The 144,179-nt window shown below is 39.4% G+C and overlaps 1 protein-coding gene across 6 annotated transcripts; it reads left to right on the plus strand.

Moving 5' to 3' along the window:
- The first annotated feature begins 48,862 nt into the window (after positions 1–48,862).
- On the plus strand, positions 48,863–114,510 carry PCGF5 (polycomb group ring finger 5). Of its 6 annotated transcripts, none has more exons than XM_030453039.1 (10): positions 48,863–48,899; positions 79,418–79,726; positions 90,259–90,355; positions 94,230–94,285; positions 94,408–94,467; positions 98,294–98,442; positions 99,705–99,803; positions 100,603–100,692; positions 102,703–102,762; positions 105,050–114,510. In XM_030453039.1, the coding sequence occupies exons 2-10, from the start codon at positions 79,615–79,617 to the stop codon at positions 105,095–105,097; spliced, it is 771 nt and encodes a 256-aa protein (XP_030308899.1). In that variant the 5' UTR covers positions 48,863–48,899; positions 79,418–79,614; the 3' UTR covers positions 105,098–114,510. The 6 variants fall into 6 exon arrangements, with proteins under 6 accessions (XP_030308899.1, XP_030308896.1, XP_030308900.1 ...); XM_030453036.1 differs by lacking the exon at positions 48,863–48,899 and adding an exon at positions 48,969–49,049; XM_030453037.1 differs by lacking the exon at positions 48,863–48,899 and adding an exon at positions 78,817–78,917.
- The last annotated feature ends 29,669 nt before the right edge of the window (positions 114,511–144,179 follow it).

Consider the following 144,179-nt stretch of genomic DNA (forward strand, 5'->3'; position numbering starts at 1 on the left):
GTGTTGTTTATATCATTAGCATCATTAGCATGGTGTGTCCCTGACACTGACCTTTCAAGGTGTCTCCCCTCTGAACTATGTCCCAGTAATCTGAGTACCTCCAAACTTGTCTTCTAGTCCCCATCATACCTATGCCCTCCCTTTCCCTGAAATGAAGATGGTCATCAGGTGGTTCCTTTACAACTCAGAATATATATGACATTAGAGGTTGAGGCCCATAACTAAAATAGTTATGTGGCAGCAAGAGAACCCTTCAGAACTGTTTTTTTTTTTCAAACCTAAGAACAGCCAGGATGTCATTCACCCACCGTGGTATGTCCTGAATCACACTGCTGTATTTCTGTATGGAAAAAGGCCGCTTGATCTGGCTTTTTCTTTGTTACAAATGTGTTGTAACAGCTTATCTGATTCCATCTTGTTATGTGACACTTATCTGGAAGATTGTTGTGAAGTCCACAGCCCTAACAGTATGGCTGCAAGGACTGCTTCTGGTTTAGTGGGAAAAGATCACAGCAGAGACATGAGGTGGGAAGTGCCTTGGTTTGCTTTAAGAACAAAAACTGTTTAAGAAGCTGGGAACTACCCCCAGCCCCATTGTATATGAAGATTTTTCTTTTTTTTCTCTTTCATTTTTTAACAGCCTCATATATAAAGCTGTCTAGGCAAAACCTAAACTGGAAGATTTCAGTGAACAGGTCTTCCTCTGTAAATGGTATGTAAATCCACAGAATCTTTACAGTGCTCTGAGGGGGAAAACAAAGCATATTTTTACATCATGAGTGTTAGCAAACCCCCCCATATTATTTAGACATGATTCAGTGATTTGCTTTAAGTCCTGTCCCTGATGACTAAAAGAATAATAAAGAACAGAAAATAATCTTCCTTGATTACCCTTCTTTTCTGACTGAAAAGGGTAGCACACAGAAACCCACTTTAACAAAAAGCTGAGATCTAAATTAACCTAACAGTACATAATCTAAAGCTAAATGTCATGTAAGCCAAGGTAACCTCACTGATACAGTAGAAATGCACTGATTCATATCTGGTAAGACTCTCAGCTGGATGTTTAGGTCTATTGCTTAATACTGGAGTGGGAAGTAGTATAATAAGCTTGCAACCTTGTGCTGGACTGTAACCACTTAATCACTTTTCGACAAGTCATTTCTCATTAAGTTGGTAATAGCAGATGGTCACTGGGAGATGTGTAACAGGAATCTGAAAAACTTACCACCCTGCTAAAGGATAAGGGCAGAGCAATGATCTGGCAAGGTGTAAGGCAATCAGATATTGTCACAAAAAGAATTCATAGAGAAAACCACAAAAGGGCAGTAGGGTCAGCATGACAAAGAGAAAACTCTATGGCACACTCTGTTTCTTGTTGTCAAAAGAGAAGTTACCTGACTGTTGTAAGGAATTTTTGTAATTATTTTTTTAAACAGGTTAATAGTAGCATAAAAGCATTATGTGTGATTCAGATGATATTTCCACCTCCTGTCAAGTGTATTACCATCATGTTTTCAATACCACTCCTGCTGTACCAAGCTATCTTATATTTTCCAGTGCCATGTCCTTGTCTCTGTCCTTTCATCTGAAGATGTTGCCCATTGGAATGCCATAGTCCCTGGCTGTCTCTGTCCGTCTCCTGCTGCTAAATAAGTAAAGGTATGAAAAAAATCCATTTCTGAGTAACAGTTATGCTCCTAAGAGGGTGCAGCCAATTAAGTTCCATCTGTATGCAATCAATAATAAATTCATACCCAAGGTACACATACGAAGCAGAAACCCACAGGTGACTCCTCCTGGATTAGTGGTCATTTAGTGTGTAATGGCTTCTTTATTTCTCAGTATGTGGGAGCATCCCACATGCCTTACATATATCCACATACAACAGAGCAGTAAATAACAGCATGCTGCAAAAACTGTATTTGTCTCCTCCCCTTTTTTAGCTCTTCATTTTCCATAAAAGACAGGAAACATTTTTTATTCGTCTAGCATATGTTCTTTGGTATTTATTGTCACAAAGCCTTTTGGGTATGAGTTACTGTAGTACACAAATTATACCACTCATGCTCTAACTTTTTCAACATAGCAACATGTATGTCTCTTTTTTCTAAAGTGATCAGGGAAAACAACTTGGAGACTTTCATGAGTGTGTCTATTTACTCATTGTTGGAAAAACAAACAAAAAAAAAAACCTGTTTTACTGAGGAATATAAGATTAGTTTTAAGTACAAAACTAGACTATGATAAATTATAAAATTAAAGGATGAGGCTATAATTTCATTTCTTCAGATCAGTTTAATTTTCATAGAAACAAAGTAGTCTGGCAGGTTGCTTATCTGGCCAGCACAGGCCTCTGATGTCAAAACCCAAATCAGCTCTGAGTCAATAGTTGCATCACTTACTGTAGGGCTTAAAAAAACCCTCCTCAAATGACATTAGGGTTAGGAATTTCACACATTAGGAAACAAACAAACAAACAAACCAAAACCCTATTATTTCTACTTAAAAATAGGATTTGAATGTGTCTGAGGCCTTGAAGTTTATCATGATGGCATTTGTACAACCTAGAGTTAAAAGTGCAGCAAAACACACGAGCAGGGTTCTTATCTGTGGTCAGGTCTTTACCTCCTGGCTACTTTTCCTTCCTAGTTGGCAATGTAAGTCAAGGTTCTGCTGCTCCAGCACCCCTGTGGTGATAATCAGTTCATGTAACCTCTGACTATTTTCTTATGTGGTCAATGAAATACAATATTCTCTCAGCTGCTGCAATAAGGTTCTTCTATATGAATATGGAGTTGACCAAAAGCTTTTTGCCATTCATTAATACTCCAGAACAGCTCCAAGTTGGTGAGGAAAGGAAAAGTGCTTCAAACAGAGAACTGCAGATGAAGATATGTTTAGAGTGAGAGCAGGACTCCAAATCCTCATCACTTGAGTCAAGATCCAACAGATATCTTTGCTGGCCAACTGCTTTGCAATGAAGCCCAGCCAGGGCTTTTGACTGACAGCAAGGAAGAATTCAGCTTCAGTCCAGAGAGGATGTGACATTTTTAAACTTTTATTTTGAATTTCATAGAATCATAGAATCATAGAATTGGCTGGGTTGGAAGGGACCTCAGAGATCATCGAGTCCAACCCTTTTACCACCGTTGCGGTTGCTAGACCATGGCACTGAGTGCCACATCCAGTCTCTTTTTAAATATCTCCAGGGACGGAGAATCCACTACTTCCCTGGGCAGCCCATTCCAATGTCTGATCACTCTCTCCGTAAAGAAATTCTTTCTAATATCTAACCTAAACTTCCCCTGGCACAACTTAAGACCATGCCCTCTTGTCTTGTTGAAAGTCGTCTGGCAAAAGAGACCAACGTCCACCCGGTTACAACCTCCTTTCAGGTAGTTGTAGACAGCGATGAGGTCTCCCCTGAGCCTCCTCTTCTCCAGGCTGAACAGCCCCAGCTCTCTCAGCCTCTCCTCATAGGGTCTGTGCTCGAGTCCCTTCACCAGACTGGTTGTCCTCCTTTGGACCTGCTCCAGGACCTTTGGACCTGCTCACATTGTCTAACCTATAGCCTCCAGTTATTGAATCTTTTTATACCTGTGCCTACAAGCTCCTAAGTGCTCCCTCTCCTCCCAGCAATGCAATGCCTTTTTACTGTGTAAATGTAAGGCTATATTTTTGGGTGATACAAACATCACTCTGAACTGCTTCATAGCATGAGCACAATTTTTTCCTGTTTATGCAGGAAGAAATCCAGGCCTTAGCTGTCCTTTTCTTTGCTTACAAAAGTATCAGCTCAGGAGACACAGGAGGGCTCTGTCTGACAGCAGTGCCAGACGTCATGGGCTGTTCAACCAGGAGTGATGGTCACTTGCAACAAGCAGCTTCAGATTTGGGAATTCCAGTCTGCAAAGGTAGCACATCTTGTGTGGGGCTGCTTGCCATCAGTGGCCAAATAACACCCCACCATTTATTTTCCCTGCAGCTCTACATTACAGCACATGCTGAAGCACTTCTCTAACAGGATTTCCAAATTGTTTTCCAGGCAGGATTGATGAAATTACAGTCATAAAATGGGATAACAAGGAGGACCTTGGGAAGTCATCTAGTCAAATGTTCTGCTCAAAACAAGGTTGAAATTGAATTCAGGTGAGGTTGCTCAGGACTTCATCCAGTCAGATCTTGAAAAACTTTCAAAGACAGAGATTTCACAACCTCCCTGGCCATCCTTTTCCAATGGCTGAGTATCCTCATAGTGTTTTTTTTTCCCTTATATACAGTTGAAACTTTTCTGGTTTCACTTTATGATCATGGTCTCTCATTCTCTTCTCACAAACCTCTGTAAATAGCCTGGATCTGCTTGCTTTGTAACTTCCTTGTAGGCTGCTCTCAGTTTCTTGGAACCCTTGTCTTCTCCATGTTGAACAAGTGCAGTTCACCCAGCCTTTTCTCACACAGTAAGTGCTCCAGCCCCGACCATCTTGGGACTGATTTTACATCATTGTTTGGACACGTGATGAAAATACTAAACGATGTTGTACCAGGAACTGATCCGTGTGGGAATCTGCTGGAAATAGTTCCACTCATTACTCTCACCACTTTGCGATCTGTCAGTGAGCCAGCTTTTAGATCTTCCAAAGTGCATCCTTTTAATTCCATATAATGCATGCTTTTGAATCATACAAACATATGCCATGAAATTAAATGCTTTGGCAAGACCCAAGTAAACTGAATTAACAGGAATGCTACTCTAAATCAGACCTTTCATTCTGTGGAAAGAGATTTGTTTAAAAAGATCTGCTTTGCATCCAGATACATTAATTGTTATTCGTTGCATGTAACTTGTTGGATTCTTTCTTGATAAAGCTTTGGTTAATCCTTCACCCTGTTTTTCCCAGAACTGAGTCAGGTCAGCCTGCCTGTTCTTCTCTTTCATCATTTTCAGCCAGATGAAATATTTTGGGAGCTAAAGAAAAAAAATGAAGAGGAGATTCTCTGTTTACTGGTACTGAGGTATCTTTGGAAGCAACCCAAGTGGATAATTTACCTCAGGAAGTTTTCTACGTCTTGTGAATAAAGGGGAGCTCAAACAATCAAGATGAGAAAGAATTGAATGGATTTTACTCAAAAATATGAGAATGTTTTCACAGAACACTGATTTTGTAATCTCTTAGCAAAATATTAGTATGTCACAACACTGGCATAATACCTCAGGCACAGCACCTTCTCTCTCATTCACTGAAAACCTCTCCTCTGTAATGTTAGAAACAGTTTGAGGAGGATTTTTAAAACCTCTGTTACTTGGAAAAAATAGCTTTTATATGGTTGGGGGTTGTTTTGGTTTCGTTTGTTATTTTGTTGTTTGTTTTTTATTGTTAGGTTATTTTTTTGTTTGTTTGTTTGGTTAGTTTTGTGTTGGGTTTTTGTTTGGGGGGTTGTTTGTTTGGTTTGTTTTTTTTCTTTAAGAACATTGCAATTAATGCATAGAAGTAAATGTAAATGCATAGAAGGGCTTCACAGTAAATTTACTGAAAAGCTCCCCCCCACCCTTTTCATGATATGAGGTTTCATTGGCAGTGAGATACTACTGGATTTGTCTCCAGCCTATTTTTAACAAATATCTCCTTTGATTGCCATAATACCAGTGAGGGTGAAAAAGCATTGGAATTACATTACATCATATTATGTTGGTCATCCCCCTCTTGAGGCTAGAGGGTGTATGTTTCTGTGACTGCAAAATTAGATGGAAATATCAATTTCTTCATTTTTTTATCAGTTTGTTACAGGTATAGTGCATATACTGATAATGCAATTTGAGTTTAATTTTAAAGAAGGGAGAAATTAAAAACTAAACACACAAAGCCCCCAAGCCCTCCTTTTCTTCTAAACTATCATAATTGGAGGAAACTTCATGTCAGATGATGAATTTTAGAAAAAACCTTGTTCCCACACAGAATTTTTACAGTAGTCCATTACAAGACTTGGTCATGAAATTTCTGTATTCTGTTTTGTTTCAGGAGAAAATGTATGGAATGCAAGAAAAAGGAGGAAATGGAGGTGAATTATCTAAATTGAATTCTCTGGGCCTGTGAAATGCAATATATTCAGCTGCAGGCTCTATTTTTAGTAAGATTTTATTTCACAGGAGAAAATACCAAAACTTTCCTCTGTAGCTATATTCTTTCAGCAAAGGCATCTTTCCACCCAATCAAGTTGGATAAGGAGACCATGATACAGGCCTTTTCCCTAAAAAAATTTGTTTTATCCATAATAAGGATTTAGGTCACTAGTCTATGACTGGCGATATCTTGCTGAGGCTTTACTAAGCCCATGCTCACATACTCTGCCTGTATTTAATTCACATACTGTGTAAGAAATTTGATGTGAGCTTTTTTTTTGCTTTTTTTTTTTTTTTTAATGCATTTTAGACCATCTGTGAGGCAAAGCTGGTGCAGGGGTAGGCTGCTCTTACGATAACGTGATAGGAACACCAGGGAGAGCCTTCTTTTTCCTCCCCTCAGAGCATCAAGGGGGGAGGACACAGGAGAGCATTAGTCCAAATGAAACACTGAATCACATGTGAAGAAACATAAAAAAAGACATAGTTTTCTTTTCCTGGTGAATAAAAAAAAATAAAATAAATCAAGAAACTGGGAATAGAAAGCAAAAACCACAAAACTGAAGGGCATTCTTGTTTATTTGTGCCCATCTTTTCAGATTGCCAAAAGGGTTCTTGCAGGCAACTGCAACTATGTTCATAGATGTTCCCATCTGAATGCAGTGAAAAGGCACTGCCTTCTCTGACCCTCTGATTGAGACCACAGTGTGGTCATTATTTCAAGTGAGGAGACATTGAATTCTGCTGAGTAACCTCATGCTTTTGTATCACATTGCATGACCATTGCTTTCCCACTCAGTAGCACAAGTTGGGAGAACTGGTCTGGAGGAAATAAGAATTATCACACAGATCTTTACCAAGCAGCAGCTTGTGAAGTGAAGCACAGCACAGTATTGGTCAGTCATTTTGTTTTCTTCATACAGTCTTGATTTCCCCTCTTGTGCTTGAACATAGAAATCAGGAAAAAACCTTTCCCTCTCTTCTGAGGAGAAGAAAAACATTCACTTGAGAGGTATATGGCATTTGTCACTTCCTATCTGAAATTCCTATCAGGTGACCCAGAGGCCTGAACAGATAGAAGTTATAAGTATTGTGGTGTTGATCAAAAGTCAGTCAATCAGTAAATCAGCAATAAGAAAAAAATTGTATTCTAAAAAGAGCCCAAATAAAGCTCTGCCATGTGCTTTGAGCATCTGCCCAGCAATAAGAGCAGTATTGATGTATACTGCATTCTGCAATGGTCATTTCATTTTTGAGGGCTGCTGCCATGTGCAGGCTCTGTCCCAGAAGCACAAACACAAGGACTTCTAAGATTGAATTTGGGCTACCACCTCTAGTAAAACTTGAAGAAATTAATAGCAAAAGAATGCATCTGTGCTTCCCCCAGCTTAATGCCTCAGATTTCATGGCAAATTGTATAAGTTAGTGCTGATGAGGTTGGAAATGATTCTGCTTTAGCTGGGGATTTTCAAGGGAGAAAGAACACCACATCTATATTAACCATAAATGGTTGATGAGAGGATGAGAATATCTTCTCATTGGAAATGAATGTTTGGTAGAATGAGAGCTCAGGGCATTACTGTATCATTCACAGAAACAGATATATCTATGAAGCAAACCTCCCGCCTGTTGAACCAAATTAATTAATTTCAAGTAAAATATAGAGCTGTCAGTAGCCATTAACTGAGAAAATCAAGTCAACTACCAAGTGCATTGTGCAAGTGCAAAGATCTTCCTACTTATGATTTGCACAGCCTGGAACTACACTGAAAAAATGATAGATTTTACCTTCAGAAGAAAAGTGTGTAGATTAAGCAGTTCCTACATATGAAATCATAAGAGTGTAATGCCAGGTTTGTCTTCTACTGTCTGAAAAAAGTGTTTCTGAAAGGAGGGTCATGTGAAGGTTATTTTTTTCATTGTCCAAAGAAATTATTTCTTGGCAAAGGCAGCAGTAAAATGCTCAGATTCAGAGAAGTCCTACCCTTCTTGGTCTGAAATTAGCATCAAGCACCTGCAAATACTTCTGCAGTCCCAAAGCCACTGAAAAATGCATGTTAGGTTGCCTGCTTTTCTGATGCTGAGAAAGAATAGTCAGAATGCATCATCCTATGCTAGCTATAAGTTAACAAAAAATAAGAAGCAACCTTCACATTTCATATACAGTGATGGAAAGATATTCACATTCATAGTAACTTAATACTTTACTGCCTATTTTTCCACTGACCCTTCAAAGAACTACTTGTTTTACTGAGGTGTGTAAGCAGTAGTGTGCATTGTGTTCATTATGTTCTAGGGCAATAAATGGTTCCAGAAAATAGATCAAAGTAAATCAGATTTGCTCTTCTTTATTAAAAGTTGTTCCTAAGTATTAAATAGGTACCAAGAGAAGGCAGCAGCCTTGCTGTTTGATTATCTCTTTAGCATTTTGCTGTAGAATGTCAATTAGTCTGTCTAAAAGTTACATCATCACCCACCCCAAGTCCATGTCCTGTATCAGAATTCTGAGTGTATGCATAAGGATATTGATGAAGCATTTATGTGGGGGCTGGTTGTAGCAGAATGAAGACATTGAAAAAGCCTTCTTTATTTCTGGGTGCCAGGAGTCATTCATAAATAAAACTAGAAAAACAGACATAATAATTAACCATTGGGTTAAAATGTTTGGGGTTTTTTTGGAGTGGTTTGGGTTTCTTTAATTACAACTGTACCTTTGAGAGTGGCACTTATTAATCTCTTATCAAAGCATTCTATTAATCTTTGATCTAACTATAATTTACTGAGGGCAGTTGCCACAGACCACTTGAAATCCCTGTGTGCATTCAACTCAGCTCCATGCTTGTATTTTGCCACCCAGTATGGTCAATGTACTCTCCCTTTTGTTTGTACATGCATCTCCCATTTATCTATGTTACAGTTACAGGCACTTACGTGCACGTTAATAGTCCCTTCAGGTGAAGGTTTTCTTTGTAATTTCTTTCACATGTTCATTAATTACAGGTAATTGAAACATAACAAGGCCTTCTGAACTATTCGGTGTGGAGAGAAGTGTTATCCCAAGCATAACTTGTGTTTTATTTTGCAGTATGATGCTATAGATAGTGAATGCCCAACAGCTTTAGACCTATTAAAAGAAGCTATAATTCTGTGCTTGTCAGAATAGTAAAAACCATCTTGTTTAAAAATCACTTCAAACCCAGAATTTGCAGACATTTGGTTGGACAGTCCAACTCATTTTCAACTTTCATACTTCCAGCATTTAATTCAAGCAAATAATTCAAAGATTTTGGGATGAACTGGAAAGTTCTACCCATGGATTTCAGGATATACTCATCTGTATTTCAGGGTATTTTCTCATTTCTCTTTCCAGATAGTACACTTTTCAGCTCATATCTTATGTAAGTTGACGACCACAAAGGCCTGAAATGCCATAGATGAGTTTGAAGCTTCTGCCATGATCAGCTTCTACCTTGAACAGGTGAAATACAGCTGGCTGAAGCTAGTATGTTTAAAACAGAGATGATGCTACCAGAAGAAGCCTTTGAGCTATTCCATTTCTACATAAGAGCACCATCAGTTAAAAGCAGAAATCCCCAAATCCTTAATAAGTTTACAAAGCATTTGAAAACCTAATAACCACAAAATAGGTGCTACCTTCATCTTTGCAGAAGGTTGTGCCATAGTTATATAAGCTTGGCCTCGGTTTCTCCATTTCATTTAAGATTAAAAACCAACCATTTAACCCTCTGTTTGACCAGCACACAGAAAATGTATTTCACTTACGTCCTGCTGGCTGTGTTCTACCACATGAGGTGGCTCATGAAAAGCTGTCACAAGAATCAGACCATCTGTATGGATGTCATTGGCAGATGCAATACAATGAGCACAAATATCATCACCAAGTTGAAGTTCACACCTTGTTTCTTCATCAAGGCCTTTCACCTCTTTTTTAGGACAATATTGCTGGGCTGAAGAAGCATAGTGAGCTCTTCGAGCTGAGCGTGTGCCCTACATCACTGAGATGGCTTGAGTGTGAGGCATTAGAGGGAGCATCTGCTGATACTGTCTTTAAAAAACATGACAGGAGGTATAAGTCATAGTAGTCCCTAGTGAGAAAAGAGGAGTCAAGTATCTCAGAAGCATCAGTTAGAAGTGGACAAACTCAGCTACTCCAAGGAACTGAACATGGAGCTGCAAACACACTTCCCTAACATAGCAAGTGCTAAACCACCTCTGCAGCCTCAGGGAGCCACTAAGTCCAGGGAAAACACTTGGGGTCAGGGGATAACAGTGTTTTTGCTCAGGACTAATAACCTCAGCAGCTACTGACTCTCCCTTCTACTCTGTACAGGGAATGTAAGCCCTTCATGCTAGAAACTATTCCCAGCTGCAGCTGCTATGTATTCATAACAAATATGCAATTGCTAAAATTGTGTATTGTGGACAGTGTCACCTTTCATGTCACATGGGGACAGTTTTGTATTCTCCACTGTGGTTAGGGTACAGAGCTGTCATCCTGACATCATCTGTAGCCATACTTTTAGACCAAGAACTGCTGCTACTGAGCAGTAAATTCTGAATCCTGCTGATGCCTCCTTTGTATCAAGTGACTGGTTTCTAAGGTAGGTACAACAGCATTAGGTGACTGCCACTGTGTGTCACTGCATGGAATGTTGCATTATTACTATCAACCTTTAAAAGCCTTTGGGATTATTTTTAAATTACAAGAAAAAAACCATTATTTCTTTTGTGTTTTCAGGACAAATATTCTCAGAAGATAAATTCAGCAGCAAAGCAGGGCAATGTGAATAGTATTTGGTTACACTGACAGTCTAGGCAGATGAAAATACCTTTTCTTTATCTGTATCTTAGGGTGTGTTGCCGTTCAAGCAAAGCCAAGCTGCTTAAGACTCAGCCAAGAGAGCACCAGTTCTGGTCTGATGTGTTGATGATGATATATACCAGAATGTATTTATGTGTGTAAAATCAGTATAAAGAGGCATGCAAGCTGGAAGCTTTGTACACCTTAGGGTGCACCCCACATGGAGAGTGATGTACAAGATCCTGCTTCTTGAATGACAAACTCCTTTTTCCCTGCAATTTAGTTCTTTGTAATTTGGCACAGACATATATTTGTTTCTCCCTGTGGTCATAAACACTAATGGAGGTGTAATTGTTATTGAGAGATGAGAGGTAAAAGTCCTTTTTGAGTAATTTTGGCATAGCTGAATGGGCCTTTTCTGAGGCAAAGCAGAAAAATAGTGTCTGTCTCAAGGGAAAGCTAAAAGTTAGTAGAACTTTCTTCCCCTCTCTCTGTTACTTTCTATGAATTTATTGATCTGAATTTCTAAATGCACTTACACCTTTTAAATGAGATTTTCAAATATTTTAAGGAGTATTTTAGTGCAAGCTAACCTTCTGAATTGGATGCCATTGAACAAGCAGTTTACATGAAGTGATGCAGCTGAAGAGGATGAAATTACCTTAATGGATCAACAAATTCAGGAACTTGTTCATAATTTAAATTTATAGAGGATCTGAGGTTCAACTTTCACACATGTGAGAAGAATCCTTCGCAGCCCTTCTGATGGTGGGATTGTTCTGTGCTAATGAATGTCAGAAACAGATGGTGGTAAATTCATTCACAATTACATTTCTAAAGCTTATACTGACAGCATGATTCATCATCAATACCATAACATTAAAAATAAAAGGAATTATGATTATAATAAATACAAACATATACACTTCTCTTTGCTATTCCTCTGCTATTCCTTTGTTGTTTCTTTTACACCCTATTTAACAAGACAGTGAAAGTGAATCTCTAATCCATAACCTCTGATCTCTGATACCATATTCTAGCATATTAAAATGTTCTTACATAAAACCCTGTAGTTTCTTATGTCATTTGTGTTATCCAACTCCTCCTCACGTGTTTGGAAGCATTTGAGGCATAGTATATATGCTTGTACCATGACACAAAAGACACCTATCCACAGGGCTGCAGAAGTGAGTGGCATTAGTCTACATAAGGTAGGCACTTAAAAATCACATGATACTTCTCTATGACAGTAATTTGTTCACATTCACACCATATATTCTTAAACCATTTGGAGACACTGCTAGTTACTCATTATTGACTTTTCATAAAATTGTGTAACTGTATTATTCATTATTCTAATGAATACTAGGATGGTATTGATCAAGTCTGAACGCAACTGGTTTTAACCATAAAGTTAACATAAAAATTACAGCAAAATTAGAATTATGATGAACTTTATAAAGAATCTGATTAACTGTAGTCTTTTGTTTAAAATGCCAGCCATTCCTGTGAGCTAATAACAAGCTGTGCTGAACTAGCAGGTGTTTCTGCTAAGGAGCACTGGCTGACCTCCTGGCAGATAGCTAATAAGAGTGAAGACCAGATCAACCTTGTGTGAGAAAGCAACCTGAAAGGGAGTGGAACACCTTGGGATGGTACTCAACTCCTTGCTAGCCCTGAACTGAAGTAAGTTATATCTTTATTTTGGGCTCCAGTTGAGGGAGAATTGCTTGCTTTATTTACAGTAATGTGCCTCTTTAATGTGTGTTTAATGGTTACATATAATTGTGCCTCAAAGGATTAGTGCTTTGAGTTTGTTGCTTGTGCAATCTGACACAATGCATAGATGCTTGGGTTTTGTTTGGGTGGTTTGATTCTATTCTTCAACAAGCTGCTTTTTTTCCAGGGTTGCTGACACACACACACACACACACAGCAGGTTAAAACTTCCCTAATTTCTGTGTTTTTTGTAATTCTAATCTATATTTATTTCCCTAATGTCTAGAATAGAAGACAAATAAAAAGATAAAATGGGTATGATATCCACGTTTCTTGCAGAGTAGGCAGAAAGGGCATAAGATGTGAACAGAAACCTTCAGTGTGTGTGATGGACCATATGCCAATCTTCATTACATTTAATATAGTTGAGGAGGAAAAAAATATCCCTATTTGCCTTTTTAATGCAGACTTACACCTCTTCATTTGAAGAAAACACCAACAAGTACCTGGCACCCAGGAGGTCACTCTAATATTTGCCGAAAGAAACCCTGCTCCTCTTGAACCTACTGTAAATCTTAGTGCCTTAAGGACCTTGTTCTCTCCCTGATCCTCATACTCCCCTCAAGCTGGAGGAGAGATATAGGGCACTGAAGTAGGAAATTACCCTGGTATGGATGCTGCTTTAGGACATACTACTTGCTCTAATACATCCATGGAAAGTACTACAAAGCACCCTGAGGAAGGGATAAAGAAATGCATGTGGGGTGTTCTTGTCTGCTCTGGAAGCTGAAATCTCTCACAAACTCCCACGCTGGGAGAGGTGATGGTGTCTGACTGGTGTGGGGTGCAGAGCCCCTCTGCAGCTAGCCATACATGGTCTCTGCTCCAAGAGCTTCATCTCCACTGATGATACAGGGTCAATTAGCTCTGAGGGCAGCGGGTTCTTCTGTATCTGTGACATAGTGAGAGGGCAGAGGCTGTTACTGAAAAATGGCTGTCTGACATCAAGCTGTCTTTTGACTGGGAAGGTTCCAGTGTCCTCCTTAATACTTATTTGTGGGTCTCGAGGAACAAGAAAACATTGTTTAAAAGAGCTGCCAAGCATGGCAAATATGAAGGAGCATGGGGTGGGGTTTTTTTGTTTGTTTTGGGGTTTTTTTTGGTTTTAGGTGTGTTTGCCTTTTGGCCTTGCTGCTTTACCAGAGTCATATGGGCCCCCAGGCAGCTCTGCGGTCTTTTATTCTCTGTAGCCAACAGCAGGTCCTTGTGAAATGCCTAATTTTATCAGCAGTATTTTTGAGTGCCTACAGGTCTACAGGCAGGGCAGGACACGACACTGACTGCCTTGTATCCATGGTGGAGCATTGAGACTTTCTTTTCCCTCTTAAATGTTTAAAATGGCATGGATGATACTTTGTTCCTCCTATGCCTGAATCCTGTCACTTCTGTGTTACTTCACCCAGGGCAAGTGAGCTGGATGACTGAATCACCCATGGCTGAAGTCTCAGAGCCTTCCTGTGGCTATCTAGTATGGGTAACACCCTGCTCACTCTCTTTTGACGTCCTTGTTACAGGTGCTCTTGTTACAGACAGGAACTGTTCCTTCCCTCATCCCCAAGCAGCAATGAGGCTGCAATGGAATAATGCACAGCAAAGGCTTTGACTCATGCCCACCTTTAGCCTCTCGACTCAGCAATCAGACCTGCATTTGCATCAGCTTACAGAGGAATGATTTCCATAGCAACAGCAAGGATATGTGGGATAGTATGAATACTGCCTTGGAGCACATATAAAGCACCTTCTCAAAAAATAACTGACTTACACAGGCTCTGGGGGAAAAAATCCCACAGTTGGCTACATGAAGGAAGTGTTGTGTAATGTGGTTTATTCGTGACAAAAAAAGAATATATTCAAGTTTTGCTTCACATGACACTATTTTTTAAAACATATTCCTGGGTATAGGGAATGGGGGAACTTCCACTTCATGTAAACTGTTAGCAAATACAGACATTATGGAAAGATCTGTGGTGAACATTCTTCAGCAGCACAGTGAATTAATACTCTTAGGGAAGATCTAGAGGCAAGTTACCTAGGGAAAGCATCAAGGGGGAAGGGAGAATGATAGCCCAGTTAGTTGTCTGTGGGGTGGAGGTGGGAGAAGCAGGATCAGCTGGTAGTGTCCCTAAATAACAGGTTTTATGATCTGGGAGGAAGGCTTTTCTCCCTATCAGAAGGCAGAGAGGCAATCTTCTAATACTTGGGAATGCAGAGAAACAAGACAGAAAATACTCATGAAGAATGAAAAGCATTACAGTTTTTGTTATATGTATGTGTCTCTTCCCCTTCCTGATGTTGTCCTTATTCTCTTTCTGTTTTTTATTGTTGATGCATTATTCTGCTGCACAAAACAGTCCTGTATCTGGACACCCTCACCAGGCTTCTCTGGGGAGGATGGGTGGACAAGCATGTTGGCTTCTCTAGATTCAGGTGTGCTACCATTTCAGAAGAGTTGGCCCCTTCCTTCTTGGTCCTTTTGTGAGCTCCCAGGGGATGTGTGTCTGGGCACACATCTGCAGTGAGCTCTGCAGTGCCAGCAGTGGTTACCTGGATACACAGGTCTGCATCTTTCTGAATGGTATGAGAGTGGGAAGAATTGCTTTAACTCATTACAGGTGGAATGAATAAAAGTAATAATGCTGATTTCATTACTTCCTTAGTAAGGTGCTATCTAAACTTGCACTGCAGCACAAGTAAGTTAAGCAGTTTTGGAAGGGGAAAATGTCTTAATGTTTCAGATGTTTGATTTAATCTGTTAAACATTGCTGTTCTGGGCATTATGAAACCATTGGAAGTCTTAAATCCTGTGCATGAGCTGGATGCTGCAAAAGAGATGTCCCCACATGCTATGGAACCTTACACACACACAAATTTGACCAAGCTTGCACAGCCCATCTTCTTAGACCTTTCTTTTACCTTTGCTGAATGATTACTCTTCCTGACCAGATATATTTGCTGACTTGTACATCTATCCAGTTTTTTTTTTCTCACTCCACCCTCCTGCCCCAGTCTGAATGTTGCATCCTGTCATTTCCATGTGTGGATGTCAAGCTAGCAGCAGCTTAGGAGAGTTAGGAACATTCAGCAGGGGAGGTACAAAACGATCTGTATTTTTCTGTTTGGCACTTTAATAGCGTGAAGACCAAGGTGGACACACTGACCACTGGTTGTTGGCTCTGTGTGCAGAAGTCTGTAAAGCAGCATCTGGAAGACTAACTGGAACCTCACACTTGAAAATCTCCTTTGGAAATATATGTGCTCTAGCTCCACTTCTTGTGCTGACTTGAGATCCTTGATTTGTGTCTTCATATAGGAGCAAAGAGTAGGATTGTGAGATTGAAAAGGCAGTGAGATGGGGGATGGCAAGCCTTGTCTGCAGAGCTCAGTAATTGTGGGTTATCCCACAGTGTCTGCTGCTCTGGGGTTTAGATCTCAGGAACAAAGCAAGCTATTTTCTTTTAATGAGTGTCATGTATTCTCAGCTTATGCTTTAATAAGATTAAACAGTCTCAGCATGGCCTTGGCAGGATAGCACATACCTCAGGGTAGAAGAATCTAAACTACCAACATCTACCCCAAGCATCTTTGCCCCCTTGATGCTAGCATGTGAGGACCATGGCTCTGGGGGCACCTGGCAGGTGTGGTAGGGTGGAGCTAAATCCATCCCTAGGGCAGGCTGCTTCACAGTCTTGGCTCAGGTTATTGTCCTGTAAGCATGTCTTTAGCTGCTAACTTGAGTTAAAACCAAGCAGAAGATGAGCTAGAATACTGCATGCACTGATGCAAGCATTGTACCGAGAGTTGCATTTCAATCTCAAGAAAACTGGGCAGGAACCATTAAGAATTTAGTGCCACTTCTCTCTACTGGAATCTTTTCTTCCTTAATCATCTTCCATTCTCTCATCTATATGACTTCATACAGAGGCATGTAATGTCTAACACAACAAGACTATCTGAGGGTGTCCTTGCTCATAGGGTTGCTTATTCCAGGCTGTCCTCTTGCAAAGCCAAAGAGACTGAGGGGCTGAACTAGCCAGTGTTCAATTACAGCCAGGGCTAGACTAGCATGAGCAACAAGTTTCATGCTGGGAGCAGGGATTCTCATGAAAGGAAAAGTATCTTCTCTCTCTTCCTTCTCTGCAAAAAAACTAAAACTTCTTTTCATTTACTGTGATGTCCCAACAGCTACATATGTCAGATCTCCTGGAAGGTCTGAGATACCAAAGTTGTGGACTCTTATTTCAATGCATTCCCAGTTAATTTTGTGGAGGGAAGGCATGTGCACCTCCAGGGATGGAGATCTATTCTCACTGGCATCTCTGAAGGCAAATCTGCAGAGGCAAGTTCAAGTCAAATCACTGACTGCAGAAGACCAGTGTTGGAAGCTGTTTTACTTTATCCCACACGTACATTTTCTTCATGGAAATGCAATGTGTCTCTGTCAGTGCTATAAAATCTTTTCCAGAAATGAATAAATTAATCAAGAATGTCAGATGGCATTGCCACGTATGCTGAATAGAGAATAAAAAGGCAGTAGCAGTTTGCAATAAAATTCCTTTTATTGAAGCAGCAAAGATCCACATGATCTTCCACCTACCCTTTAAGATAGTAATAGAACTGATACATCTTGGCAACACTGGTAACAAATGTTTGATGGCTTTAGGGTTGTTTTGTTAGAGGAAAAACACATTAAATACAGCCTTGGACTGGTTGGGTATTAGCTCCTGAAATTGAGTGCCTTTACTGCTCCAAGGCTCGTGCTAAACATGCTCTGTGAAAAGAAAGCATTGTCTGCTGCTTACACCACCTCTCTGCCATCTTCTCAGGGAGGCACATGTAAAGTGGAGATCAACAAGTAAACAATAAAAAAATCCAGTCTTGCCAGAGGCCACAGAGTGAGCATGTGGCAGAAAGGAGAAAAGGAAGCTCTCTTTTAACTCACTGCTCATCTCTCAACTGCTCTGAAGTCGAAATCACTGCCTTGAGGGCTTGCAGTGGGAAGCTCTGTAGCAGAGTGGGATATTGAACTCTGTTACAATGAATGGCATCAGGAAACAGAGACCACCTCATTCCATTTGTATTCAATTACTTCTTTATTGTCTTCTGTAAACATTGCCTATCTGTAGAAACTGTGTAATTATGATTTGGCAATGTGCTTACCTCAAACAAGCAGTCAAAAAGCCATTTACAAGGCAGTGGAATAGATTGAGTAAAATGAGCAGTGGATCAAACTGGAAGTGTTACGAGATTGGCAAGCCTGTCCTGGTCTTCCATCATGGTGAGGGTGCCCCTCCTGTGAGAGTGTGCAAAGGTGGGGGTGGTGGGGGAGAAAGGAATGTGGTAAGCTGCAGAAATAAAAATGTGACTGGTCTAGGCAGGAATCACTGAAAATAAGGAGAGGTAACAAATCACTGCAGGCATGGTCTTCTCCTGCAGAGGATATCAAAGGCTGCTCTGGGGGTTGTTTCTTGTGCAGGCTGGCAGAAGTTCATGCTTAGATGCTCTGGAGTAGTGAGCAGCTATTGGTGAACTGACTGTAAATCTTGGAGACTTAGAGAGTGTATTGGCAATCTCACTTCTGAAAAGGGGTGGCTGAGGGGTTATGGGACTGTATCTTGGTGGTGTGCATCTTGTGTAGGTACTCACCTATTGGGTATGCTTATGGGCTACATGGTGGTGTTATTCTTCTTTTTGTTTTTCCTCTGGAAACTGAATTTTGAAACAGCCTCTTAATCTTTGACCACTGTTTGCTTAAACCTCTGCTTTCATCTCTGCCAGAGCCTACACAGGTTTGGCTGTAGGAAATCCTGCAGGTCCATACTCAAATATATACAGTAATGCCTGGTAGTTAAATTATCTTCCACTGAAGGTTGTGCCTGCAGATATCTGGAGTTCAGATTCAATCATCTACAGGAAGATGTCTTAGTGTCTCAGAAGAGCAGAACTGAGCTGGTGCCCTGGGGTGCTGTTGTGTGAAGCAGTGGAGCTGTTATGGAGAGCTCTGACCAGCTGGGTGCTGCTCTGCCTGGATGTTCCTTCTGTTGTGAAGATGACCTGGCTCTGTGCCCAGCTGGCACAGAGGTAGCTGCTGTGTCCTGCCACAGAACATCTGTGCACACAGCACCCTTAGCAAGAATAGCACTGAGCAGGAACCTCTGCCTCAGACTCAATTAACCTGTTTCCCATTCCATGACACTGGCAGCCCAGTGAGTTGTCAGCCAAGCTTCCAGGTCTCCCACGGTCAGTATATGAACGTTCCCATGCATGTTTATAAATGAGGTGAATCTTTCCTGGGACAATCTCCAAAACAGTGGAAAACATTCTTCTGCAAGCTAGACATCACTACAGTTTTCAACAAAACAAATCCCAAGAACAAGGCACACATCCTCCAACCTACAACACAAACATACAGCAGTATGCCTGTTCTCAGGGGAAAAAAAAAACCTACCAAAACAAGGCACTGTACTGTACATTCTTAGGGGGGGGAGATGGAAACAAACAGCATGTGACAGACCTTAGCTGTGTTTTCTAATACCAGGCTGGAAAGTGCTCAGCTGATAAGTTGGATAAAGGAACAGACAGAAAAGATCTGAAGAGATTTCTATGGATCAGTGTGCTTTCCATGGATCAGTCAGCAGGGTATTAAGCAGTCTGCTTCAGTTCTCTGAGAAATTCAGTAAAAAAGAATATAACAGTTGATCCAGCCTGGAAATTGTTCTTGGAAGTTAAATCAGATTTACTGGGGGGGGGGGTCTTGATTTTGGGTAGACAAGGGGAGGATCTGTGTCAAGGGCATAAGCTGTACACACACCTCCAAGCATTACCTAAGACTGAGCAATATGTTTTGCTATGCAGTATATTTTCCTGAAAGCAAGCATTTTCCCATAGGTTTCTAATTGGTTTGGGTTTTTTAAAATAAGGTTTGAGTCTGAAAAAGGAAAACACTAAGAGGAGAAAATTCGCCTGTGAAGACTATGGTAAGCAGGCATGGGGGATGGAGGGGGAAGAAGAGAGCAGGCACACCAGATATCAGAGAAGTCAGCTTGCTACCCATGATGCAAACATTGTTTTTTAGGTTCCCCTCAATCTGATTGTAGGACTTGCTGATTCATTTGATTAAGGTTGAGTTATTTGAAGCAGTGAACAACTGGCTATGGAAAGATGACAAACTTGGAAATAATTACCTTGTAGTCTTTATCACCCGTATGGCTCATCCCTCCTTCTTAAGAACAACTCATCATATTATTCTTCCGTTCTTTAATCTCATGATATTACAGGGGTTTCGATAACTTGGAATAGACCACATGTGATGGATATGAGAAACAGGAATACCATAGAGGCATTATCTGTGTGTGGTAGAGATACAGTAAGAAAGGACTGAACTTGTGCAAGTGGGCTCACAAAGGGTTGGTGGGTAAATGGCTGATACAAGGTACCTCTTAAAATTAATTTTCAGAAAACTAAATATCTGCCTCAGCTGAAACTTTCTGTGCTGATAGCTGTCTTGGGACAAGCCTTGAGAATTTTTCTCACTTTTAAAATGCAGACCTCAGAGTTTAGGGGATACAGGGATCTGCAATGTGGAAAACATCCTCAGAATTTATTCTAGGAAAGAATGTTCTGAAATAATTTTATATCAGGGACGTTCCATAGAAAACTAAATATGTGCTTTTATTCTTGCCACATAATGAACATAGGACAAGAGGAGTTGAGATTATGCTGGACAATACAAGTGTGATACACAGCTATTTTGTATGATCTGAGCACCCACACTGTAACGTTGCAATTCCTCTTGTGGAACTGTGTTGGTCTGGATGCCCACAGTCTTTCTACAGGTGGCAGAGAACACAGTAATAGTGAGTTTACCTTTACATATGTCTGGATTATTTTTCTCAGCCTGACAGTTGTTGTCCACACGGACAAATTTGCTTTTGCTTCAGCTGATGCTTTTTCAGCAGGCTGTACTGACATGACAGCCTGACTCCTCCAGTTCGGAGAAGTTTAATTGTTGATGAGTAGCAGCAGCCAACATCAAACTTCAAGCCTGCATTACTCTATGGATGATGGACACCCCTCTTTGACTCCAGCAGTAAATATTGGTGACTTTGTAATAAAGTTCCCTTGCTGTTATGTGAACAAGCTGTGGTATTAAAATTGTGACACTCATCACAGTGAGAATAAAACTTTTAGATGCTCATTGGCCCCAAGTAACATGAGATAAAACTACTTGCTTACAACCCTTGAGGCACTGCAAGACCAGTCCCAGTGTTTCCTATTACAATAAATCTAGTTCTCTTCGGTTACAGGTCAGGTGAAAATTAATTTTCATATTAATGAAAAAATTACTGGAATACCAAATCCAAGGCAAGCAGGAGCTTGGGAACCGCCTTCAGTTGAAGGAAAAGTCATAGGTCACATCAAGCTTTAAAATCTTTATAGAAAGTAATCTTCAGGCTGCTTTAACCCTCTTATATTTTTTTTTCTTTAAGACAGCTTTATCATTAATGTAAACCAATAAGCATCAGTTTTGCCTACTCCTTGACTTTCTTCATTTCTTTTATATTAGAGCTAAGATGCTGCCATTTCACTCTTTTTCCAAATAATTTTTCATTTTTTCCAAATCTCATTTTAAAATCCTGAGACTAAGCATTCTCAAAAACTCTAGTTTTTCAGTTTCCAGTAAATGTATGTTCACCCAGCATAAGCTCATTCTGCTCCTTGTGCCTCTACTGCTCTTGTCTTAGGTACTGCTGCTGCACATGTGGCAGTTTCACTTAGATTTCTTTCCATTTTCCACTCTGCCTCCAGTAAACTCCATATAGCACCACCCAACTATTCACCCATTTTTCCATTCTTGCTCTGCTGCAATTTAGAATCTTAATATTAATGCTCCTAGTGCTCTCTCCATCCCTGTTTCTCTCAAACCTAAATCCAGGTTTTAGAATCTTAAGTAACCTGGGTCTATTACCTGCAAATGAAGAAGTAGGTACTCCTTCTCTCCTGCCATCTTCCAGATTTGAAATATATATTAGGATGGATTCTTATCACCAACCATGTTTTCATGATGATTTTATGTCTTGATGTCTTTGAGAAGTTCTTTTTGGGCTTGCTCCTGCCATTGCCTCTAAGCTGGATGCCAGAGTCACTTGGCCAGACTTGCACTGCTGCAGGATGCCTGAAAGCAGAGCCTCTCTCTGCACACCTTGCCTCAAAGACCCTTAGCATCATTTGGAGTAGAAGTGATAAGAATTTGTTTTGATAAATCACCTCTCCATACAAGAATATTGATTCCCTAAAAAAGATTTATCTCCTCGCTTAATGGAAACTTACTTTTCCTTAAATTCTTGTCACTACCATTGCAGAAAAGCCGAGCAGCTAATAGCTACTGATGAGGACATTTTCCCTGGTCAAAAAGGAACAAGTCCAAAGTTCCTCTCAGAATAGGACATAGTAAGGTTGTGAACCCAGCTGTACGGTATCTCCTGAGAGTTCTTGACTCACTGAAATAGCAGGACAGAAATTTTATGCCCCTTTATCATTTTCCTCTGTTCCTTCACTCTTCAGGGATTTATATAATAAAACAGAGGAATCTGGCTTTTTTCCCCACAAAAGTCTAATAACCTTATACTGAGTTTCTGTTTTTTGAATTGTATATTTGATTTGTCATCTGTGGAGGTTTGCTTAGGGAACTCCTGGTTGGCCCTTGTTAAATCTGTTTGCAGATTATTAAATACCATTCTATAAGATCACATTTGTGTAGCCAGGGGCCACAGGAATACCTGAATAAATGCTCATGTGGATAAATTGCTTTTAATAGCTTTTTCTTGCTGTGCAAACAACAGTTGCTTTCCTGACAAGGACAAGCATTGCAATAAACATAAAATACAAAAATATGAACAATTTGAAGTATTTCTGTCAATTGAAAATACTTTTAAAGATATAAGACAAGAAATCTAAAGCATTTAGTGTTACTTACATGTGATGTATAGCATTATTCCTGTGCTTAAATGTTGATACGATATTCCAGCATATTCAGATATGTGAGGAAGGCAGCTTATTCCACTCCTGCATGCTTGGTTAGATGCTGAGGTGGTGTACTCCAAAGCAATTTCCTCTTAGGGAAGGAACTAAGGTGTTCCCAGCTGGGGTATTTCTTCCATGAAATAAAACTGAAAATACTTGTATCCGTTTTGAGCCCTGCTTCCAATAAAATCCTAAATACGTGAGCAGAAAAATAATGACTGATAAGCAGATGTTCTTCTTAGGGTACTGTATAAACTTGCAGATATGAGCAGGCAGGAACAAGGCTGATTACAGTAGATAAGAAAATGGAGACAACTACAAATGAAGCATTTGGCATAGTCCTGAAAATGAAATTTTTCTACATATTCTCCTGCCAGAACTGTACCGTGCATCTACCTCATTCTTTATTATAACAAGAAAAGCATAAAAGTGTAGATGTAAACTTTTTCTAATAGACTTGTGCTGATAATCTGTCATGTTTTGTCCTATCTTTTGATTCTAAGACTCTTACCCCTGCACCCATTGTGACAGGTAGGCAAATTAATTATTAAGTAGTTCTGTGTATTAATCAGATTTCAATCAGATAAACTTGTAGGCACAGACCAGAACAGCTTTTGGGGCACAAGTGAGACCACATGCAGAGAACTGGAACCGAAGCTCACATCATCCTTTTCCCTTAAATAAGGCAATCAGCACTGGCTGGAGTTGGGAAGGTCACTTAGTAGCCAGCTGTGATTCCCCAGAAATATTAAAATTCATTCTGAAGTACATCTCAGCATAGCAGGCTTGTGTGACCAGGTATTTCAACTCTAAAACACAGTTATGTAAATTTAGGTCTGGTTGTTCTTGGTTTTCTGTGGCTATCCTTGCATCTGTGCTGGATGCCAGGAGTGGTTACCAAAACAGTGACTCGTCAATAAATATCTCAGAATCTGATTAGACAACAACAAATACTAAAACAAGTAACTTCGGTAGGGAAGATGATCCTGAGTGTTTCTTGTGACAGCTGGGAGTTCATCTCTTGGTAATATCTAATACAAAATATAGCTTGTGGTGTCATGTGTCTTTTTTTTTCCTTGTATCATGTTTGAACCTGAGACAAAAAGTGAAGGGATGAGAAAAGAGCAAGTAACTTAAATCCATGTACAGCAGCACAGCTGACATTCCCTTCCTCCACACCCTGAAAAACCATGGACAGAGGTTGCAGAGGGAGGAGGAATTCATTCAAACCAACCTGACCTCAGCAGCAATCAGAAAGGCTGCCACTTCAAAGTGACAAGTTTGCTCTCCCAAGTGCCAGCTGACATGGCTGAGAGTACAGGAAACAAGCTACAAGGTACAAATATTTGTGTGGTAGGAGGGGGAATTTTTAAACTGGAAAGTTCAGTAATTGTCACTCCAAGTTTTCTTCAAGATCTGAGCTTTGCAAGCATTTCCTTCCCATTTTAAAATTTCTTTCATTCTGTCACACAATCAACAGTCTTTTTATCCACTCCAAGGGTGGTTTTTTATTTGTCATTTGGTCACTACACTTAGTTGCTGTTGAACAAATAGTCAAAGGCAAACTTTCCTCTGTTAATGCTACTTAGCATGTCTGTTTAATGTTGGCAATGAATTCATGAAATTAGAGTAAAAAAACATAGAAGATACATCAAAATTACCAATTCAACAAGTGTCTCATCTATGTGGGATTATTGAGTTATTATCAAATCCTTGCTAGCCCTTCAGACTGGAGTGAAAACAGTACCTGAATCAGTTGTTAAAACCATATTCTTAGTTTTCCAAAGTCAGAATAATTACCACTTGTTCTAATTTAATTTGCAGAAAAAAGCCTCAGTAATGCATGACAGCACCAGCACAACTTCTCACTGTGGCTGATAAATTCTCTTGGTCTCCAAACTTTTTTTAAGGTTAGGCAGCTTTTGCTATTGCAAAACTGGTTTTGTAGCCTCGCACTTGAACAAGTGCATAGTTTTTACAAATAGACTTCATTAAGGAAGCAGGGTAGAATTCAGACAAACCAATACATTTTGGAGTTTAATTAAATTACCATCTCAGTTCTTCAAGAACAAACTTCCAAGGATTTAATACAATTCCTTGATAAGTATTGTTTTGACAAATAAATTTGGACTATGAAAACAGTGAGTTACACCCTTTTTCACCAGTTATAGAAAAATAAAACTTTATGAAAGAAAGGTGTCAATGAATGATTATTCAAACATTTAACTCAGCTCTACAAGTCATTGGCAATGGAAGAATACCTGGTCTCCTGACCCATGCAACTGAAATAGGTTCTACAACTAGAATGAATCACAGAATGGTTTGGGTTGGAAGGGACCTTAAAGATCATCTAATTCCAACCCCCTGCACGGGCAGGGACACCTCCCACTGGATAATGTTGCTCAAGGCCCCATCCAACCTGGCCTTGAACACTTCCAGGGATGGGGCAGCCACAACTTCCTTGGGCAACCTGTGCCAGTCTCTTATCACCCTCATAATGACTTAAAGGAGAATTTAAATTTGCATTCCTGAATTACACATGGAGGTGTTTTGTGCTTTAACTGATATACTTTTTCCTGTAGTTGAGCCAATGAAACATTCTCCTTTTGAGCATCAACGAAAACCTCCTCAGAGCTCTGTCTCTAGACATAAGCAGAGGGAGTGGGTTGCAGTCAGAGCTAACTAAATAATCAGGGGCTTTTGGATCAGTGGCTAGGGTGAAATATCTAAGGCTCAAAGTGAAATTCTCTTGTATTCATTTTCTTAGTGAAACAAAGAAGAGAGCCTGTAACTCTTTCTCTTTATGCAAAAGCAGAAAGTTTACTTAGGTTTTTTGCATTCGTTTGGCAATTTTCAAAACAAGTGTCTGCTAAATGTCAAAGTGTTTTGAGTTTCCTTTTTTTCTTTTTTAGTCACCATTACATGCTAAATCTGAACTGCATTAATGAAAGCTTTAGCTACATTTTTCCTTTTCTCAAGGGAGGAATTTTTCAACAAAATACTTGCTGAAGTATACTTATAACTTCAGCTTCAGTTGCAGAACTCCAGTCAGAAGGAGGTCTTTCCTTTGAACAGCTTAAGCATTGAAATTCCTTCTCCAAATGAAGATGATGAGTTCCTGATTAAAGATTTAGCTCTTTTTCTGCATGTCAGGAGTTTGGTCCATGAGAGGTTCTACTTTGCCTCAGATAGGGCAGAAATTACTGCACCCAGAGCTGGTGTTGCTGCTTGGGCTCCTGTTGCACCAGGTGTTGCCCAGGTCTGCTGCAGGGAGGTGGCACTGCCTCTCCAGGCATGCTGGTACGTGATGGTTTGGGGGAAGAGCAGCTACCACTGTGTGGGAGAAAATGGCAGTGATGTCCACATGCCAAACAGCTGTCAGCTTTGTGTTACTGCTGAAGCAAAAGAGAGACTTGAAGGAAGGATTCAAAGGGGGATGAGGACCACACTGTAAGCACTGATAAAGCCATTGCTTCTCAAGCCTGAAGGGCAGATACAGAGATGCCAGTCTGAAATTTCCAGTTGGCAGTGAAGGCTGACACTGCTCTTCTGCTACAGGCAGAAGCACATCTCCCTGCTCCATCTATACCCTTAATGCCCACCATTCTAGCAAATCAAATCATCCTGTTATGTAGGAAAGCTGCAAGTTAGATAAGGAAAAATACACAAGAATAATTATGCTCAGCATTGGTGCTGACTGTGGTCCAGAAGCAGCTTTCCAGTGCCTGTCTGGAAGATCATAGAATGGCTTGGGTTGGAAGGGACCTTAAAGATCATCTAGTACCAACTCCCCTGCATGGGCAGGGACAACTCCCACTGGATCAGGTTGCTCAAGGTTCCATCCAGCCTGGCCTTGGACACTTCCAGGGAGGGGGCAGCCACAACTTCCCTGGACAACCTATTCCAGCATCTCACCACCCTCACAGGAAAGAATTTTTCTTTATCTAACCTAAATCTCCCTTCTTCATGTTTTAAACCTTGTCCTCTTGCCACCCATGTAAAAAGCCCTACCCCAGCTTTCTTTTAGGCCCCTTCAGTTATTGGAAGGTTGCTATAAGGTTACCTCAGAGCCTCCTCTTCTCTAAGCTGAACAACCACAATTTCTTCAGCCTGTCCTCACAAGAGAGGTGCTCCAGCCCTCTGATAACTTTTGTGGCTCTCCTTTGGACATGCTCAAGGATCTCTGTGTCCTCCTTATGCTGGGGACTCCAGAACTGGACACAATACTCCAGGTGAGGTCTCAAGAGCAGAGCAGAGGGGGTAGAATCACCTCCCTCACCCATCTGTCTGTGCTGCTTTTGATACAGCCCAGGATGGGCTTTCTGGGCTGCAAGTGCACACTGATAACTCATGCTAAGGTTCTGGTCCACCATCATCCCCAGGTCCTTGATGGAGGCTGCCCTCAATCTTTTACCCTTCCCACCTGTGCTCATTGGGGTGAGATTCACACCATCTCCTTTCTGCCAGTGTGTTAGGATGACTGGCTAAGGAGATGCTAGTTAAATAAATTGGATTCCTTTGTAAATTGCACATCTCTTCTGGATCTGGGAGAGAGCAGGATCAAGCCTATTGAGTCTTATCAGGCTTTTTGCTCTGGTTCTCACTGAAGATGTAGCCCATATACCAGATTCAGTCCAAATGTTGGTTCCCTGAAGCTTTTGTTCACAGGAAATCCAAGTCATAGTTTCTTCCACTACTGTACAGTGGCACAGTAGTGTATGGTATCTCATGGAAGTGCACAGCATCACGTCCCCAGCTTGCACATCTCTGCAATCCTTATAGCAGTCACAGACCACGTGCTATGTGCTCCCTAAAGGGCTTTTATGTGTATGTGCTCACAGAAGTAGTTTTTAATGGTGGAAAGGGTTGTTTGCTTTAATCGATGCTAATTTTTATTTCACAACAAGGCTTTTTGCATTCATTGGTGTGGCTGCCAAATTTTTAATCTGACTCAATAATTCTTCTTATATTCTGATAATTACTGTGAAACAAAATCATGAGAGAAAACTACAGGCTTCTTTCAATGTTAAATTATAGATGTGGAATATTTCACTTCATACATTAATGAAAATATTTGATTTTGTTCCTTGCCCATTTAGGAGAAGGTTAAAAGCACAACTTGGGTTGACACATAATTTTATAGTCAAGAATAATGCGAGTACTGGTATCTTTTAACTGGGACTTAAGAAAAAACCAAGAATTAGCCTCCTTTGGAAGAAGGGGAAGGCATCTCAGGATGAGTACAGGGATCTACTAAGGTCATGTAGAATAAAAATTAAGACAGCAAAAGCCCAGCTGGAGCTCAATCTGGCCACTGTCATAAGGGACAACAAGAAAATTTTTTTAGAAACACATCAGTGACAAAAAGAGAGTCATGGAGAATCTCCATCCTTTGTTGGATGCAAGGGGCAAACAGTGCAATCAAGGAGGAGGAAAAGGCTGAGATACTTAATGCCTTCTTTGCCTCCATCTTCATTAGTCAGACCAGACACCCCCAGTGTATTCAGCCCCTCTGAGCTGGAAGACAAGAGCACAGAGCAGAACAATCCACCCATAATCCACAAGGAAATAGTTAACTACCTGCTATGGCACCTGGACACTCACAAGCCCATGGAGCTTGATGGGATCCACCCGACAGTATTGAGGGAGCTCTCAGAGAAACTCACCAAGCCTCTCTTCATCATTTACCAACAGCCTTGGTTAACATGGGAGGTCCCAGATAACTGGAGGCTTGACAGCTTGACACCCATCTACAAGAAGGGCCAGAAGCAGGATCCAGGGACCTACAGGCCTGTCAGCATGACCTTGGTGCCCAGAAAAATTACGGAGTGGTTCATATTGGGTGTGCTCACAGGGCAAGTGCAGGACAGCCAGGGGATCTGGCCCATCCAGGATGGGTTAAGGAATGTCAAGTCCTGCCTGACCAACCTGGTCTCGTTCTATGACCAGGTGACCCACCCAGTGGATGAGGGGAAGGCTGTGTCTGCCTGGATTTTAGTGAAGCCTTTGACACCATCTCCCACAAGGTACTCCTAGAAAAGCTGGCAGCTCATGGCATAGACAGATGTACTCTTCATCAGGTTAAAAACTGTCTGCATGACAGGGCCCAGAGTGTTGTAGTCAACAGAGTTAAACACATTTGGCAACCGGTCACCAGTGGTGTTCACCAGGTGTTCAGTTTTGGGGCCAATCCTCTTCAATACTGTCATTAATGATCTAGATTGAGGGCTTCTTCAGTAAGTTTGTAGATGAGACAAAGTTGGGTGGGAATGTTAATCTGCTTGAGGGTAGGAAGGCTCTGCAAAGAGACCTGGACAGGCTGGATCAGCAGGCCAAGGTCAATAAAACGATGTTGAATAAGACCAAGTGCCAAGTCCTGAACTTTGGTTACAAAAACCCCATGCAATGCTACAGGCTTGGGTAGGAGTGGCTGGAAAGCTGCCAGGCAGAAAAGGACCTGGTAATGCTCGTCCACAGCGAGCTGAACATGAGCCAGCAGTGTGCCCAGGTGGCCAAGAAGGCCAATGGCATCCTGGCCTGTATCAGGAATAGTGTGGCCAGCAGGTCCAGGGAAGTGATTCTGCCCCTGTACTTAGCACTGGTGAGGCCACACCTGGAGTCCTATGTCCAGTTCTGGGCCCCTCACTACAAGAAGGACATTGAGCTGCTGGAGTTCAGAGAAGGGCAACCAAGCTGGTGAAGGGACTTCAGCACAAGTCCTGTGAGGAAGGGCTGAGGGAGCTGGGGGTGTTCAGTCTGGAGAAGAGGAGGCTCAGGGTAGACCTCATCTCTCTCTACAACCCCCCGAAAGGAGGTTGGAGCCAGAGGGGGGTTGGTCTCTTCTCCCAAGTAGCTCTCAGTAAGACAAGAGGGCATGGATTTAAGATCTACCAGGGGAGGTTTAGGTTGGATATTAGGAAGAAATTCTTTACAGAGAGGGTGATCAGAAATTGGAATGGGCTGCCCCGGGAGGTGTTGGATTCTGCATCTCTGGAGGTTTTTAAGATGAGACTGAATGTGGCACTCAGTGCCATGGTCTGGTAGCCACGGCAATAGCGGATCAAGGGTTGGACTTGATGATCTCAGAGGTCCTTTCCAACATGGATAATTCTATGATTAAAAAGATTATTTCTTCCCCCTTTGGCTGCAAGCTGCCAGCTCCTTTGGGGCATTCTGAGATGCATAAATCCCTTTTTATCTTATATGCTCCCAGCACAGTGATCAGACACAGCCTTAGTGAAGTTACCAGTACTCCTTGAACATCCCACACAGCATGGCTTTACTTAGCTGGAAAAGAAAAAAACAAACAAGTGCAAATAGAAGGACAATGTAGTTGAGATACGTTTTAAGAAAAACACCGAAGCCATTATCTTAGACTGTTTCCTGTTGAGTGTGGAAGGTTTCCCTCCTGATTTTAACTGCATAATTGTAAAATTTAATTTTGCTTTTGAGTTTCATGGCAGCTCAAACCAACAATGCTAATGAACAACACTAAGAGCTCAGTGATCATGAAGAAGTAAATCATAAGGAGGATGCCTAGTCAGTTGTGTAGCACCACATCAGTTTTTGCCTCCTGGGGATGAAAGGAAGGAGGCTCAGTGATGCCAAAAGTAACTAGTGATACATTGTCTGATGACCAAAAGACAGCTGAAGCAGCTTTAGGCCAGATCTAAAGCAGCTACAATGCTTCAAGGCAATTGATTTGTGTCACTATGTGTTAGCAGAGGAGTTAATCTTCTGTGTCCAGATAGCAATATATTGGAAGAGCACTTCAGATTAAAGTGTTTTTTTCTCTGTTTCCCCCCACCAACACTTATACAACAAAAAGAACAAAATTATAATGTTAGTAGTTCTGTATTTTCCTCACCAGAATTCAAGGTCCATTAAAAATAAATAAATAAATAAGCCTTTTAACTAGTTCTGTGATGCATTGCTCTGGCACTTGCCCATTGCTGTAACTTGGACGGAGATGTCGCTTCCTTTGAAATGCTCCTGGCTTTCTGCCCAGTGCTGTAAAATGCTCATTGGGACTGTGCTGCTACAGTGTTGCAGCAGGGAGCTGAGGGTTTGGGGGATCTTTAAGGCAAAGTCAATAATAAAACAAAACAATGTTTATCTTGTCAGATAGATATAATACCCTACAGTTTCCAAAATCTGAATGTTCCTCTAAACACCCAGGCAGAGCCAAGCAGGTGCTGGTTCTATTGCACAGAGGCCCATGCTATGGACCCATCCTGGAAGGTAACTAAGAGGATCTTTTCAAGGCCAGGGAAAGGAAAGGTTGGGACACTGCATAAAGAAAAGCATGCCTGTCATTGCACTGGAGAAAAAATGTGTCTGAGAGTTTTTTAGAGGTGCAATTACTAAATGGCTAAGTGCAAAGTGGGTCTGCTGTTGTCTTGAGCACTTGAAGAAGGGGAAAACTTCCTCTAGTTGATATCCTCAGTCTAAGTCCTATATATGCAGGCTGTGTGCTAAGGGGTTGGGTTTTGAGCCAGTGTTTGGCAACTCCAGAAATCAAAGACTTAACATTTCAACTCATTTGCAAGTACCATATAATGAGCTTTGAGAATTACTCTTTAGTCTGAATTTGCTCTCATAAGGAGTTCTGTAGTACATGTATATTAGGGCAGCGTAAATGACAGATGACTCAAAGCCATTTTCAGGTTCTTCTCTTTTGAACCTGAAGAATTGTCTGACTTGACTGTCTATGCTTTTCTGAAATTAATTAGAGCTTTAATTCCACAGCTTCAAGTCAGAGTGCAAGTTTGTTTCACACCACGGAGACAGTGAAAATCTTCTTAAATCATATTGATCAGCAAGTTCAGCACTTTCTGGTTCCCAGATTAAAAGTGAGAGTTTGGGTTCCTTCCTGCCTTTCCATCCCTGTTTTCAGGTTCTAAGGAAGGTAAGTAAAATCCTGAAACTGGCAGAATAGTCTGTACAGAACTCGGATTTAGCAATATTGAGAAAATATGGAACACATCCAGGAAGCAAAAGGCTGCGAAACCAAGCCAGTTCATAACTAAAATACTCTTCAAGAGTCTCTGTGTGAGCCTTCTGTGTAGATGAGACATCTATATGGTTCTGATCTCATTTATCTTGTTTTGAAGATTATTTTTGCTTTTTAAGGTGCATTTCAAACCCTACTTTTGTGATAAAAAAGAAAGGAGAATGGTTCTATTGGAGAATAAGGTAACTTCCTGGGTCTTGGAAAAGCTGCTTTGGTAGCAGAGTTATAGTGTGGTATCAGTGCTTCAGTTACCTTTGCTCCATAGAGAGGATATTTCCTTACCCAGCAGGCAGTGATCTGAGATACCTGACAAGCAAATGGCCTTATGAATGCTGACTCTTACAACTGGCTAAAGTTACCCTTCTCCCTAGTGTACCTGTGACTGCAGGCCCTTGGGGTGGCAAGACATTTTCTGGCATTACTGTGAAATCAGATTCACAAGTGCCAGACTGAAGATTGTAGTAAAGGGCAATGAGGTAACTGTGTGCCTGTGTACTTGCAGAGAAGTTCAGGCACTGTGGCTGCATCACACTTTGATACTCCTTCAAGTGGCAGTGGTGCATGTTCTGGACATGGGACATCTCCAAAAGTTATGCTGTTTGCCTTCAGAAAAATGGTGAAATTACATCTCTTGTTGCCATAAGACAAAAAATGTTCTTTGCATTCTTCTTCAGGACTTGTAGTGGATTATATGACTGCCTGCCTCACACTAGCCAAACCAGTCCTGTCCTGAAGTCCCCTCCAAGTGGAAAAGTAGGAACTCTGATATTGACAATGTTTGTCTGAAACAGGAGGAGGAGTGAGAACTAAATTGGAGAAGATATTTGGGCCACTATATAAGACAAACACAGACTGTCTAAAGTTTTGCTGTTCATAATGCTAAGTACTAGTTATGTTCTCATAGTACTTTTTAAAAGGACAGCTAAATAAGGGCAGACAGGAGTGCAAAGTTAACTCTCCTTTTAAATGTATATTATTATATATAGGTACTTTTAATTTTAATTTTTTGTATGTAATTGTATATGGGACTACATTTGGGTTTTAAATGGGACATATGTTTTTTATATTTGAGTTCATTCACTAGGTGGATCTTCCCAAAGAGAGCCAACTCCACTCTTAATCAAAGACCTCATCAGTCCTGCCAGACAATGTCAGCTTTTATGAGAGCAGGAGGAATTAACAGTCATCCCACCTGCTCTGACTCTGACTGAAACATGAATTTCATACAATTAGAAATTAGGCTCTGCTGTCCCAAAATACAGTTACACACATAACCAGTTTTGATTATAGACCCCTGCTAGTGATGACTTAGAGGCTCTAATGCTTAACTACTTACAAGATCTATTCCTGCAGAAATCTTTGGTTGCTGTCTCCCTCGCCTATCATCTTCTTAGCTCCACTGCAGGAATGAGTATAAACTATACCTTTTTCCAGGTTCTCTGAAGTCACCTTTGTTATGAAGGCAGAATTAAGAGGAACACTTGATACAGATTATACTGTGAGCTCTGCTGCTGTATAAAGAAGGAAGAAAAATGGTGAAAGGAAGGATTTGAATCCTGATTTCCTAGGGCTGAATGGAAACAGAAAAATTTTGGGAGCAAAAAACTTTCGAGACCGGGATCTTGAGTTAGAAATAAGTCCTTTGAACTATGAACTGTTCAAACTAGGTATAAACACAGAAGCCTTTTTTTATTTTTAAAAGGTGCATGGTTTTGTATTATCCTATCTTGAAGGAGACCCAAATGTCAAAACTGAATGTTTTGTTGTAGAATAATAGTAGATGGCTGTGTGAACTTGAGATAAACCCACATGGGAGGGAGTGGGTAGCAAGTCTCTTGAGAGCATATTCTCCTTTAGCAAGTAAACAAGATTAATCCTGAGCAGAGATATTTAATATCTCATATTAAGAAAAAGAAGGGCAAATTCCAATCAGTGCTCATCTGAATCCCCAAAGCTGCACATTACAAAGAACTACTCCATCAGACTCTTTTCACTTCTCACCAGGAAAAATTTAATTCTCAGCAGCGCCAGCACCAGCTAAATTCTGATTTTGTGCTTTTGCATTTGTCATTTTAAGAGCTGGTACTTGGTGCAAAAATAGAAATATTAATACATGCTGATGCTTGTATTGGATCTATCATACAAAGGAGCAATTCGAGAGATAGAGGCAACAGGCAAATTGCCATTTAGAGATGAGAAAACAATGATTCAATCTAAGAAAGTTACAAGCAGCCTGCATATGAGAGAAATAAAATTATTGTCTGAGTCCATACCTTGTTATTTCTGGGTTACTCCAAATCTAGTGTGTATATTTTGAAAAAATGTACATGTTCAGTTGAATGAAAAACTTTGGTCTTCAACCATAGTGTGATTGCCAGAAATAGAGCTGTTCAGGTTTCAGAATTGGCTGTTCACTTCCACGTAACAGATGCCAAACACAGATAATAGGCTGGGCTGGGAGCAAGGAGGGTAAAGTTAGTAGATCAGTCCTGAATGTCTTGACTTGAATTTAACCAGCCTGTATTCCAAGGAGCAAACTTTGAGAACTACAAATAGTACTGAGGCTGCAACTTATTCAGAAGCAAGGGAAGAATAAAGTAATTTGCTCCTTTGAGTGGCAATACAGATTGCTAAACCTGTTTTTTTGTGGGTTTTTTTTATACTCTCTTCTTCCCATATCAAATCTAATCTGGCTATCAACCCAAGTATTTACAAATGCACTATCACCTGTTCATTAAGCTGCACTAGTGTTTAGCATGGCTGCCCTAAATGGTCCTAATGGTCATGCTCCCACACGAATGATGCTTGTGCAGCACAGGCAGCTGTGACAGCCTCTGGGGTGGAAAATGCTGTAAAAGCTGACAGGGATTGGTTCCACAGCTGAAGCCTTGTGTGCCTTGAGTATCACTCACCTAGGCTCACTTCAGTGGGAAGAACAGTGAGATTTTTTTCAGTCTATGTAAAATCCTGGCACATGTGCAGATGTCAAGTGTCATACTTGGTGCAGACACACAGTAGCTCAGATCACAGCACTGCTGCTCCAGCACAGGGATGAAAGCATCTGCCCCAGCTGCTGGGCAGTTCGAAAGCTCTGCCCATACCTGAGTTGCTGTTCCACACCATGGTGGTGGCTGAGAAGGAGGTGAACATAAGGAGGTGGGTGGGTAGGAAACTAGCAGGAAGGACATAGAAAAGGATGTGAGGTGTGTGTAAAGCTGGATGAGGACTTAAGTGTTGCTATTGTGCTGTAATTAGTGTTATAGATCTGAATTTAAGGCAAAAAAAGTCTTCCTGGTGTCATGAAATACCATCCTCTATCACCTATGTAAACATTCCTAGAGCAACAGGAAGTTCCTTTGTGGAAGAGAGGCTCATTTAGAGTTTTCATCAAAAATGTGTTTGTTTATTAAATTTCTGGTTCAAAGTAAGTTGCCCCAGTATACTCAGAGTACTCTGGTTCCTGTCTTTCATATGATGAAGCTATCTGAAGAGAACCACATTTATGACTTGTTTTTGCCTCATTGCAGAGTTAATACCTTCAAACTTTGATAACTTATGACTCACAACTTGTTGGGAATACTGAAAGTAGCTCATAGGGAGGGAAAAGAAAAGAACCAAAGAAGAAAATTTTCTGAAGTGCAACTTCTGCAGAACCAAAGAAATATTTTCTGAAAGCTTGCTTTGATACAGTTTCTGGTCAAAAACATTGTGCAGAAGAAAACTGTATGGCTTACACAATTAAAAACAAATAGAAAACAAACAAACAAACAAAAAATCCTGTACACACCTTTTAAAGAGGTTTAATCCTCATTCTCCTATTTATATGAACAGAAATACCTTAGTTCTCACTGAGAAAAACTTACAAATTAAGATGTCTTTTTGCCTCTGCAGTAAGAAATGTCATTCACTATATAATATTTGATGCAATCCATTACCTTACTAATATTATGATGATGAAGCACCCCTTCTGGTACCTTAGTGAAGCTCCATCATGCTTGCTGTATAAAAAAGTGAAACTATTTTGGTAAATGAGAGTCATTTAGATGTTTTTATTCTGTGAGCAATATTTGTCTCAAGAACTCTCATGTGTAGATTTGATGGGGATAAGAGCAGGAAATGCTTTTTAGCTGTTGCTAGTGTATTTAAATTCCTCTTTCTCTGTATCTCCTTTTTTGTAGGTCTTTGTAGGAATTTTTGGTTTGATTTTCTAAGGAAATAAGGCTTATGTGATCATGTGATTTGGATGTAGTCTGCATCTGTCTGTCCCGCTGTCACAGCTTCTTACCCACTAGCAAATTTTAACCAAATTAGAGCACAGCAGCAGCCTCCAAGCAATTTATATTCTTATTAATTCATGAAAATCAAGATCTCATTACAGAGTAGAGAAAGAGTGACTTTGAGCTCCTCTAACAAGGGGAAGGTCCTTACAAGACATAGGAGATTTCAGACAAGAGGAGCTATGCTATGAGTATCCCAAATCCAGGAAAAACTTCACTAAAAATTCCCACCCAATTTGATACCACTAATCTCAGCTTCCAGAAAAACATCCACAACAAGCCAGATTCCATTAAGTCCTCTGATCACAAAATGGGGATGTGATCTTGGACAAGGAAAAATTAGACCCAAGTGCTGTCTGTACATTAATGATACCTCATGTATTTAGAAATATCTGCATTAGGCATAATGAAATAATAATGAAAATCCTGTGTATTTTAATTCATTGTTTCCAGTTGACACTTTGTGATATAACAAATAGAAGCACACAAAAAGCATTTTGAGGGCCTTTTATTAATTGCTCTGTTTCTGGGAAATCTGTTTGGAAAGCAGCCTGTTAGAGCCTCTATCTCCCCACCCTTACAACAGTACACAGCTTTTTCACCTCTAATGAAGTTTAATCAAGACAAAAAGAGTGATAGGCATTCCAGGTCACAGGCACTGTGTTGACTCCAAACACTTTTAACTGAGTGCTTTTCACAGACCAGAATGCATTTTGCAATCCTTCCCTTGTTCTTCCTGGATGAATGAAGGTTAAAAATACAGACTCCTTGCTGCACTCTGTGCATTGGTTCTGTCTTGAGGGAGGTAATTTGTTGCTTCATTTTTACATAAATTAAATTGTGAATGGTACATTATTGCCACTTGAATTCTCCTCTGTTGTTTGGGACTTCAATAATTCTGAAGACAATTAACCAAAGTGACAATCAGTTGTTTTATGTTGAGCTACTGGATTTTATCTTCCTTAAATGTTAAATATATTTTCATAACACAAATCAAGTCAAAGAAAAGATGACATTTCTTAGAAAAATATTGTTTAATGTCTGGCATTGTTAAAGAACTCATAATTCTGAAGTTTTCCTGTAATTTTTTTATACACAAAACTAGTGTTTCTACCTTGTTGAGGAAAAGTCATAAAAGGGAAAACTAAGATCATATAAAGTTTTGCACCTGTAATATTTTACATCAGAAGCAAAACTGCTGAAATTGCCTTTTGCTGTAAGAAATCTTGCACACAGAAAACATTTCCCTTTCACACTGCTCACCTCCCAGTTACATTACTGATGGAAGGCAAGAGCATTCAACTAGCAGTCATATGGTTTCTTCTGGCTTTCTTTAGAAGGTGGTGACTCTTTAAAGATTTGTCACCTACCTCTCACTTCTGTTAAATCTCTTGGCAAGGATGACAGTTGATTTGAGAGTGGCTTCTGTTCTGTGTATAGTTATTTTGTGTTCACTAAGGACTGGAGATGTCACAACTTGCATTCCTCCAACAATACTGTCAGTGTGCCAGAGGCAAATGGAGGTAAACAACTGAAGGGGGACACTTTTCAGAGGTGCATTCATAGCTTTGCTACAGGCTTCAGGTGACAATCAGGATTCAATGGCAAGGTGCAATCTGAAGACTTCTTCACTGTGTTGCAATAGGATTAAAGCAGCAACCCCTCTCTGAGGACATCTCTCTGGTTTTTGCTATTAGGGAAACCACTCTGTCTCAAAAGTTGTCTATCTTAAGATGGCATTATGTGCTGTTGGGAAATAAGATTTGCATTTGATTGGCTTATTCTTGGAAGATTGGAGACTAACCATATGCCAAAGTATTTCTTCAAATGTCATCTTATGTTTAATATACAACTTGATAAGGAAGGTTCTGATAAGAGTTTACTTCAAAGATGGATAAAAACTTTAAAAGGAATTGAATACAGGCAGGGGATGGTGCCTGACCCTCAAATGCTCTCATAAAACTAGGTACTATGTAAAAGGATGCTCTTGGCTTCTGCAGCTCTTTACCTTCTGTGCTCAGAAGAGTCAGCTGCCAATGGGACTTTTAGTGCAACAGGAGGAAGAACAACTGGAAAGTCCCAATATATTCTCCTGCAATCCCAGGGATGCTCTTCAAGCAGGGAAAGAGACCTGCATTCTATAGCCTTTCAGCAGAATCTGCTGGGAAAGCAGCTATCCTGTGCTAGATAAAACAAAACCTAACCAACCAACCAAATAAAAAAACCCACTATGAAGTCCTTTAAAGACAAAAGGATAGGAATAGGTTTGCACTGCCATCTTCAGCCCCGGGAAAAAATGGAGCTCTTACATGTAGTAGGCAGAGCATGTAGTTACAGGGTGTAACCCTCAGCCTGCTTACATCAGTCAGAGCAGAAACTCAGGCATGGGGATGGCAGAGAACCTCAGAGGAAATGTAATTCTGCAGCTTTTCATGCAACATTGAACCATTCATGAGTTGTATGGCAAGAAATGGAGGGATTTCCTCCATGCAGCCGCTATGGGTTCTGCAGAAGAAAAAAATAACCCTTCAAGTCGTGGCAGGACAACAGAAATGTAGGAGGAAAGTAACTGACAGTGAGTTGGAGAGAGAGAGAAATCTGGACAAACAGAGCTGCTTAGAGTCCTAAAAGAGCAAGAGAACAAAGAGCAGAGGGAGAAAATGGGAAGAAAGAAGGAATTTTGGGAAAATGTATCTCCAAGTCTACACTGAAATCTGAAAAATTAGTTGTGGTTTTTCCCTCTAATACAAACATCTCTATCCTAAACGCATCAACACAACATCACTAATAGTCAGAAGATATGTGATCTGGTAATGAAGTTCTTAAACAGCTTTTAAGATTTTTCATTAGAAGTACATATCCACCAGAGAAAACTATCATTATTATTGACTTAAATTACTTTGGGGTTTTGCATCTTCAAAAGTAGCTTGCTGGAGAACACTGAGCAAAACACTCTGAGGTTAGTGGTATATTAGTATTATTAACCCTTCCTACTCCTGTATCTGGAACAGGCTTTCTTATGAATTTAAATAAGACTCTACTTAAAAATCAAACATGTCTTAAAATACAGTAATACTGCTTTGTATAAAGACACATATCTCTGGAAATGTAGCTGAAGGATGAACCATCACATTACTGTAAAGTTGAGTAGCTTTAAATACAAAATGCTAAGTTTTCAAAAGCTGCTATCAGTAGTCTTTCTGTTTTATGCACTGTTAAACTGGTGTGCAACAGGCTCTCACTGAACATTTGCCCCACAGTTTGCTGAATGAGGAATGAGTGCAAGGCAGCAAAGGTTTCTTCCCTCCAGACAGTAAAGATTAATGAATCAGGAGCTGCTGCAGGGGTTGAAAAGGAGAGGTGTGGGTACCCACAGAGTGTGCTGCAGCAATGCTTAATTGGGGATTGTGCAAGATGCTGGAAGGAAGCAAGGAAGCAAGATGCTGGAGCTTACTGAAATTGTCAGAGCTATTATATAAGACATTTTAAAAAAAACCCAATCCAAACACAAAACTCTAAGCTGTTAAATACGCACACTACCCTGCTAATAGGAAGAAGAAAAAAAAAATAAAAATTAATTCATCACTTGATATCTTTCTTGCAGCTGGGAAAAATTTGATAGTGGATGGATGTTCTCAGAATGTACATCATCATTGATGGCTCCTGTGAGTTACTATCAGCCTCAAGAGCCTGGCTAAGCATAAAGCATTTATGAATTGTATCACCTAATTACAGTAGTCATGAAGCCATTCCTCTGCCTGAGTATCATGTGGGACTTGCATCAGATTTGTTGGATAAAGGAATATGACCTCTCCCACTAAAAGTCCAGCACCCTTCACATCCCTAGACCTGCTCACTTAAGAACTCTTTGTAAAAGCTGTTGAAGGAAGAAGGGTGAAATTTTCCAAAAAGAAAGACAGCATCAAAGTAGGTATGCTGACATGAAGGATTAAATTTGGGCTAATGGAATGTGCCTAAACTATGTTCTGGAGACAGAAGTCTTCTATCTACCAGACTGGCTTAGCATAGCTAATGTGAGTATACCTCTCACATCAGTGTCTTTCTGCTAGTTGCTGAGTGAAGCAGCTTCAACACCACAGCAAGGACAGATCTAGATTCAGCTGTCACTCCCAAGTGCTTTGCAGTGCAAACAACCACCTGAGTCACAAGAGGGTAAGAAATAGAAGATCCATACTTGTGTTTTGCATTAGAAGTCTTCCCAGTTCTTCTAGTCCCTCTGTGTGGTGCAGCAGGGACCACAATGGACATGTCTGTACATCACAAAAGGGCTCACACTGGCAGAGAAGAGAGAAGGGGCTCCATCTGATGTCTTAAGAAATGCTGTTCCAAATGGAAAAAAATGAAAAAGGGGTCTCAGGCCAGCCTTCTTCAGGTTCCTGAGGCTTTGGAGATACAGAAACATCAAATGAATAGCAGTCAGATCTCTCTGAAGACTACCATTATTCAGTGTGCTATCATTTAGAGAGCAATTCCGTGTCATTATTTATTTCTCTACTGATACTCATTTTTGATGAAATGCTTGATCCTAATGCTTCCATCAATGTCTATATCTCAGCATTTGCAAAGCCTCCTCTTTCTCTCCAGTTGATATACATGATTCTCCATAATGCATGTTTAAAATTAGTGGCTTCTGTCAGTAACTAAGGATATGTGGGGCTGGACAGAATATAGCAGAAAAAATATAAACTAAACAGGGAGGAAGAAGGAAATTGCAGTAATTACAGTCATCGAGCCTGGCAAGCCATATAGCATCACTGGCAGATTCAATTTACATGATCTTCTGGGCAACCAGATGGAAAAAGTAGCACTGATTTTTCTTTACTTCCCCCCCCCCCCCACCAGAGTTTGTGAATGAAATCCCCTAAAAGCATTAAAAAGTGTGCTGCTGACCTGGTACCCTCAGCAAGCTCTCAGACAGGCAGAGGAGCTGCTGGTGCATCTGAGAACTTGAATTCTAGAGGCACCTGACATGCATCCTCTCACTCTACTGATCTTTTTCCAATCTTTTTTTCCTCATGCTCCGCTGCTCTTTCTCATTTCATCTCTGCAACTGCGAATCTGTCTTTATCAAACATGCAGTACACCATGGAGAAGTAACACCTTAAATTCCAAATTCAAATTGAATTTGAATTGGACATATGCACTAACTCCACCGTAGTGCATATGGATCCTCAATTTGGCAGGAATTTAAATGAGATCTTTAAATTTCCATTACAGAAAATTTGGGGGTGTAAAGTTTTTCAGTTTCACCAATTTTTCTTGCACATTATTCCTAATTGCATTTTTGGCTGTGTGAAAATAGATTGAGTGTTAAGTATAGATATCCACCTGCTTCTATTGATTTTGTCACATTTAGTTGCTTAAAGCTCCTTTTCAGGACTTTGAATTTCAATTTAAAACATTGATATGCTTCTCACAAGATTACTGAAAGCACAGTTTGGACTTTCAACCAGCATTATAGCAAAGTGTGTGGTGAGTATTAAGAAAACTTCTGAAGGTGAGATCTAACTAGAGTTCAGCTGGATGTTTGAGAAACAAGAGACCAATAGTCCCACGATTTCACCATCTGCTGGATTGCCTTCCCTAATGCTGTTTGAATTTACTGACAAGTTCTAGTTATATGTGACAAAGACGCTTTGTGAGAACCCACAGATGAAAACAACCCAGATTAATGCCACCCCAATTAATGGCATTAAGTCCAGCCTAGTTCCTGACATGTGCTGAGCTCCAAGGGGGAGAGCTGTAAGGGATGCAGAAGGGTGATGCCTTGTGTGTTGTGGTTAGGAGAGGAAACAGGCATCTGGGACCACTGGGAAAGGAGCAGTGTCAGTATATGGGACAAAAATGTTGAAGGGAACAGGTGGCCACAGTCCTGATGATCAGAAGACAACTTGTTAGCTTACAAAGCAAGTAATTAATCTCTGAATATAGTAGGGAGGGAGTATTCTACATGGCTACATAGTACTTCTATATGGCTTCCCTCCCCTCTTCTTTACAGACCAGTTATCCAGAGATGAGAAAGGGTTGTCTCAGGCACACTCCTCTAGGAAGAAACTTCTTTCTCCTAATCTGATAAACAGAGTATTTCTGGAATTCTGTGGTTTCTCTCTGACTACTTTATAGGCAATTCCCTGTATGCTGTTCACTGAGGAATGTCAGGGTGATACCATGTTCCCAGCAGTCATATTTATGCCATCTTTTCATAAGCCAGGTTGAAAATTAATTGAAAGGACAGGACATTTAAGGCTTTCTATGATATATTCAAGATATCATAGCAGTCCAACAAACAGCCAAGAGCAAGTAAAACCACCTGTGATAACCATGCCTATCATGAAGCTGTAGCCCAGCTGCCAAGGCAAAGCTAATTTTGGCTAAGCAGGGTGAGGTCTTGAGAAATAAAAATTAAACATGTCACTAAAGCAGTTTCAGCTTGCTATAAACCTGTCTGTAAATAGCAGACCTGGAAAATAATCATGCACCTCACTACATAAAATGAGGTAAAAATAATGTTCAATATACTGTTACGGAACTATGTAATACCTGGTTTTGAATATGGCAAATCAAATTATGAAAGCACTTTATGATTTTTCTGCTATATCTATTATTTGCTGCTATGGACTCTTCATGCTTTATCAAGTAAAAGTTTTCACGTAGTGTAAAATTTATTATGCCTTTGATAAATCAAAATATCCTGGTGACCATTTCAATTAGAAGAATGAAGAGTGCCTGTTAGATTCTCCTTCCTTATCTCTTGGTTGGAAATATTTTCTGTTTCCAAGAAAAAACACTAGTACACTACAGCCTAATAAGTAAATTTTTCACTGAGTCATTCTCAAAATATATATACATTGCCTTATAATAATTATAATTTAAGCTCTCAATAGTAACTGTTTTGACTGCTCAGATATGTTTTTATAATAGTTTTAAAAACCATTCAGAATGAAAAGCTGCTGTCTAGGAAGAAGTTTATAAGGAATGGTTACTGTGTTACAAGAGATCTTGCCATCAGGTATACCTAGAGGGGATAAACACAAGGTATGATCATGCTATGGGCAAAAAAAAATGCAGGTTTTTAATGTATGCTAAAAAGTAGATTTTTTTTATTTTCCATAAAATATTGTGTGTGCTGTATCATCCTATGAATTCTCCAGGGAACAGGCTGAGCTTTAATAATTAGAAAAGCTCATTTGCTTATAAGCACTCTTCAATCCATCTGTGCTCTATCCTGTAGGAGGAATTCTTAGCAGTAGCTTATTTTTAAAGAAATTTAAGGAAGATCTGTAATCCGTAGGATGGTTTTGCCACCCAAATCTCTCTTTTTCCTCTTCTCCCTGTACTGTTACATCCCATCAAAAAGGAAATCTCCAGTATCCACAGCTCCAGAGATCTTATCTAGACAGAGCTCTCAGATGGTTCACCTCAAATATATAAACCCCGTACAATTTGCCTTCAGCAAAGGCCAGTGCAGGCATATTTTCCTTTAGGATAATTCAAAATTTTTAACATGTTAGGGTATGCACATGAACTGAGTTTAGGTATGTAGGTTTGACCCACCTCTTCCTGACCGTCTGCTTGTCTCAATTGATTTGTGAGCTGTTTTGTACACCATGGGCTACAGAAGGGATGTGCAGGAGATCAGTTACAACCCCATCTGTAAATGAAGAGGGAAAGTGTTCCTGGAGACTGCGCTCTTCCATCCTCCTTTCCTTCATTCATTCTATACAGCAGTATAAAAAGTGACAGTTTAGTCTGGTCTTTGGACTGCTAAAGGATTGACTCCATTCAGTAACTATGCTCTGAATCTCTTGATGAGGGATCATCTCCTCACTGGCAAGAGAGAGACTTCCTCAGAAATGGCTGCTGTTATTATTGAGCACAGGTATCAGTCTTGTCCTGCCAACCCACTCAAACAAAATGTTGATAGTTTAAATCTATTAAATTCTACTCTGGCAATTCTCTATGAGCAGAACCCCACAGAGTAAAACAGCTCGTTACTGGGACACAACCTGTCTATACCCTTCTCCATTTGCAGGGAGATTGCCCATAGTACTTCACAGGTATTTTATCCTTCCTACAAAATGACGTTGTAATAGTCTCATATAATGTAATTATACCTTAGTTCATATGGCATAAAATAATGAAATTCAAATTACTTATGGAAACACCTTTCTCTGAGATTAAAACTAAAATGCCTCACAATAATACTAAGCCACAGAGCGTGGTAGCAGAGAAAGTTTCCAGAACAGTGCAACTGGAAATGAGATATGAGTTGCCTCAGAAGGTAGAGCAGGTCTGTGGAGATCTTGCTGCCTTTGCAGGAGTGCTGAATGCCCAGTGGAGGATCTATCCCCAGTGTTGCTGTAGCTGCACTTTCGATCTGCTCTAATACTGGAGATGTTTGTGTTTACTTCCAGATGCTCTCTGGAAGCTAGAATTTGTAATTTATTTACACATTTACAATGCACCAATAAATTATTCTAAACATGCTGGTTTAACCACTGATTGCAACAGCTTTGTCCAGAGGAGAAAGTAAACTCTTACTTTTTCTTGTGGTAGGCTCTGTACCAACACTGTACTTAGGCAGCTGTTTCAGATGACAGAAGGCAGAGAGGTCATCTGATAACTCTTCCCACTGGAGCTGAAGCCAGGCTGAGCAGCTGTTTTACACCTCTTCCTTCCCCTCTGCAACTGAGTGAAAACTACTTCAGTCTAGTCCAAAGGCACAGGAGCACTTGTTTTCTGACATGTAAATCAAATGTCAGTGAGTTTCAGTATTTATACAATAGAAATAAAGAAATCTCAACCAAAAAGCAGAATTCACAGTTTAGTCTGACTGATCCTCTGGAATCAGAGCATGACTAAGTTATGCTCAACAAACCTAAAGCCCAAGGGTATCTGTAGTTGACCAATAAACAATTGGTAACCTTGCTTGGAGAGCCTATTGCATATGACCCAGTGACATACAATGAATGAAACTGAAATGCATGCACATAGTGAGAAACTGTATTTCCAATAGCATAATGGTTCTAAATAGGGAGTTAGGAAGAGTGATGCTTCCTAGTCAAGTGGAAGTAGTCATGGAGTGCCCTCGTGCTCTGCTAAACAAGATAGCTGAGTAGTAAATTCTGGATAAAATGGATATTCATTACTCATTCTGGCTAGAAGTCCTAACTCATAAGAAAGGTGCATAATTGATGCTAGATATTTAAAAAAAATTGCTATTCCTAGGAAGCTTTGGGAAAATGTAGGAAAATATACCCTGGCAAAATTCCCAAGGAGGTAGGGAAGGCACCCTCTGCAACTTATAGTTAAGTCAGAAATTGAAAGCCAGGGATCTGAAAGGTAAATGTATACCAAACGTCTATGGCTAGTCCTTCAAGGGAAATGTGGGCTTATATAGATGTCAGGCAGAACCTCCTAATGACTTGTAAGTTAAACACTTTGATATTGCTTATTTTTAGTTTTAAAAAGAACTTCCCAATGACATATTTCACTGTTAAGAACCACAATCAGGCCAGTTCTCCAAAGGTACATCATCAGAAGAGGAGATCCAGGTGCAACTTTCACTCTAACCATAATTACCTGACAGTTTATAAAACCCATCATCTTCAGGAAACACCTATATGTTAAAAGGCTTGGGATCAAGAAGAGAGCCTCAGAAAATAATTTTAGGCTCCTCACTACACAAGAAACAAAATCAGCAGGGGAATTGAAAAAAAAGAATTAGAAAACTGAGTCTTGAAACAGACAAACCCTTTTCTGCTGTATGCAAAGTCTACTGTGAAGCTATTTACACACAAAAATCAGTATCACCTAGGATATAAAAATGAAACTGGAATCTGTAGTTAAGTTTTTCACAGAAATTAATGAGTTTAGACCTTTATGTCTTGCACTGCAACAACAGAGCAAATAGTGCCAACTCTTGTGCTTTAAGTTTTCCTCTTCTTAGTTATTTGGTGTCTCGTAGGAGCAAAGCAAACATGTGAGAAGCTTTAATCTAAATTTATTATTATAAAGTATATATTATATGAATGTAATCTGTGGCCCCCGTGGCTATGAAGAAAACCTTGAAAGGGGAAACCCACATCCATCATTTAGTTAGAGAACATTTGGCAAGGTAACCACCTTAATACTGAATCATGTTTTGCTTTTAATTTATTTTATTTTGTATGCCTTCCTTGCTGCCTTGGTAAAGAAAACTAATCTGCTCTGAGCATGTCTAGACCATCACAGGTAGCTACATTTTCCACAAGGTCACAATGCCTTGACTATATGCTGGTTTGGCTTCTTCTGCAATTGTAGCATAGGCATCAGTTGTTCCTCATTACAGCCCACTCTCCAGGTGTTACTATTTGGTACTCTCATGCCTCCCAGAAACAGGGGAGAGCTCAGAAGTTTCAGTGCAGGATTTGTTTTGCAGTAAAATCACTGAGCACCTTTCAAGTAACCTTATGTACAAAAAGGACTGTGAAGTAATTTGCTTTTTTTCTCCTCTTGTTTTTAAGAGAAAGAAAGACCCCAGTGGGAAGCACTCTCTGGAACTGTTGTTTCATGACCAAGAATTTATCTATTTTGTGCAAATGAAAGCTCATAGCCAGAAGTTTTACTTACCAACCTCCCGCAGGCCTGCCAAAACCTTTAAGGGTAGGACCCAGGAATAACAATCCAGACATCTCTGAGTTTTCAGTAAGCCTGATGCAACAGCTTAAAGTATAGACAGTCCCATTTATTTTCAGTGAAGTTTCTTTTAATAGCTAAAAGTACTTTGTGCATTTTGTGATCCCCACCGAGTATGAATTCAAAGCAGTTGAATGCATTGCTCTGATACCACAAACCCAATTATAACTGACATCTGACCTGGCAGTCAAGAACAACACTAGTCTGACCAGCAAAGTCTCAGAATGTCCACTTACTGACAGTGCACATTGATGTCTAAAATGTGAGGCTGAGAACTGACCATATGATGCTAAAGCATCCTAAACTCAGATCCCAGAAAGGCCCAAAGTGGCTAAAAGGGAAGAAGATGTAACAAAGTAGGCACAAGTCTTCCCTAGGTAATGTTTTTATAATGTAATGCTACTTGGAAAGCAACACGGATAGTTTAAAGTAAGTCTTTCAAAACTGCTCTCCTACTTCCCATCTAGGAATGAAAGCTGAACTTATGGAAGGTGCTAACTTGCAGGTGAATTCCCAGCTGTGAGTTAGCTGCCCGACTGCTAAAAGAGCTTGCAGGAAAACTGTTCTATCAAGGGGTCTTATCCAAAACTCCATGCAAGAGGCAACACGAAGTAGGTTACAGGGAATTTTTATTCTTTTACCAGCATGAGAAGGATGAGTGCTGTACTATGAAACCTCAGGAAAACTTGATTTAAAAGCTGACTCATCTGAAAATGAGTCAGGTGTGCCTACTGAGAGTGCAGATTGGGGATTCCAATTACAAAGAGCTCACATGGCATATATTTTTATATTACATTTATTGCCATTGTTGACTGTGGGATGGGACTAAAATGAACAGTGAGGAGCTGTTTAATTAGAACTAATGAATATGAGTAGTCATACAATCGTGTTATGTTCTCACCAATTCCTTGTTTAAAATTATTTATTTCACTGGAAGTTACCAGGCATAAGATATGAGTCACAACGAGCACAGCAGAAATAAAGCAAGGAAAAAATACTTATTGTTGCAGTGGCCTTTTGCCTACACAAACAGGAATGATAAGGTATTTCTGTGCAGTGGTTGTTCACAGAACAGCAAACTTGCTTAAAGATGAGTGCTCTGCACCTGACACACTGTGGCCGCGTACCACCCTAACTTTGAAGTTCCCCTGATCTGAGGAGTCAAGATCATGGAAAGAAAGGGCTCTTTTCCTCACTATCTGGCAATCCTGAACTCCCAGGACAGCCACCCGCACGACCTGAGGCCCTCCGGGGATGCACTTCCCCGCGGCGCTCCACAGCCTTTCCTGTTACACGGCGGGGACCGATCCTTGGGCAAGAATCAGAGCACTCCAATCCACCTCCTTGGCAGGGAAGCGCAGGCACACAAACGAGAAGCGCATCCCGGCGGGGAAGCCCTCCTTTCCAGACGGTATCACTGCCAGCAGCTGTGGCACTTGGCAAGGAGGCGCGGCCATAGTGTCCCGCCGGCCCCGGGGCCCTCAGCGCGGGGCAGAAGCTGCCCGTTACGTAACGCCTCCCATGGAACCGCAAGAGAGCGGAGCCGCGGCCGCCACGGCGGCAGCTCGGCCGGTCCCCACTCGTTCACATCTTCCCCTCGTCAGAGCAGGGCGGACAACGCCCTCACAGCCCCTCAGCCGCTGAGCGAGCTTCCCAGAACCAGCTCGCCGACCCCGATCCCACCGCCGGCCCCCGGCGGCAGCTGAAGGCAGAGACGGGCAGCTCGCTGCCGGCCTCGCCGCCTCGTTGAGCATGCGCAGCCCCCAGAGAGCGCCTGCGCCTCCCGAGCCTCCGGCAGAGCGCTGAGCGTGCGCAGAGGCGGCGGCAGGAGAGCGACTGCGAGCGGGTGGTTATTGGCGGCAGCGGGTGCCGGTGGAGCCCGCGCAGCGGCGGCGTTGAGCCCCGTGGTCCGCCGCGGCGCTGCCCAGCGGGGGCTCCAGTGGCGGCCGAGCGGCGCCGGGGGCTGCCGCGCTGCTGGGTCGGCATCGCCCGAGCCAGGCTGTGCCCCAGTTTGTGTCCAATCAGAGAGTGAAGTGCGTGCACCGAGCGGGGCGGCAATGCGTAAACAAGCGCCGGGAAACTCCTCCGCCCCCGCTCTCCCCTCCGCGTCGCTCCCGCCCGCTCCCCGCGCCGCCCCGCAGCCTCCCACGCCGCCCGCCAACAACTCCGGTGAGGCGCGCGCTCCCGCCGTCCAACCGCCTCAACCTCCCTCCCCTCCTCCCCCCCCCCCCCGCCCGCCCAGCCGGCGCCGCCCGCGCTGCCACACGCACCCCACTCCCGCACACGCCCGCGGGTGCCCGTGGCTTCTGGAGGGGGAAGGTAAGGGGGTCGCTGAGCCGGCCGGCGGCGGGGGCAGGCGGGGTCTACCGGACAGGCAGAGAGGGACGCGGCGGCGGGGTGTGGATGCTTGTTGGGGGGGAATCATGTGTCATAACAAGTTGTTGAATGTGACATTGCTCTTGAACTGCGCTGCGGCCGCGGCGTGGAGCGAGGCCGCGAGGAGCAGGGGCCGCCGAGTAACTTTCTCCTCCAATTCGCCGCCGAGGAGGGAGGCGGCTGCGGAGCGGGCAGGGCGGCGGTGCTGGCTGCCGGCGGCACCGCGGAATGCGCTCGGGGAGAGGCTGATGCCGTTCGCGATGCTTGTGGCTTCCTGAGGGGGCCGGCGCGCAGCGCGGCGGGGTGACGGGCGTTTCGCGTCTGGCTGCTGCGGGAGCCGCTTCCACCTCTGCGAAGATTTTTCTAGCAAGGCGCCTGGGCGGCCGCTTAGCGAGAAGTAGGTTCTGGTCCAAAGCATCTGTTCCTGCGGGTAATTATCCCTGGCTAATGCTCCGTGGCAGTTTGGCTCGCTTCCGTCGTGATTAGCTTGGCTTATTATGTAAGATGCCACCGGAGGAGGAGATGCAGAAGTCCTCAGTGTGGCGGGGGGGACGCCGCTCCCCCGTGCCTTCCCGGCACCAGGTACCGGAGCAGAGGAGCAGTCCCGGCCCGGGCACGGCGGGAAGCTCACTTCGCAGCTCGCCGGTGGAATACGGCAGCTCATTTTACACGTGGGTTGGGTGTGTTTCCCAAACCTTGCCTGTAAGCGGAAACATAACCTGTTCTGGCTCCTCTCCCCATGTTTGATCTCTTTCTTTTTTCTTTCTCTCTCTCAAAAAAAAATCCAAACCAAAACAAACCAAAAAACCAAACACAAACCCAAAACCCAAAAAACCACAAACAAACAAACAAACAAAAAACCCCCAAACCAGAACCAAACAACCCCCTACCGCCAAAAACAAACAAACAAAGAAAAAACAACCAAGCATTTGAGTATAACGGAGTTTAAGAACCTGATTTTTCCTCCCCTTATGTGCATGTTTAGTATGTTAACATGATCTGGAGACGATTGAATGAATCATCAGTTCCATGGAATAAAAGCAAGTGAATCATCTCTCTTACACACACATACGTATCTGGGAGCATAGTTGTTACTTTAGATAGTGAAAGGTTACTGGTTGTTTCTGATAAGTAATGGGATGTAAGCATAGACAGTTCCCAGAAACCCACCAGGTTTCTTGGGGCTCCTTTGTGAGCTGGGAAAGTTTTGCAATACTGTTTTCCTGGCAGAGTGGTTGAATGGTAAGCTCTTTCTGAATCAACTTGCAAACCTTTATTTTAGTCAAATTCTTAACAGGACGATATTAATGCTAAGGTTTAAGTAACTGTATTATTCAAAGTGTATTAATTTAATTTAAAAAAAACCCAACCAATCAACCAAACAAAAAAATCCCAACAACAAAAAGAACCCACCAGTCTCTGAAATGGTATGGTACTGCGTCCATACCCTGAAGTCAGAGAGAGATCCTAGATGCTTTTAATCTGGAATTTGTTTTCCTTGGTTTTGTTAAACAAAAATGGTCTCTGTTAGAGTAAAAATACATAAATACGTATTTGGAAAACAAATTAAGTCACTTTATTTAGTAAACACATTAGAGTTGTATCTAGATAAACTCTTCCTGATACTTTTGCCTGTTGCTGTCTTAAATGGGAATGAGGCTGGGTTCTCTTTCAGCTCTTAACTTGGTTCCAAGGTAGAATTTCCATCCTCCACTTTTGCTTGCCATGTCTGTCTTTTTACAGGGGCAAAATTATGAATTTTATAAGATTCATTCCTCTTTTTTTTCATAGCATACCTGCCACTATCAAGAAATAAACCCACTGTTTACAACAGGGAGGTAGTGCTTTACCCATGGAAGCAGTTGTTGTTTTTACAATTTAAATTATGTAAAGATCTTTGTATGCCTTACTGGTAAAGTATGGGGGAATAAGTCTGTCATGGAAGAAGATTGGTTTCAGTATTTTTTACTGTTGAGTAGAAAAGGTACATTACCATTTTTGTTTGCCTATAACTGAGTGCACTAGGACTTCAAAAACAATTTTATAGCATTAATTACAGGATTGGAACAGATAAATGTGGGAAAACTGTTTTACTTTGTGGTTCACTTTGTGGCTTTTAACACCTCGCTATCAGAATGTTCTGAATTTAACCGAGTTAAGACCGTACTTGGCTGTGAACACCTTGTAAAACAGATTCTCTTAAGTATAGTGAGTAGCCAAGTTAAACAGGAAAAAAACCTATTTTATTTGCACATTTAAATCAACAGTGAAATAGCATTCATTCTTTTAATTTAATTTCCTTACAAATATGATAGAAACATACTTTGAGTATGGCATTCTGTGTCCAGACCTCAGCCAAAAGCAGTAGAGCAAATAGTGTTGCCAGTGGACTCACCACTCTGCCCCAGCATTTTTCCTCTGCTCTGTGTGTGCTGAAAGCTTCAAAGCAGAAGTGAAAAAGTCCATGTTTCAACGTTAAGCCTGCAGAACGTCCAAAATAAAGTGAGATAAAATGGGTTGATTTAAAGTTGGTTCTGCGCAGCTCTGTTTTTAAGATTGATGAGCAGGTGACTGTAGGATGCACTGCAGAACTTGGAGAAAAGTGGAGGGCAGAGCGTCTGAACTTTGTACTTTATTTTCTTGCTATGTTGGGATACATAGGCTTTGTTATGATGATAAATTTATGAATATATACTAAGTCTTACACTGCCTCCTATCAAAAAGGAAAAAAAATTGGATAAAGTTATATTTATTTGAAATTCATAGTACTTTGATAGTACTTGATAAGCCAAGGAAAGATCCAAGCTATTCCTGTGGAAAGACATACTGCTGGTGTTGGAAAAGAGAATCCTATCTTCACCTGTTGAAAACTCCACCACAAGTACACATTGGCCGGGTGGCTGGCCCCAAATCCTCAGTTAAAAACATTTATTGCAGTTGTCTGTGAAAGAGCTTAACTTTTATTATTAGTCTCAATATTTAAAATATTAAGAAATGCAATATTAAGAAAACAGTTACAAAAAGGTATTATACCAAGGTGTATCACTTTGTATTGCTTTATATATTAGCATTGTGGCTAATCTGTTCTTGAATGTTGGCAAATAGTGCTTTAGACATTTCCTACAATGACTCTTGTTCCCCTGACTATTGTCTTTTTCCCCTTACATTTTTCCAGTAGTGCCATGAAAAGTACCAGCTTGACAGAATCTGAGACTGAAACCTGTAATGAGCAGAGCACATGTAGCACTGTCAGCAAGCTCCACCACACTATGACGAGACTGTGTGTATCTAGTTGTATGTGTGGATGTGGGAAATATCTGTGTTACCGTCTCTATCTTAATGCTTATCAAATAAAGATTGCACACTGCCAAATGCAGGACATTTCTGTAGTGAAAGATACATACTGTTACTTGATCAGTGTGGTCTCAACTGCTGTCGCTGTTTGTACATGTGAAGCATAATTCTGACTGGTTCCCTAGAACTGAAAACATCCCATAATTAATGTTTTGGTGTTGTTTTTTTTTTCTTTGTCATTGTTTTACATGTGTTTTGAGGTTTGGTCTAAATTTTAAAAATAGCCTGCTAATTTGCTGTAGTAGTCCTATATTAGAAAAAAACTAACCAGGAGAAGATGAGAAGACTTTCTCAGAAGAGGTTAAAGATGAGAGTCAAAGGTTTTAGGAGGATCGTCATTTCCTTAAATTACTGTTATATTATTGATTGATGCATCACACGAGGCTTCAGGTTGTTGCAGTCTGAGCCAAGAGCTGCTTCCCCACGCTGGTTGTTAAACAGCGTGTCCCGTGTGGGCCCAGGTATCCACATAGCAAACGGGGTGCCTGTGCTGACCCCTTGTGCACAGCCTCAGTATTGGTTCTTCTACAAGGAGGAGAACCACTTTGTAGTCATACCATTTCTAGTCAAATAAATTATTTTTTAAAAAGGTACTCTTCCTACACACTAAATCACTAATGGAGATGTAGCGAGAAATAGTGTTGGGACCTAAATGGTGAAGCTGTGTTTTTTCACTGATTCGTGGGTATGATTCATTCTATGCATATCATTGAAGGCAGAGTTACAAAATTGTTTTTTGTAACACAAAAGACAGTTTCTGGCAACTTTCTGGCAGTTAACTTGCTTCCTTAGAGAAGTCTCTGGTTCTGTGCTTAGAGATGGCAGAGGGCGTCAATCAGTGAATACAATCTGAAAGCCACAAGGAGGGACGTAGTTTGTAATTGCTGTAGAATTTCTTGCATCCAGTTTATTATTCCTATCCTCCAAGCTCCACCCTGCATGCTTGTTTAGTTCACCTGCTACAGCTTATGTTTTGCATTATAAGCTCTTGGGGAGCACTTTGTCATTTGTAAAATTTGCAGCACTCCAGTATCCTGGCCAATTTGCCTTCTGGTCTCTATGCAAAGAGTAAATAATAGCTTTCATTTTAGATGTTTTTGCCAGAATTTTTACCATGTTTCTGTCCCAGTGCGATGAAAAAAACCAAAACAATTCCTCTGGAGTTTTAACAGAACTTTTGTCCTAAGACCAACACTGATATTTTACTATAAGTAAAATATGGCTTCAAATAGACACTAGTACAAATGAAAGAGAGTAATCTACATCCACATTTTTGTGACTCATGTGAAGCTCAAGTGAGGAGGACCATGAATGCCACCAAGAGCAAAATTAAGGCCTAAGAAAAATAAGACCTCAGTTTTCTTTTTAACATAGTTCAGCAGGAAAAATCTTGCAGGCATTCTGAAATGTGATGGAATTCTATAAGGGACAGATTGGCTGTAATTTCCCTAGTATCTTCTGGTCCATCTTTAAAAATAAACAAACAAGCAAATAACTATTCTTATGTAGCCAAAACACCCTGTGGTAGAGGTTTATTCAGTTCTGGTCTTGGAATCAGACAGTTCTTTTTTGCACCTGAGCAATCCTGGCTCCCTTCACAGTGATGTGAAGTTAGATAGTGCTTACACTGACTGCAGACAGATGAAATTGCTACAACTTCTTCATGAGGAATCAAATGCTGTGGTTAGAACTTGGTGATAGAGAGGCAGTTTATCTTCACCTTGTTATTACAAGAGTGATTTCATATTGGCACTGTATTAGACTACAGGAAATATATAGAGATGCAGTGTCATGTTACCTGGTACGTTTATATTATTTATTTTTGCAGTGGTCTTTTAAAGTCTTTATTTTCATGATCACTTTTTCATGGTATAATTGTTCTGTAGCAGTTTCAGGCAGTACTAATGAACTCTCTTTTACCACACAAAAAAAGAAAATACTCAACATCGTTTGCAGCAACTGTGAACTAGTAGTTGTATGATCTTATAGACTATTGTCTGACTTTTTAAGAGACTGTAACAAATATTTCCTATTGGCTGCAGCTGAAAAACTAATTTATGGAAGTAGAATATCTCTTCAGAAGAATAGTAGAATATCTCTTTAGAACTATCTCTTTAGAACTATAAAAGGAAACATTTTAATATGCATTGACATACATAGTTTTAAGAGTTTCTATCATCATATAAGAAATCAGTGTTTTAATATTATGAGATCACAGTTGAATTGTTTTCCTATGCCTATAGATTATTTGTATTTTCAGTTGTAAAGTGAGGATAATTTAGGTAAATAGGAACTTTTAAAAAACCCAAACCCTAATATAAGAAAAGAACATTGGCCATAACATGTGTTCTGTCCCTTTTTTGTTTGCTTGTTTGTTTGTTTGTAGCTTTCTTTGAGTGTCCTAACCCATGAAAAAATTCCTGTCAGGGAACAGGTGCCACTTCCAGTCTTGGCATTCTCTTAGTCACAGATTCTAGATGATGCTAGAAAGGACCTCTGAGATCATCAAGTCCAGCCTATGACCTAACACCACCACATCATCTAGACCATGGCACTAAGTGCCACATCCAGTCTCTCCTTAAACTCTTTCTGGGATGGTGACTCCACTCCTTCCCTGGTCAGTCCATTCCAATGTCTGATCACCCTTTCTGTGAGGAAGTGCTTCCAGATATCCAACCTAAACCTCCCCTGGTGCAGCTTTAGGCCATGCCTTCTCACCCTGTCACTGGCAACTGCATTTTTCCTAGTCTGTGAATCTGTGATGGAGAAAGGAAGTACCTGCAGATGGAAATCAGTTGTGTGGTCATAACTCCTATTTTAGCTTTGTCAGTGCAGTGTCAGTGTTTACTGGCCTTGAAAAGTATCAGGGCTTGATTCATAAAAGCATCTCTCTAAGTCTTAACACTGAGTCTCCTTAGCAGTTGCTTGTGCAATTGTACAGTGTAAAACCGATGACATTAACAAGATAATTTCCTGAATATGAAGCTCTACATAGAATTAAAAAAATAGCCCTGGAGTTCCTTTCAATAGCAGAAGACTTTGTATTCTGCTTTGTAGTTCATAGAATCATAGAATTGGCTGGGTTGGAAGGGACCTCAGAGATCATTGAGTTCAACCCTTGAACCAGCGTTGCGGTTGCTAGACCATGGCACTGAGTGCCACATCCAGTCTCTTTTTAAATATCTCCAGGGACGAAGAATCCACTACTTCCCTGGGCAGCCCATTCCAATGCCTGATCACCCTCTCGGTAAAGAAATTCTTTCTAATATCCAACCTAAACTTCCCCTGGCACAACTTAAGACCATGCCCTCTTGTCTTGTTGAAAGTCATCTCGGAAAAGAGACCAACCCCCACCTGACTCCAACCTCCTTTCAGGAAGTTGTAGAGAGTGATGAGGTCTCCTCTGAGCCTCCTCTTCTTCAGGCTGAACATCCCCAGTTCCCTCAGCCTCTCCTCATAAGGTCTGTGCTCAAGTCCCTTCACCAGCCTGGTTGCCCTCCTTTGGACCTGCTCCAGGACCTCAATATCCTTCCTAAACTGAGGGGCCCAGAACTGGACACAGCACTCGAGGTGTGGCCTCACCAGGGCTGAGCACAGGGGCAGAATCACTTCCTTGGACCTGCTGGCAATGCTGTTCCTGATACAGGCCAGGATGCCATTGGCCTTCTTGGCCACCTGGGCACATTGCTGGCTCATGTTGGCTCATGTTCAGCTTCCAGTTCTGGGTTTTGTTTTAACAATACTGGTAAAATAGCACTGCTGCCTTTGTTTAATTTGGATTGGAGCATCTGTTTATAAGCTTATTCCAGTATGTGTTTGAAGTCCCTGAAAGGCAAATTATCACTTTTCTTTGGGGTGTAAAATGTGTTTGGATTCTCTGCTTATAATAAGTTTCTTAGATAGAATTTTTCAGATGACTTTTTGCATTGTGTTACATGTATTCAAATCTTTGTGTAGTAACAAAGCACATTGAAGTAATAGAAACCAGAAGTTAAATATTCTGAAGACAGATTTCATTGCCAGTTAGTTACTACTGATCAAATCTGACAGATAAACTCTCTGCCACACATAAAGTACTTGATTGTGAGATAAAAGTCTTGAGTGATTCTTAGAGAATCATCCACAGTTATTAAAGCAAGATCAATTGTATGTATTTCCTCCCTGAAGAAGAATGGAATATGTAAGAAATCCAGCTCTTGATTAATTTCATAATGAAAGCACAGTTCTTTTTTCAGATTGAAGATCAGCTTTTACACAGCCAATGTGTGGATTAACTGGAGTTAAAGATGTTTCTTTCTTTCATGGTTTTATAAAATTGTTAGTTACTTTTTTTAAGAATCATCAGTACTAGCTGCAGAGGCAAAAGATTCTTTGTATGATACAAACCATATTCTAACTAAGTACTCTTAGTTGATTCTGGCTGTAGAATTTCTCTGCATACAAAGTGATTTTGAAGAGCTGCTTAATCAAGCCAATATTTTTCAGCTTTCCATTTATTTATGAAGTAAATTCTTGCCTTCGTGCCACATACATATTTACCAAAATTTGCAAGTGTGGACAGTGATCACAAAAAGTAAATGAATCGATTTGAAATAATGTATTCAGTGACAGTTGGTGCCTCACACAAACAAGTGTTTAAAAATCTACTGTTTATGTGTAATTTTAATGTATTTGTTGCTGAAAATTTGGAATTTTAATTTACATGGGATTAGTCTACAATTCAAAATTTCCATTAATTTCAAAGGTGCTTTTCCAGAGTGAAGCTGGATGAAACCAGTGACGAACCTTTAACAAAGGAGCTTTCCTATAATATCTGGCTTCTGAAGGTATAATAGCTCTTATTACATCACCTAAAAGAGAAAAACATGAATACTCTTGGGGTTAAAATCCATTCATGTCTCAAACAATAGTAGCAAAACTTGAAGGTGCATTTTCAGAAGCATCTATTGACACTGCTATTGAATTAGTAAGGTACCACCACTTTATCTTATGCTGAGCCCTAGCAGTCATTGAACTCCTTAATAAGGTTTAACTAATCAAGCAAGAATAAGTTTTCTGCTCAGCTAATGTGTTAAATGGACTTACAGATGCATCAACAACTCCAGAGTGGTGCTTCCCTTTATTGGCACAACTAGTCCATTAGATCAGCTCTGCTGATCAGTTAACTGTAGAGTTAGGACAAGTTGGGAATAGTTGCTTTGAGCTGAATTGTAATTATTGCAACCAAATAGCTAATTTGAGGGAAAAGTGTGGTTATCACCTGTAAAACAAAGGGGGATTGTGAGATAGTGCTCCATCATGGGCAGAAAGAAAAGGGTTCATTACCACCTGAATGTGGAAGGGTTTAGCTGGAGTGTCATCATGTGGTAGAGGCAGTATCTGAAGTAAGTCTGTCACGTTTGATACATGCAAGATCTATGAATCTTTGTTTCCACATTTGACTTAGTGATCAGGACTGAGAAGTAAGATGTAGAGTTCTGATTCTCATGGAATTCAGTCTGGCACTTTGGGGTCTTGCTAATATGTGTAATTACACTGACAGAAGTACAGCATTAATAGAATACTGCACATTAAGAAAGCAGTTCTTTAGTATTTATTTAAGGTAATCTGTAGTCTTCCTTTCTTGAATACTTATTAGGCTGCGGCTGTAGAAGTAGTTTTGCATTACATGGACATGAGTTGCTGGAGGAAGTTCAGTGTTCTCTGGTTCTGGACTACAAGGTGCACACTCTGCATCTGACTTCTTTCTTGGCAGTGGAGAGCCTCTCCACCTCCCCTGTCTAGCTCTCCTGTACTTAGATTTCTCAAGCACCTCTGATATATCAAAAAAAAAAATTTTGTTTTGGTTTTTTTGGTAATATCTGATAATATTGACATTAATTAATATTGACATAATATTAATGATAATTAATATAATTAATTTAGGAAGGATATTGAGGTCCTGGAGTAGGTCCAAAGGAAGGCAACCAGGCTGGTGAAAGGACTTGAGCACAGATCCTATGAGGAGAGGCTGAGGGAGCTGGGGCTGTTCAGCCTGGAGAAGAGGAGGCTCAGGGGAGACCTCATCACTCTCTACAACCCCCTGAAAGGAGGTTGGAGCCAGGTGGGGGTTGGTCTCTTTTCCCAGGCAGCTCTCAACAAGACAAGAAGGCACAGTCTTAAGTTGTGCCGGGGGAAGTTTAGGTTGGATATTAGAAAGAATTTCTTTACCGAGAGGGTGATAAAGCATTGGAATGGGCTGCCCAGGGAAGTAGCAGATTCTCTGTCCCTGGAGATATTTAAAAAGAGACTGGATGTGGCACTCAGTGCCATGGTCTGGTAGTTGCAGCAGTAGTGGATCAAGGGTTGGACTTGATCTCTGAGGTCCCTTCCAATTCTATGATTCTATATTAATAATATTGACATTAATAATATCACATAATATTGTAAGTGAAAAGAAATTTCCTACCAGTGATAGTAGCTGCTTACCATGTCATTTTTATCATATGTTTTCAAAGACACTGCCTTGCATGGTTAAGTATAATAATTAGACTTTCCTAATACAGCTATTTTTAAGGCTAAAGGGCTAAAATGTCAAGATGTTTTTTTATTTTAAGCTGTTGGTGTGACCATAATTTATCCATTGTAGTTCTCAATTGTGTTCTTAAAAGGCTTTCTTCCCAGCACTCCCTTATTCACTGCACAGTTATGAAGTGTTCAGGGATTCATCAGTAGGATTTGTTTGCAGTAGTATGTAGAATCAGCACAGAAGAATATAAAAAGAAAAAGAATGGCCTCAGTTTAGGTAATCTGAATGGCACCTTGAAGAACTAGTTTCTGACACCCCCTTGGATGCTAAATTGCTGTTGTATGTTGGGTATGTAATATAGGTCAGGGTTTCACAGATGGCCATGCATTCTTTAACATCTGTGACACACATGTAGCCCAATTTGCCAGTTTTCTGACATCACCAGTAGGGCTAAAATCATATGAAGATGAGCTTTTTTACTCTTAAGTGTCCTGAGTGTTCTTAAAAGCTGAACCTTAAATCTTACAGCAGAAATATGGTGATACAGACTACTTGGGACATTTTGGCTAGCCGTGTTGTTGAATAGAATGTGGAGAAGAGTCTTTCTGTTCACTGTTTGGGGAGCATTGAAATACTAGAGGAATGAATGGGTATACATGTATGTGATATCAAACGCCTGGAAGCAAAATAGAAAAAATTAAAAAAAAGCTTAACTGCCTCTTATACTAGATTGATTGGTAGAAAATATGCATTCCTAGTATTAAAACCGATGTTATTCTTCATATATGCAAAGGCAGAGATTTATTCTTCAGCTGGTTTGGAATCTGTAGTTTTTACTGAATTTATACTATTCTTGGAAGGCCTCATCTAGATACAGAATTGTGATGAATTTGGTTTCATGGAGATGTACAAGAGATTGGTTTTGCCTAAAGTTGGTGTATTTGGACAAAGGAATGTAACAGACAAATGGGGTTCTGGGAAAGGCTCCAGCCATACAGGTGGATTTTTCCATAATGCACTTGGAGGCACAAAGATGCTATTTTATTCCTTAAACTAACTATATATTGGGGCACATATATATGATTTAAAGTAGATGTAAGCTCCTACTGCCTGAGCTTGAAGAAACTGAGAAAATATCTTTCTGTGGTTAGTATAATATCAAGAGAGGGTACATTAGCTGTGACTCAGTGCCATGGTAACACCAGGATATGGTTTCTAGTTAGCTTGCAACACACATGTATCTGGCTGCTGGTAGACCCAGCTTGCAACTTTTCTTGTAATTAAAGCAAACAATATTCATTAAAAATACTTGATTAAAACAAACAAATGAATCTCTTGGATGAGTTCTTAAAATGGTATTGAGGAAGAGATGGCTGAGTTTAGGAAAGGGCCAGTGTAACTGTAGAATAGTAGAAGCCCACAATACTTAAATCTGGACAATGCAGAACCTTCTCTTGTTTTATATCTCAGTGAGTGGGATGTTACTGATCCCCTTATTGGAATGGGTGAAGTTTACCTTATTTACAGCAATAAACCTACGCATTCCTTGAAAGTTGTGAATGACAGTGAAATATCAATTCCTGTGCTTTCTTACTAGCAAAAGCATAAACATTACTAGTAGGAAAAGCATAAACATTGCTAAGCATCCTGTACTGATAGATGACTCAGGAGCTTGTGCTGTAGGAGCTGTTTATTTGTAGGTCAGAGTACATCAGACCATCATGTGTGGTATGGCTCTAGAAGTCAGTGTTGAACTTGGGTATTAATGGTCCTGACTGCTCAGTCAGGTGTCTGAGAGGAGCGAGGTGTTACATTGTGTTCCAAATGTTAATATAGCTGCTTAACTATAGTAACTTTTCTTGTAATCATTCTTTTCTATGTTTCTTGTGGGCTGAACAGGTTTGAAACAATGTCTAAAACCCCCAATACTCCACCTTTGCTCACTTCATCATGTTTTCATGGGCAACACTCACTTGGAAGTCATCAGCTCTGTGTGCACCAGTCGTCTCTGGACCTGTACCAGATAGAGGAGAGCAGTGATTCCATGTCAGCTGTATAGCTAAACAGGGTAGGGAGATCCAACTACTGGGCTGTGCAGTTTCTGCTCTTGTCTCACCATGTACCAAAATGAATCGGTGTAGTATACCCAGAAACAGATCATAGAGTCGGAGCTCCAGAACTTTTTTGGCTGCTATTAACATAGAAATTTCCTTCTCTAGAGGAAAGGCAGTAGATCAGATCTTTGCAGGATACCAGTCTGAGATACCTTCACAGTTAACAGATCCCTGCAGGATCAAACTGGATTGCAAGTAACTGCACAAGAGACTGCTGAGCTTAACAACTAAGAGCCTGTTTTAAAGTTGTTTTCCTCTGGGCAACGAGGTGTTAAATATATTCACTTGGGGAAATGTATGTTTGAAGCCTTTTTTTCTTCTCTACACTTCCATTTCTAGAAAGGTTTTGTATTCAGGGTTTTATTTTGCCATTGTCTCTTTCTTTGCATGTTCCTGCTTATCTCACAAGCACAAGGAACTGATTGAAACTCCAGGTAGAAGATAAACTTCAAAATAAGAAGAAACTCATGTATACTGAAAAGAAATCACAGAAAGATTGTGGAGAAGAATCTAGAGTACAAGTTCTGGTATGAAATTAAAAATATTTTTCTTGGAATTCAGGTCATTGTCTGATCTGGAAGACAAACCTCAGTACAGAGTGTAGCATGTAAAATAGTTACACTGAGTCTGTGCTGGCCAAGCAAAGATTACTTCTTACCGGAAAAAAAAAAAAAAAATTTAAGTGTTCAGACAAGCTTAGTTCCTATTCTGTTGTACATGGTGTCCACCAAAATTTTTTTTATGTTTTATCCAAATGTTGAAGTATCAGAAAACTTGTTCATATGAAAATTATCCACAAAGTCAGGACAACTTTCTAGTACTAGGTTTTTATGCTACTGGTAAAAATATTTTGAGTGTGATTTTTTTTTTAACTCCTTAAGACACCATAGGGAAAACCATATGTAAATTACTCTTGAGGTGTATTCTTCCATATCCACAATATGAAGTCAAAAGGCAATCAATTTCTTTAATACTGAGGATGTTGAAATCTTCCATGCATTTAAATAACACTGAATCAGCATTTATCTAGAGAATACCTTGGTCTATTCCTGACTCTGTATTTCTACTGAAGGCACTGGTAAAAGTTCCTGCTAACTTAAGGGGCCACAATTCAAATCCTTCATAATTGTAGTAGGAATTCTGAATTTAGACCTGTGGATTTATATGAAGTAAGAAAAAAAAAGATCTTTCCCTTGAAATTATATTATATTTAAAGCCCAATAAAGCTTATTTAAATTTAGAAAACCTTAATTGCTCTTTTTCACTTCTGTAGTATTAAATTTGCATTTTTTTTGACTTGTAATTTCTTCCTGAATTTGTGTGTGTAAAAAGTCCTCAGGCTACACCCAGGTGTAGCTGCATTACAAGGGGACTGGCTGGAATTGCTCGCCTGATTTTAGAGACACAGCTTGCTAATTCTGTTTTACGTAGATGGGCTTACAGCTACAATTTCAAAAGCTTTCTCTTTGTACATGCAAGACAGAGGACTGGAAGGCCACCATATATGTTTTCTAGGTCCATAGGTGGTGCTCTATAAAAACGCCCGTTTATTGCCCACTAAACTGAAATACAAGTTATGATCTCACTGTTGCTAAGTCCTGATTTCAGCTTGTGTAAAGTGCTGCAGCTAGAAGTTTGTTGGTTCTATGTTCAGGATGACGTTTAGAAGAAAGGATAGAGAGCAGAGAGAGGAGAAACTCACTACAAATATAGTTTAACTGGGTGACACAAAACCTGGAATAAGGACCAGTGCATCAGCAGGAATGAGACGGAGATATAATCTGGCAATATTCTTAAGGTAACATTATCATGATTTCCCTAAAATAGTGTCATGGTTTAACCAGGACAAATAGACTTTTGAGTCAAATGTTAGACTAGAGTACAGCTTAACTGTGAATTAAAAAATTCATCATGAAGGAGATGGAAACCAAAGAATGCTTAAAGGGGGGCTAGGCATTCATAGCCTACCAACTCTTTCCTTGTTGAAACTACAAAAAAATGTATGAAGTATTGAGGTGTTCATGAGGAAAACAGCAGAAAAAGCCCCCATGGGAGTACCTCTGAAATCTACATATTCCATAAATAAGTAATTAAGTTTCCTGACTTTAGATGAGTTCCAAAAGAAGTCTTGTATCATTCCATGGGCATATTCCAGATTTCTCAAAGATCTGGGATAATGAAATAGAAGAATAGGGTAAATAGCAAAAGAGAAATCACAAACTAGAAGGTATTTGTAAGTTCTATTTACAGAGTGCATTATTCTTCCCTCACAAAGCACAGACTTCTAAAAGAGTTCTGAAGGGTCCTGGTATAATCAGCTGGCAGTGTCAATGGGAGAGAAAAGAATGAAGGAAGTCTCAGATGAATGGGCATGGGGAATATCAAGCAGTTGTCTAATTACATTGCTACTGTGGTTGTTACTGCTATGCTCACTACTCAAATCTGAACTTGGTTCAGGCAATTGCCTGAACTTCAGGAAGGACGCAGAAAAGTTGAAACCCTGAAAGAATTGTACAGGACTTGGGCCACATGCTTTATCTTGAAAGACTCGAGGCATGCTTCAGTAAAAGTAAAGCTAAGAGGACACTTCCAGGCAGTAATCAAGCCAGTCCCTCATATTATCTTTTGTAAACTAAATGGAAACATTTGAGATAGAGTAACTCATACTCAAAACCATATTATTCAGTCTTTCAGACTAAAAAAAAAAATCAAATAACTGTAGTTTAGCAAATGAGGTAATAAAAACCAGACTATTTCAGGCTACAATTAAGGAGTTTTTTATTATTTTACTAATTGGAACCACAAATGATTGTGGTAGATACCTCAGTGCTGTCAATCTTGAAAATTAATAATAATAATTTAGTCAAAGTTATCTGTTCAACTTCAGGTGGGAATTAGTAAAACTAAGTCCTATGGATTTTGGTTATTGTTAATACATCTTGTACTAGATTATCATAGTGGTCTTTTTTGACTTAGTAGGTATTAAGGGTTCTGCAGACAGTTTTTACTGTACCATTTGGATATTTAATTCTACACAGCCCTGGCAGAGAATGTCCTGCATGTGATTACCTGAAAGTCTCCAGAATTCAAATTGCTAATTCTGTAAAGGCAAAAGAGAGGGATATGTATATCAAGAAGGCAATAGGATGCTACTGTTTTCAAGAAGAGCACATCTAGTGGGGTTTGTCCCGCAGGGTCATTTGTAAAATATCAGGCTGTTTAAAGTTTAAATGACCTTTTGTCTTCCTTTGTGGTGACTAGTATTCAAAAAGTGTATGGAAAATAAAGAAAGAATTGTCCCTGAAAGTTTGCAAAAGCCAGCCCTTTGATACAAGGGAGAGCTATGTAGTGTATTTGCATAACATGTTGGTCTCAAAGTAGGTTAGATATCTGCTTGGCCACTTGGTTTTCTTAAAAATACTGTTCCTTGTTTGTTTTGTATTAAACCCTTCTCCATTTATGTTTTTATATTCTTTAAAAATAAACATAGAAAAGATGTGCTGTTTTAACAACTGATAAAAGCAAACCAGCCAAGGTTTGGAGTGGTCCAAGGATCAGTGTGTTGGGGAAACAGTTCAGAAATATACAGGTTGTGAGCAATCCTGACTTACTTCAATTTAGGCCACATTGGGTTAATGGTTATTGAGGCCTAGTTAGAGGCTTTCTAAGAATGAGCTACTGGGAAAGAGATAACTTAATTGGCAACAGAGGAGGAAAATAATTATGTGGGAAGAAGGTTCCGTGAGAATGGTATGTGTGGTTGGAGTACAAGGCCACCTGTATGATAGGATGGTGTAAACAAGGCTTCTCTATATAAAGAGAGTGCAAGTTGCTAATAAACGATTTCATACAATCATATTGATGTGCACATGGAATCCTTAAGCCTCCGCAGACTGTTTTCCCACATCAGTGTTCTAGAAGAGCTCTTTCTGAAAGAATACAGACAGACTTGAGTGAACATTTCATATTTACTTTGCAAATAATAAGGTTAGGGAAAGTAAATATTATGTGGAAGTGCATGCTCTAGCTTCGTGAAGGTAACACAAGGGTGCATGCTGTGTAAGTAGAACTTACAGATGCTTAGGAATCCTAAGGAGTCAGAATTCCAGTCTTTTGGGTTTCTTTTCTTCATATTGGCAGATTTTTTCATATCATTGTTAGAAAATAAATGTTTTGTTGTACTTGATAAACATCTGTGTTGATAAGCACATTCTTTGGCATCTTTGGACTATACTCCAGAGGTGTGCAAGAAATAGCTTTGCCTCAGATGTACAATAATCTTTAAGCCCCTGTAAGAAATACTCAGTTTTCTGTAAGAAGTGGATTACACTAGTTCTGCAGTACACTTCAGTTTTCATAACATTTTTCACACTTGTGAGGGTGATGCAGCGTTTATTTTCAGAGTCAAAATGCAGTTCAAATCCCCCTAAAGTCAATAGGAAATATTGCTTGAAATTACTTCTAACTTATATCCTATACATTTTGATTTCTGTTTTACCTATACAATTTCTGTAGGAAAATCTACTGCTAAGAGGTTTTTTTACTTTTCATGTAATATGGCATTTTTATGCTCAGTGATAGGACATCAAAAATATGCAGTAACATAAATGGTGCTTTACTATGAATACAGTAAAAGTAGCAAGTATCGATGAGATGGCTCCCCAAAATACTTTCATTTGTATATAGTATATTCCTGTTCTAAAAAAAAAGTCATTATCTTGATACAAATATCTGTCTTTTATCAGATCATGTCATTATTCTTTATGGTTTCCACTGTGTTTATTACAATACAAGTGAAACATCTCCCAGCAGTGCATTAAACAATGTTCTTGACGTCTGCCACATGCTTTTAAGAAGGATGTGCAGGAGAGGGCCATGTTTTGGTACGAGTATGTTGAAAGTATTTATGTCAACAACACATAATAAATGTATAGTGTTACACAAAATTGTTCTCATATAGCTGATTGATCTATAGACAAACTACAGAGTGAGCTGCATACTGCCTAGATAAGTAGTTAATCTGGCACCCATTCTACTGTCACATTCTTTCCATTGCTCAGAGGTGTCGATCATGTCATACAATGGCACATCTGTATCTGGCTGTGGGGAAAGAGGACAGCATGCACCTGATGGTGATACAAATACAGGCTTAGTCATGTCACAGGTGTGCATAAGCCCTCAATACCTACTGGTACATCACCAGACAACACAACAGAAGGTTTGAACATTACTGATTTTGTTGTTTATGTTATTTTTGTGGGTTAACCATTAGTAGGTATCTAAGGACCACAAGCTTCTCGCTTATCCCTCAACCCTCCTGTGGAATGAGGGAAAAGTAAAGAAAAAGTAAAAGCAAAAAAACTTGGGGATTGAGTTTGAAAAAAAAAATAATCGCTTAATAAGTGAGGGGTAAATGGAAGAAGAAAGTAAACCAAGCAAGTGAGGCAAAGCCAGTCACTCACCACCTCCCACAGGCAAACTAGTGCCCAGCCAGTTCCTAAATGAAAGGCAGGTAACCTCCCAATCCCACCCCTTCTTTTCACTTCCTATGGCTGAGCATAATGTTATATGGGATGGAGCAGCTCTTTGGTTAAGTCAAATCATCTTCCCGGTTGTGGCATCTCCCAGCCAGTTGCACACCCCACAGTCTTCACTGTGGCATGTAGTGAGAAAGAGGGAAGGCCTTGGGGCTTAAATACTCTTCAGCAATACCTAGAACATCTCTGTGTTATCACCACTGTTTTGGTCACAAACCTAACATAGCACTGCATGGGCTGCTATGAAGAAAGTTAACTCTCTCCTAGCCAGGCCCAGTTCAATCAAGTTCAGGATGAGCTAGGAAGCATTTGGGTCTTAAACTATAAAAATCTATAGGTAACATCTAAATAACAAAGTCTTTTTGTTACAAAGGAAGATGACAGATTTTTATAGATACCCTTAGTGCTTTTAAACACATTTTATAATTCTCATAATAGAGGGGAGATGAGTGTAACTGTGCATTTTTATAATTTTAATAAAATAGTAATAGTAATAATAATAATAAATGTGTAGATGTTAAATACTCTATCAGTACTAGATGTGTATTAACCAACACTCTCTTCATCACAATAGAGGTAAAAGTACATGTAATTACGTCATTGAGACATAAATATAATATTATTTTATTTTAAAATAGTGTTAGGTGTTCCAGTAAACGGCACCCAGCTGGTCCAGGACCCTTGTGTTTTGCTGAGGTGCATTCTATATGTTCACTTCCATAATTACTGGAGTTAGGAAGATTAAAGAGTAGATCTGCTTTTCCCCTTCAAAAATTGCTTTATTTTGATCAGCTTTTGTTTTACTCCTTTACTAAACTCTGCGGTCAACCTTTAGATTTCTCCTGATTCATTCTCCTACAGAGACAAGCTTTCTCCATCCCCTGTCTTCCCTTGGCCTCCCTGCCCCGTAATATATGAATTATTCCTTTACCCACAGAAGACCAGAAGGCATGCTTCTGTGGATGAGCTTTGCTCAACAAAGCTGTTTTGCTGGGTAGTGTTACTTTACAGCCACCCTAGAATTCCCAGGAAGTATGATTTCTTTGGTCCTTTAGGAATAAACAGAAAATAAATATAATTTAAGAACGAGTCAATACGGATAAGCACAGATTTCCTTAGGGCTGGATAGTGGTAATACATAGGGCAGCCCCCAAATCTTGTTTTCTCAATTCTCACACAGAACCACCTCTAACAGAGAGCCCATTTCCTACATTAATTACCCACTTCTGAAATTATGTTCTCTTCTATGATGACTGGGCTATAGGTGTTCAAAAGCCAAGTAGTGCACTGAATAAAAAAATTGAGTTGATTATGTTATAGAAGGACATATTCTGCAGTTTAATACTCTTGAGTTTTCCTCTGCTAGAAGGATTTGGAATCCCGTTACATAAGCAAAATGTAACAGCTCTACCCCAAAGCTATAGCACTTTGAAAACACAATTGTTTTTTCTGGAAGCTAAAATTGTTAATAAGAATTTGAGTTAAATTTGTTATTTCCAAGAAATCTAGCTACCCATAGATGCAGAGGTGTGCAGGAGGGACAAAAGGAAAAAAATGAATTAAGGGAAAGAAGAGGGAGGTTTGGACATGTGGCGCAGCTATTAAATCCAGTTTAACAGAACAGTCTATTTTGCTTTTAGACACTATTCCAGGGAGCTTATTATAACAGTCCTTAAATTACTTAACACATACAGTAGCTTCTTCAGAATTTAAAGTTCTTAGACATGTCATGGAGTAAATGGGAATCGACACATTGCTGCTGTTTGATATAATGATTCTGATCTGTAATGATTTTAGGAAAACCCAGTGGCTTTCATTTAGTTTACATTATGATGCTCACCACAGGGGATCCTGTAGGATAATGAAGATGAGGAAGTTACAGAGCCAGTGCATACTTGGGTCTATCCCTAGTATCCATGCTGCACTTACCAGGGACCAATGTCATAGCCATGAGACAAGACCTCAGTATGCCCCATGGCAGAGACCTCTGATGCAGTTGAGGCTCAACTGGAATGACTGACTCTTTCTGTTCACAGAATACTGAGGCTGGATCTCTGGAGATCTCTGGAGATCATTTAGTCCAGCTCCCCTGCTGAAAGCAAGGTCAGCTAGAGCAGGTTGATCAGGACCTTATCCAGTCAGGTTTTGAAAATCTTTGAGGATTCTTGAATTGTAGATACACCAATCCCCCAGCCATCTTTGTGGACCTTCACTAGACTTGCTCCAATATGTCCATGTGTCTCATTGGGGAATCCACAACTGCACACAGCATTCCAGATGTGCATTCAAAGAATGCTCTCTGTCCCATCACCAGGTCATTAATCGTTACATTAAGCAGTAGCAGCCCTCTATCAGCCCTTGGGGTACTCCGGTAGTGACTGATGTCCAGCTGGACTTTGTGCTGTTGATCATAACCTTTTGAGACTGTCAGCTCAGGCAATTTTCAGTCTCCCTTATTGTCCATTTGTATAGTCAAGCCCCTCTATTCAAAGCAGCATCAACCAGATTGCCATTTGCCAAGGATGAAGATTCCACAGCCTCACCAAGCTACCAAGCCCAGCATTTGTCCACACTTACAGTGGATTGTTTTTTCCTTATATTTAAATGGGATCATGTTTCAATTTGTGTCCGTTGCTTCTGAGAGTCTCCTGCTTTGTCTTATTTACTTTGCCCATCAGGTATTCATGCACATTGATAAGAAAACCTTTGAGTAAGGATATGGAAACATTTCTCTCAGTCTCTTCTCACATGACAGATGCTCCAATACCTTAATCATCTTAGTGGCTCTTCAAGCACTTTGTATCATAAAATCATGAACAGAGAGAGAAAATCGTGGCAGAGTAGCAGTTTCACTTTTTGTTGTCAGTATTTGCATCTTGTCTGATTAATGTCACTGAACTCTGTGGCTTTGAAGAAGCCAATTGAGGAAGCAGGGATTGTCATAATCTTTTGTCTATGCTAAATTAATTACTTATTGTATATTTGTAAGTGGTTATGAGTTTATTCATCCCTGGGCACTAAGTACCATATAAATTGGTTCCTGTTCACACCAGTACCAGTGGTTTAGACAATAACATCATTGAGAGGTCATGTTCATAATGAGGATGTTTCCTCTAAAATTAAAAATACTGACCTTTCTATTAATTAAAAATTATGTTTCTAGAGATTTGGACAGGTAGTCCAGACAAACTATGGAGCTCCTTTTTTCTTCATCAAAAAGTGACTGTATGTAATTTATCTACAGCAAAACATTATACTTTCCATTTCTGTTCTTTATAACAGTCTTTGTTCTGTGGTTTTGTTAGCAGCATGTTAATTATACCAAAAATTGTCATTTTCAGGAATATTATTGAGTCCCTTTATACTAAAATTCAGTTTGTCCTTATTGATTGAGGGACACTAACATAAAATAGGATTACTAGGAAGCAGTTTCAGAACCTCACGCTGAGGGTTATCAACTATTCTTGCATTTTTTTTTATACCATTTGTTACATATTTAAAAGGGTAGAGGGGAATAGCTTCACTGTTATAAATATGGAGACCAACAGATGCAATAAAGAAATCTGTAGAAATTTAAAATTTAAAATGTATTGGATAAAAGTGTAAATTGGCAGTTTGTGTTTGACAGTAGCTTTTTTTTATTATTTATTTTCTAACAATGGTTTCTCTCATGATTTTATTAAGTAGCTGCTTAGTGGAAGACATAACTCTGAAGTACATGTTTTAGTATTCGTGACTGATAGAAGGTTATGAAGGCATCAGTGTTTCTGACAAGTTTAAAAGACAAAAGGATAAAACCCTAGACAGTGTTCCAGATTTTTCAGCAGGAAAATGTAAATCTCCTTAATTTTATTCCTACTGAGCTGTGGCAACTAAGATCTTGTATTTAAATGTGAATTACTAAATAGACAGTGTGATTATGATAGGAGCAGGCTACACGTTATATGGATCAACAAGTTCTCGTAAGGCAAATACCTTGTCAAAAATTCATATTCCCATCTATGGATTTGCGATTAAGGGAAATAATTTTGAGAGTGTCAATGCCTTTTATTCTTAAAAGCCTGCCAAGGATATTAAATGAGAGAATGCAGTGAGATTTAGGTGAAACCTTCTAGCTTTAAGCCTCCAGTACCTAACCTTATCACAGAGCTGAACAGAAGTCATAGCAAAAAAAAAGTGTATGCAGGTTATAGTAATGTAGAGAGGTGAGATCTTGTGTAGTGTCTTTAGTGCAGTTGATTGTCTACTTTTAGAAAAATATTGAAATTTATTTACCAGATAGTACAGTTCATTACCAATTATGGAAAAGTTTTCAAAGTTAAAAGAGTTTGGACTGTTTGTTTTTTTTTAATATGTTGATACTATTAAAAAGAAAGAACGGCATTTGGCAACCTCAAGTTGAGGTATTATATCTGAGATATATCTCATATCTTAAAGTCTCTTCGTGTTTGACTGCAACAATAGGATTTAGAACTCCTACTATACAGATTAGAAATAGCAGTAAGGTGTGAAAGAGTAGCAAAGACTGATGCGTGGTCTTTGCTGTTTTTGTACACTTTTATACAACATAAGAAGGTCACTTACATATCCATGTATGCTGCTGCATGGACTTACATACTAAGCTTGATGCAAGAGAATAGTAGCCCACTTTAATGAGCTGGACTGTAGACTTGCATGGACTATGGGCATGCAAAGTGAAGCATGAATAGTGGTGTTTATAGAATCAGGGCCTAAATATGAATAGAAACATAATTCACTTGCCATTCAAGTAAAGACATCCATGCAGGAGAATGTAGTGAATTTAGCAAGAATGTAATTGCTAAATGACAGTTTTTGAAGAGGAAATAGAGATCTGGGGTTTTAAAATATAAAACAAGAATCTTAATAGAATGATCCAATTTGAGCAGTTGTCAGACCTTTTCAGTAACTGCCATTGGATATCTAAGCAGCAAAACAGACATTATTTTATTGTATTCAAACACTACATCTCTAGAAATGCTTTGACTGTACTAGTGTGCTTAAGAACTGATTTATTAGGCTAAAAAGCATGTCATTTAATGAAGTATTATCTACATTTTGTACCATCATTTTCTTTTTGCAGAATTTTCTAGCATAGCAGTTTATGTCCTGTCTGAGAGTGAACAAGTTAGTAACGTAAGAAGGAATATCTGCAGACAGTACAGCTTTATAAAAAGAAGGGTGGTGTATATTCTATGTCTTCTGGGAAGGAACCAGCCTTGCTCTGTCCAGAGCCTAAAAAGAGGGAGTCCCAGCTGCCATAGCCTACTCAGCTAAAAGCCACCTCATCATCTCATTAGCACCAAGCCCAGCCTAGACTTGCAAGTATTACAAAAAGGAAGCTCAAGATGCAGTAGGGTAAACATAGCCTCACAGCTTTTGTTTGATTTTGTGTTCCATATGATTAAACGCATATCAACCCAGAACATGCTGTTTTCATGACACAGAGTCTGAAGGCCATGATTTTGTAATTGGAAAAAAAAAGCAAATTTTTTTTAGATAATTGAGAATTGGTTTAAACAGTTTTCTTTAGAAAACTCAGCGATGATAATGTCAGACACAGGCACCACCTAAGCTAACTTTTCTGATTCACTGCAGTCATGGGACTGAGGTTAGGAAAACAGCATTGTCACCCTCCTGAGCTGACAGGACTGCAGAACTGGCATGCAATGCCAAGTTACAGGCTGAGGAGTGATTGTTAACTTGAGAATAGCTTCTGGCTAGAAACCTGAGCTTGTCTCTCCCTAAAGCTGGCATGTTATTGAAATGAAGTATCAGTTCAAAGTATCAGTTTTGATTAATCTTTTTCTATTACCATATTGGATGAAAATTATTAATATTTCAAGACAATGTTTTCAGTAAAATGTTATTAGCTAATGTGAATTCTTTCAAACACCCAAAATACATAAAGAACTTCTGGTTTTGCTTATTGTTAGGGAAAGGCACTACTCAGTAGACCAAATTCTACTGTGACTATGGTTGGGTGGACTGGATCATAGGGAACACTCAGATGCACAGACTTTGTCTCTATATGCTAAATAGCCGTCAAAAAGGTCATATGAAAAGGTGACTCTAAGGTTGGAGTATCTTAGTCTGCCTCCTGTTTTCTCTTAATTTATACAGAAAAAATGCATTTATTTACAAGTTAAAATGAAATTCACAAGTATTTCCATTAGGTTTCTTCCAATGAAGCCGACTGTTTAATTGGCAGACAAAGTGACATGAATGAGTCTTCCCATGCAGTTCAGATGAAATGTAGTTCAGGAGTTCATCCAGCAAGGTGTTATTAAGTTCAAGGTTTTATTCCTGAGAGAGCTGGAAACAGAACTCCTATTGAAAATTGATTGAAGTAGTGTAGTTAACTCACTAAAACATGCTGAATGTCATTAATTTGTCTTGTAAAAGATGAGGCGATTTGTTTGCTACTTTTCTACTTCCTTTCAACCCTCTTGGTTTGCTTGTTCTGCCATCATAATGGGTACGAGTAGATTTTCTGAGGATTGCTTTTACTGAGCTTATTGGACTTTTAAATTTTTTTTTAATTTAAGAACTAGTAGTAAGTCTTGCTTTTAATTTGTGGTGAAGTTATTACATAATTGTGAAGCTGTTTGACATGTGGGATACAACTTCCTTTGTATTCCTGCCAGTTTTCAACCATAAGAAAAAAAACCTGTTGGTAACAATTTTAGCAGGAGGGATTGGAGGGTTCTTAGAGTTTGTTCTCAATTTCCCAGAGACTGAAAGATGACATGTCTATGAAACTATTTGAACACTTCACATTATTGCTTAGCTGAGCTGTATATGTTGAAGTAAGTGGCTTTGATATTTTCAGGGGGAAACTGAGTGAAAATGCATATAATATATACTTGTACATATATTACATATATATGATGCAGTATAGAATGGAAGAAGGCTTTTTGTTGTTTTTGGGTTTTTTTAAGTAATTGTATTATAGCAAATAGCCATTAGGATGTCTTGTGGAGAAGCATAGACTTCACTGAGGCACAATTAGAAAACTCAAAACCTATGCTTATACTGGTATAAAGGTACATACATATGGGTACATACTGGCATAAAGGATACATATGCAGAGTTGGCAAAGTGTTTGGCTCATGACCAACAAATCCTGGAAACCTACTGGGGAGACACAGTCTTGCCCATACAGACAACAGCTTTATTCAGGCTGGCCTGTGCATGTTACACCACTGGTCTGATTGTCACTGATTGATTCATTTTTTTCCATTGTGTAGTTGCAGGGAGACTTGAAATAGCATTAATTCCTGAGTAGATTTTCTCTGGAAAAGCAACAGAATAAGCAAATGATATGGTTGTAGCAAGCAGAGTAAAAGGTAACTAAACTGGCAGAAGTAAACTATCTGATAGCAATACAAGTAAAGTGGTTAAGAAGTATGGTGGTTAAGTGAAGTGGTTAAGAAGATTATACAAAAAAGAAATGGCAACAAAGTTGTGATTGCTGTGAGTTCAGAGGAAGTCTAATAAACTATGCAGTGCAAGGGAAATAACTGGCCAGTGACCAAAAAAATTCATTCAGAAAAGGCAAAATCTTTGTGGTTCATGGAGAGCAACTAATTCAAGACCAAGGGCAGTTATTTCAAATTATGTCTCTTCTTTAAGCTGTTACCAAAATGTGTGATTATTACTTGCTCTAAGTACATATATGAATTGCTATAAATTTATATAAAATATGGGACTGACTATTTTGGTCATTCTCTATGGTTCCCCACAATTGCAGGCAACTGTGAAATAATGCCTACTCCATTGCAGCCTAAAGAACATATCACGAAACCACAACATTTTTTTCAGTACCCTGTAAAAAACTAAAGAGGATATATGATCTTGTGTACTTCATGCTGTTGGATAAAGGCAAACCCCTCTTCACAATGTCACCAAGAATCAATGAAGCATAAAGAAAAGAAAAAAAATTGCTGTGGCATAATGCAAGACTCTATACCATAAAGAAGACTTTTTGCTTCTGAAGATAAAATAATTTCAGTTAGATCATTCTCACATGGGGAAGTAGCTTAACTATGTGACAGCTTATACCTTTACTGTGTTTTTTTAAAAAAAACACAAAAACAACAAAAACAAACAAAACCCAGAAAGCAACAGTTGATCACCTACAGTTTGCACAGTTGGACACTAGAGTATGTGAACAGAGAAACTGATCAGTGGTATTATGGAAGTTTGTCCTGCTTTGTCTGGCAAGTTTCTGGAGATGTTTGTGTCTGATGCATACCATCATGCATATTAAAATTATTCTTCAACAATACAAAATAGTAACAAAATAATCAAGGCAACACGAGGAAAATACTTTTTAAGAATAAACTTATCACACTTAATTCTTAAAACTACAGCTTCTTCCAGCTGAGTAGTTTGAATTCTGCTGTGATAGATTGGAATTTTTAAATTTCCAATAACCACAAAGACTGTAACCACCGCTCTTAAGCCTCTTATTCACAGGGAGGTATGTCAAGCTGGCCAGATCTTCCCTCAGCATGTTTAATGGTCAGCTAATATCATGTTCAAAACCAGGTAGTTTTTTCACTTGAACCTCTGCATTCAAGTGTCTAAAGTAAGATGTCTCTTTCAAGCTAGTCAATTTTTTTTCACAGTTGTGATTTTTTTTTCTTGTGGGTGGTGATCTCCCTCTTCCACTGCTACAGCCTTGTTCCTCATTTTTATTTCTGTTTCTTTAGCTGGGAAAAGACAGTGTGTGTTATGGCTGATCAGTATTTTAGTGTGCTAAGGATATCTTCAACAATACAGATCTGCTCATCTTTCCCTTGGTAACGTCTAAGTTGATTCCCTCTCCTTTATTAGCATGCAATTATTATAAAACTTGTAGGAACTTACTTTAAAATTTCCTCAAAATTAGTTCAACAACGGTGGCAATTCCAAGGAAAATTCCAGCTGGACCTAAGGAAAATAATTCACAATGACAGTTGCCAAGGGTTGAGACAGGTTGCCCAGAGAGGCTGTAGAATTGCCATCCTTGGGTATATTCAGATTTTGTTTTGATAAAGCCCTGAGCAATCTGAATTAACTTTAACATTTGACATGCTTTGAGTGGGGGCATTGAACCACATGGTGTACAAAGGCCCCTTAAACCCTATTTGTATATGGTTCTATTCTAGATACTGTTCTAGGTGACATGAGATTTTAACACTGGAAATAAAAGATCCAAAAGTGGTTATATTTGATCTATTTTTCATACCTGAGTAAATATTTAGTAATTTCAAGCAAGTTGCCAGCAGTTGGAGGGAGGTGATCTTCCTCTCTGTTCAGCACCGCTGAGGCAACATCTGAAGTGCTGTATCCAGTCCTTGGCTTTTCAGTACAAGAATGAAACGAAATGAGTTTAGCACTGATGCCTGAGGGACTGGCACATCATTCCTGTGAGGAGAGGCTGAGAGTGAGGGAACCACTCAGCTGAGACAACAGAAGGCTTGGGGGTGGGGGTTGTCTTAGCAGCACATCTAAATACTTGATGTGAGGGAATGAAGATGAGAAAATCAAACACTTCTCAGTAGTGCCCAGTGACAGTACAAAAGGTAATGGGCATAAAATGAAGCACAGGCAACCACATCTGATCACATGAAAACAATTTTTTTACCATGAGGATGGTCAAAGCTGGAACAGATTGCCAGGTTTGAGGTGATGTGCCATTGAGGTGGGGTAGTCCCATCTATGGGTACATTTAAAACCCCACTGGACACAGTCCTGGATAACCTGCTCTAGCTGACCCTGCTTGAGCAGAGGGGTTAGACTTGATGATCTCAGGAGGTGTCTTCTAACCTAAGCGATCTGTGAAGCTTTCAAGTTTTCAGAAGTCATAAAATGGCATTTCCATCAGATGTCTAGAGGCTCAGTATTCAGACTCAGTATTGTGGCTTCCCTCTAAATTCATTCAGATTGTTCCACAGTATCTATTAAGAAAAGTGGGGATTTTTTTCATTGTTTTCCCAGTTGAGATGTGTCCCAGTAGTTCTTCAAGATGTATTTTCATCACTGAGTTGAGAGCTATAATCATCTTCTCTATAATACCATGTTTACTCTTGCTGACATATATTTACTGGGACTAGCTCAGGTTGTGGGTTTTTTTTAATTCTGTTTTTCTGAGAACTATTTTATTTGATTCAAACACTATTCCTGTAACCTTTTAACAGCTACAAGATTAAAATGCCCATATCACTTATATGGCTCTATATTTTAAAATGAACATGTTGTATGCAATGTTAGGAATTAACTACCTTTGAAATTATAAGGATATCATAAGCATTTACTAGCATAATTTGCTTTCCCCTTGTATGGAGTAAGATTAAGTTTTTAAGGTTCTTCATTATGCTATTTTCTTCTAAGAATGAAGGAAGAGGTCCTTCTGCACTGCCTCCCATCTGTTCTGTATGTTGTGGTCTTGAAAGGCACCAACTTTCATCATATTTGGTGAGAGTAAAGGGTACTTAACACCTCATAAATACTGTTTGGTATGGCAGGCCCCGGGTCCTACATTGTGCAGAGATGAGGCAAGGATTTGTCATGTACACAGTCACATGGCATGGGACTGGTAGTTCTTAAAAAAGGGACTTCAGCATGGTTTGTGGGAATCTATACAAGATGTTTATCTTTGCAACTGTCACAGCTGCTGTGCAATTATTATGGTATGAGCAACCCAGCATAATAAATGATGTAACAATTTTTAATGTGCTTGAATAGAGCATTTTGTATCCATTATCATGTAAACACGAACATAGCTAATAAATGCGTTCAGAAAAAAAATTTCAACAGGGACATTTGATAAACTAGGCTTTGAAATATCACTTAGAATCCAGTTTATTTTAATAGAAATCTTACAAGACACGGTCATTTAAAAAAAGCCAGGAGAGTTTCAGCAGTTGCTTGTTTTCAATGCATGTATATAAGTTTAATAACGCAGTATCATGCTTAGCCTGCATTCAAGCAGTGCCATTTACACTCATTCTGAAAGAATGTGGCTACTAATAAAAATATTCCTATGAGATATATAAATAGTCCATGTTGTCTACTTTCTCTGTTAGAGGTCAGCATCCTCTAATTTTTACTTAGCAGTGTGTGTTTTATGGTATAATTGTGCAAACAATGGTTAACAATAGAAGGCCAAAATCATCAAAACAACTTTTTGTTAAAGTATACCACATGTGGTTTCAAAAGGTTTTTAGTTTTAAAAACTTTTGTTCATGCTGTGGAGAAATAATCTTGCACAAGATGAACATTTTACCAGGAAAAATTATGCACATTCTGTTGAATTCTCTATGTTAGGTTTATCATGCATTCACCAGTGCACTGTAACTTTAATTCTAACAGTTCTTAATGCACCTGACTCAGCCTGGCAATTGAATTGATGTAAATGGAGGTCTACTGGAGACTGATTATTGCAGAAGTAAGAATTGGATGGGAGGAGCAGGCCTAAGCTATTAAAGGCCAAGGATGAAAGGGAGACTGCACTGGAGGGCCTAAGCAAAATGAGTATTTCAAATGCAGAATGGAACTGCAAAGACCTAGCAAACTCACAGGGATTGTGATGGCATTGCAGCTAATCTAGGAAACGCTTCCTTGTATTTGTTAGCAACGTTAAAAGGAGTGCAGATTTCCCAGAAATAGTGCAGTCGAGGAATTCAATTAAGGCACCTTTAGTTTTATGGATAATTTCCTGGTAATAGGGTGCATTTAAGAGACTGCTTCCACTCGTTCCTTATCACTCTGGGGCTGTGTGGTCCCTGTCAGAGGGAAGCACACGTATAACACGTTTAACCGTTCACCGGATTTGGTCCTGACTTAGTCCAGTGGTTCAGTGTTTCCGCTTCAGGCTGGAAAAATAGGAAAAGTTTCACTCTTCCGCGAGCAGAAGCTGAAGTTCATTTTCAGTAACCGGTGCAAGGGCCGCAGTGGGGCGAGTGTCGCGCAGCAGGCAGCAGGCTGGGGACGCGGGATGCGCTGCGGCCGCTCCTCTGCTTACCTGTGCCCGGCGGCCCCCTCACCTCCGGCCGGCGGGGCCTCTCAGGGCTCCCGGCATCTTCCGCCCCGGAGAGGCGCTGCGGGCCGCGGCACAGCAGGGCTCGGCGGGGAGCAGCGCCTGCGCGCCCATCCCGCCCGCCCCGGGACCGGCCGAGGCAGCCTGTCGAGGAGGGAAGGAGGGAGGGCTCGGCGGGGGCGGGAAGCGCACGGCGTTTCCCTTTCTCTTTCGCTGGGCGGCCGTCTGCCCGAGGCCGCTGGGCTGCGCCAGGTACAGCAGGGGCCGAAGCGGGGTCTGAAGGCGCCGCAGGTACGGGTGGGTGGGGGGGGGGAGAGGGAGGGACGTGAGTCGGGCGAGCGGGGGAAGAGAGCCCGGCAGCCGGCGAGCTGCCCCGCCCGCCGCTCTTTGCTGCCGCGGGCTGCGCGGGGCTGGGGAGGGCTCCTCCCCGCGGGGGCCCACCCGAGGCCTGCGGAGCCCGGCGCGCCTTGGCGGGGCAGTGCCGGGCGGGCAGCCGGGCGCCCGCTGGGGCAGGGCAGCGGCCCCTGCACCTGTCACCGCCGCCCCGGGCTGATTGTCCCGTCGGCGGCCGCAGCGTGGCGGGAGCAGAAGCGCGGCCTCGGACCGCGGCGGCCGAGAGCCGGGAGCGCAGCTGCCGTGATGTCAATAGCAGCCCGGGTGCCCCGGCCAAGTTGATGGCGACTCTCGTCCCCCGGGGTATGGTCACTGTGCTGCCGGGTTCACACACCTCTCTCTTTGCACGTACGTTACAGGTAGGAAAATGACTCGCCTGGCACAGGAACTGGAGTTACGACCCGTGGCCCTGTGAGACCTCCAGAATTAAGAGCAAATGCCTGGAGAAGTCCAGTTGCACAGAGCAGCGTCACAGCTCTTGTGAACCGTGGGCATCGACGCTTCTCAGAATTGCTCCTCTGGCCCTGAGCATTCTGCCAGCATTGCTGCCCCACGAATGGCTACTCAGAGGAAGCACTTGGTGAAAGATTTCAATCCTCATATCACCTGCTATATCTGTAAAGGCTATCTCATCAAGCCAACTACAGTAACCGAGTGCCTCCATACCTGTAAGTACAACTTTGCAAAATACTCTCTCCATCACAAGTGACATTCCTTTGAAGTGTTACACGTTTAATATGATCTCTGTGCCGGTTTTTGTTTCAATATGAAGTGCTATGTGAAATGCTACACAGTGTCTGGTGGGGTTTCCTGGGCACTGGTCTGTCATCTGGCTCGTCTTGAGGGCACATGGACTCTGCTTAATACGTTGCAGAGTATAGTCACCTCTTTTCCTTTCCCCAAACTAGTGGTGATTGCGCTGGCTGTAGCACTAAACGCGTAACACTACGGCACGGATGATCAAGGAAAATCATTAGGGGTCAGGTGTGGTATTTTCATAATATAACTCTGTGTTTGAAACTCAAGCAAATGTGTCTGTTGGCAGCATGCATGATGGATACACCAGTTTGGTCAGTACTGGCTCATGTCTCTCTGTGATGTGTTCCTTGGGCACAGAAATGCTTGAAAGCTGGCAAAATACTTATTTAGAGAGCAGATCTCTTAGTGACTCTGTCTCAGGAAAGAGACATCTTATACAGGGTGTCTTATGCTCTTAATACTTCTAAAAGGTTGTGTATGAATTATACTAAATGTATGAATGGGCCTGTCAAACTCAGTCATCTTACTGCTACAAGCTAAATTAATTACATGCTTTATTTTTAATATTCATTCCTGAACAGATAATAGTTTGCTTGAAAATTTGGTGTCTTTCAAAATAAAATTCGAATTCCTCTAAAAGAAGGGGAACTGTGTGTTTTCTGGTATATTTTCCATCTTAAAACCTTTAATAAATATCAGTTAAAAGGCTGGTCTTAGCCTTTCCTGTCATTCCTGCATGGTGTTGTTCTTGCAGTTATTACTGTCTTCACTGTTAGTTTTTAAATTATGGTGTTATGTCCCTACTACATCAAGTGCATAGAGAATTGAAGCATTCCTATATGTTGTTCACAGTACAAAGTTTACCGTTATAACAATATTAGTTTTAGATTAGTTTTTGCAAAAAACTAAACTTTTTCCAAGTCTAGTATCAGCTAGGGATTATGAAGTGTGTTTTGGTATTATTCTTCTGGTTTGGGTTACTTGGTAAAGGGATTTATGTTCAGGAGAAGCTAAGCAAAGTGTCCTTATAGGAATTTGAAATAGAAGCGGAAGAGGTATATTAGCTATTAATTAGATTATCTTTTGCTGAAAGAAAAATCTGGAAAATTCCAGCATTAGTTAATTTTTTTATGGTAACTTTTCAAAAGGTTGGGGTGAAGGGAAATTATTGCATCAGAAATCAGCTCAGACTTAGTAAAAAAATTGGTTTTATTATGGTATATTTTTGTTTAGATAATTTGTTTATTTACTTTTGCTCCAATTACAAAACAATAATTTCTCAGCAACATCTGTTTCTTTTTTTTTCATTTGTAGACTTTGTGCTTCTCACTGAGACAGCTCTGTTACTGCCTAGTCTCTAGATTAGCACGTGTGATTTTTCTTGAGCTTACACACAGATGCACAGGTCTCCTCACAGAAATGCTGCTGTATGTTTGGTTCATTAAGTAGAACTGCAGGAATAAGGTGTTTTTTCTTGAAAGCAAAGCTCAGTTGCCAAAATATGAAGCTCTCTACAACTACCTGAAAGGAGGTTGTAACCAGGTGGGGGTTGGTCTATTTTGCCAGACGACTTTCAACAAGACAAGAGGGCATGGTCTTAAGTTGTGCCAGGGGAAATTTAGGTTAGATACTAGAAAGAATTTCTTTACAGAGAGGGTGATCAAGCATTGGAATGGGCTGCCCAGGGAAGTAGTGGATTCTCCATCCCTGGAGATATTTAAAAAGAGACTGGATGTGGCACTCAGTGCCATGGTCTAGCAACCGCAACGGTGGTAAAAGGGTTGGACTCGATGATCTCTGAGGTCCCTTCCAACCCAGCCAATTCTATGATTCTGTGGAAAGGAGAACAGAAAACTTGATATGGAAGTCTTGTGTCTGTAGAGGAAAAGGTGGTTTGGCAGAATTCAGGAAGATACTCTGAAGTGTTTTGCCCTTTTGCTTTCAGAAATCACTTAAACTTTTTTTAGAATGCATGTATGGTTCTTCGGTCATATTTAAATATTTACAACAAAATATAATTATTCTAACTGTCCTTTGATATTTGTCTTGTAATACTAATTGCTGTAATTCAAAACAGTGTTGCACAAATGATTAAAATCTGCAGATATTAATGGTTTAAGAAGCAGCATAAATTCATTAGATACCAGAAGTGCAACGTATTATTCTGAATAAGATGAAAAGCATGCATTGACACAGATGTTCTCCAGTGATCACAGAGAAACTAGTGCTTATTAATTACAAAAACAGTGGTTTATTCACCTCTTCTGTGTTTGCTTTAAAATATTAAGAAGTAAAGTTCTGATCTGAGAAATGTGTGAGTTTTTGGAAATATTGGAAAGGCGACTCCACTGTTTACTAGGAAGAATAAATGCATCTTGGGTATCATCAGTGCAAACTCATTGAAAGAGTCTAGATATAAGATAAAGAGTGCACCCCATAGTCTGAATTCTGAGTCACTCCTTTGTTTTATACAGTCTGTGCTTACAAAACCTGGAAAATAAACTTTACTCAGGAATATTCTTAATGTCCAAAAAAAATATCTGTCTCTTCCCCCGCTTGCCCGACTCACAATCATAGAAATGTTATTTGGAAGGGATATTTGGAGGCTGTCTAGGCCAGCTTTGTGCATGAGGCAGGTTAATTGCCAACACTATACTAGGTTAAGCCATGGCTCTATGTAGCTGAATTGTGAATTTCCAAGCAACAGGTCTCCCAGCCTCTCTCAATAACAATTTCCAGTGCTGTGCTATTTATGTAGTGAAGAAGTTTTCTGTATGTCCTATGTAACAACTACTTGTGACCATTGCTCCTTGTAATACTATTTGCTAATAACAAGCAGAGCTGGACTCCCTCACACCTGTAACTGCTATTCAAATGGTCTTGACTGTAATTAGATCACCTTGAGCCTCAACTATGATTTGCTTTTGGTAAATTGATATTGTCTATTCCTGATTACATTTCTGTCCCTCATGTCGTTGAAAACTGTTTTCAAGGGACATGATGTGACCTGCCATCTTTCCAAGGAGTTAGGGTAGACTGTTTAGCTATACTCTCCTGGGTCCTTTCCATCTCTCTTAAAGGTGGGCATAACTCACTACCCTTTTTCCAGTCATTGGGCACCTCCCATAATCACCATGATTATGTTTATAAGCTCTCAGGTTGGTGAATTGTACTCAGCCTATAGATTTGAATATATCCAGCTTTTCTTTCTAGGCCTTAATCTGCTGCTTCCTGGCTGCTGGTCATTGCTCTCCTTCCCAAATCATGCTAGTGTGAGCAGGGATCAGACTCTGCCCATAAAGATATTTTTCATATTACTTGGGAAGCTTGTGTGCTAAGAAGCTCTTCTGGTGGAATTCCCTGTAGCTCTTGAGGTGTAAATAGCTTCTCTTCAAAAAAAACTAAGAGCTTTTCTGAGTACCTTATTTTCTAACTGTAGCCTCCTTGCAAAATCTGGCATTTTAAAACAAAATTCAAGTCCCATCTCCTGAAGTTCAGAATCCTAACTCTGCTGTTTAGCTTTGTATCCTTGCTGGAGATACTGAACTCATTCATCATGCGGTCACTGCGAGGCACTCTGCCATCTGTGGCTGTTTTCATCACCAGTTTATGAACAGCAGATTAAGTAGTCATTACTCCTAGTTACTCTCTAGTATTTGCCTTAAGAAACTGTCAGTCAGTGCAGTCTAGAAACTTTCAGAAATTGCCTTCCATGAAAGAAAATGACCAGACATGTAATTTTCAATATCAAACCAATAATCTTGCAACCAGAGTGTTTTTCAAATCTTGCTAAAACTTGCAGTCTCATCAGGAGATCCCACCAGAACTTTACTGCAGCAAAACTTCCTTCCCTCAGAAAGCAGGTATGCTTTTGTGTTCTTTCTCCTGCAGAAGCTTCAGTCAATGGCATGTAGGAGGACTTAAGGGTTAATGGAGAGGTGTGATTTTGAAATAGAATGTTTCAACCCAAAAAGCCTTTCTTGATCCCTACATACTGACATTATCTCTCCCTTTTAACAGAAGGAAATTTGGTCTGGCCATGTCTGGTAATTGTAATCAACAGTAATCAACATGTGCAGGTTTTGAGAAGGGTGGTTAAGTATCTTAAAAAGTTTCCTATCCTACTCTTATGGAGACACTTTCCTAAAAGTAAGTACTTTTAAAGCAGGTTTAAGGTAGCCCATTAAATACTTCATTAAACATACCAAAGGGCTTGTTACATCTCTATGCCATCACTGAGATGGGTTTGGTGTTTCACTGGCTGTGCTTATCCTGTGGGCCTCCTTTCCTCACTGGGTCAGAGTGATTAGCTAAGAGGAGATCCTTGAAGGAATTCAAAGGTTGTGTACTGACAAGGGATTTGTCCCACAATTAACTAATGAATGTTCTCTCATAGCATATTCTGTTTAACAAATGCAATACAAAGTTTTATTTAGGTACCTTGTTAATCAACATTTAAAAAGCTAACCTAGGAAGAGTCTTCTAGTTGAACAATATGTGTATAGCTATGCATAACAAGTGCAATTTCTTCTTTACATAAGATGACATACAGCACAGTTGTGACACTATTATCTGCATTTTTCAGCTGGTTACAAAGATCTGAAGGATTGTGCGAACCAGATATTTCTATATTGGAAAGTGTAGCATTGTGAATTATGTTATGGTTCTCAGCCAGTTAGCATATGCAACACAAGTATTTTTATCAGCTGTAGACAATCAACCTATGTGAGTTTAGATTTTGTTTTGGTTCATCAGAAGTGTCATAGTACAACATGAAATTCAGGTCATCATTTCACTGGCACATACCTGAAAAGTCTGCAAGCTGTGTACATTTCAGTTAGGCTATTCCTTATCCTTTTTACCTTAGACTTAGACTTCATACCAGTCACTGAAAATTCAAACTGGTAGGCTTTGAAAAATGTTCAGTGTTTTATAATGAGAAGAATGGAGTAATTACACCTATCATACCTGAAGATAATAGGTTGATGATCCTACTCCTACTAGGAGTATCACCTATCAGTTCATTATTATTGAGTGCTAGAATTTTTGTATATTTTTGACTTTTACATTGTTATCAGTAAATCCCATGTAGTTTTGACAGGCAAGTAGTACCATAGCTTTACATGAGAAAAACCAGAAGTTGTTCTAGATTACTGAAGTATTGATTTACAATTCCAAGGTTTGTTTTTTTTTCTTGGTGTAAGATGACCTCCTGATCTGAGCTGGCTGCAAAAAGTCTTGATCGACATCTGTATGTTTGCTGGGGTAAGGAATGCATCCATGTAGGATTAGCTTAAGATACTGGTTCCTTATGATCTTTTGACTGTTTATATCCTACTTGAGGACCTCTCTCACACTGAAGATTAACCTGTTCATTAATCATTAGTGTCTTTGATGGACCACGAATGGCCTCCAGGGGTACCATCTTCTCTCAAAAAAATTCAGGAAGACAGCACATAAATATATTCAGACCTAGGAATCAGTTACTTTCCATAGTTCAGTTTGAGTTATAAATATTTCTTCAAGTTTCATGAGTGTGGATATTAGCAGGCTTTATGTTTGAGTGGTTAATATTTGGGAGGTTTTAGCAGGAGGGTAGGAGTGGGTGTGTAAATCATCTGACTTTAAATGTAGCTGTCTAGCCTGTGCATAGAGTTCTTCTGTATAGTAGTAATTTCAAATTTCTTCTAGGTGTAAATGAAAGCTATAGCTCAGATAGGTGTTATTTGTCTTTAGTTTGCAAAACAAAAAGGCTATCAAAGCAAAGTTTAAAATATCTTTACAAGAGAAATCAGTGAGTCTTTTCAAAGCAGTCAAGTCAATGTCATCTCATCATAGACTCTGAGAACGTCTGGCATGAATGAAGCAGAGATCCCAAGAACCAATGAATTGTCAAAGAATTTCACACATAATTTTGTCAAAAACCAGAAACTTTCTCTGAAGGAGGCTAGTAATAATTGCTCACAGAAAAAAAAAAGGATTGATACAAAGCCACATTGATCATTTTGAAGAATTTTTGTGCTAATCCTCTTTGAGTCTCCAAAGAGTCTTATCAATTCCAAAATTAATATTACCTTATACTGATCATGCTTATACCATTTTTTGTTCTTTATTAATCATTTAAAATTGGTCTCTGACTAGAAAAACTGACTTCATTGAGATTCTACTGTTTCTGTCAAACAGGAGGCTTAAAAAAATAACAACCAACCCTTCCTTTTCTGTAGAAGTTAGCAGAAGAGGAACTCCACCTCATTTGTAGTTCTCCATTGAAAAAGATTTAACCCTAAGCTCAGTTTCTGTGAAGTCAAGTCAGAAATGGTCTTATGTTACTAAACTCAGCAACTTTCAGCTTAATTTCCATATGGCTGCTATTCCCATCTCTGTGAGACTTCATAATTTCATCATCATACTCACTCCTCAGACTTTTTTCCCCCACACTGTTTAAGTCAAGATTCTCCAAATGGAATTTCTGAGATAGTAGATGATTTCTTAACATTGTGATTCTCATCAGTATTGTCATTATTAGCAACTAATCTGTACATACACTTTCTCCTAACAGAAGTAGTGTAGCACCTCCATCTTCATCATGAGGTAGATACTAGGATTATGAGATATCTGGTGTTTCAGTTGAAGACTTCAGCTGGCAGTAGCACATTTCACAGACTCCTTGGGAAGCTTGGTCGGAATGTAGAATCATAGAATGGCTGGTGTTGGAAGGGACCTTAAAGATCATCTAATTCCAACCCCCCCTGCATGGGCAGGGACACGTCCCACTAGACCAGGTAGCTCAAGGCCCCATCCAGCCTGGCCTTGAACACTTCCAAGGAGGGGGCAGCCACAGCTTCCTTGGGCAACCTGTACCAGTGTCTGACCACCCTCAAATTTCTAATGTCTAACCTAAATCTTTAAGTTTGAAATAATTTCCCCTTGTTTTTTCACTAAATACCTTTGTAAAAAGCCCTACCCCAGCTTTCTTGTAGGCCCCCTTCAGATATTGATTGGAAGGTTGCTATAAGGTCACCTCAGAGCCTCCTTTTCTCCGGACTGAACAACCCCAACTTCTTTAGCCTGTCTTTAGAAGGGAGGTGCTCCAACCCTCTGATCATTTTAGTGGCTCTCCTCTGGACACATTCCAGGATCTCTATGCCCTTATGCTGGGGACTCCAGAACTGGACACAGTACCCCAGGTGGGGTCTCACAAGAGCAGCCTAGGGGGAGAATCACCTCCCTTACCCTTCTGTCTGTGCTTTTGATGCAGCCCAGGATCTGGTTGGCTTTCTGGGCTGCTAGTGCACATTGTTGGCTCATGTTCAGCTTCTGGTCCACCATCACCCCCGAGTCCTTCTCCTCAGGGCTGGTCTCAATCCTTTCTCCTCCCAGCCTATATTCTTGCATGGGATTACCTCGTCTCAGGTGCAGAACTCTTGGCTTTATTGAACTTCATGTGGTTTGCACAAGCTCACTTCTTGAGCCTGCCAAAGTCCAAGGCTGTCAAGGTCCCCCTGGATGGCATCTCTTTCCTCCAGTGTGTTGACTTCACCACACAGTTTGGTGTCATCTGCAAACTTGCTGAAGGTGCATTCAATTCTACTGTCCATATGGCCAACAAAGATGTTAAACAGCACTGGTCCCAGTACTGACCCTTGAGGAACACCACGCATCACACATCTCCATTAGGACACTGAGCCACTGATCACAACACTTTGGGTGCAACCATCCAGCCAGTTCTTTATCCAGTGAGTGTTCCATCCATTGTTCCAGTTTAGAGACCAGAATGTTATGTGGGACAGTGTCAAATGCTTTGCAGAGGTCCAGGCAGATGACATCTGTTGCTCTGCCCTTGTCCACCTCAGGCTGTGACCACATCATAAAAGGCCACCACATCAGTCAGGCAAGATTTGCCCTTAATGAAACCATGTTGGCTGTCAACAATCACCCCTTTGTTATCTGCTTGCCTTAGCAGAGCCTTCAAGACGATCTGCTCCGTGATCTTGCCAGGCACAGAGATGAGACTGACTGGCACGTAGTGTAGCAAGACGAACCTCTTTTAGGGTACGGCTCTTCAAGGTCCAATCAGGTGTTCCAGCAGAGACTCACGAACAGTGCTCCAAGCCTATAGCCCACAGGGTTGACTAGCCTGGATCGGTGCTGTTGCTCTGAGAGTGACTGATCTCTCTGCTGGCTAGCTTAGGAGTGAGCCTCGCCTGTGTCTCAGGCCTCACCTTTTATTGCGCAGTGGGGGCCCACCCTAATTGGGCACTGGTGGGCTTGACACAAGCTCATGCTCACTCCCTGGCAATTAGGGGCACCTGTTTGCCTCGTTACACTACAATGTAGTCTTCTGTTTTGGTTTTCCTGCCATATGTTTAGAGTAAGGCATTTTTGTGAGTGGCTCATTTTTTACTTCTTCAGAAGAACAAGATAATGAATTATGTGTTACTAGGATGATCTATTTCAGAAAGAAAAGCTCACTTCCTCCCAGCTTTCTCTTGAATACTGTATCGGGATTTCATATTATTAGTGTTATTGGCTGTTTGATTTTTTAAAAAATTTCAAATAATATGACATGCTCATGATTTATCTTGAGCCATTTTTTGGACTGTCTTCAGGACTACTTGTAGGGCTTGAGAAACTAAAGGTACATGAATGAGGATCTGAAGATAAGCAAGATTTTTGAGAATATTATATTAGGTTGTTCAGCCAGCTATTCTAATTCTGTCTGTGCACTTGAATAGTGTTAGGGGTTGCTTGCAAGTATTTCAGGTATGGATACCTTAAGGGTTTCTATTTGTTCCTTAGTACATTTTTACTGAGCATTATAGCTGACTGAAATATTTGTTCCAAAAGTATAACTTTGGAAATGTGATGCTGCTTCTTCATGTGACTAAGACTCACTTGTGACACTTACTGACCTGAGGGTATCAAGCATGCATCATCTTATCTAGCTACAGGGGAGAGAGAGCTTTTTTGTTATTACATATTACTTTACAATACCCCTTTGTCTCAGCTGCTTTGCAGTCCCTGTGTGCAGAGGACAGCACTCCACCTCACATGTTGGCCTTGTTTGGCAGGACTTGAGGCCTTCTTGAGCTCATTTTACCAGATCAGCTGAAGCCTGCCCTGCATCCAGCACCACTAGAGCTGTTTTGCCTGGGCAGAGCGCCAAGAGCCAGCCAGCAAGTTCTGAAGCCTGCCTGTCAGACTGAAAGGGAAAAGTTCATTGTCATTTCAACCAAAGCTATGAAATTAATGTCCATATGTTAGTGTTTTAAAGTCCTTTGAAAAAACACCTACATAAATGTTTAATGTGTACATATTATCAGCATCAGCTGACATGCAGTAACTCTTCTGAGCATACCAAGGCAAAGATAAGCACAGACTTCACTTGTGAGGTGACAATTGTTAAAGGCATTTCAAGATCACTTAACAGTTGTCACATAATTAGCATTTACTAGCTTGTTTTAGAGGTATTCTTATTACTTTAGGTAGTTGATGAAAGGAATTACAGTGTTTCAGCAGAAAACATGTTGCAGTTGCAGGAGCCCATTTATTTTTTTAGTCCATTTGCTGATGAATTTGCAGTTCTCATTTCAGCTTAGGTGAAGTAATAAACGAGAGGATAAGTTTATTTCCATCCATCCATGATGTTGTAATGCAGTAGTAGCAGCAGGCATATTCTCATCACTTTGTGTTCCATTTTCATATTAATGGCAGCTAAATCTACCGTCTGCAATTAAACATTTGGAAGCAACAGTAGTGTAGCACCTTCTTTAGTTTAATTTCAGTTTACTGGATTTTATATTCCCATTGTTGTTGCTTTGGGTTTGTTTGTGCTTGCCATGGTCCATAATACTGATTTTTCATTTTAAGATTCAAGTATTAAAAGCTTGCTGTAAGTTCTGTCATTGCTTTTGAAGGTGCGATGTCAAAATGAAAGCATTGTCTCTTCAAGCCTGTGTACAATTTCTGTGAACTTTTCTATTTTAAGTATTTACAGCAGTACTTGCATTTTTCAGTAACACTGTAGGAAAGAAAATATATGTGCATAAGTCATTTCCAAATATTCTGGAATGATGATTGGCTCTGCTGCCCTAGCATGCACTTCCTCAGAACCTTCTCTTTACATGTGTTACATGGTATGTGTTCTATGAGGGGAGAATTGTAAGTAGTAAAAATACAACATAATCTAAAGCAGCAGTTGTCTAACCTGTTCTGATGAATTCAGTGCTGCTGTGTCTGGCAGAGCAGAACTAGCTATGGCTGTGAGGAAAGAGAAGAGGATAAGATACATTCTAGGTATTTGCTTTAAAATAATACTGTTTGATGCATGAAGTAGTAGTAGTAGTTGTTCAGTGGTATCATTATGTTTAAGCAATATTATTTACATTCTAGTCTAACTTGGGGTTTTTTTTGTTTTGTTTTGTTTTCTTCTATCCCTCAGTTTGTAAGACTTGTATTGTTCAACACTTTGAAGATAGCAATGATTGTCCCAGGTGTGGCAACCAAGTGCATGAGACCAATCCACTAGAAATGTTAAGGTAAGATGCCATTGTACAACAACATTTGCAACATCTCCTGAAATGAAAGAACAAAAAAAATGTTTAAAAGTCTTCATGTCTGTATCCTGGAATAATACATATTTAGCTGCTCTTGGCCAAAGATTTTCTCAATTTCTCATTCCCCAATAAATTGTGAAGAATCTTTTTGGGTTTTTTTTGTTTGTTTGGGTTTTTTTTTCCAGAAAGGGGGAAGGATAACAGAAAGACATAAAAAGACTGGGTATACTGTACAAATTAAAATAAATGTTCTAGAATTTACTCTAGTTGGTATTATTTCCTAATGTGATTGTGTTTGCTACAGTTTATCATATTTTGCTTAGATTTTTGAGTGTTTTGTGTGTGCATAGCAATTCCCATGCTTCAGTTATATACCAGGAGGATAGGTGAGAGAGGTTAAATTCAGCAGCTCTAAAGGGTGTTTAGCTGAAGTCTTTATCATCTGAATGTTTTCTGAAGAATAGGGCTAAAAGGGTTTCTGCAGATGTTTACCATGATCTCCTGATGTCAGTCTGAAGCACTGTGTCAGCCATAATAGAAGACAGTATGCAGAGTTCATAAGACTACTAATAAGTGGGAAACAAAAGCATTTTAGAAATATTTCTTTAATTCTGACAGGACCATTTCATAGAAGCTGGAAAATGCATTTTCTGAAACATCTAGTAAATGTTTAGTATAGTATGCTTTAAGCAGGAAATAATAAAAGGGTGAGAAAAGCTTTGACTGTAAGCCAGAAATGTGGGAAGAGCTATTTTCTCTGCAATTATTTCCTGAAACTTCTTTTAGAGTCTTTGGGTGTATTTGCCAGCAAACTGCAAATAGCTAGTAGCTTGCTGCTTGTACTTTAAGGAACAGTTTTAAGCATTTGCTAAACTCATATTCAGAAGAGCACATGAGCAGTGTAATGGAATTATCTTTTTTGGATGTTGCCTGCATAACTTAATATAACTTAATATATTTCTTATACTCTGGCTGCAGAGTCCAGGCCCATCGTTGCTCAAGAATGCATTAATTTTCTGAGTAATGACGTCGAACACTCTAGATAGCATTTTTTAACTGAGATCTTTGAGATAAACTTCATAAACTACTTTGTAAACTCAGTTCTGAGTAACTTCATAACTATGTGAGTTTTTTAGATGTATTGTTTAGTTGGCAGACTTTAGGTTCTGTTGTGACTGTAAGCGTGAGTCTGAAATTGAGCATTGGGCTCTAAAATCAAAATCTGGGTACCTAGAGTATTACATTTTATAATTCCCTTTCCTGATTTAGCAGAATTCTGCATCCTCAGTGTTCAATAGGGTGTGTGTTGGTTATACCATGAAGGCAGGCTTCTTCTGTTCTTGGTAGCGTGCCTCTTTGGATGCAAGTTTTCCTGAGTCTTTGCTTCACTTCAGATAATTAGCAATTATCTGAGAGTAGTTGTGAACTTATAGCTCATTATAGAAGAGGTGAAAAAAGGAACTATATTAAGCTCACATAAATACTTGGTTCTTCTGTCTGGATGTTCTGGTTTGGAGGCTAGAAAATGTGGAGTTGGAAAGAAGTCTTTCTGAAACAGTAATTTTCTTGTTTCAGTATCAACAGCAAGTATATTAAATGACTTAGACCAACTCTGGAGTTATGTCAAGTGGTTTCATTTTGGAATAGGTTTGATGCAAACTGCAGATATACAAATCTTTTGTTAGAGTGATCATAAAGATGCACATCACAAAGATGCATGTGAAATTGAGTCTCTTTATAATTTTCTGGGTTTTTTCCCTGTAACTTCCTTGTACTTAAAGAACAGATGTGGGGTTTTTTTCTGCATTTTTTCAAGTACTGAAAAGTATTTCAAGGCTCAAATACCTCTTTTTGTTTAGTTTTAAAAAGAAAATAAAGTAATTGACTGGAATATGAAGCCAGTTCTTGCTACTGGCATCATAAATTTGCTAAGTATACTGGGGGTTTTGCTGTGTTAGCATTACTAATTACTTTTGCTTTGAGCCACTGAAGATGAATGAAAAAGTGCTAAGTGGGAATTCTTGAAAATAAATGTGGGAAAAACATCATGTGTTATACCATCCTCAATAGTGGGGCTTTGAATTTTCTCTTCTGAAGTTTTACTTCTTAATGAGTAAGTTATGAAGACTGAAACTTTCTTACAATGTGAAATCAGTGAGATTTCCAGGACAGGTTCCCAAGTTCCCAAATCTCTCCTGGGGAAACTTCATGGAAAGCAGTATCATATAGTTGCATTAGATACTGCTAGGAGAGGCTTGGAAAATCATTTGAAAAGGTAAAATATATTGTCTTCTAACAGAAGCTAAGTGTTAAGACATCCTATGATTTTGGTTTCCTTCTGTGGGAAGGAAACCAGTGAAAGAATACTCTCTTCATTTCTTTATTTTAGGGAAGGTCTTTCTCAGTTGCTGAAGAAGATGCAATTAAAAATGGATTTTGACTGTAGCTGAAACAAATATTCTTATGGTATAGCTGTTTCCGTGGACTGATGAATACCACAGGACCCTAATCTTAGAACAAGATGATTGTGTCATTGTCTAATTGTAAACTTTCAATTGCAAATGCAAATTCTGTAGAGAAAAGAACCTGGAATGCTCATGTATTTATTACAAGAAGATCATTGTTATCTATTAAATGTCATTCCTCAACAGTAAAGTCATTCAGTTTTCTTTCTACTTTGCTGCTGTTCTAGTGAAAAAAAAGATAGAGAAGGAGTCATATGCTTTGTAAGACACCTATAGAGTATTATTAATAACAGATACACATACATGTTTGTATATATATATATGTATATATGCAAATATATATATAGAGAGAGATCACTATTACGAAGAGAAAATAAGGCAATTAATATAACGAAGGCAGTATTTGTAGTGTAGCTCTTTACTGAATCTCAAGGTACTTAATTTCTCTGGCTTTATTACTTAGTAGTTTTGGTTTGGCATGGGTTTTTGTTTAGGCTGTGGATCATAGGAGTTACTGTTCACAAGAAAAGAAATAGAGGGAAAAGGGGAGAAAGGAAAAGAAAACAGCATGAGATACAGAGGAAACTGAACAGTAAGAGACAGGAACTAGAAAGAAGATGATAAATTAAATGGATAGGAGAGTAGGTAAAACTCAAATAAAAAGGAAGAAAAATATTTTAACTTCAGCACCCAAGATAAATGCTCTGTGTCCTCTGGAAAGGACTGCAATAGCTATTTCTGGCACTTATATCAGGATATCAGGGGACATGCCTGTGCTGCATAAGGTTGTCTGGTAGGCAAACTCAGGGGAGATTTAAATGGTTTAAATTAATTATGTTGGGTACTGCAAATTGTCTAGCCAGAGCAGCATGGATGCTCAGTGGTCTTCTTTGTCCTGCCAAGACTGCCTTGTCTATGCTGTAATGAGTGGGGAATACAGTTTTTCATAACAGCCTCATTACCAGAGCACTTGAGCACTTAATATGATAATAGAATTTATAATTTTCATGCATATTACTCATGACCAGGACCTTAAAATTGGATACTACTTTTCCAGTTTGTTCGTTTTAGTAGCACAATTGTTTGCATTGCACAAATTGAACAATGAAAACTTTACAGTGTAATATTTTTTTCTTTTCCATTTAATTTGTCATTACTCATTAAGAATAAATTCCTTTTTTACTTTGAAAACTAATCAATTGAACAGGTAGTTGAGATAAACTTTAATGCATGTTGTCTCAGGCTAAAATCAATTGTTTTTTGCAGGAGATATTACATACAAGAAACATGCAGTTAATTTTACTATTAAAAAGTTTTTGTTATTTAAAAGCTAAAACTATTTTAAAAGCTAGTTTCTAGTTAATGTGAAATTTATATTTTCTCTTTGGAAGGCTGGATAACACCTTAGAAGAAATTATATTTAAACTGGTGCCTGGACTTCGAGAACGTAAGTTTTTTGTTTGCTTTTGAGTATCTGTTTGGGTTGATGGAGGGAATATGGCTGTTTCTAATGAAGTACCCATAATATTGAGTTAAAAATTCACATTACTGTTCTTTGATGTTAACTAGAGGAACTGCAGCGAGAGATCGAATTTTGGAAGAAAAACAAACCTCAAGAAAATGGACAAGGTGATGGCTCTTTCTTTCCTCTTTCATCTGTTAAGTTACATTGCTTTTTAAGCCCTGTTTCTTCAAACACATTGTTGCACGTTCAAGCAGGTTGTTGCTACTGAAGTCAAAGATAATAAACTCCAGTAACAAATCTACTTAAATGTAGTCTGGGCCTTGGGGTACTGCTGATAATCTCTTAAGCAGTTGTTTTACAAACACTGGCTGCCTTGCTACTTGCTTGCATTTCACTAAGATCTCACTTTAAAAACTCCGGAGATTTCCCACTTGCATTACTGATTTTCTTAATACAGCAAGATACAGAACTACTTGAGGTTTTTTACTGATTATTTTCTGTTACTGAATTTGACCAGCTTTTAAGTAATAGATTGTCAGGAGTTAGTTATGGCAAGTAGTAATATTTTTCTATACACACTAAACAACTGTATAATCTAGGTTCCAAAATGCTATTTCTTTATGTTTCCTTTTTGTCATATTTGATCCATGAACTTTAAGAACTCAGTATTGAACTAGTAAGTGAGGACTTCATCACACTGGTTTTGTGCACCATTCATTTGACACTAAGGCTTTGACACCATAGCCCATTAGATTTGGACATTTTTAAGAATTTTTGAAAGGCTTTGCTAAGCTAAAGAAATAGCTATGTTTACTAAGGGGTCACTGTTAAGTAGATGTCTTATAATACTCTTCTGCACTCATATATTTATAATATCTTTATTTCAGCTCCATAGCATCTCATTTTCTTCCTCGCTAGTTTTGTTGATTTGCATTTGGCATCCTCAATAAATGATAAAGTTCTTTTCTCTGTTACATAATTAAGAACTGCAGGACAGTTTAGATGGAATTGCATGAGTTTACTACAACTTACTGTTACAGTGTGGTGTGGTGTAGTGTAGTCAGTTTTTAAAATACTTAGACATTTTTCTAGGAAATATAGACACTTTCTGACTGTGTAGAAAGCAATTTTCTGATATACAGATAAAAAACAAACATAGAATTTGCAAATGTGTAGAATGTGACTTTCTTTTACCCAAATTATTCTTCTGGTTCTTACCGTCTTCCCATAATGTAATTGTAAGCCTAATGGAGATCAGTGACTAAGTATAATGAGTGATAGGATTGTTTTATTCTAACTCTCAAAATGTACTTTTAAGTAGCTACAAATGTTCCAGTTCTGTTAGTGGCTTTATCCTCAGGCTATGAAAATTTGGTTCTACTAACTAGTTGAAAGTTGTGACATCTAATTGAGTTGTGACATCTAAAAACTATAAGTATTTAAACTATGTTCTGCAGTAATCAAGCATTTAGAATGTTGCCTGAGAATAAATTATTTATTGAGAATAATTTTAGGTAGTAGAGACCATTTCGAGTGCCCATACCATGCCCTGCGATCACTGTTTATCTTGTGTAGAAGTCTGTTATGTCCTTTACACACGTCACAACGCAGTTCCCAAACTTAACATCATGGATAGATCTGTAAAAAATCTCAGGACTTAGAATTTTCACCTAGCAGAAGAAAAGAAACCCAAACATTAAAGCCTATCTCAAGCATTGGTGTCTCCACTAGCAGAGTGGTTATTAGAGAGAATTGATGGATGATGGTAGGAAGCATACTGTGGTGGAGAGAAAAACCTTCATTGGTCCTCTCCTCTCTGGACCGGCAAACAGCTTTACAGTGACTCACTGTATGGTGATCAGCTTTATGTTGACTGAGAAACTCAGACTTATGTCTGAGAAAAGCACAGGAAATAAGCAATTTCCAGGGTTTGCAAGATTTTTAAAACCTCATCCTTAAAAGAAAGAGGGGCGAAAGTGGGTGAGGTGTTGGTTTGGTTTTCCCGTCTTCTTCCTGTTCTCGACTTGACACTGCTGACGTGAAGAACGCAGTTCATTTTGGTGAGATTGGATTATTTTTTTTTTTTAAACTTCCATCATATTGAACTTTAATAGTATGACTCTAATGGACCATCAGACTGATTTCTGGAGGATTCCTATACAAGCATAATTAATTCTAATATCTGCAAAGATTTTTTGCTAGCTTGTCTAGTGCCATTGAAGAAGCATTTGAATTTCTATCAGAGTACCTTGAAATACACAAGCTTTTTCATGTATTTACCTATTTCTGTAATGATTATATAATTGAAAATTTGCTAAATTTTCATAGTTCTGTAGTTGGTTTGTCTTTCAAGACTTTTCAAACTGCAAAGCAAAATCTTCCTCCATTACTTAGTATGATAACTGTTGGCAGTGGTGGATGTTTTTGCATTGCCAAAGAAATCTGTGAATCACTGTCAGATTCCTTGAACAATGCTTGTGACAGGTAGACTGCACCTTCTTGGTTGAAAGAGTGTGCTTCTGGGACTTTCACAAAAAAAAAAAAATTAAAAAATCTTGTGTTTGATACTTTAAATTCTGTTCACAGAAAGCTAATGGGAACATATATGACAGAGAATCAGCTAAGAGTCAGTAACTAGTAGGCACTTACAGACAAATCTTTTATAATTATAAATACTTCAAAATTGTAAGAAAGAAAAGTAATGAATGTAGCTTTAAACTTATATTGAATATGTAAATGGAACAAAATGAACCAATTACTGAGTCTAGAAACTTGATATTTGATAAAGTGTTCATTCTGTCTTCTCATCTTAACTCTTCTAAGTGACTTGAAATTTGTGGTAAGTATAGGAAAAAAGCAGGATATGATCTGAAAGTTTTTCAGGAAAGGCAAAAGTAGCCTGTGCAAGCTACTTGTGATAATGTTTTATGACAACAGAGAGCAGCCTGTGTTTCAAATCACAATATATGCTTGGCATACAGAAAAAAAATTAATGTATTAGTGTATTGTACAGTGTATATTGTATAGTGTATTGTATAGTGTACTGATTACTAATCTGTAAAAATTACTCCATATTATGGCTCATTGTATGCTTATTATTTACAAACATTGCAGCCTAATCTAGATGTTAGTTCCTAGCCTTAGCATTTGATGGTTCAACAACGCTGAACCTTTGGAAACTGTAGGAGATAGAACCTTTTCCAAAGAGTTAGATTTTTAAACCAGGATCCATAGAACATGTAACTGCATCAGTGAAGAGTGATAACATGGTATATGCATGGTTATGTAGGATATGTATTCTGGCAAAAAATAGGGGAACCATTCTTCTTTTCTTATAATTCTGTTTTCAAAGGAGAACTAGTAAGCATGTGGCTATTTAGTTCTAAAATTCTTTGGGAGAGACACACCTGGAGATTTTACAATTAATTGCTTAGACCAAGTCAAAATTGGATGAAAGTTAAGTTTTATCTCTCCTTTGTTTATTCATGAAGTAACATTTCAGATGTCCACAACATTTCAGGTTGTTGCAGCAGACAATCAATATGAATGGCTTACCTATGTTATTTTGATATGCAAGTGTAAGGATTAGTTACCCCACTGTTTGTTTAAAAGAAATATCTTTTGGTAGTGAACTGCAATACCATAGACTAGGTGTAGGTGATTGAGTGATCTTGATGCATGTGCAGTTGGAGGGTTTTAATCACTTTGCACAAGCAGGAGTAAACAGCCATAACCATTAGTGGGCCAGCAGCATAATTATATTTGGTCACATAGAAATTTGTTGCTTGCATTGAAATTTCACTGGTAAAACTTTATTTTCAGAGAGTTGTAAATTCATCAGTTTAAGAATGCACTGAATAAAAATTTTATAAATTTAGTTTGAAGAAAAATATAATCTTGAAAAATGAGTATTACTTTAAATACGTGTTTGTTGCTACTGAGACTTTTAACTATTCTACACTCAAATAATATAATCTTTCTAATTTACAGATGAAAGCCCAAAAGCTGATAAACCCAAAGTAGATGAGGAGTGTGATGAAAATGAAGAAGATAAAGACTATCACAGGAGTGACCCACAGATTGCTATCTGCCTTGACTGTTTACGCAACAATGGGCAGTCAGGAGATAATGTAGTCAAAGTGAGTGGTAAAGATCATCTGTGTGGTGTTATTTTTGGCAGAATATCATCTTATAAGAACCAAATCATTTTATAACCATTAACAGTAAACATTAATGTGGTCCCTGTCTTCATTTCCAGTCTTAGTCAACTTGATTTTGGCATTTCAATGTGTCTTGGAAATTTGAAAAAATATGATTCTGAACAGAAATGCACCTGTGAAGGAGATTTTTTTTTTAATGGATTATAGTTTTATAGTTTACAGCCTTGATGATATACAACTGCATTACACATTACCACAGAATACCACAGAGGTACTTAAAAGCTAGCTGTAGGCTATCTGCCTTGCACTTTCAGGATCTGTGTCTTCACGTGCCAGCATGAAGCTGCTTTCAGATAGCTTGAGCTTTGAATGACTATGATCCAGATCTTCTAAGCTGTAAACCTGACACTGACTTGTTGCCTGTGGCCTTGGGCAGCTCACTTCCCTCTGTAAAATCTGTAGAGTAATGCCTGCTAATCTGTTGTTTTAAGAATTAGGGGTATTTGTTTTCTTTCCTGAATGGATGAAAAACTAATGGTATTGAGTCTAGAAGAAAGTGTTTGGAAATCCTCTTAGATTTTAATAATGTATTATTAAATTACAAAGTTAAAAATTGCAAAAATATTGAAAATATGTCATATAAAACTCTACTTCATTTTTCTGTGTCCCACATTACATATATAGTTTTGGAAGCTCTCACACAGTAAAAAAGTTTTGATTCAGCAAGCACGTGTTATCACTGTGTGCTTATGCTATATACAGTAAGAAATCTGTATCTCCATCACCAGGTAGGAGTGTCAGGTTTCCAGCTTTCCTGTTTAATCAAAACCATTAGGTTTTTATCACAGAATCTGATAATAGAACACATCGAGTTTGTAGCTTGCCTGTATTTTACTTAGACTGTTTGAAGATGTTACAACTTCTTTTTTTTTCTCAAGGATTGAAGAAATTCTAAGAAATGGAGTCTCTGTTTGACTTCCAGTGTTACTAACACATAGATTACTAAGTTCTTGGGTTTTTGGTGGCTTTAGTGGGTCAATTGAACTTTTTTGTCATCTTGTAATTTTAGCAAAAAAATGAACTAAATGAACCTATGGCACCATTATGAATCAGATGAGAGTACAGTAATATTGGTTACTAGTTGAAAAAATTACCAATAACAACTGTTCTTGCATTAAAGATTGTTTACATGCTCCAGATTTTCTAACATGCTTTTTTCTGTTTTGTTGCTGTTGCTTTAGGGTTTAATGAAGAAATTCATTCGCTGTTCCACTCGAGTGACTGTGGGAACCATCAAAAAGTTTCTCAGCTTAAAATTAAAACTTCCAAGTTCTTATGAGGTATATTTGAAAGAATGATGCATGTATTTTTATTTCCCTGTAATGCATTAGGTTTTTATGAAGTACAATAATAATCGAACTTGAGGAATAGTTTTTTTAACTCCTACCACTAAGTACAGTTCAGTATTCCAAGTAAGATTTTCTGCCTGTAAATGAGAAGGGATCATATCTGCTCACTTCAAAATTTCAACATTTTTTCCTCTAAAAATCAGAAAAACATGGCTATAGTAATGAAAGAATTGTCAAACATTTTCATTGGAGTTCAGAAGCAAGATGCTAAAATATGGTTTAAACCAGTAATTTGACGCAAGATCATTACTTTTTCTTTTGCCTTCAGCTAATGAACAGTCATGTTTGCGTAATCAGAGGTACATCTTACTTATAATTCACCATTATTATTAAACTATTTTTTATAATTATTTGATTGCTCAAAAGATTGTTGACATAGCAAGAAGGCCTTCAAAATACAACATGAGGCTTTCTCTTTGAATTGGTACTGTGCAGTACTGGTGAAAATAGAGGGAATGTTTGTCTGTTAATGATTTTCTACTTAGCTTAGGAGACTTGATTCTGTCCACACCTTAACTGAAAACACAAAGTGAAAAACTAAAGTGGAATACTTACACAAAGTAGCTAACTGTCAGCATGTTGTATTTGTGCAGGTTTGATATACATTTCTGATGGAGTTATATAGTGATAGGAGTTGTGGGATTAACTCTTGAAGATTCTCTTAGGCGTTCATTTAGATGTTAAAATTTGCTATTTCTTTGCCTGACTGCTTGTTGTATTATATTTTAAGCTGGATGTACTATGCAACGGAGAAATCATGGGGAAGGATCACACTATGGAATTCATCTATATGACAAGATGGAGACTAAGAGGCGAAAATGTAAATGCTGTTACATTATTCATACAGGATGCTTTGGTATATTTATTACTGAGAATATAAAAGCTTTCGCAGCCTTGTTCAAAATACGTGCTCTGACCCCTCAAAAAAGCCCTTATCTAAAAATTAATTTTGGGTGTTTTTTTGATTTCTTTACTTAAAAGAGTTGAATGAAACCCAGCAGCAGGTATATTATGTAGATTCTGAAATTTAAAAAGAACAGGTATACAAAACTTACATTTAAGTTTTGCTCTGAGTTTTAAGTCAAGTACATGAAAACTCAAGTGCTTGCTCTTTTTCTGCAAATTTGCCTTCAGTGACCTTTGAGTTAGAGTAGTTGGGAAATCTGCATCCAGCAGTTCTGTATAAAGAGTCTGTTTTATTCAGTCAGTAAACTTTAAGTGGCACTGAAAAATTACCTCCAAAATGTAATTGTTTTGATACTGTTTATGTTCAGACTACCCCCCCCTTTTTTGTAGATATGCTGTGTAACAGTTAGCAGCCAGATATCACAGCTAAATGAGTTTTCTTTGCTGCTTTTGTATCATTTAGAGTGCAATATTTCATTTACTCACGGGTGTTTCTTTCAGGTTTGATACTCAGTTTGATCTAGTAGCCCTTGTATTGCCTTGTAAATTAATTTTTTTGTTAGATATCATATACCCATTTCTTCCCTTTCTTTTATGCATTCATTTTGTGTGGCTATTGATGGTTTCTCACTCTTTATTCTTTTGTAGCAATTTATGCAAATTTGTTATCTAGCAGTAGCAGTGGAGACTATATTGGAGCATGACTAAGATTAAGCACTTAACATACATGTACTGATCTATAAAATATTAAAAGCTCTCTCTACTTCTGTTTTTCTGTAAGCTTCTTAGTACTCAGAATATAAAATACTGTGACACAGACAGAGAAGATCAAGGATTAAGCAAACTGTAGATTTAAAAATTTATGTGTTCCTTAAAATTTTGCCTTAACCTGTAGTGGAGGGGAGGAAAGATGGATTTTGATAGGAACTAGAGGAGTTGATGTACATAGGGAATTATTAATTAAATTTGAAAATAATATTTTTGCACTCAAATAATATGATTTCTGAAGCCCCAGTATTATACCAGTAGTTTAAGTAGTATTTTTTCCAATATTGCCTTGAAACTGGTGGGTGGGGTTTTGGTTTGCCATCTTACATTTTTGTTAGCATTGTCTGTAGTAGCAGGACACGTTGAGGCAACACTAATGGAATTCTTTCATGGCTTTTAGTCCTTTGGCCTCTGCTTCCAAATGGACTATGGGCAGCTGCATTGGTTAGGAAGAAAGAGTAACTATTATCTTGACAAAAAGAACATTGTTTGTACTGGTTAAAATTGTTTAAAAATCTCAGAAATAGAGTTTTTAAAATTAGGTGAATATAAATGTTGGCAATTTACATACCTATAGTAGAGTCAGATGTGTTCATCTTTTCCTTTATGTAGTTGTAAATTGTCCCCCTGAAGCTGAAAGCAACAAACTAAAACCTGTAAAGCTTACATTGAGCTACTAATGAGTCCAGTAACATCTGGACTTGTATGATTTTGTTTTCCTTAACTCTTTTGGTTCTTGTTATAGAACAGAAACTGTGATGGTAATTAATTATCAATCTCTTCTTTTGGATGGAGATCAAGTAAATCTATTATCTCTGTCTTTGGTTCTATTCACCATGAGTTTTTATGGGTACACCTGTGGACCTTACGAGCAAGAGGTAGAGTGGTAAAGAGAAATTATCCATTTATTCATTAGAGAAGTCTTTCCTGTTTTGAATAAGTACATTAGTTTTAACCTTTACATTTGAAAATTTAAAAAAGAAAAAAAAACCCAACCAAAAAAAACCCCACCAAACCAAAATCCCCACAAACACACACACATAAAAACCCAAAAAACAAAAAAAACCAAAAAAAAACCCCAGAACATTTAAGTGGTAATTGTAAATGTCCAGCTGTGGATGCCTCTTATCTGATCAGAAAATCATCTCCTTCGCAGTTTCGGTGTCAGAACTGCTCATCTGCACAAGTCTGCTCACTGGATGGCACTTTTTATCAGGTAAGAGGCACTCACGACTGTACATGCTGCAGTCATTAAGGTCCTGTCAGCACGTCAGTTGTAGTCCAAGTTGCAGAGTTTTTGGAAGTCCTCACTTCAAAGTGCTAGAACTCTATGAACAAGTCCTGAGCATTTTCATTCCTTCAGAGACTTTATTTCAGGAATAAATAGAATCCTTTCCAAACATTTAGGTGTTTCTTTTACTTTAGGCCATTTATCTTTTTGTTAGACATGGCATCTAGAGATATCGGACTGCATCAGTCTGGAAGGATTATCTACCTCTTCCTATCTCATCCTTCTAACTTGTAGTATTGTGCAGTCACTGACAAGGGATCAAAACTGAAGAGTGTGAATCAAAAGAGACTACATTGGTTTCATCTCTTTATGGCAATTCATACGTTATTTAATTTAAATGTTATTTAAAGAGTAAAGAAATGTTAGCTTTTTCTAATACTGTATTTCTTTCACATCTTTTAAAATTAGAAATGGAATAAATATTTTATATCTGGAATAAAGCAAACACAAAACCCCCAACACCTACAAATCAAAGATGATTTTAAATTTCATTGGTTAATCCAGTTCATACCTATATGAAACTATATTTCAGTTTACTTATAACTAATTTTGATTTGAACTGATTTCTAAAAGTTACCTGAGAAGTTTGGAACAATTTTTTTGCTTAGAAAAAAATTAATGATAGAGGGCCACTCCCCACTATGGATGGGAATGATCTACTGCAGTCATGCTTGGTAGAAATGTTCTGGTGTAGTGTGTTTTATTTGTACAATTACTTCATAATTTTGTTTTTTAAAAACACTGAGCATCACTGGTTTACCTGGCAATTTCAGCCAGGCTACAGGTTACTATTCTGTCTCTGCCTATATGCACTTCCAATTAGAGTTGGGTACTTCCAGAGACAATTTGTATAATCAAAGTGAAAGATGTGAGATAACATTTGAATAATATGGTAGTTGTATCCTGCTCATAAGAATCAGTGACCAAGTCACTTATGGTACTACAAATATGTGTCTGTTAATTTCACATGCAGACATGGTGCTCCCTGTCTTCTCTCCAAAATGCTCCTGCTGCTGTTGAATACCTCTGGGTTTATGTTGGGATCTCACTGCACTCCAGTTTGTAAATGCCAAGCAAGTGTCATCACATTTAGTTCTGGTGATCATTTCACGGGCTTGGCATGAGAAGTTATAAATCCATATAGATCTCTGCAGTGATATCTTTATCCTCTGGTTGCTGAAATTCATCCTTATCACATTTGAAGGATGCATTAAAATATTTCTGGGTTTAGTGATAGCTTCTGCAATAAATCATTACATTTCAAAATTTGCAACAAAAAAGACAAATTAACTGTGTTCCTCTGCCCTGTGGCAGAGAGATAGTTAAGCCCCTACAGCTGCTGAGACAGGAAAAATTTCCTGGGTTTTATACTATAAAGGGCATCCAGTACTCTAACGAAGTTAAGAGGAAAATATAAGACTTAAATGAAATGCTGACAGATTGAAAAAATAAGACATTCAGTAAAGCAGCAGTTCCAGCAACATGTACCCAGTTATTCCATGGCATTTTCTGGAAACCCACTCACTATTGCCTCCCATTCCACAACAGTTTTTTTCCCAATTCAGAGATCCAAACATTTGATTTGCTTTTTTAAATTATTATTATTATTTTTTTTTTCCCCAGTAGGAACTGAAAAAATATATCACTAGATCTGAAGTTGAGGAGTTTGGATTTGGGGGAGACCTCATCTCTCAGAAAATGAGGTGGCAATTCTTTTTAACTACCAGAGCAGTCTGGCTCCCTTTAGTGCTGACTACTAGTATAGCCATAGAACCTCCACAAATACAAAAATGAAGTTAAATACATCATCTGTTAAATAGACTTTGGTTTAGAAAATATAAAATTTCAAGACTGCCTTTTCTCAAACAGAAACACAGAAAAAGAGGGGTTGCTTTGAGCACTCCAAGTATATATGTCATAAAACATAAATAGTGAAATATATAGAAGCAGATACAGGAATTTTATATTAATGATAAATCACTACAGCTGAGAGATTAAATAGAGGTTTGAAGTACAGGTATGGATTTAACTGTTGAAATATAGGGAATTATTTCATATAAATGAAACATTGTCATACACAGAGTCTTAGGGATAAGATCTGGCTGTTCTTAAGGCAATCTTTAACTGCATTTTCTTGTGGTTTTTTATGAATTATTCCTTCATGTTTTCTTGTCTGTTTTTGTTGTCGTTTTTCTCTTGCTTTTATTTTTAGTCTTACCCTATGGTACTTCAGTATCGACCTAGAATTGACTTCGGTTAGACCAAAGGGCCAGATCCCACTGAGATGAATCCTGCACTATTTGTTTACCCATCGACAGATTGCACAATGAATGGATGTGCCTGGATTAGGGGGACACGACCAGATTTTCAGCATGCAAATAAGGACATTGTATTTCTTAAAACTGTCAGTTGCATCTCTGTTGTTTCTCTTAGAACAAGCCAAGTGCCATTCTGCTACTGAAATGTGCATAAGATATTTGTGTATCTTACTAGTGTGCTGCAAATCATAGCCAAAATCATGAAGTGTACAGTCAAGATTCAAAAACCATGGAATAGTTTTGCTTGTGTGCTAGAAGATTTACCTGGTCCTAATATTGATTACACTAGCAAAATGGCAGAGTGCTCGTTCCATGCAGTGTTGCAGTTTCACACACTTACTATTTTACTGAATATTGTTGTTTAAATCATAGCGTACTGTACAAATAACTAAGGGTTATACCTTGAAAATATTTTGTATGGAAAATATATTTAGAAAAGTGGTGATTGGGCCACTACCTTTTTCTTGATAAGCTTCTCATGGGTCCAGGTATAGCTCACTCATGAGTGTGCAACAGTCCTTTTGCAGTGAATGAAGATTAATTACCCTTAACAAGAGATGTAGAACATGGTAATTCAAAACAGTAATTTTAATTTTTCTAACTAGATTCTTCTAATATTGCATAAAAGCATTGCCACCTTTGTGATTGCACTTTTCTATGATTTCCCTAAACATTGGAATTTGGCATACTAGCTATTTTTGGAAAATGGCTTCTGGTCAGAGTACATTTCTTATGATAAAACTTCTTTAAAAGCCAACTTTAAAATAATGCAAATGTCTATGGAACAAATAAATTTGACTGTAAGATTACAAGCAAGGCAAATTTTTAATTAATTATTACCTTTCCTTTGAAGATTGGTTGGAGGTATATTAATGCTAAGACAAAAATAATATATAGCTTTAATAGCCTTATAGATCTCTTGTGATTATTCAGAGTTTAGAATTCATTACAGATATCTTCATTAGTTTAAGTCACATCATAAAACTATTTCTATAAAATTAGATGTAATGCAATACTGAAAATAATCAGTCTGACCAAAATAATTGTTCAGGTAATTTTTTTTTTTAAGACCTGGTATTGCTGGATAAAAAGTGAGTGTTGCCTTTAGGTATTGCAAGAATAATGGTTCTAGTATAGAATGTTTATTGGTGTTTCTGGTAGTGTTGCAGGAAACATAGTAACATTTATGTTTTCTGTAGTCTTCCATTGTCTTTGCTCTGTTTAAAAGTCAGTTCAGATTTTCACTTCAAATTCTGTGGAGATACTTACAGTTCAGAACCTTTATGTAATTTCTTAATACACACCTGCTAGTATTGTAGAAAACTATTTACTTTGTTATGCCTTTTGCATACAGCAAAAAGGAACCAAATTATTTTTTCAGAAGCTACTATGGAGTGAATTAATCATTCTTAGATAAGACAAAGTAAAAATTCCATCATGGGATCAAGTACAAAAGGATAGATGAAAGGCTGTAACTCCTTTGTAAATTTATGTTTGTGTATATTAGTAGGTTTCTGTAGGAGAAATAAGCATGTTGTGGATTAAAACTGGCCCCTTTAACTTTAGCAGGAGTTCTAACATTGGTAACTTGAGTATTCTGTGGATAGTCTGGTTGAACTCTACCAATGCACTCCAAAGCCCAGATGACATGCAGAAATATAGAGGCTGTTGGTAGCAGTTAGTTTAGGAAACCTGCCATTGCAGGTCAAGGTTGCACATATTGTGCAGATGCCAGTGAACCTGGAGAAGCAAAATATTTAGGAAGCTATTGCTCCTTTCTGCAGGCACAGTGTGCTGACTGATACTGCCACTGGTTTGCCCGTTCTGTCTATGGGAAGGGTTGCGTGTGCTGGCTGCAGGATGCAGTCATCTTTTTGCCCACCCAAATCTATCATATGCTACTTGACAGAAACAAGAAGATACTCCATGTAGGGAGGGCTCTTCTCCTCTGCTGTGTGTCTAGGGAAAAATAGGTTCTTTGTGTCCTCTTAATGGAGCGGTTTGGAATAGTAGAGCATGCATTCTGATTGCAAATCATTCTTCTCTTTAAGATACTCACGTCTTTTGTACGGAGGAAATAGGGTATTATTTGTAAATACTTACGTGCACATACAGATGACACCTTACAGTTTTATATATTTCATGTGTTTTTATAACAGAATTTTCACTGTAGATTTACTTGACTTAAAGCGCCTGTTTCAGTTTTATCACAAAACTAATGATGCTACGCTTCATTGCATGGTTCAGAGGATAATTTTTTTTCTCAAAATTGCACTCACTATTTTGTCAAATTTGAACAGACTTCTTTTAAAGAGGAGGAAACTATACAAGTTATCTTATGCAGATGTTTGCATCCACCTAACAGGACCCCTGAAAGTAGGACTGCTTTGTTTTGACTACTGAATGGCAACCAGTAGAAGATTTGACTGTTTAATCACTTTCTATATTCACAACTCAGAGAACTGTGAACTCTCTTCATCAGAATTAGGCATTGGCTTAATTTATCCGATTTTCTTGATGCAATTTAAAGATATATTACAGAAGGCATGGAAAATACTGACAGATATGATTCGATGTTCACCTGGGAATCATGGCTTTAAATGCATTTGATCTAACTATTTACACTTCATGTGTTCCTGATTTGATGGCACAGCACCTCAGTGCTGTTATAGTTTCATGGGGTTTGCAGCAGTGAAGTGCTAGTGAAATACGTATCTTAACTGAGTGGCTTGTATAACACAGGCATTGCCTTCTTTGCAGGAAATTTCTCTCCCATGTAGTACATACGTGCCATGTGTCTACAGATATGCACATCTAATTCATTTGTGCCAATTAAGAATACCTGATCATGTAAACATAAGGACATGTTTACAGATTCCTGTGTGCCAAAGATGGGGTAAATTGAATTGAGCACCTAAGCATTCCATTTAAACTGCACCAAATGCCATCCTAGAGCAGACTGCTGTATGCAGCCACTTTCTGAGCATTTCTGTGACATTTAAATGTGTTGCTGCCACTGTGTTTTATTGGCTTTCCAATACTTGGCAGTACCCAGCTGCCGAGTAATGAGACCAAACAATTCTGCACTACTACCTAACTTTGCTGTCTCTTATTTTGCACATTTAGTATTTTCTCTAAAAGTAAAAAAACTTGGATTGGCTTTTAATTCTGAGGTAACTCATTAATGAAAGTCTTTCTCTGAGCACAGCTCTATTCTGCTTTGGTCTAGCAACAAACTGTGAGCTAGAATTTACTAAAAAGAGTCTGTATTACATCAAACAATATGGAATTAGATGATTAATCAAGAAATGTATCTTCCATTGTCCATTACTCTGCTGCTCATAGCAAGGGGCCTAGTCCTATAAACATATTGTTTGAGTGAAATACCAAAAAGGTTGCTACAGTAATCTGAGAGACTCACCACTGTAGTAGGTACTGTTCACATGAAAGTTTCTGGGGTTTTGGTCCTAGGAGAATGCAACCCTATAATATATTGTGCATACTCAGCTCTCTTGCAACTATTATGCAAAAAACATGTATAAAAAGTATTATTTTAACTTTACTGAAAGTGTTATATAAAGCAAAGTGCCTGATTATTAATACAGAATACATTTTAAGCCCATTATTTGCATTTGGCAGGGTAATATTTGCTTCTGTGTTTTATCTATGGTCAATATTTTCAGCAAGAATTTTTCACAAACATGCTGTATCGAGAAAGTTTCATCATAAACAAGCAGAAAATGTGTTCAGTTAAATAATTAAAAATTGAAAACTTACACCTATCACAATAGAAACTATGTGAAAATAATTACTTCTGTATTCCAATTATTTAATTTTATGCATAAGGAACCCTTGAATTCTGGATATTGGTCCTTTTACCTGTCATAGGTTACAACAATTTGGCTTGACTTTTCTGCACTTAGAGTTTCAGTAAATCTGCAGGAGAAGAGAGATTGATTGCATTCCCTTTAGATACAAGCTAGGCTCTTGTCCAGAGTTCCATGTCAACTCTCCCATGGATAATTGATAGACATGACTTTATGAGAGAAATAAACAATTTTTCCTTCTCTGCTGTTTACTACAAAATGGGTCAGGATTTAGTCCTTTAATTGAACTAATCACAAAGTTGAATTCTTCCACTTGCCCTTTTTTTAACCTTTTCTTATCGCTGAAGACACCAAGAGGCATTCACTCTCCAGAAAAATGTCCTTGGGAGGACTTGGAGCAAAAGGAGTAGTCTCCAGCTAAGCCCCATATTACATCTGGTAGAAATACTAGAGAGCAGATATTTACTTTAAACCAGTCTTGAGTCTCAAAATTAACAGACTGAGTCCTTTAGATAGAGGGGCTACATAAAATATTGGTCAGTTGCATGGGCTGATCCCACTCATTTTTATCCCAGGAAAGACCAAATTACAAAATAAATGCCTGTTCACAGAGAATGTATAAACAGAGATGCATAAATCAAGAGCTTGTTCCAGTTTATTCACTTAATCTAGACAGGCTGAAAGCATCAGTTTGCTCCCATCAAAAGTGTGTGTATCATGCAGGATATTCCCCTCTAATTTTATTTCATGCTACTTTATTTTATTATTTGTCTCCATTGAAATGTACTCTCTGTCCTGTAATTCTAGGTTCTTACACATCTTTTCCCAGTTCCATACCCCACCCCATTTCATGCTCAACAGGTAGAAACATTGAGCAGTTAAAAAGAAAAAATTGCACATGCAGCTTTCATGGATTTCAGGAAAGTTTTCATAGTTCTGCAATTTGAATCCTTTATAGCCAGTTTGAACAAGGTAATAATTCTCCAAGGTGTTCAACTGAAGACCCTTGTTTGAGGAAAGATTGCAGTCTACTGCATCGTATTCCAGGGTTAATTTGAAGACACGAGGGGATTGATTCACCCGCAAGGAAATGTGAAAAGATAAAAAGATTCCAACTGCTTGTTTACCACTAGTTTTATCACATATGGGTTTTCTGGCCCTCAGACCTCAGCTGAAACATCCTTCTGTAGGAATGTCACCCAAAAGATGATCTTATAATGGTAATACGTCTTTCTTCATAAAGCAAATTTACCAGTTGAGGGTTTTGTTGGTTTTTTTTTTAATTACTGTCTGCACTGTCTCTAGACCAGAATAAAACATCAGATTCCAGAATAGGAAATTGATTAATGAATAAATTCTTCACAGATTCTTCCATCCAAGGTATGTGCCATAAATTTCCTGAATTCAAGTAGCTTTCTACTGAAGCTGAGTAAGGACATCTTTTCATTCTCTAGGAAGCAATTTCGATCCAGCAATTTAGATCCAGTCCTGCATTGTGGTAGTGAAATGAAGGAGCTCTGTAGACAGGTAGAAATGTCCAGACTATCTTTTGTACTGGTAGAAAGAAATCCATTACATTAATTTTAACCAAAGAGAGACATTAATTTGACTTTGCATGTGCATCTGAACCATTAGGCCTACTTTGCTTTGAAGTAATTTTTGTGTGTGTGTGTGTATTTTTAGCAAGTGGTTCTAACAAGGTTAATAATGTGACAGTTGACAGGCTAAGGTGAACCCAAGTAGTTACTGGTTTCCTCTTTCCCTTATGATAGTGAGTGGAAAGCAAAATATGTTTGAGAGTAGTTTGCTACACATTATACAGAATTGGTGCAACAATAAAACATTTGTGCTGCTAGTTAGGATACTGAGGTTTGTATTACAAAGTTGTTATAAAGAAGTTTATTATCGAAGTGCAAGGCACATATTTTATGATGGTGTTCTACTCCTAAAATTCTGTTTTGTATTAAATTGAGTGTAGTAGATGTTGTTTCATGAATTTGGATGCTTTAGTGAAACATACTCCCTTTTTACAGATAAATATCACACACTAATTGATTTTAAATTACTCTTTGTTGTCAGATATTTAGTTTGTTCATTTAAAAAGGGTTTTTAAAAAGAAGAAACTATTTTTATGGATAATCTGACTGCCTAATAGTTCTAAAAGACCAATTTAATACCAAAGGTAAAGCCACCCAGAAACTGACTTGGCAGAAGACACTGACACTCTTTCTGAAGTGCAGTGGTCAAGAGTTACACCTGGAATCATTCAAGCAGAACTGAACTGGTGGTAGCTGCCTATGTCACCAAGCTAAAGGGTTAGGCACACCTAACAGTTTCCAAGACAAAAGAGAAAAGGGGGGGAAAAAAACCAGGAGGAGCAAAAAAGTTAACAGTCCTAGAGTAGCTCTTTGAGTCATAGCTGATGTTCCCGAAGGAAAGCACAAAGGCTTGCATCACTGATGTGTCTGCTATACCTGGCCTGTGAACTAGTGAAAAACTTCAGTGTGCTGTCAATCCTGCAAACCTTCCAAAGCACAAAATATTCACCAAGCTACTTTTGGGGTTTCTAGTTGTAGTTCAGTGATATTTTGGAGGGTGGAGAGGACAGACTTGGAGGATAGTGAGAAGATATTAAGTATGTTTTACAGATTTTTATAGATATTTTTTTAGCAAATGGCATTGTCATTAATGTGAGACCATTGATTAACAAGAAGTCAATTTACTTAATTTGCTTATTCAGTGAAAAAAGAACAATGAAATCTGAGTATCTTGATTTCCTTTTCCAGGATAATGATTAAGTAAACTGGAAAGCAATAGGACAAATTAATTACTAAGCTGACTGAAATATTTCAATATAAAAACTTATTGATCGTAATTTTTTTTCTCAAATACAAGCTTAGAATAAACATGAAGCAATGCATCATTTTTTCTCTTATTGCAGACTTAACTATTGAATGGAAAATGTTTTGCATTTTTTTTTTTTTAATTAATGCAAGGCCTGATTTGTTGGATGTTCCAGGCTACTGAATAGATGATGGTTACTGTCAATGGATTATTTTTTTGGGATGGGGGCCTAAGTGTCCTTATATAAGCTGTGATCCAAGTTATGATAAGAAAGGAGCCTATGGTGAGCAGTAATAAGGTTTCAATGCTTCCTTGCGTTTGATCAGTAGTTACCAGTTTTTGATATAACAGCCCTCACAGTACTTAGGAGCTCATAGAACATATTGTGATGTTATGTTGCTAATCTGTTTTAAAATATAAAATGTTTTAAGCTTTTTGTCAAAAGTGATAACATCATATTACAAATAAACCTTTTTGTGGTTGTGAAATTTAGCTTATAAATCATTCAAATTGAAGTGAAAAAAAAAACCAGGTCATTGTTAATGACAGTCTATCCTACTATTAAGAATATATGTATTTTTGTAAAGGAAAAGCACTTGTAGATATTTAATCAGTCCAATATCTTATCTATGTTAATGTTTTGAAAAAAGAGAAAACAAAATGCTGCTTAGAGAATCACTTACATATTTTTATTTTTTTGTGCTCAGATGCATTTTCTGTTGATTTATGGAATGTTTATTCTGTGTGAAGCTGTATACTTAGTACAGCTGGGCTAAATGCATTTCTTAACTTGATCAGTTGTATCTGACTGATGATACATTTTCTATCTGATCAGAATGCCAATTGCAAAACAGACTAATGGTGCTGGTTTTCATCTTTGATATTAGCTTTATCCTGCCTTATAACATTTATACTTCATAATAATTATAAAACTACTTCTAACTTTTGTGATGTTTGGATAGATGCTTTAGGGCATATTTGATTATTCAGTTGTGTATTGTTATAAACATTTCAACAAAACGGTCACAAAATTCTACATAGAGTATTTAAAAAAGAATTGCCCAAATGAAAACATATGCCAGGTAATTATAATTTTTCATGTTCAGTAGTTATTTTCCTGCAAAGGAAACTGCTGCTGGACATGTGCATGGAACATGATGGCATCACTAAGGTTTCTGAGCATTTGCACAAATAATATATTTTAAATTCATTATAATTCTTTTAATATTATCAGCTACTTGAAACCTCACTATTAACTGTATTTTGATTCAAAGTACTGGATTAACACAGTTTCAAGGAAAAAAAAAAGCAGTAAAGTAAAGGATTTTATTAAAGTACAGTAAAGAGTGATGAACACATTTATTTGTAGTTATTAGTGTACATTCCAAAATCTGTTTACTTACTTCAGTGGAATTCTGTAGGGGTCTACTCTGTGGGCCTGATGCTAAGTTGAGCTCTTCAGCTTGGCCTCGATGGAGCTACTTTCTTTAATTATCCTTGTAGTTACAACTTGAAATGACCCAGAACTCCTACTTCAACACTGAATTTCCTTTCATGGCAGGCTAATATTGTTTCAATTTCATCTTATTATATTAATCTTCCCATAAGTAAGTAAGTTTGGCATCACTGAACATGTACGGTAGCAGTAGAATTCAGTGCTATAAACCCAGCTGAGTAAATACTTGCTGAGTAAATAATTGTCAAATGAGGGGAGAATTGTACTCAGACTGTGGACATTTGCAACAGCACTATCTCATTAATATGCACACTCCACAAAGATCTGCAAGTAATTAGGTTTTGATGGATTTTATTATTTGAATATTGTCCATTTTGATGATTTTTGTGAAGACCCAATTTCCATATGAATTCCTCGGGGTTAACAGCTCAGGGTCCACAAAGTAGCACGTTAAAAACTTTATATATTTGATCAATGAGTGCAATACCAGTACTACTGTACTACCAGTCTTTCTTCTGAGGAATCAAATATTTTGTGTTTTGGAGTACTTAAAGCATTGTAAATTTCTCCCAGTTCTGCCAAAGGAATGGCATTTTTAATCTGTGTTAAAATCCTTAGAAGCCAAATGGGGCCCTGGGAAAAAACAAAACTTCTCTAACTGAGTCAGCACCAGTGAGCACTTAGGTAAGGGAAGCGTTGGTACTGGGGGCTATGGGCAAAACCCCGTGGTCCTGCCTCCTGGTGTAGAGTGAAATGTGCCTGTTCAAAGCTGCATCTACATTTGTAAACAAGATTGATGTTAAACCACAGCTCGTGAAAACACTGTAAATGGCCCTTTTAGATTCTTATGTATAAATGTATCTGATATGTCATGATATTTTTATCTATTCTACCTTTATGGCTCAGTACCGGTGATGTTAAATTGAGCACTTCATGCTAATGTCAAGAATGGTCACAGCACCTTTGTAACAGCTGATAGCAAATGACACTTCAGTCTGACCTGTATGCTGCAAAATGCCACTAGCCCAGCTGGATTAATTTCATGAAAAGTCTAGATGAGCAAGAAGTATAACTAATCTGCTTACTAGCACTGAATTGCTCCTTTCTCAAAGCAATAAATATATTCATGTTGTAACATCTGTTGTGCAGCCTATAATACGAGTTGTTTTGTTGCATTGTTTCTATATAATTTATTTTGTGCAATAAAAAAATCTCTGGTTTTATCTGACTTCTTTCTAGTTTGTAGTAACACTTGAATTAAAACATTTATTAGCTTTGTATTTTAATAATGCAAGCATACTATTAATTCACAGAAATGCAAAACAGAAAACTGAATGCAAAGTTTTCCCTCTAAGTTGGAAGCAATGTTTCCTTAAGCAATGTTTCCTTCTATTAAAAATGTTGGTTAATAGAAAATTATTTTAAAGAATTACTTTGTTTCAGGTAACTAAAAGAGAATCATTGTGGGGGAAAAAAACCAAACCAAAACAAAAACTAAACACCAAAAAACCATGCATAGGACTAGTAACAAAAGCCTAGTCAGTCATAAACCCACATTATGTTCTATTGAAGGAGGAAGGTAGGTGGGATGCAAACAGCTATTTACATCAGAGGCTCAGCGTATGAATTTATATATTAGAACAGTGATTCAAACTGCTTTCCATCCTGATAATTTTTTTTCTTTCACTCTAGAGGAGAATATGCTATACAACTTCATTATAGGCAAGAGTAATGTTTTTCAAAAGAAAAGTGATTTAGTAATGTAGTTTTCATTAAAGAAAGAGATATTTGCTGGCAGTATGTAGTATGAGCACCTCATTCCAGTGGCAGACTTCCAACATCTTCATTTGGAAAGAAGACTGCTGCATTCATAATTGACAAAAGCATAGGCATCTATCCCATTAAACTAACACAGGAAGAGAAAATATTTTTACATTCAAAACTATTCTGTCCATCTTTTCTGAACTACAGGTGAAGTTCTGTCCTTTTCTGCAGTATGCAACTACTATATGTAACTGCATTTATAGATATGGAAAATAACTACAAAACTGAACCTAAGCTTCAGAAAAGCTGTATTTAATGCCAGTTTTGGAGACACATTAAAGTCCTTGGATTGTATTTCTTCCTTTGGTGATTGAAGATGCACAAGATGTACATATCAGTGCCCTTGAAGACTTCCAGTTCTGTTCAGTAGCCTCTACAGATTTTTACAGTTATAGTACGTAAGGGTGATGCAGATATAAAAAGACTACATTGTAAGCTCATCTTGTCCTTATGCTGTACCCGACAAGGTTTCTGAAAATCTTAAAAACTGGGCTCAAGAAGTTTGCTACTGCTAGTTTATGATGTTGAATTTGTAAACCACCTTATTACTCATTAAGAACTCCAAGCAGAAAAATAGCTTTGAACAGCAGATTTAATGGTCTCTTCTGAGAAAGATAATGTATGGCTCACATTAAGAAATAAATTATTTACTTGTGGTATAAGGCTACTTGCCTAATTCCACAGGACTCACAAAAGTCAACACAATGATTTGTGAAAAATTTGACTGTAACCAGCCTTGAGGTAAAAGAATTTTAGTACTGCAAAAAGTGGCATTTGTTTTAGGGTACACCTAAGAAGTGCTAATGTAACTGAGATTAATGGATTTCCTGCTGCTTATTGTAAAACCTACTATGTAGCATTGTGTATATACTATGTCATAGGGCTTTTTAATGCATATATTAAATAGTTCCATAGATTTTCTATGGGACAGCATCCAGAATTTAATCCATTAAAAACAAAAAGGACATATTCCCAGTGGGTAGCCCATGGAAGCAAGCAGCATCCAGAATACCACTGTTATTTTTATATGTATTCTTTCATCATCTCCAGTGTTGATTGCATTATATTGTTAAGCAGCAATTCCATGGACTTCTTCTAGACCCTCTCTCTTTCTGCAAAGGTTCAGCTCTGATTATTGTTCTCTAGTAATGAAAATACCTCAAAAAAAGATTTTTAAAAGGCATGGATCTGTACTGGTATATAGTTTCGTAACTTGCAGCAGTCAATCTACATCTCTTCTCATGTTCTGCTGGTTGTCAGATTGAAAAGGTGCTTCCAGAATACCTGATGAATAAGAACGTTGCTAATCTGCTTGGGGTAAGCAATATGTAACTTGTTTTTGAATTTTTGAATAATTGCTATTTTAAGAGCTTTCTGGCTAATACTTTGAGAGGATGAATGTGAGTGTTCAGAGCATTGTCCATCTAAACTTTTTTTATTTATTTACAGACATAAAAGCAAAGATGTTTTGTCTCTGTGACAGGCTAATGGAAATTTGTGTTATACAAGAAGAAATAAGTAATGCTATGGCTTATTTAGAGAAATGATACTATGAATAAAACCAGCACTGTTCTTAAAGGCCACTGTAATTTAATTTACTATACTTGATATGAAATCTACAAGAAATTATGTTACAGCATTGTAACATCATGAAACCAAAGACATGTTATGTAGGTGCTTGATCCAAAAATCAGGCATGTGCTTACAGAGTACTCGTGTAGCATGCAGTGCCTGAATATAAGATTCTGGTTATGCTTTTGTGGAAGCAGGAGTTCTTCTGCTGGTTCCATGGTCTCCATTTGTTTTACAGATTGTATCTCAAATGAGAAAATCACCTGGAAAATAGATGTCAAAGGAATCTAAAGTGCTTTGTAGGTTATGTATTTAAAACATAACATGCAGGAGTGACTTTGCCATGGCAACGTGGCCATAGGTGGAAGTAGAATAGAGCAACTTAGCACAAGAAAGTAATACTACATTCAGCTGCAACTGCAAGATAAATTTTCAAGGTAACAGTAATGTGAAATCAGAATTTACACTGAAATCTGTTTGGGAGAAAATTGCACAGAAAAACCCTTTCAGTGACTGCAGATATTTAGTTGCTTAACATCTGCATCCCATTCCCACATCCCACTTTGGCCTGCAGTTCCTGGCCAAGACCTACTCTATGGTAAACAAATTCTCAGGAGTAAAAAAAAATATTTCATCAAGAAACAAAGTAAGATGCTTTATCACTATGAGACTTAATAAAAGCTTATTTCCTATCACAGAAACTGTAATAATCACTGCTTGAAGAAGCAGAAGGGAAGCTAAATTCTTATTTGTTGCTGGTAGAATCTGCTGGATTTTGAGGAGGGGACAGATGTGGTAGGAGGAACTAGTCATCTTTCCAAGGGAGAGGGCTGTGAACTGATTTTCTGTATTCTGATGTCATCTACTGCTAGTCACAGGAGGAGACTGGCTAAAGCCAAAGCTGAACAGCCTCTAAGACATTCTGTCTTCAGCTCTCGTAGTTGTCAGCTCTCTCAATTGCACAACAGCAGGTGGGGTCAGGAATTTCCAAAGATGTCACATTGCAGATAGCACCATGTGGAGGAAATAGCTCAGCCATGCCAACAGCAGGGAATACCAGGCAGCCACCTCACAGGGCAGGAATGAGGCAAGGCCCTGAGCACAAGCACCGGAGCTGTGCTGGGACAGCACTGGAGAGCAGCTCCATGCAGTGGCTGGAAACTGGCAGCAGACAGGCAGTGACTGGGGGCCTTAAGCTGAGGAACCAGCTCAGGTCATTGCTAGCCAGGCTTCCTTTACACCCTGCTTCATTTAGTGCAATATGTTTGCCCTTTGGGTATATATAAACAACTGTATTTCAAAGTATACTGCCTTGCACCAGGAAATACATTTTTAATATCACCCATATTCTTAGCTGCTGCCTTCTTCATAAGCAATGCCTCAGATTAAAATAAGTGACCAGCAGGTATAACTTTGTTTCTTAAATGTCCTCACATTTTACTACTAAGAAGCTTAGACTTAGTTCAGCTACTCTTATCATTGAGTTACTAAAAAATTTGTCCTTGGAAAAAAGCTGAAGGGCATACCAGAGCCCTGTCACAGAATGGAAGAAGATAGGGGGCTTCTTGGTGGGAGCACCAGCCTAACACTGAGGTAGAAACCCAGAGCAAAAATAATTCTGTGGACTCACAGATTTCTTCATATTAAATACTTGGGAAGCATAGGTCTTGAAAAAGTAAAGTCACCAGTTGTGCTATATTGTGAGGTCTGCTTTTATTTGGCCCACAACCAAGCACTGCAATAGGAATATTTGGGAGTGGTAATGGTGGAAAATAGTATGGTAAGGAGTGCACAGTTGTGAATATAAATAAAACATTTCTGTGAGAAAGTAAGCACTAGATAGTGCTTCATACTATTAATAGCTTCTAAGAAAAGATCCCGTGTCCCAAGAGTAAAAGAGCAGGAGGTTGTAGACTTCTGCTAAGAGTCAAATTAACAGCTGATGATAGTTTCCATTACACTGTGAATCAAAGGTATTTTCTGCCATATTAGTACAGGATAAATTATAAACATCTCTAAAAGCCTACAGGTACAAATACCTCTGATGCAACAGACCACGAAATTTTGCCTGACTTCCATGAATAGGTGAACGAGCCAGGAATGCCCAGATGATTAAGTGATGCTGAGTAAGAATGGAGAGCAGCAACAGAACACCCACCTGATTGCTATCAGCAGAGCAATGTGGGTGTATGCAAGGCCCAGGTTCCAGAGTGGAATATGGGGAAAACAGAGGCATCTGTCCCAAGGAGTGGGAGAAAAAGTTCCCCTGTGTCTCTCCAGAATCAGATGGATCAAGGCTTGCTTAGCTCACAGGATTTTATAGATGTTCTCCATGTTCATTAATATCTGACCTTTTTCCTGTACAGAGACTTGAACAAAAAGTCTTGCTACAGATACATCAAGGGCAGAAGGAGGGGAAGGGAAAACCTCCATTCCTTGTTAGACATGGGGGAAACATAGTTTCCAAAGATGAGGAAAAGGCTGAGGTATTTAACACTTTCTTTACCTCAGTTTTCAACAGTAAGACAGGTTGTCCTGAGGACAGCTGCCTCTGGGGCTTATAGAGAGAAATAGGAAGCTGAGTAACTCCCCTGTAATCCTGGAGGTCTGTGACCTGCTGATCCTTGGATCCTCACAAATCTCTGGGACAGATGGGATCCACCTCAGGGTGATGAGGGAGCTGGGGAAGGGCTCACCAAGCTGCCTTCCATCATTTACCAACAGTCCTGGCTCACTGGAGAGGTCCCAAATGATTGGAAGTTGGCGAATGTCCCAGCAATCCACAAAAGGGACAATAGGAGGACCCAGGAAACTCCAGGCCCATCAGCCTGATCTCAGTGCCTGGTAGGGTTATGGAGCAGATCATCCCCAGTGCAATCACACAGCTCCTACAGGAGGAGCCAGACCCAGCCAGCTCAGGATTAGGAAGGGCAGGTCCTGTCTGACCAACCTGATCTCCAGGTGACCTGCCTGGTGGATGAGGGGAAGGCTGTGGATGGAGTCTCCCTGGACTTCAGCAAGGCCTTTGACACCATCTCCCATAGGATTCTCCTGGAAAAGCTGTCAGCCCAGGGCTCAGACAGGAGCACTCTGTGCTGGGTTAGGAACTGCTGGAGGCCACCAGAAAGTGGTGCTGAACAGTGCAGCCACTCACCAGTGGTGCCCCCCAGGGATCAGTGCTGGGCCCGGTTCTGTTTAGTATCTTCACTGATGATTTAGATGAGGGGATTAAGTCCACCATCAGCAAGTTCACAGATGACACCAAGCTGGGGGGGAGTGTGGATCATCTGGGGGGGAGTGTGGATCATCTGGAAGGCAGGAGGGCTCTGCAGAGGGACCTGGACAGGCTGAAGAGCTGGGCTGATTCCAATGGGATGAGGTTCAACATGGCCAAGTGCTGGGTCCTTGGCCACAACAACCCCATGGGGAGCTCCAGGCTGGGCACAGAGTGGCTGAGAGCAGCCAGTCAGAAAGAGACCTGAGAGTCTGGATTGACAGGAAGCTGAACATGAGCCAGCAGTGTGCCCAGGTGGCCAAGAAGGCCAATGGCATCCTGGCCTGTATCAGGAACAGTGTGGCCAACAGGTCCAGGGAAGTGATTCTGCCCCTGTATTCAGCCCTGGTGAGGCCACACCTGGAGTCCTGTGTCCAGTTCTGGGCCCCTCACTACAAGAAGGACATTGAGCTGCTGGAGTGAGTTCAGAGAAGGGCAGCCAAGCTGGTGAAGGGACTTCAGCACAAGTCCTGTGAGGAAGGGCTGAGGGAGCTGGGGGTGTTCAGTCTGGAGAAGAGGAGGCTCAGGGGAGACCTCATCACTCTCTGTAACTCCCTGAAAGGAGGTTGGAGGCAGGGGGCAGGGCGGTTTGGAAATTCCATCTGTCTCATCAGTCCTGACCTTTAGGAGCTGGTTGTTAGTTAAACAGAGTGACTCCATACCCAGGCAGGATGAAACATAAAACATTACTTTGCAGCCTCTACCTCTTTACGTGGTAAAGATTTCTAAAAACATCCTTGATCTCCAGGATGGAGAGCTGGACTCTCTAGACAGTATTGATGCTAGGTAGTTATGTAGAAAAACTAGAGTAAATTGATCTGATAGTCTGCTGCCCTGCAATAAGCAGAACAAAGAGAGCACAGCAGTTACATTCAGGAGCTGTCTGTAAGAATGTGCTGAACCTCCATGTTTTAAGCTTATTAACATGTCACAGGTATTTGTGCAAATTGTGGAGAGATTTCACTCACTGTCTTCAGTTATCCATTGAGTTCAAGCACCAAGGGGTTGTGAAGCTAGGAGCTTTTACCATTAATTTTACCAGCAACAGTGACTACCCTGTTTCCTCTCTGCACCACAAGTCCTATCTGACAAGCCAGCTGCATTGTGTTACCTTTCAAGTTGGATCTCCTATCAAATCAGGTGCTGACTTATCAGATCTCACAGAATATTTTCCTCTCTTCATCATTAAATCATCTGTGTCATTTCAATAGCAACAGCTCTGCATGAAATTACAATGATTAATTTATTTGCAACTGGCTCTCCTTGTGCTGGTTGTGTCAGCAGGATGGAAATAGCTGCCAAACCAGTCACAGGTATGGGCAGCTGCTAAGATCTGACTGTAAAACTTAGTCCTTGACTACTCCTTCCCTACTAGCAAAACACCAAAGCATGGGACATCCTCCCCAGGTAGCACCTACTCTGGAAAATCCCTGTCCTGTCTGTGTGAAGTGGCACAAACCTGAAGCTGCAGCATCCCCCTGGCCTCTGTCACAACTCTAAGAGGTGAGTTAGGGGATTTACCCCCCTCTGACTTTCAGTTCTGAAAATCCCAGGAGATAACCCCTGGGAGATGAGCTAATTTTGCCTCTGAAGTGGTGTCACCTGTAACATAAAGAGTTTCCTGCAAAGCCCCGGTAATGAGACCTCCCACCCCAGCATTACAGAGGCAGGAGAGTTATTTTAGTTGTGTGGACAGATCAAATGCCCTGGTTAGCCACACTCAGTTAAGAACGAATTATTCTTTTTATTATGGTAAACAGATAGTAGGTGGATAGATGAGTTTCTCCTCACATTTACTTTCCTTCTCTCATTATTCAATTATTCCCTTGGTTTCAGCTTCATATTATAGGTTTACTGATAGCCCCAGGTTCTTCACACCTCTCTTAAGTTATGCTCTGTATACTGCAAGGATAGATGCTCTATCGCATTTCTGAGTCATTTCACAATGCTTGCTTTGTGCATGGAATCCCCTTCTCCATAACTGAATGCTTTTTCTTTTTTTCTCCCTGTGTTTCCTGCCTCTGCAGAGACCTGCTTCAGTTATTAACAACTTTTCTCTATATTCTGCATGAGAAAAATTGTATTTTTTCTTTTTTTTTTTAAACATCAAATTTAACCCTTCATTTTGCTGCTTTCTTCTAAACTTTATCAAAGCTCAGGTAATGCACTCAGTAAATCCTGCTTACGGGTGCCAGTGCCCCTTCTCCTTAAGTGTGGCCAAACTCTTGGACAACTTCTGTGCTGCCTTTGCCAACATGTTAGGATCAAGGAGATTGCATATGGCAAGAATTTGGGTGAGGTAAGACCTAATTCTAATGTAGTTTAAGTTTAAACTTGTTCCCCAAACACCATGTTCATGTAAAGCATATTAGATTAGATCGCAAGATCCTATTTTGTGGTATATGCAATATTAAATCTCATTTATTGCAAATGAAAGAAATGTAAAAAGAATGCTACTGTGTCTTTTCCCCCTATGACTAATGCTATTGTGCATTACTTGTCACCAGTTGCAGGTTTGCAAAACCAGTCTCTAAGTTTTGAGAGTCTCACCAGTGGCATCCATGTGTAAGCTGAAGCAGCACAACTGCAGGGCTTCCTCAGGATCTCCAGGTAAGTCTTTGCTATCTTTCCAGTGTGGAGCTGAGGTAATTTCAGGATTACACAGGGAAGACCTTGTTAGGGTTAATGTCACCTTTCAACTTGTTTCAACATGAGAACAATATTAATAGTAGAAGTGTGTTGACTGTGAATATAATGAGAATGGATCAGAGCTCATCACTGTGGTTTATGAGTCTTTCAAGCAGCTAATTAAAGCAGCAGAACATGGTCTTTCTCTCTGAATTGCTTCCTGGTGTAGCTGCAGCAGGACGCTGGAAAGAAGTGTTTGGATCTCGGTAGGTTTCTGGCTTTGCTTTAGGCTGGTTTTGAACATCTGCTGGGATGGGCACCTGCTTCAGGGAGAGGGAAAATTAACTTTATTGATTGAGTAATTTCCTTTATGAAGGGATCAGAAGGGGATGGCTGCCTGCAGAAATAATATTTGTTAAATGTCCATATTTGGAAAATGAGTCGGTGAGAAAATAACAGATTGAAAATAACATGCAAATCCCTCAGCTTATGTCCAGCAGGGAAAGAACAGAGATGTTCTTTCACCTGGACAGTAATACACACAAGCATTTCTGGCAGCAGAAAGAGTCTCACTGAGACTCTCTTCTCTCAGAGAAGAGACTTACTGCTTGAACTTGGGTGTCCTGAGCATGGTGGATCCTTCTCTGAACAGTGTCATAGCTTCTGCTGGTGGGACAGAGCATTGCCTGAGCTGGATGCTCAGGTCCTCTGTCTGAGCTAAAAAAGGGGTAGAGATGCTGACTTGGAGATGCCAAGCTAAAATTACTCTAGCAGGATATTTTAAATTTTGAACTGAAAAATCAATTAGGAAAATGTTGTAACTGGTAATTTCACATGATAAACTTTTTCCTGATGAAAAAATTTACTTTGAAATAATTGCCCATCTGAAATATATTTTTAAGTGCACAAGTGTCCAAAATGCTAGGTATGCAAGATTTTGAAGCTCTGTCTTTTACCCACTTTCACCCACATATTCTAGAAAAAGAAGATCTAAGGGAGAACACAATGATGAATTTAAGGCACGAGTAAGCAAAGAAAGGGGAAAGAAATATCTTGTTGCATGAACTACATTGGCAAAACACACAAGGCTGGCAAGGCCCAAAAAAAATAAAATAAAATATCTCACAGACAAATCCCTGGGCCTCAGATAGCCAGACAGCAGCCCTTCTAATTAGCTACAGTTACTGGCTCTTTAGCAGCTTTGTCACCACTGGCCTTTCTCATTTACTGTGAGTCTTTGTAGAGGACATTTTCCATAGCCTTTTGTCCTGACAGCTGGTTCTTTAAACCCCAGAGCAGGCTGCAATAGTCTCTACCTTCTACCAGTTCATGGGTGTCTTGGGTTTCATTTTCTCTTGTGTTTCTGAAGAGATGCCGCAGCCTCGCCTGGCTTTGTGTTGATTTGGGCTTGGAGTGACTGCTAGGGAAACTGTAATGCTTATTATTTAGAAACTTTGGGAGGGGGGAGAGGTGGAAGGGGAGAGGAGACTGGCAGCAATCTCATCAGAAATTCAAAGTTACATCATAGCTTCTGTTCTTAGCCATGGGACTGGGGTGGGAAATAGTAGGTGAAACAATACAAATTCTGATATTTACTAAGTGAGCTTTTAAAACAACTGCTTTAGACTGGAAAGCTGCCCATGGAACAGAAAAGATTTGCACTGATGCAACAGAAACCTTCCCTACCAGAGCTAAAGCCAAAACAACTGAGCACCCGAGAGGGCTTTGCAGTGAAGCTGCTATGGGGTCAAGCAGTCACTCTGGGAGTGTTGTGGGAACCATTGTGCTCAGGGCTGCCACGTCCTGGGGAGCCCCTGAGACTGTGCTAATACCTGGGAATCCTTTGAAGCCTCGGGCTGGAAGGTATAAAATGTTTACAGAAAAGGCCTCACTTCCATTTCAAATCCCTCCCCACTTTACTGTATGGCATAGACATCTCTAACATCAGTAATACTTTGCTTCTGAAAACACATGCAGCAAGCAAAGCAAAGCCTCCATGTATCTGGGGCTTTGCAAAACTAATCAAAACTAATATGCAGCACCAGAAGGGACCATGGGATCTGGCTGTGCTCTGATGTCAGCATGTACTCTCCTTTTGCTCTCTCGGTAGGCACTGCTTTGCCACACATTTGTGCTTCTCTCCATGAAACAGTTGTGCAGCTGAGAGACACTGGAAGTATGGAGCAAGTACTTTGATTAATATCATCTGATACCAGCCTTTTTTAATTTTCCTACTGATGCCAGAAAAAAAACCAAATACTGTATTAAAGCAAATTAAATCCCCCTGAGTCTCATCTGTGACAAGGAATGTTTTCCAGCCCACCTGAAAACTCTAGAGAAGTTTTGAAGAAATCTCTAGAGGAGTTTTGCAGTATGATTTTTCAAAGATGTAAGTTCCAAAGGTAACTACAGGATATCAGATGATCAGAAATATTGAAATATAGTGCTGCAAATAAAACCAACAAAGAGAGATTTGCTTGGTGTTACCAATGCACAAAGCGAGGTGCAATGGAGCAAACCGTAATGCAGCATGTGTGGGATGGCTTTTCTTATGGAAAGACAAAAAAAATTTTTAAATATCATTCCTTAGACGTCAGAGGGCATCAATAGGGACAGTGAGGGATTTAGCAATCCTTTAAAAGATGATACTTCTGAGAATCATTCTATGATAATATAATTTAAGCCCTCTGTTTACAGTAAGGGTTGTGTTCTAGCCTGGAGTGCTGAGCATTGTGATCCATGCTGTATTTGCTTCAGTAAAGATGGATGTTATCAACCTCATGTCCCAGTGAAATGTGAATTAGGTTATTTTGCTCTAGCTGCAGCTTCTTCTGTATCTTAATTGGGTGTATTCTAATTTGCCTTCTGAGGCTGGGGAAGGGAAATATGGTGTGGAGAAAATCCTGCCTGATCCTGGTCACAGGGGGGAACTAATGAGTGGGCTTCTGAGGCTGCTCCATCAGCTCCCTTATTCTGCTCCAAAGACCTCACTTCTGTACCCATTGACTTTATTTTCTAATTTTTATTTTGTTTTAAACAAGTGCATTTATTGACAAATAGATTAAAATGGGGAGCTAAGGAGGAGGCTGAGCATATGACAGAGGAGAGAGAACAGAGCTAAAGGGGATGGTACTTGTTTATCCTGGAGAAAGGCTTGGGAGGAATTAATTGCACCTTCTTCTACCAAAAGGAGTTAAAATGGGCAATTTCAGTAAACAGAAACTTCATTTAATAGTGGAATTCTTTGTAGACAGAGGAGTAAGGCTGGCCACTGAAGTTACACAGTACTGAGAATTAGCATATGCCTGTGTACTGGTAATACCTGTTCACTGCTAGAAGAGAGACAGTTTAAACAGTTTTCACCACTTATTCACTTCTTAGAAAATATGTGAGGCTTTCAGCATTCTTGCAAGTTGAGAGCATGCATTATGTCCTCAGAGTTCCTGTCCTGACAGTGGGTGGGAAAAATAAAAAGCTTCAAGTGAGAAGCATGAGTTTCATGGGAACTGTAAATGTCTCAACAAATTTCAGTGGATCTTTTAAGCAAGCAAAATGAGACAGTAGTCCAATGCCTCTGTGTAATCAATTTCAACATTTATGATTCAGACTATGAAACATGCAATGTTGAATTACTCACTCTGGGCCAAGGAGAAAAATAAGTCAGTGAATCTTATCATACTGTGAAGTGTGGTTACAGGACAGCTTTGCTATGCTGAACTTCTGAAAATCCAGTTACTGAAAGTTAACTGAAAAGTAGAAAAACATAACAGGCTTGTCTTTTGGGCAAACAATGTTTAATTTCATAGGTTTTTGGTTTGTTTTTTTAAAGTACTTTTTTCAAAGCACGAGAGGAGCTGAAGTGAAAATAGTTATATTTGTGTATTGAATCAACATGATAACTGTTCAGTTCTTCTTGATCCTTTGCACACAGGACAGTAGGGCTTAAAGGACTGGCAGGGTCACGTCTTCTCCAGACCCTTGGCTTTTGCTGTGGATGCTGAAGTAGTCATCATTTGACACCCTCACAGTATTCTACAAAACTCAGCAACTAATCTAAACCCAGATTGTGAATTTATGTTGGCATCTGAGTCCCTTCCAACTCATCATATTCTATGCTTCTGTGATTGTCTCAGGGCATGATCATTCTGAAAAAAACCTGTATACAGTTTGATTAGCTACACACACCCAATACTAGCATTGCTTGAAAAGAAGTTAAGGGGGAAAGCACTTTTCTCAAAAAATAAGTAACTAAATCAGGTGTAAGATGATGTCACCTGAACTGTAAGGTCAGTGTAGTGCATGTATGTGTTTGCTTGATCTGAAAAGCATCATAATTACTATACTAATTTTTAGACAAAATCACGGGATTGTTTTTCTTAGCATTTTATATTAGCAGCCAGAAATCCTGAGGAAAGGGTCAAACAAATTCTATACACTCAGGAAGAAGCTGCCTGGGTAATTACCTGAGTGAAATGTCCTACTACCAGCCTCAAGCCTCACAGAGAAGCCATCCAGCACGAGCCTGGTCGTGGCTCTGCCTTAGAGACAGTTCTGAGGTCCACTTCTTGAAGGAGGAGGGTATGACTTGCTGGCTGTGTCACCCACGCACCTTTCCCACAGCCAGGAGTGGTTACAGCCCTTGCAGAAAAAGCGAGGGATTTACATTCATTTTGCTTCTCAACCTGAGAGAATTCAAATCCAAATGTCCTATTTTCAAGGCAACTGCTTATCTGGAAGAACACCCATCCCCTCTCCTTTTGAAAATGTGCCACAAACCAAAAATTATTAAAAGGAGAGACATACGAATACAAATAAACAGAAAAAGTTGCAGGAATTTAGGCTGATACTTAAGGCACTCGTGAGGAAGATGCTGTGAGCTGTGGTTCCTGCCCCCAAGGTGAGTTGTGTTTGGCACTTGGACAGTAATACACACAAGCATTCATGGCAGCAGAAAGAGTAACCAGGACCCACTGCTGGAACTTGGGTCTCTTGAGCATGGTGGATTCTTCTCTGAACAGTGTCACAGCTTCTGCTTGTGGGACAGAGCATTGCCTGTGCTGAATGCCCAGGTCCTCTGTCTGAGCTATGACAGGATGTATAAAGTGACACAACTAAAGGCACCTGGGTATTGTAAAGTGGAAACAGCAAGTGTCTGCCAAATTGAGTTTTCTCCAGTGCTAGGAGGCAACCAAGACAGTTTGACATCAGGTGCTTGATTCCTGCATAAGTCCTTTTTTATGATGCCTGGTGTCCTCTTTTTTTTGTCTTTTCTCCCCACTTCCCCCCACCTCCCAGTTGCAAAGGCCCTATCAGATCTCTGCAAGGATGAGCGTTTCAAAGGGTTAGGTTACATTAGTGCAAGTAAAAATAAGAAATGCTCTCAGGTATAAGGTTTAAACCTGCTTCAGATTTCTTCATGAATCTAAAGATTGTCTATTCAAGAAGCTTCTGATGAGGGTGCTGTTGATTTTAGTACTAGGTGACAGGAGCTGCTTTTGAGGATGTGTAAGTTTGGCTCTAATGACTTTTTAGTCTGGATGCACTCAGCCAGGACATGGTACTGGCAGAGAGATGAACACTGGCTCTCTCCTGTTGCCTTAGCAGGTGTTCCCATCACTGAGAGGAGGCTGAAATAAAAGTTAGGATTGGCAAGGAAAGAGTGAGGTGTAAAAACATGAATCTTGGCATTAAAGTCACAGCTGTTATGATAATTAGAGTATGGCAAAGATAAAAACATGCAGCATGCCTGAGGGACCCATATATCCAACTCCTCCTGGTTTGCTATCCGAGAAATTAATTAACTACAACAAAGTTGAAATACATACTCAGAATGATTGCTTGGGACTGGACCCTGCAGTCTTTCATTATAGTAACATGAAGAGAGCAGATAGAAACTTAAAGGAGTAAAGAAAGCAATGAAATGAGAGAACTGTTTCTCCACCAGAATAAGGGAGTTCAGTTCAGTAAATCCAGCATTACAACTGATGTTAAAGAGGATTGAGCTTCCTCCCTGCAACAGCAGTGGCTCAGAGCATGCTTAGAAAACTCAAGCAACACGGAAGAAGAAGAAAGTTTTCCTCTACAGCTAGCCCAGTCTAAAAATTTTTTTTTTTTAAATCCCATCTTTCCTGGTTTTAAGGCGGTTTCTTTTCTTGTACTTCTGTCTTCTGGTATCTTCTATTTTCTTTTGTGAAAGAGTGGGCACTGGTGAGTAACCAGGCTTTCTGTGAATGGTGAAATAAGAGCATAAGCAGTGGAATGATGATGGAGCATATCTTCAGGGTGAGCTTATTCATCTGTTGCTACTAAGGTACATTACACTGAGTATCTGCACTTAGATACATCACTGTTGTTTGATGTGTGCTGGCAAATTCTGATGCAGAGGAATGAAATCCTTTGTCCAAAGCAGAAAAACAAAGAGGTGGCTGTAAATAATTTTTTTTTTTTCTGGTGTGAAATGCTGGTGTATCAGCATTTGTTATTCTCTTGTCTTGCTGGGGCAGAGAGAAGAAATAATTTGCTATTAAAGTTTACAGTAACTGGCAGGTCTGGGGTGGAGATTCCATTCTGCGTGTGAATGTCAGGGCTACCTTCATTTCCGGAATAGTTTATGAGCAAATGAGAGCATTTCCTCTGAAAAGAAAATTAAGTGTGATCAAACTGTAGGGAGCCCCAAATGATGACTATAAAAACCCAGACCACCTTACATTTTTGTAAGCTGAATAAGCTCATGCTTTCTTTTCCTCAGAGATAAACATCTGTTCAATCAAATCCTTTTCAATTGCACTGTTTGTTCACCTGAGGGCACCTCAGCACATTGCCCTACCCTCATCACAGTTCCTTGTTCTCTTTCAAGCCCCTAATACACTGTTCCAGAAAGAAATGTGGAAGGGGGACATGGAGAGGGATTAATAAGCCAGTAAAGCCATACTTTATTATTGAAGGCACAAGAAAAGACACTTAGTGCTTTAACTTAGCACCTTTATGAAAGTACTAAATGTCACCATGTTTTGGATATCTGTTTATAATTATTGGGAAAAAAACATTAAGATGTAGTAAATGTAGGTGAGTGCTCATTTTCATTCAATATACTGAGTGTTTCTGATTGAATGAGAAAAACACACAATGCTAATAGACCAAAATTAAGTTTTGGAGCAAAAGCCACATCTTGCAGTACTTAATCAAGCAAATCTCCTAATAATTCAAATGGAAATCTTGCTGCAGGAATGATCTATTTTTGGCAACAAAATATAAGAGCTACAGGAAAACATGAATGATTCTGACATGATTTACTTTCTTCTTTGTAAATTACTTTTTTTTTTTTTTAATTATTTGTGCTTTTAAAAAGAAATCTCATTACACAGCCACAAAGCCTTCTTTAAAACCCCAAAATTGTTATTGGCCTCTTTACAGCTGCTTCTCTTGACGTCAGCAGGGAGATCTGTCTCTTACTGAAATGCATTAAAGTAGTGGATATGAATGTTATAAATACATCAAGAAATAAAGACATTTCTTCAACATAATGGAGCAGCAGCTCCTACCTCAGCAGGCACCCTGTCACTGCCATTCAGCATTAGGAAGAAGCACGGCTGTTTGGATAGCTGCCTTTTTTCTGAGCTGTTGTCCTCTGCACGTCTGTTATTTCTAAAGGACTCAGTCATATTGAGTTAAATCTAAACAAAAAAAAGGTCCTGACAAGTCAAACTAAGAAGCAATCTCATTTTACTACAGAGTCAAAAATATAGGAAATATTTGCTATAATTTTATGTTTCTTGTGCATTAAAAATGTTTACTATTCAGTCTTGATGATTGGGTTATTCTTCACTGCATTTTCATATTGAAGGATATGCAAAGGGTAACTCAGGACATTGGTAAGTGGCTTTTCTCATAACATAAGATTTTCATGCAGCACACATACAAAGCATTTGTGTTCAACTCAGCACAAATAATCCTGCAAAGATGATCAGACTTTTTTAATTGATGGAGAGATGATACAGCTCTCAGCAGAACAGAAGCAGCTTTCCTGATGGTTTGCATTAGTTCATATAGAAGGCATCCAGACTATGTCACTAGCAGGCAGCTCTGCCTTATTAGGATGAGGCAGCTTTCTGCGAAGATTCTGTGCATGCCCGGGTTGCTCAGGAACCTGATGAATGTGTAGACACCAATTTGACTCTCAATTTTTTCATACCAGATTGTTTAAACCGTTTTGACATGAACAGCAGCCCCTTTTTCTAAGCTGTATGTTTACATTTCTTTGAGTCTAAATATGTAATTTTCCATCTTTTGGAAGGCAGAGATTGTGTTCATCGCCATCTGTGGGTGAAAGCTATATTCATATGTTTCAGTCCACATAAAATACTGATGTTTATGCAAAAGAGTGCTTTTCTACCTGAACCTTTTCCCTCCTTGATCTTCCAAGCAGTGGATGAGAAAACTTCCTGGGGAGCTGCTGCATTATTATTAAGCAATTATTATTAAGATTACTTAATCAGCCAGCTCTGGGGCCTAAATGACAGTGCAAAGCAAACACAGATATAAAACTGTAGTGAGACAGGACCAGGTGCCCTGAGTTATTGATGAGTGGGTGTGGGTTCACCTGTGTCTGGCCTCCCTCCTGAGCATGTGCAGGAGCAGGGGGCCAATAAGAGAGCAGCTGACACCCATGGAGAGGCCTCTCACTCTTCAGTGAGGATGGAGAAGCCCACAGCTCGAGAAGCCCCAGGAGCAGGCAAGAAGGGGTAGATCCCGAGGCCTCAGGAACAGCCCTAGGACATCGTCCAGGAATGGGCTAAACCCCGAGGCCTCAGGGGCAGCCCTAGGAGCAAGAAGGGCTCCTTCCGCTACATAAAACATTGGGCAGTGGAATATTGGCATCAAACAAGTTTGGGTTTTTTATGCCAATAAATTCCGTACTTAAAACAGCTGCAGCAGTAGAAGAAACAGCTTCAAAGAGACTAATTCTAGCCTCCCTCTTCCCTAAAGAAACTAAGCATGGTAAACACGACTTTTTTACAAAAGTGAGCAGAGCCTGAAGGTGTTGGTTCCCAATCTGCAGATGATGAAGCAATGCTTAAAAGTTGTATCTGCTGGGCAGCTGGGCAATTCCACCCTTGTGCAGGTCTGTGGAGCAGAAACCTTGCCTGGGTGTAAGCACTGGAGTCTGACCATGGGCAGCTCAGTCCAGAGTCAGATGGTCAGTCACTGGGACCTGGCAAAATAGCATTGTTGAACCTTACTCTGATTTCCACTCTTTGGTGTGGTCTGGCCCCAAATGTCCAGGCAAGAAGGCATTCTGCTAGTTGCTGCTGTCACTGTTTAATGCTGGGCCAGCAATTAACCGAATGACAGATGCCCTCCATTAATCCCCTTCCCCTCCTTGAAAAAGAAATGAGAAAATAAAGAAGAGAGATTTATGGGTTGGAAACTAAACTACACACCTTTAATGAAACAGTAATGATAAAAAAGGAAAAAGTATTGAATATATACAAATATACAGAAAAACAAACCCATTTTCCTCTCCCCCAGTAACACTCACATTACCACTGAAGCTGCACGGTGCACAGAGGCTACAGTCTCCCTAAAAGAGAGTTGCAGGTGTGACCCTTTTACTCCTTTTCTCTTTCCAGAGCCTAAGATGTTCCTCAGAACCGAGCAGTAGCCTTGGTTCAGCAGAGCATTCTCTAGCTATCAGTTCTTCAGTGCTATCAGTCCAAGAAGCAGACACTGACTGAGAAAATTGCTGTTAATTTCAGCAAATGCAGATACGTATGAGACTTAGCTGAAAGCAAATTTACAAGACAGAAAGTTCACTCCCTGGCCCAAAGCAGGACAGCCTCCAGCTGCAAATAGCTTTGCAGAAGCTGAGAAATTACTTTTGTTTGTTTTCTCATCTAATTTTGCAAATAAAGCAGGAATTTCTGCACACTCAGAAAATAACTGATAATACTGTTCCAGAATAGACTTAACCAGGTAACTTGCTTTTACAAAAAGAAGCCAGTCACAAAGCCATGTGACTGCTTTGAACATTTTCTGAAATGACTTCTGTCAAGTAATGCTACTCTTTCCAGCAGTAGTTACAGGACTTGGGATTTGTGATTTTGGTTGGTTGGTCAGCTTTTCTGTAAATAGGTTTGCATCTAGTCTTGCTTCCATTGATCTGAATGAAAGAAATGGCTGAGTTGACCAAAACCAGTAGTATAATTCATACTTTAATGGAAGACAAACATTAAAAAACAAAAAAATTAAAATCTACTGATCCCTGAAATAAAGATGTATTTAGCATTGGATAGATTTCTAAGCCTATCTGTTGCTTTTTGTGTGAAGCATCTGTAATCAGAATTCTGTAAATTCTGTTTTAGGTAGCCTTATTGTCATTTGGCATCTCAGCAGATTTCCCTAAACAAAGCATTTTAAATTTGGAAACACCTCTGGCATGGCTAGCTAAAACTTGCTTTGGTGCTGTTCATCTCTGATGTAATTTCTGTAGTATCAGACCTGGTTTCATAGCTTTGTAAATTTTATGTCTGAGAGCAAGGGCCAAATTGTCAGCTAATAATACCTTTCCTACTTTGTGAACTGCAGAACTAACTTCTTACAGGTTGTGAGAAGAACGTTTCTTCTCTTGCATTGCAGCAGTTCTTAGCATGGGGTTTGCAGTGATGCAAGGGCTCTACCTCAGGCACAGTTCCCCAGGTCTCTATCACTCACTTGTAACAGTTTGGTTACAGTCTGGTCCCATCCAAACTGTAATGCATATGGGCACTGGATTCAGCTTCTAAAATCCATCTAATCCCTGTGTCTGGACAGTGACCAAATGCTGTTCTGTAAAGCCTAGGTGCATAAATGCAATCTGTTCCTTGCTGGGGCCATGAGACCTTGCAGTTTAGCTCCCCACATGCCAGAGCCATCGTGAGCTGCCTGGGCTTGCTGTGAAACCTTAGTCAAGTAATGTTCATCTCATCCTCTGCAGGTGGTTGATAAATCCATTAACTGGCTTGTGGCTTAGCTTCACATGCAGCAAAGATGGGAACACATGAAAGCAGAGACGGTCACATCAGCTCTTTTGAAGCTGCTGTGATATGAGATGCAGGCCACCACTCACTGCACAGGCTGATGGAGCTCTGCTCCAGTGCACATCCATCATGGGAAGACAGACATAACAGCAATAGTGCCAGTGCTGGCTGCCAACCTGAGAAATGCACTGACTGCCACAGCCATTCTCATGTTTGCCTCCCTCTACCACGTGAAGTAGGCTGTCAGTGGAAACAATTTACAAGGTAATAATTTTTTATATAATCAACTAATGACTGCAACTGCAGAGACAGAGCAAACCCTCATATATTATTCTTCAAAAAAAAAAAAAAAAGCTTAACCATTTTTTTGGCCTTACAGTTGAATAGAGAATTTTACAAGGATTTATCTGAAAATTTCTGCTTGCCTGGGAAGATAGCTGGTCTAAAAAGATCAACACTTTCCAACAAAACATGGCTGGGCTTACTTGCATCTTATAAAGACAAGAAAAAAATCTTTGGCTTTGAAGAATGAAATGAAACACAGGAAGGTGGGAATACTGGCTTTACTGGGTCCTCTGCTCACCCCTGCTGTATTCTGGCCCACCCTAAATTTATTATTTTGCTATTTTGTGTAGTCATCTTGTGAGTAGGACTAGAGGAGTAGGTGTGATGACTTTTCAGAACATGTTTTTCTCTCACGTAATTTTCAACAAGTTTTTTCTAGTAAGATTTAGGTCACTCTCAATTTTAACTCTACTCCTTTTGTAAATGACGAATTATTTCATGTAGTTAAAAAAGGACATCAGAATTAGCACCAAACCAAAAAAATAATCTCAGGGTTTTCTGGAAAAAAAATCAGCACCAAACCCCGAAACAAATCTGAGGTTTTCCGGAGGAAAGCTGCAACATAAGACAGGGAAATAAGCTTTCCTATTTTACTGGCCTAGTCAGGGCAGCTTAAGGCTGGTATCTGATGTAATTTTACCCCAAGCTTTGATTAGAAAGTGATGTCTTGCTACACCCCTGATGAAGCCTGAAGTGCACTATACTAAGCTAACCCAGTGCCTGGCCAGCTTCTTTGCTGCTGTGCTGGAAGAAGGGACAGGACTGACAGGACACATCTCCTCCATTTGGAGAGTCCTTCATACTGTAAATGTGGTAAATTTTGAAGAAAATAATGCCTGAACTGTAACACTCCTCTGTTTCTGGAGCTGCTGCATGGAGCATCTATGAGAAATAGGGAAGGTCTGTTTTGTCAGCATTTTACAGATCAAATGAGAACAACCACTCTCCAAGATAAAATAGCCTTAATATTATAAAAGCTCTTCCCCTAGTTGAACCTGGCCAGGCATCCCTTAGTCTCACATCCTGAGCAACACCAGCTATAGGCAGGCATGCTGACCACTGAAACATTTGTACCCAGTCCCTCTCTGTGGTGCTCCCCAGCCAGATGAAAGATCTTTCTGACATGTACCCCAGCCCTTGTAAGAGCTAGAGTCTGGATCTGCCCTATCATGTCTGAGTATGGATTCAGTAGTCAAGCTTGTATACACGTTTTGGAAAGATACTTCTCTATATCTTCTAGTAAGATAATCTAAAAAGGGTATACTTTCTACAGAACACACATAAAATATGCTTTTTAAAAGCCTAATTATGGTGAAGTACTGTAATTGCCAACATGTATATCTTGTTTTCAAACTGTAGTCCAGCCAGCTTCAGTTTATTAACTGGATCATGTATTTATTTACAGTACTCTGTTTGAAAGAGAAGTTGAATTTATAATAATCACATACACATGGAAGACCTTTTATTCATGCCTTATCAGTTGTTCCTGCTTTTAGACTATTCCTTACTGCAGCTGGACTGAAGCAAGAATGAGTTTAGTTCAGAATCTGATTAGAGTGAAGTTAGTGGAATAAGTTCACTTGCTCAGCACTGCCAATGATGAGAGTTACTGCTGTTCAGTACCACATCTATGCTGGAGTGTAGCACTGATAGACTCTTTGCCTGACCAAAAAACTCAGCCATGTACCCAGTAAGACTTTATAGCTACAGCAGAGTGACCAATATCACCTCATTTTCCTCATTTATTTCAGTCTTTTCCATAACGCATGAACATTTCAGGCGTTTGACAGAACAAAGTGCTGCTGTCATCCAGCACAACCTTGCAAGCAAAGTCTTTCAAATGCTGCTCTCCACATTGTCCACATTGAATCATTCCTGTGCAAACCATGCCAAATTAATGGCTTTTTAAAGTCCCTGTTACAAAAGATTAAAAGTGTGTACACAGGAGTTAAAAGGAGCAATGATTTGCTGGCAAACCTATGATGAACTTAACATCATATCCCATTGTTTTTAACAGTACAAACCAGAATGTTCTCTTCTCCAATTCATTTAAGTATTACGATGACTTAGCCTAAACTATTTTGTATTAACAAAAAGAGATAAATAAATACGGATTTTCTGCTGGAAACTTGCTTATTGTTGTGCTTTAACTGTCATGTAAAGAATCGTTTTCATTAATATAGTCTTAGTCAAATTAATATATTTGTGTTCCCTGATTTTCTATATTTCACAAGCATAAAATAAGTATTTAACGATACAAAAAGGCTTTAAAATTTATCTACCTGTTGTTACTCCTCTAACTTCCATATTCCTAGCAAACAGATTAACTGTGAGATAACCAATTCCCTTTGAGAGGTGCCTTGCTTCACAAATATTCTGTGACATCAGTGAATGTCCTTGTTATTTCTGGCAACAGCTAAAGAACTGTGATTTATCAGCCCAGTGAAATTCTGGCAGTTCCAACAGGGTGACGAGACTGACAGAGGTACAATTGTACATAGACTTTACATGGTCACAAGCCTAGCAGAAGTGGGATAAAATGGAGGAAAAAATGGGAAGGGCTATGTTAAAAGACAAATAGCTGTGGGCACAGATATTTCGATCTGCCCCTCAGTCATAGACTGTCTGGTATAGGACTAGTGCAAATATGTTGCCATGTGAAATAGAGAAAGTGGTCTTTTACAGCTGAAGATCAGCTACGTGTGCCAGGATGATTTGTACAAACAAACATGAGGTTTGCACCCCAGTGGTATCTGCAGATAACATTTCAGCTTTGTTGCAGAATAATAGCTTATATGGGCACATGGGAAATTGCCCAGATATGGAAATATGTCACAAGGGATTTTTCTTTATAAGACTCAATCCTACTCACACCATGGCTCCCCTAATTGTCATACTTGTTTTGCTGTTTCAAAAGAACCACCTTACAAGCATTTATCTTTGTGTTTGCTAAATAATACAGTAAGAGATCTGTTCAAATGCAGAGCTTATCCCACAGCTTTTCTTTTCATAGACAGTTTATTTTTTCATCATGTTTATTAAGAGTTTAGGAGGCCAAGATCAAGCTAGTGTCAAGGAATGGGAATTAGTTAAGATCCATATCTAAAGCTAATACATTTTTCAAAACCTTAGAATAAACTAATAAACTAGGGCCTTAGAATAAACTGCAGGTCATTTTGTGACAATAACTTCATCCTTTTAGAAAGCTGCACTTCAGAAAACTGGAATTGGTTACGATGAATAAGGATGCCAGGCACTTGGGAAGTGCATTCAAAGCCTTCTAGATCTTCCTTGGAAAATTTCATGTGGATGAGTAAAGGCCATATGTGGGTACTGAGGGGAAAGCTGCCTCAGTATCTGAAGCAGTGAAGTGTGGTTCTTGTGAATACCAGTTTTAGAAAGTCAAAAGTGATCTCAGCCATTCAGCTCAGAGGCTGGAGGACAAGCTGCAAATCTGAAACCCTGACTAATTTCTTCTTTAAGGTTGGACTCGATCATCTTGAAGGCCTTTTCCAACTTGAGTAACTGTGATTTTGTGAGGTGTTTTCTCAGCTTTGGGCTGCTCAGTGATACAAAGAGTAGTCTGGTGAAATTATTACCACTGTTGCTCACTCCATTCACTGCTCTTTGGCTGCACTGACCTTGCTTTATGATACTCTGGCAACACAGAGCAACCACCAACCCTTAAAGCTCTCACCTGGAGGATTATGCCAGCAAGTGGCCAGCATGTGTTAGTCAAGGTCTCAATCTGACAGTCCACCTGGAACTAAACATAGAGTCAAGCAGCATCCAAGACAAAGGAAGATTCTTTCCTAGTTGCAGCTAAGGGGAAGTAAGTTTCTGAAGGTTGAGGATGAGAAAAGGAAGATGAGGGAACTTCAAAGGGTGACATGAAGAGCCTGGACTTTGCCATACATGAGTTTTCCTCAGTGTGCACAGTGCACGAAGGAACCTGGGCAGGAGGGTCTGAGAATGTGTCTGAAACACTGATGCTCCAGGTGACAGGCTGTACACAGAGTTGCCTTGACCTTAGCCAAAGTACGTGGAAGAGATTTCCAGCTTTGTATTGCAAGTCTTTCCATTTGATCAAATGACATTAGTGTTGGATTTGAGGGGTTATTTTACTATCTCTGGGCCAAACATATTGCAAAATGAATATGGGTCTAGTGGAAACTTTCTAATTTTCTTAACTCCAAATTTTGTAGGTGCCTAATAAGACTTTGCTTCCTTACTCAAGCAGTATTTAATTTCAGAGTGACCAAGAGGGTTAAATGTTACTTTATTTATGGATACTATTATGGGAATTTTCAGTGTAGGAACTGAAGATGGCTTTGGCTTGAAAAGAAAGGGTGGTCACTTCTCTGTGTGGGAGACACTGTAAAGTGAAAATGAGGCAATACCAGAAATGAAAACTTTAACATTCATGAAGCTAGTTTTGTAGTGGTAATGCAAACAATATAGGGAAATGGCAGAATTTGCCTTTAGTATAGGTCTTGTTGAAACAATTAGCACTAAAGAGATGAAGCTTTGAAGAACAGAGTCCTAACATCCCATGAAGTAATAATTTCTAGTAAGTGATTTAAACTAGAAGTGTTGAAAAGGGAAATTGTTTCAAGACTTCTCACAATGTTTGCTGAACAGTTAGATGGGAATAAGGAGGGGGACAGGGAAAGGAAAAGAGTTGTTCTGGTTCTGTTTTCTTTTTTCACTTAAAACCTGAGATGTAGCTTACTGCTCATTATTGATGAATCCCTCACTATTTCTCTCATGTAAGTCATGACCAAAACCAGGAAGGAAATGTTTGAAATATGTACCTAAGCCCCTTCTCCCGTTTCAGCAATTTGTATTGTGGGATATAGAGTAATATAAAACAGGCAAACTGCCCAAGGTGCTCTCTGTTCTACAAGATCTATTACCACCCAAACCATGAAAAATTCTTTTCGGTTGACTGACTTTTAGTAATAAGATCTCAACTAAGAAAAAAAAACCCACCAAATGAAACACATACTATGGCAATATTGGAAAAAAAATCCTTCTGCACTGTTGTGTTGTAATAATCTGCCAGCCAATGTCATCCACCTCTACTTTGTGGCAAAAAAGATTTTCAGCATTTCTTCTTACTAAAATGAACATTTTACATATACTTCAAAAGCATCCTATTATTTTAAACTAAATCACACACGTTTTATTTCACTTGGAAAAGGAAAACAAAGTTCACACCACTTATAGGCTGATTTCTCTTCATACTACTCACTTTTTCTCTCTTTTGAGCATCTTCCTGCAGAAACTCCACTGTGCTAGCCAATATTAAGCAGAACTGCTTAGATTAAATGGGCCCCAGCAGAGAATGAAGGTCACAGTGCTACAACTCTACTTAAGGAAGTGCTATAAGTGGTGTTATTCCCACAGACTGGAGGTCTGGAGTCTGACTTACCACGTGAGGTGAGCTCACATGAACCCCGACTTCATCACAGCCAATACTTTGCCCTCAAGGCTAGAACAAGCCAAGAGATCATTCAGGTCATCACTTGAGATATTTACATCGTGAGCAAATGGAAAACTACAGAGGCAAGGATGTGTTGTGTCCTTGACCTGTGTTTTCATTTGTACAGCAGTCTGTTACCATTAATAATCCTTACTTTTATGGTGGAGATCCAGTATGGATTGTGACTCTGTTATCCTTGGCTTAGAGACTTTTGCAATGACCCATGGACAGCAGCAGAAGCCTGGTTTCTTGTCTTATTCTCTTGATAAATCTACACCAGACCCAGAAGCACTGGAATTCTGGCTGCAGAGCACCACTACAGTATGCAGTGATAAACTCTAGTGAGACAAGATTCCACCATGGGACAGATACCAAAGGTTTAGGGGTTCCTCCATAATCCAGCATTACAGCTTTGTGACCACCCAGAAGTGTGCCACAACAGTTCATCAGACATGCACAAAAGATAAGATTAAATACTTCAGACTCACTAAATACCCATCAGTGTCAAGAGGAACTTCCAACTAGACTGTAAAAAGATATTGAGCAAAGTCTTTCTGTTTTGAAACTGTGTTAGAAAGCAGCAAGCTTTTACTCCCTCTCACCTTCTTCAGATCACTGAGCAGCCATTAGCATACTTATTTCCTTATTTCCATCCCTTAGCATTCATTTGTCACCTGTTGGATCACACATAGCTTGCCAGCTTCCTTTGGGCCTTTTTATTCCAGTTGTGTACAATATTCAGCACAACAGATTTAGGGGCTCCAAAAAAAAGGATCGATGGTGCCTCTACACAGCTCTGCTACCTTCTCAAGTGTGACTTTTGGAAATGTGAATAACAGTTCACATTTATATCATTTTGCCTCACTTTCCTCCTTTCATAGGGGCAGCAAAGTAAAAACTCCCTTCAGAGCTGTTTTGCCACTGAGCCAGTTGCCCTCTCACTTAACAATCCTGAGAAGAATGGGCACAAAAGGGACTCTGGAGTGTCACTTCTCATGGACAAAATAAAAAAACTACCAGCCACTTCCTGAACTTGTCATTGCTCAGAGAAGAGATGTTATGCCAAATTTCATACAAAATTCAGCCAACTCATTTTTTGCATACACAAGTATTGTACATGTGCATGCTGATGATGATTTTTTAGCTGGCTATTCTCCTGAATAGCGTTAAGTACTTCAGGAATAGTTTAAAAGAAAAGACACAAACATCTATCTTAAAGAAAAAACACTGCTCTAAGCCAATACATGCAAAGCCATCCCTTTATTGATGTAGCACAGAGTCATTATAAATATTAAAATGTGGCTAAATGAAAAAAATAAAAACTTCATAGATGTCAGTACTTTATTAAAACGTATACTTAGATTATCTGAAAATGGAGAGTAACTTTTCAAAATTAATTACTAATGTTACAAAACCTTATTCTTCGTACTGCTTTTGGATTGTTAATTTTGGGAGCACACCTTTCAGATGCGACTCTAGGGCATATCTGGTTTTGTACCAAATAAATGCTTACTATGTGAAAATCTAACCCTGCTGGTATTACTGTTCAGCAAGACATGCAGTTCTGTACACTCCATTCCTCTTGCACATGTCAGATGTTGTAAATGTTTTGACATGGAATTCACTCAGTCCCACTTGCTGGATCCACACTCATGGTCCTGCGGTGCCATGCTGCTTCTGTGCACAGGGTGAAGAGGCAATTGCATCATCCCACTCCTGCACCTGCTCTGGATGTATTTACATTTCTTCTCTCTCTTCCATGGATGCTCTGTAGACACTCAGATAGGACATGGAGATTGAGTGGTTTAACAGTAATGTGAAGAGTATTTTGCAACATGGGAGTACCAAAGCACAAGTTTTATTGGTTATGGCTATAATTATTAGAGTGCATAACAGTAGAGAAGCAAAAGAACAAGTTTAATTTTTGTTATTATGACTGGCAATTTACTAAAAAAGCAGATTGCTGCTAATGAAACTACTCATGAGGATAAAACAGGCAGGAGTTGGCTCTACAGCTCTCTAAAGCTGAAATCAAATCACTTTGGTTAATTTGTTATTTGTCTAGAATATTTTATTTATTATCCTATTGTCCTTTGCAAGTAACTGTATAAATTTCTCTACTCCCTCTCTTCTGGTGAAGTGATTTTAGGAGCTGGATGTATCAACTTAAGTAATTCAGCAGATGCTGCTGTCTGTAACCACAATTTCAAGCAGGGGCATGGCTACTTTCTCTAAAAAGGTTGTTAGAGCAACTCTTCTGACTGCTCTTAAATCAGTCATTGTGTGCCACCCAGAGTTGGGATAACATAACAAGGGCACAGAGTGGGTTTGACTGGGAGGATAAGTCACCACGGTCCTTGCATGTCAAGCATCTCCTCCCATGTTTCCCTAGAGGTGAGAGACTTTAAGTAAAGCTAAAAATTCAGTGTGCCTTCCCATGACATTGGAAGGAAAATGAGGAATGACATGAGGAAAACAACATCTCCCCAGGGAGGAAAACAACATCTCCAGTAGCTACAGAGATACAATGTGGTGGTGGTGTGTGGGGGGGGGAAAGATACTTAGTATGGCAAATGCTTACCTATTTATATTTCATTTACCTATGACTCACTTCTAAACAGATAATTTCTCATCTTGTGAGGGACACAGAGGGGAGAGAGGGATAAAGAATGGCAACCTAGTCCTAGCTTATCACACTGGCAACACAAAAAGGATCACACTAAAACATGCAGTGCTACTTCCCTCTTCTGTGGGGACTTCTGCTGGAACTGTCATTCAATCTGTGCCTCTGTATGCGATAACTCTGAGTTTCCATGCACCAACAGTATTTTTAGCACATATTTCAATTCCCTAAATGGGAAGCAAAACCACAAGGTTATTTCTCAGTCCAATGGTATCACTTCAGACTGCTGCCATGAACTGGTACTTAAGTCATACATCCTTAATTATAAAATGGACGCTGGGATCACATTCTTTGCCCTGGACGGTTGCTGTGGTATGTCATGTGTCAAATCACACTGCAAACAAAAAATATTCACTGTACCCTTTTTTGGGCAGTTCTTGCAAAATAGAACCTATGTGCACTTTCCCATTCTGTGCTATAGGCAGGCACTAGAAGTAATTTTGGGCTGTGAATCCCAGGGGTGCCCTGTTTGAGTCTCCCTTAGGAGCTGATTCAGTCACCCTGTGCAACACAGCACCTACACCAGTGTGGCAAGTGCCACCCTTGGAGCTGGTGCTTGACCTTCAAGCACTGCATTGAGACACTGCTGAGCCCAAGCCCTCTTTGTCTTTTCATAAATAATGTACCAACCTTTCTTGCTTTTTCCCTGGTTTAAGGACAACGAGTTCTCCATACAACCATGCAAAATACAACTCCTGCAAACACCAGTGTAGGGGTGTAGAGAAACGAGATAAACCAGGTGCCTCGAGTTGCCAATGAGTGGGTGTGAGTCCACCTGTGCCTGATTAGGACAGGCCCCTGTTGGGCATGAGCAAGATCAGGGGACCAATAAAGGTGGGACACACACCCACAGAGAGAACCTCACTCTGGTGCGAGGCAATGGAGAGGCCAGCAGCTTGTCGAGCCTCTGGAGCAAGAAAGGCTCCTCCCGCTACATGGGGGAGTAGTGAGATGACTGCAAATAGCTGGAGGGTAGGGAAGGGTGAATGGCTTCTTCCAACACCAGAAATGGTTTATGCTATCTGAAAACCTTTATGGAACTGCAGCCACTACTGATTAACAAACAGATGAGTAACCTACCTAAAAAACACACCTTCTATTAGTCTCACTTGGAGACAGATCCAGAAGAAATTCTTGGGAGCCAGAAAGCTCTGGTATCAGCCATGTGTTTCGTGAGGGGACACATTAGAATGCAATCTGGGGTTCTCCAGAACATTCCCTCTGATGGCTCAGCTCCAGGAGAGGTGTGGAGCTGCCACTACTGCACACCCCCTGAAGCAGATACCACAAAGACAGACCCAGAGCTCTGGATTACTGCAAGTGTCCCAGAGAGCCATTCCAACCTATGAGAGTGCTAGTGCTGGGTGCCATGACCATTCTGTGCTCCCCCCTAACCTTTGCCTAAGTTTCCTGAGACTTCTAAAAGGAGAGTACAGTGCTACAGAAACACCAGCTTATGCCCACACAGCAGCAGCAGTTGATGGATGATGTGAAGATCCCTGCATTCACACAGCTCCAAGAAGTGGTCTAGGCAGACACTGACACAAACATGGATCCCTCTGCCTGTATCTTTTTGGGCTATCTCATTTTATGGCACACTAGAAAAAATTAAATCTCTATCTTTTCAGTAGCAGAGGATTAATTAGGAAGAATCCATTGTGGATTTGGGTTTTTTTATATTTTTTTCTATGTAAAATTAATTAAACATTTTGAAAATATTAAAAAATTATTCAGATTTGTACTACACTGAGGATTATTAACAAACATGATTTAGTTCAACATCCAGGTCTGTAGAGTTAAGAAAATGGATCCTTGGGTTTTCAATAAATAAGCTTTCAGAGGAATAATTCAAAGACCTCATAGTGACCAGAAGACATGTTTGCTGTTTCAGAAAGACAGCTGTAGCAGGAGCGGAGGAGACTTTCTGACAAGGTTCCCATCAAATGATGACATGAGATACATGACCTTCCTAATAGTATCCCAGAGCAATTGTTTGAAGAGCAACCTCCTGCTAGCATGAGTTCAAAACCTAAGCATAAATTAGTCCTTATCCACAGCTGTTTGAAACCCA

The sequence above is a fragment of the Calypte anna genome, chromosome 6 (assembly GCF_003957555.1).
Source record: "Calypte anna isolate BGI_N300 chromosome 6, bCalAnn1_v1.p, whole genome shotgun sequence".
Lineage (NCBI taxonomy): Eukaryota > Metazoa > Chordata > Aves > Apodiformes > Trochilidae > Calypte > Calypte anna.

Excerpts from the sequence above, each read along its gene's own strand:
- PCGF5 (XM_030453039.1), top strand. The coding sequence starts at position 79,615 with ATGGCTACTCAGAGGAAGCACTTGGTGAAAGATTTCAATCCTCATATC. Across the intron at positions 90,356-94,229 it reads AATCCACTAGAAATGTTAAG|GCTGGATAACACCTTAGAAG; the intron begins GTAAGATGCCAT and ends TCTCTTTGGAAG. Across the intron at positions 94,286-94,407 it reads GGTGCCTGGACTTCGAGAAC|AGGAACTGCAGCGAGAGATC; the intron begins GTAAGTTTTTTG and ends GATGTTAACTAG.